The 142,513-nt window shown below is 42.3% G+C and overlaps 7 protein-coding genes across 11 annotated transcripts; 3 read left to right on the top strand and 4 right to left on the bottom strand.

The window, feature by feature from the left end:
- Positions 1–7,187: 7,187 nt before the first annotated feature.
- PSMB1 (proteasome 20S subunit beta 1) lies at positions 7,188–13,974 on the bottom strand. The gene is made up of 6 exons (XM_041468514.1): positions 13,808–13,974; positions 12,489–12,596; positions 11,038–11,119; positions 10,463–10,592; positions 8,810–8,916; positions 7,188–7,449 (listed from the first exon to the last, which is right to left on the bottom strand). Exons 1-6 carry the CDS (start codon positions 13,909–13,911, stop codon positions 7,264–7,266), a joined length of 717 nt encoding a protein of 238 aa, XP_041324448.1. The 5' UTR covers positions 13,912–13,974; the 3' UTR covers positions 7,188–7,263.
- A 125-nt stretch (positions 13,975–14,099) lies between these two features.
- Positions 14,100–25,563, top strand: LOC121354105 (TATA-box binding protein). 3 transcript variants are annotated; one of them, XM_041468501.1, is made up of 8 exons: positions 14,100–14,195; positions 17,537–17,773; positions 18,406–18,731; positions 19,780–19,867; positions 21,797–21,888; positions 23,117–23,284; positions 23,579–23,673; positions 24,892–25,563. In XM_041468501.1, the coding sequence occupies exons 2-8, from the start codon at positions 17,720–17,722 to the stop codon at positions 24,969–24,971; spliced, it is 903 nt and encodes a 300-aa protein (XP_041324435.1). In that variant the 5' UTR covers positions 14,100–14,195; positions 17,537–17,719; the 3' UTR covers positions 24,972–25,563. The 3 variants fall into 3 exon arrangements, with proteins under 3 accessions (XP_041324435.1, XP_041324426.1, XP_041324418.1); XM_041468492.1 differs by having other exon boundaries at positions 14,100–14,428; XM_041468484.1 differs by lacking the exon at positions 14,100–14,195 and adding an exon at positions 15,888–15,969.
- Positions 25,564–28,036: 2,473 nt separating this feature from the next.
- PDCD2 (programmed cell death 2) lies at positions 28,037–32,683 on the bottom strand. Its single transcript, XM_041468460.1, has 6 exons — positions 32,314–32,683; positions 31,983–32,234; positions 31,452–31,628; positions 30,334–30,449; positions 28,967–29,083; positions 28,037–28,458 (listed from the first exon to the last, which is right to left on the bottom strand). Exons 1-6 carry the CDS (start codon positions 32,615–32,617, stop codon positions 28,294–28,296), a joined length of 1,131 nt encoding a protein of 376 aa, XP_041324394.1. The 5' UTR covers positions 32,618–32,683; the 3' UTR covers positions 28,037–28,293.
- Positions 32,684–32,871: 188 nt separating this feature from the next.
- On the bottom strand, positions 32,872–52,908 carry GNPAT (glyceronephosphate O-acyltransferase). Of its 2 annotated transcripts, none has more exons than XM_041468438.1 (16): positions 52,672–52,908; positions 49,088–49,279; positions 46,510–46,686; positions 45,544–45,673; positions 43,227–43,354; positions 42,700–42,775; positions 41,956–42,107; positions 41,735–41,865; positions 40,837–41,060; positions 38,413–38,658; positions 37,940–38,019; positions 36,065–36,205; positions 35,072–35,171; positions 34,887–34,980; positions 33,879–33,940; positions 32,872–33,579 (listed from the first exon to the last, which is right to left on the bottom strand). In XM_041468438.1, exons 1-16 carry the CDS (start codon positions 52,906–52,908, stop codon positions 33,536–33,538), a joined length of 2,214 nt encoding a protein of 737 aa, XP_041324372.1. In that variant the 3' UTR covers positions 32,872–33,535. The 2 variants fall into 2 exon arrangements, with proteins under 2 accessions (XP_041324372.1, XP_041324380.1); XM_041468446.1 differs by having other exon boundaries at positions 49,088–49,276.
- Positions 52,859–60,239, top strand: CUNH1orf131 (chromosome unknown C1orf131 homolog). The gene is made up of 7 exons (XM_041468473.1): positions 52,859–53,030; positions 53,177–53,469; positions 55,565–55,621; positions 56,653–56,748; positions 57,437–57,523; positions 58,526–58,581; positions 59,210–60,239. Exons 1-7 carry the CDS (start codon positions 52,859–52,861, stop codon positions 59,337–59,339), a joined length of 891 nt encoding a protein of 296 aa, XP_041324407.1. The 3' UTR covers positions 59,340–60,239.
- Positions 60,240–68,509: 8,270 nt separating this feature from the next.
- Positions 68,510–102,271, bottom strand: TRIM67 (tripartite motif containing 67). 2 transcript variants are annotated; one of them, XM_041468721.1, is made up of 11 exons: positions 102,095–102,271; positions 101,317–101,983; positions 96,105–96,200; positions 92,069–92,191; positions 90,731–90,841; positions 88,402–88,561; positions 80,770–80,915; positions 77,794–77,932; positions 76,529–76,832; positions 69,548–69,710; positions 68,510–68,575 (listed from the first exon to the last, which is right to left on the bottom strand). In XM_041468721.1, exons 1-11 carry the CDS (start codon positions 102,220–102,222, stop codon positions 68,510–68,512), a joined length of 2,103 nt encoding a protein of 700 aa, XP_041324655.1. In that variant the 5' UTR covers positions 102,223–102,271. The 2 variants fall into 2 exon arrangements, with proteins under 2 accessions (XP_041324655.1, XP_041324648.1); XM_041468714.1 differs by having other exon boundaries at positions 101,317–102,271.
- Positions 102,272–128,915: 26,644 nt separating this feature from the next.
- Positions 128,916–135,423, top strand: FAM89A (family with sequence similarity 89 member A). The gene is made up of 2 exons (XM_041469092.1): positions 128,916–129,478; positions 133,432–135,423. Exons 1-2 carry the CDS (start codon positions 129,224–129,226, stop codon positions 133,588–133,590), a joined length of 414 nt encoding a protein of 137 aa, XP_041325026.1. The 5' UTR covers positions 128,916–129,223; the 3' UTR covers positions 133,591–135,423.
- The last annotated feature ends 7,090 nt before the right edge of the window (positions 135,424–142,513 follow it).

Below are 142,513 nucleotides of genomic sequence, written 5' to 3'. Positions count from 1 at the left end.
AAGCTGTGCCCATGCTGAGTGTTAGAAAGGGAAAAATCAGTATTTGGATGAATTCCTTGCACTTGTTTCTGCTTCACTCTTACCGCCCTTCCCCTTGCTCCACAGCCTATGGGTGATGTTGTTGTTTGCAGGGCTGTGTGCAAGCTATTCTGTGACTTTTCTTTAATAGCAGTTCTTTGAAATTCTGCTGCTCCTGTAATGGGGGTTGAGCGCGGTTGCGTCACTGTTGTGATGGTCTGTCAAGCCATCTAATTGGTTTGTCTCATTAAAACTTACAATTGGTGCTTACAAGGCAGCAGTCCTGTAGTCCAACACTGTAGCTGGAGCCACACTGGCTGACCAAGTGCTTGCACGTGGGTTTTAGGATGTGGATGGGAAACTGTATGTCCCGTGAATTCACCCCACAGCTCCTAAGATAAATCTTGAATGTACCGGACCACCTCTGACTTCACCTTCTCTGTAGTGAAACTAACTGGAGGAATTCACTTAAAATCAATAAACAGCTGGCTTTTAATCTCCAGTTCAGAGCCAAGACTGCTGGCATCTCAAATGGGACACTTAAGGGCCGTCCATTAGTTGCTGTTGGATAGCTTGGCCTGTTGGATGTTCTTTTGTTGGCAAGAGTGTGAGGAGGCAATAGTGCAAGAAAAGAGCAGATTTGTGTAGCCTCTGATAGAAACTAAATTCTTGGAGTAGTTCCAAAATGCATTTTGGCTTTGAATGGAAGCATTCGTAAAAACAACCCTCCACCTGTGCAGGTCAAAATATTAGTTAAAACACTGCAAGTGCATTCTCTTATGAGAACTTTATTTTTTATTTTATTTTTAATCTGAGCCAACTAGTCAAAAGGACCTCACTTACTTCAGAAGTCTGATTCATTGTCCTTTTTTAATTTAAATTGCAATGATGACTTCTGGCAGCATAGTTAAATTTATCTGAGAGCACGAATTAGAGTTCAGAGCTCTAGGTTTGTGCAGAGAATGAACATCAGTGTAGCTTTTCTGCTAACACTGAGCTTAAACTAAGCACTGGGCTTAAACTAAACCACCAGAGCCTCCTGTTAAATGTTTGTCCAGGAATTTTATGGGTTAAATTAGGCATGTGAATGCCAGCATATAGATACTGCTTAGGCCACTGTAACTTCCCAGTTCCTCAGAGAAGAGCATCTTGTCTGTTTGGTGCTTCGCTGTGTTTGATGAAGAGTGTCCCTTTGACAAAGAAGCATCTTAACAGAGGTGAAGGGCACCACAGCCACTGACTTTAAAGGCTGTAGAGCCAAACAAAATACACTGAATGGTTTAGATGTAACAGCCTGCACTGAATCAAGAGTCTCTCTATTCAAGGCTGTAAGCTCAACAGCTCTACACTGAGAGGCTGGAGAAACAAGAAGGAAACAAGGTTCCCCGGTTCCTCTGGAAATGCTTTTGTCTGCAATTGAGCTACGTACCAGCTGAAAACACTTTGCATCACCATTTAAAATGTTTTCACTTCAAATGTTGCAGGTTAGCTCAAGGTAAGTACTTCTCTTGGCTTTTGAGAAAAGCCATAAAAACCTAGATTTTGTGGTTTATTTTAAATCAGAGAATGAAAACACATTGCATGGCCCTTCCAAAGACAAATTACCTTTAATTTTTAAAAATCCCATCTAATTGTCATTAATCAAGGGGATGCCTTCTGCTAATAAGATGGAGGCAGGGAATGGAATGCCATTCCAGCTCAGACAGCTGTTGTGCATGTCAACCAGTTTCAAAACGCTTGGCAAAAGTTGTAAATGCAGTTCTAATGAGATCGGCTTGTCTGCAACTAGCAAACACATTCCAGCCGCACCAAAATGTTTGTTTGCCGTGAGACTAAGTGGAGATTGTGTTAACTGTTCTGCATTCAAGGGTACATGTCAAAAAAAGTTCAGATCAAGCACAAGGCAGTGACACTGGAATGCAGCTTTCTCCAGAACGGTCACTTATATAAACCCTGGAAAAAAGCCTCCACCTCAGTTCATGGTGTTTGTTGTGTGTGGGGGGCGTTTCCCCATCAGGACACTTGACTTTCTGGTATCTCAGTGCATGAGGTTCTCTGCAGAGGCTGCATGAGTAAGCTACAAACAGAAGTGTGTTTCCTACTGGGAAGTTTGAGTATGGGATCTTGGTAGGGGACCAGCTTCCAAGGCATTCTACAGCATCTCTCACCTGCCAGGTAGCCCCAGCTGGTTAAGCCTCCATCAACTGTTCAGGATGGAGAGGAGGTGCTCAGCTGAGCCACCCAGGGGCTCCAGAGTGGGAGCGTAGCATTGAAGGAGCAATGACCAGCTCAATCATCCACCCAGCCTGACTGCCAAGCTCATCACAGCCAGTTCCACAAAGCCTGGTTAAAGAGAGGATTGGTCCAGAGGGGCTGCAATCCTGTTCAGCTAAGCCATCTCTGTGGGCCAAGCACTGTGGGTGTCACATACACCTGGATGGGCACCTAGGTGAATCAGCACATTGGTGACTTCTTGTAGACCCATCAAGGAGATCACTAAACCTGTGTAGCTGCACAAAACTAAGCAACAGAAATACCTATGCTTCAGAGAAGCCAAGTCTTAGGAAAGTCAATAGCACTTCACCTCAACCGTGAAGTATCTGTGTAACACCGGAAGCTTCAACACCTTGTTCCTTTTCCTCAGCACAAAAGGGAATCCTATTTTTTAACTTTTCTTTTATGGTTCTTTGAGCTTAAGTACAAAGGACTGGTTAAATTTCTGGTACCGTGACTAGTCTCTTGCCAGTAGCCCTTTAATCTGTGTCTTGTGCCAAAGAATATTAATTATTGTAGGCTTCAGAGAAGTCCATCGCTACCCCCACTTGAGCCTCTGAAATGAACAGTGAAGTTGAACTTTGCCAGCAACTGTTAGGAAAGGGGCCAAGAACAGCCTAGCAGGAAAGATACTCAGGATTTTTTGTTTGTTTTTTCTGCTAAACCATGTTTTTGTAATTATGAATACTTTGTTGAAATTGCTTGGAAAAGGAAGTACACAGAAAATGGTCCATACAATTAAACTAACTACATATTAGTGTTGAAAGAATATAAAAGTGGTCTCACTCTGTTGCACTCACACAGACAAAACCCCTTCTCAGAAGGAATTTGGCTTGAGAAGAGAGATCTGGAGAAAAATCTTAGTTAACTTCAGGCCCATGTGCCTTATTATCTGGTTTACGACTGCCCCAAATGGCCTAAAAGCAAAGGACATTCACACTAAACAAAAGCAAAGGCTGAAAGAAAGAGAAAAAGAGGAATTTGAAAGCTGTCATTTCCAAACTCCTGCTACTCAAAAGTTGATTCCTGACTTTCCATAAGGAACCCTGAATAAGGCAGCAGTTACTTTATACTCCTAAAAACTATTTTCAGCTAGACTGGAGAGAAGCAGGACTAGTTTAATCTGCTTGGATTCACATGAATGCTGCTTTAATCAGTCCCCACTTGCTTCTGCCACCTTTCCCCAAGTTTAGGTTTGTAAAATCCTGAATTGCTAAATATATAGAAAGAAATTGCCAAAGCAGTTTTCTAGGATGTATGATTACAGTCTATCAAAAAAGGTCTATCAAATGTGAGAAATTACAACTTTGTCCCCTAAGGTAATAAATACTTAAGAATATAAGGGAGCAAGGTGCAGTAGGACCATCCAAACTACTGTACTTCATATAGTGTTCTATAATTTCCATTTAAATGGTTTTCTGTAGTCAGCAGCCTGGTCCTGGCTCCCATCACACTAAGGCATATATAGTGTTACAGGCATATCTCAGTATAAAAGGGAAAACGTCGCCCTAGAGTGAGAAAGCTTGGTATTTGGTTTCTATAACAACATCTTATGATTCAGCCTCAAGAAAGTCTTGGTTTTAATTAAAAGAAAATTAAACTTATCCCTGACTGATATAGTCAACTAAGCTTTTAGAAGAATATATGCAATATTTATGTCCTGTCAAGCACTTTCACTTTCCATAGTAACAAGCCCCCTCTTCTGTACTTAAAATGGATTTGATGCATAAACAATATTAGTGAAAACACGTCCAAAATTAGTGAAGAAAACTTTGCATTACAAAACTAGTTTTTAAGGCTGATTGTGAACTTGTACAGTCCCTTACACAAGCAAGGGTACACAGCCATTCGGCTGAGATCAAAATAAAGGCTCCCATCTCCTCAACAAACAGTACCCCAAAGCGCATTACAGTGGGACACTGGGAAGTGTGTATGGCTATTTCCACCCACCCCGCGGGGAATTGTGCCGAGCCCTGCGAGAGCAAGCAGCTATTGCCACCTTAGGGCGTTCCTTAGTACTGCTGCAGGTGAAGTGGAGCTGCCGGCTCCTGCTCTTGTACACCCTTAGAGCTGACAGTGCTCACACCAAGGTAATTCCAGTCCTGCAGCGCACCCCTCTCTCGAAAGGTACATACATTTAAAATTAAGAAAAGGTTTCAAGATTAACATTTTTGCTCTCTCTCCTTTCTCTTACATGAAATTGTATTAAAGACGTCTAATCCCTGTCCAAGTACATCTGCCAAACCCAGCCCTTTCCTTCTAGCACCTTTAAGTGGCATTGTTACAATTGTTTTGCCTAGCTGCACCTCTGTAGCCTGCCTAGACTGTTCTGTAACCAAGTAAGGCGCAAAATGCTTCATAAACTGTTAATTTACACTGTAGACACAGTGCTAGATGAATACTAAGCTGATTTACACATGGGAAGCACAGGCAGGGAACTAAGGAGAGCTGCAGACAGCTGGGGCCTTCTCACCTTTCATCCTGAGGTGATGACAATCTTTGCAAACCAAGCTAGGGAACATGGTGGATTTAAAAAAAATAAAATGCCTTTCACCCACAATATATATCTAACATTTGGGGTGGTTTCATACTAAAAAGCAAGTAACTTCTAGCTGAACAGCCTGTGAATACTTTTGTACTCACACATCTCCTGTCACTCCTGCAACTCCTCACTCAGAGCACAAGCAGTGATGGCATCAGGGCAGGGCATAACTGGAAAGTTAAAAATGTGGGAAACAAGCCTCCCCATCTCACTGGTTCCAAACCCATCCACAAAGGGAGTGAACACAGTGCTATGTTCTTTGGTGAAAGAAAAGTCCAATGGGCCTGTGAAAAAACTTCCTTTCCTGCTGGTTCTTCAGCTAGATGTACTCTGCAGGGAAACCTGAAAAGGAGACAAAATGGTCATCTCACAACTGTGCAAGTGCACCAACAGGACGGCACAGAGTCAAAACAGGTACTTGCTCTTATACCTCTTCTGAGACTGCAAATGACACCTGAAAATTCTAATGACCTTGTGTTTCTCCTGAAAGAACTTACAGAGGCAAGCCTAAAACAAACTAAAACATCAAACTAAAGACAGTTATTCCTAAAATCTGTCAACATGCATTTATTTTGGATGTAAAATCTACCCTTAAATATAAGAGCAGCCAAATTTTTTAAAACATTTGAGTTAAATCACTGCAACTCTCCTATATATCTGGCATCCTGAAAGAACATTGAATTAGTTCATGTAGAAATGAGATAGTTCCCCTTGTTTGTTGCTCTTCACTGTTTAGACCTTATATATTGCAAACAGACCTGTCCAAAAGGCAGGCATATGAATTTGTTACCCTCTCCTGCTTTTCTTTGCAACTGAAACACTATTTAGTCTCAGTAGATTTCAACAACTTTGCGTAAAACACCAACAGCCTGTTGTGAAATGCTTGAGCAATTCAACATAAATCTGGTATTAAACACAGGTGAGTTTAAGGAGCTTTAACTTAATTTTACAGATGTAACAGAGCAGGTATTTAATTCGGTATTGCTGATTTGTATTTTAAATAGGCACAGGCTTTCTGTTCTTAGAATTACTGCATTGTGTGCCATTTGCTGAGTACAGACAGCATACAGCTACATTTATACAATCAACCTTGTCCACTGACTTTTGAAAATGTTAAACATCCCCTTAAGACACCTGAACATACCTGGAAGTTCTGACTTTCATGCCCAAGTGACTTCAGCCACTCAGAGTGAGATGCTGTGAGCCTTTCTTACAGCCAACTACTCAGGAAGGACCTCTTCCCTCCTTACCCGGCCCAACACTGGCACCCAGTGGTCAAGTGCCTTCACAAACACCTCGGAAGGGCTGGTGGATTTCCTGAAGTCTGTTTAAAAGCACTGGTTGCTCAATTACTGATGTTCAAAAGACTACCCACTATCTAAACGGCCTACAAACCCTGTCATCTCTGGTCAAGCCCAGCCAGAGCTAGGAATAAAGCACTGCACCCAAAATGCTGCACTGGAATCAGCCAGTCACATCCAAACACGAGATAATGTTGCCTTAGGGTCAAGCACGCGAGCAAATTGTTCTTTCAAGGAACTAGTGTGCCACCTGAAGCAACGAGATATTTTATAAAGAGCTACAGACCGTGAAAGGACTCTTGGACAAGAGAAAACTACCTTGCCCTTGATGATGCAGCTCTGTTTTTCTAAAGGTCCTAATACTGAAGCCAATTTCCAGGACTGTGATACAGGACATCAAACAAACTACACTTGATGCAATTTCCCAAGAATCAAAGGCAGCAGTAGGCCTAACAAAGGACCCGGGCATTAAAAGGCACTCAGGAATCTCCATTCAAAGTTATTTTCCATCAGAAGCCACAAGGGGACAATGCTTCAGATTCTGGGCATTAACCAAACAGAAACACGCAGAGGTGAGTCCAGATGCAGAGTCCAGGACTAAACTCTGAAATATTCCATTTAACATTCTTCCCTCTAACACAGTGATATGGGATTCAGATGACCCATACAGTCTTTGAAAGTAAGTACACGAAGTCAAATGTCAGGACAACACGTCAGAGAAATAAAGGAGAAGACAGGAAAAGCAAGCTATGAAGTGCAGAGAAGGCAGCATGAACACAGCAAATGCTTTACTCGCTAAATCAAGATTGAACTGAAAGAATTATCAGAATAGTCTCTGAGCCTAAATTTTAATACTCCCCCATAGTTCAGCATAAGGGATTGTGAGAAGGGGATTAAACTTCCATTAGAATTAGCCTGATTGATAGATTAAGATGAGATGAAGAAAACTGACTTGTAACTTTAAGCTGCTTCCTCACCACAAACTGCTCTGGTTTCTAAAACACACAACTTCTAACAAAGACAGAAAATACTCAGCACCACAGTAGCCGAACTGTTTGAAAAAAATTTAATTGGACAAATGTCTTCATAACACAGGTAAATTGTACATCACAGATAACATGAACTGAATTAGTCTTTTCGTAACTGAACAGTTTGCTCTTTAATTCCATCTTTTGTGACAATGCAAATCTTTAGTGCATCCCCAGTGTACACATCTCTCTCAGCAGCAGAAATGAAGACATCCTTTACCAGCTGCAAAGCCTTTTCCAGGGTCAGAGGTACATGCTCCACATTTTGCATGTTCTTGAAGCCAATCTAAGAAAGATGAAAATGTATTTTATCCATCTATGAAAATTGTTTCAGTCTCTGCACTAGAATAAACAGATTTAGATTAATTAAAAAGAAGAAAAGAGTCCATCTATTTTTAAAACCCCAAAGCTGAAAAAGCATTCCTCCACACAGTTTACAGTTGAGACCTTTGCCAATACCAACACTCTTAGAAAATTACCTAGAAGCAGATCCAATATACAGCCAGCATAGCTCCTTCTGCTCATTCAGCATGTACAAGATCACAATGACCATTTGGATCTGATCTAATTCTTCATAAACTTCTCACAAGTTTGGCAGTACCAGAACTGCACACGAGTCTTATTTTCTCCAGTCACTTGTAGTTAGGAACATTTCTTAAAAGCAAATATTCCCTGAGATACCTAGACTTCAAAACTAAGTCTGTATTGGAGCATATCTGGTCCTAACAAACAGCATTAAGTTAGCTTATAAAAGTAAGTGTCAACTTAAGCATCAGAACAGGTAAGGGAGAAGAGTCCCATGTTTTGCCTGAAACCCATAAGCAATAAAAAATTACTTATGACAACTTGGTTTTTGCAGAATATATTTCCTTCAGTTAATAAAGTAAAAAAAAAAAAAAAAAAGGAAATATTCTATTCCTTTCTCATCTGGTCAAGAAAAGAACATTCACTACTTTTCTAAGCACAAAAGTTGTGTTGGCATCAGGTTCAAGTGACTAAATAACAACACCAATGTCAAAAAATTAAAATGAGTAAAACATGCTTTGGTATTTCTCCCATTCAATTATTAACAGCTTCAACTAAATATGAAAATATTCTTCAAGTATTTCAGACAGATTTAGCTGAATAAGTTTCCAGCAGTTTTATGTAAAAACACTCTTACTAAAAAATGGTATCTGAGTTGTATAAAACTGAAGACTTAAACAAGGGTATGTTAAATGATAAAATGTATGTATCAATTCTATCTTCTCAATTTGATATTATTTCATCCCAAGTAACAAGAATATTTATGTTATCAGAAAAGAAAAAACTCCCAAAACCCAGAACAAAACCCATCCAAACACCTTCTAGGGTAAACATAACTCCCAATTAAAACATTTCTGTCTTTTAAACAGGCATTGCAAATACAAATAATGCATTAAAAACCTGAACAGACCCCAAAGCAAAACTTCGATTTCTCCTGAGAAAGTAAAGCCACATAATTTATAAATGTATGGATTACCAGGTCCTACCTGGGTAATAGACTTAAAACTTCTTTCAAAAGTAATATTCTCCAGAAGTAAGCTACATTAATTTGAATGTCACAAATCTTTACTGAGATAAAGAAAAAAAAACAAACCAAAACAAAAGCCAACAAGCTACTTTACCTGGTTATCCAGCAAAGGCTGCAACATGGCACTTGCTGATCCACCTGCTTTGAAAGTATCTCTCTCATAGGAGCCCACTGGATCAAAGCTATAAACTGCTCCCTTCCCTGAAAAAAAATAAATAAATTAGTATGTAATTCATAAAGCTGCCCAATACTGACAAGCATCTTCAACAGAACCAGCTCTCTGGATAAGCACTATCTGGAACACTGCAGATCACAGTAAACCTTTACCAAACAACAGAATATGTTCAGATGATGCTTTTTACAGAAGACTCACTATGGTTGCAGCCTGGTACAAGATCCAAGGTTATTTTCTTTATTTAAGCCACAACCATGCTTCAAGAGATGTTTACTACACTACTTACCACAGAAAAAGTGCTGATGCAGAGTAATCAAAGCAGAAAAATGAGCTAGAGTGTAGTGCCGCACAAAGAGCCCCAGGGTTCCACAGCTAACACAAACAAGCAGCTCACTGATCCTGAATGATACGTTTCTTGAATTACCTCCAGAAAGCACGCCTCGATGCCTCTGCATCAAACTCCCAGAACCAGGGATGATGCTCTGGTTTCTTGCACACTTCCCTCTGCAGCCAGACCAGGTGGTGCAAAGTTTACTGGCCTGCACCAGCATCAGAGGTACAGACACACTGTAGCTCTGAAGCATGAGGGTTTGATGAGGACATGCCAGTCAGAATGCAGCAGCTGGCCAAGCCCAGCCTTTCTGTTCAGACAGGCTGCACCCAATTCAATGAACTGGCCAGTACCCGTGGCAGCAGGGCACAGGAGCTGAACAGCCCTGAGAAAGCCAGCCAAATCAACAATCAATTTTGCTGGACCCTAATTTAGTCCATGCAAGCAAACCTGCACACTGATTCTTATCAGCTGCTACAGCATCTTTATAATCTGAGATTTACCATTATGCAAGGCAGACTAATCCCCTGCCAGATCTCACAAATCATAGACATGTCTTAGCAAGACTGGGAAAGCAGTGTAAGTTACTGGTAAAAACAAACTGCAGGGAATGGCTAAAATTATCCACACAAGACCACCTCTGAGCTCCTACTCAAAGCCAGATAACACAGTATTTCAGCTACTCAACCAAATCACAGTAACCCACTAAGTTCTGGAAGGGCTGTACATTAAACTACAGCTTCTGTGTAGAAATCATGATTTTCATTAGAGGTTAGTTAACATTTTGAAATAACTTTGTAGAAACCTGCCTCTGGAGTAAGTCTTCACATTAAATAGTCTTTACCATACTCACAGGTATGAGTGAAACATATACAATTTTACTGATGACATCTGCTTTAAAGGTGCAATTTAAAAATTCAGCAAAACAGCTGTAAAATTTTCCAGTCTAAAGTATGAATTATTTCACTTTAGAGATTTTATTTGTAATCAAATAATTATAACATAGCTTTTAGACTTTCAGACCTTCAGAAACGAAAAATCAAGTGAATAACAAAAACTAGGAAACAAGCCAGCTACAAATATGTATTCAATCTGTGTAAGTACCATAATTCCTAAAGGCAGGTGTTAGGAATAGCAACACAAACTTTGTTATTCAATCAGTACCCTTGAGATGTCAAGGAATAACTATCCACCCACAGAAATGCAGCCGCTCTTTTTTCTTTTTCTGTCTGAAGTCTTACCTTCTTCATCAAGTCCGCCAATTATATTGTAGACGTAGTAGGGAAAGAAACGTCGAGAGTATAGGATAGTAGACAGCATTGCTGCAATAGCCCCTGTAGTCATGGTCTTGTTGTTGGAATGCTTGTACATCTGCAAGTGGTAGAGCACACCCAGGAAGGAAGTCAAACACTAAAGCTGACATTCAACCAGAATTACATTTTCTGTAAACTCACTACAGAAGAATCTGATGCTAAGCAAAATTATTAACCAGCACAATTAGTGAAAACACACTGCTCTAAAAGGTAAAACCTCTTTACAAGCCAAAGATTAACACATCTTCAAATTTTTGTAATTAATACGTGTTGCCTCATTTACAATATCCTTTCCAGCTCTTCCAGTCTATAAATTTATGGTGCCACACTTAATAAGAACACAGCACCAATTTTCCCTGCCAGATCTTTCACTAGCAACACAGTTATGATACAAACACTTGGGAAAAAATCAGCAGAAGTTATAATTAAAACATATCATATTATTGGTCTCAAGTATAATATTAAGAATCTAAGTTTCTAAATACAGTAAGATTCATAGTTACCTTTAATCTGGCTTCAATAATTTTAGTAAGGGTAAGGCAGTCTCCATGGAAACCAGTGCATCCAATGACAGTTTGTTCTGTTCTGAAAAATGTAACATTTTGTTACAATTTAGACTTAGCATCAACTACAGCAATTTCTTACACAGTAGGTTATTATGAAAACACCAAATGTATTTTCAGTTTTTCTAGTGCTGTCAAAAACAGTTGTCTAAAACGTAGTAACAGATCTGTGGTGTACAAAAGGCACCTGCAACCTACATCTCCAAGAGGACTCAAACGCAGGACCACGCAGATGTCTTTCTTCAATCCACTTCCTTCTTCAGCTGTCAGTAAGACTGACAAAAAGAAACTCCATTTCTTCATGCACCCCAACTCCAGCTGTAGCAATTCAGTCTTACTAGAAGACCTGTTATAAGCTGGTACAATGGTTACGTGACATTTATGGTTTTGGTGGCTTCTGTCAGCACAAACAGAAGCTATCTGGCTGCAGATGCACTACAGAAGCTTAGCTCTGCTCAGTTTTGAAATGTTTTATGAACACTAACCACGAGAACACACACTTGAAATTTTGATTCTAGGAAACAGAAAAGAGTCTAGAAACATTAATACACACTGAACAACCCAAAGCAGTCATTCAGAAAACATCTTAAAACAAAATCTACTCTCAGCCCATCACTAGACTTACACAAAGCCACCGTGTACAGTTATGTATACTGCACCAGACTAATCTCCATCTGGACTGTATCAGAGAATCAAACATATAGCAGTAACAAGTTAGCCAGGAGAAACCAAGTTATTTTGATTTCACATCATCAAGTTAGAAAAAGAAACAATAACCCAGACAAAAATAAAAAAAAAAGTTTACATAGTTGATGACAGCCTACAAGGCAAGCACTTGCTGCAGTAAAATGAACATAAATAACATGTAGCTGTAAACCAAAGAGATGCTACGCAGCTGAGTCAAACTAAGCATAAAATGAGCAAAGAAAGTTCAATTATGGAACTACTGATAGGTTTACCTCCCCTAAAACAAACACACCTCTAAAGTGCCATGTAATGAACTAGAGAGATACAGAACAACTGGCAGCAGTGGACACACTTGCAGACAATCACTAGATGCAGAATGAGTTATCACAGGGATAAGTTTTGCTACAGTTAAGTTAAAAATTCTTCTGATTATCCAATGAAAAAACTCCACATCAAGGTTTGTATAATGCTAAAAATGTTCTGCTCTCACTTAATTTCAAGGGCATGAAACAAGAAATCTGGCTGTATTATAATCCAACATCATATCACATCTTGCATTACAGTAAAGGTCACCATGACTCCAAAATCTACTTTGTTACTGTGCTTTTTCTTCTAAGAATTCTGCTTAAAGCAGGAGGCAGGTGACATGGTCAGCAATACAAAAGATTTTTCATCTTTTTCAATCCTTGCAGATCTGGACTTACAGCTTGTAGCATTTTGGACTGTCCCGGGAGTGAATTGAATAGCCTTCACTCAGACGTGTGTCAGAGGCAACGATACAAAAGTCTTCTCCAGCAATCGCCAGCACAGTCCTTAAAAAAAGAGTATTGATAAATCATGACCTGCAGCACAAGCATCTTTTTAGACAACACAGAAACAAACTAGATAGTAATTCTACACCCAGACTCGTGTTTTGTCAAGTATCTTACATTCCTTGCTATGTTTCCCACTATGCACATCCCTACTCAACACCAAAGGAAGAAGACTCTAGCCAGACTGAAGAAAATATATGCACTCTATATATGTGGTCCTCTACTCTGATTTAAATTATATGGAAACTTGGTAAAACAGACTCTCCACCAGGCAAGACCCAGACCCAATGGATGAGGTATTTTATATGCCTGATAATAACTCATCCTCCTAAAACAAGCACAGTATTGAGCAACAGTATCACTACACTTAAATAAACAACAGTTTTAAAATTTGGTGTTATTACTTCCCAACAACTAGTTTTGTGATCACCACAGGTGTATTACCATTAAGTAATAAAGAGATGCCCTTTAAAAAGCAGTAGTCATCCTAAGGAAAAAAAAACCAACCTGGCCAGATCATACCATCAACTCAGGTGTGTAAAGTACCACCTGCCTTTAACAGTTACAGCAAGGCAGCATTCAACCCAGTAACACATTTACTAGCAGCATGGTAAAAAGCAAAGGCCATAAACTAAAACACAGGAAGCTCCACCTCAACATGAGGAAGAACTTAACGTTGAGGGTGACAGAGCATTGGAATAGGCTGCCCAGGGAAGTCGTGGAGTCTCCCTCTCTGAAGACATTCAAAACCCACCTGGACGCGTTCTGGTGTCACCTGCTCACGGTGACCCTGCCTTAGCAGGGGGGTTGGACCGGATGATCTCCTAATCCAACCAGCCCTAACAGCTCTGTGATTCTGTAACAGGACCATTACCTGGGTTTCCTAAGCCACTATAAAGAAACCACCCTGCGGGGAACAAAATATGCGTACTTTAAGATCAGTCAAAGTTTAGGGAGCCCGAGTGTTCCAAAAGTCACACGGACAGGCAAGAACACCCTGAAAGACAGCAAGGCCTCAAGGCAAGCCCGAGCCCAGCTCCTCCTTGTGCTGCCGCTCCCTCCCTACAAAGAGGAGACCTTGAGGGGATATAAACCCGAGGAGAAGCAGGAATAAGGCGAGGCAGCCCCAACCCCGGCGCCGCTTTCCCCAGGGCCTCATACTCCGGGCCGAGGGTGCTCCGTCCCGCCCGCTGCCTGCCCGGGCCCCTCACCCTCCGTTGAAGGTGTACGGCGAGAAGCGGTAGTGCTGCACGGGCGCCTCCAGCCCGTAGCCCGTCTCGGGCCGGGAGGGCCCGCATCCCGCGGTGGACAGCATCGCGGCCTGCCGATCGCTGCTGTCTCACGGCGAAATGGCGGCACCGGAGGCGGAAGCGGAGCTGCTCTGGAGGGCGGCACCGCCTCCTCCTTGCTGCTCTGCCGGGCGGCGAGCGCCGGGGTCTGGCCGGAGGGCGGCAGGGCCGCTGAGGGGCAGAACCCGCCCCGGCCCCGCCTGCGGCACGGTGTGTGCGTGGGCCCCGGGCAGCGCTTGGACAAGAGCCGATGCCGGCGCTGCCCTGTCGCCTGCGTGCCCGCTCGTGGAGCCACGCAGGCTGATCAGTGGTGAGGCCATAACACACCGCTCGCGTTTGGGCGGGTGGGCAGCAGCGTGGCTCCTGTTCTGTAGGGGAGAGCGCCTTTGGAACCGCCGTGAAGAGCAAGAGTCGGGAATCATAGAATCATCGGGTGGCTGGAGTGGGAAGAGACCTTAAAGATCATCTAATCCTGTCACGGGCAGGGACACCTTTCACTAGACCAAGCCACTCAGAGCTCCGTCCTGCATTGAAAACTTCCAGGTATGGGGCACCCACAAATTCCCAAGGCAATCTGTGCCAGTAATGCACCACCCTCACAGCAAAAACTTCCTCCTAATATCTAATCTAAACAATCTCTCTTTCAGTTTGAGTCTTGTCCTGTCACTACATACTCTTGTGAAAAGTCCCTTTCCACCTTTCTAGTAGGTCACCCTGAAGCCTTCTCTTATCCAGGCTGAATAATCAAAATTATCTCAGCCTTTCCTTGTGCTTCATCCCTCTAAGCATCTTGGTGGCCCTCCTCTGGACTTGCTCCAACAGGTCCAGGTCTTCCTTGAGCTGGACACAGTACTCCAGACAGGGTATCACCAGGTCCTGAGGTGGGCCATGGGGTGTGGTGCCAGGCACCATGGCACAAGTGGAAGCAAGTGGGAAGGGCTGGGATAGAAGCTTGAAGAGATACTAGGGGAGTAGAGGGTGGGGACAGTGAGATGCAGGGGACACATGGTGCTCCTGAGGAGAAGTGTGTTGCCCTGCTTGGGAAGCACAGCCGTGGTGGCTGCAGTCTCCATGGGCACAGTGCAGACACAGCGGTGAGATCCGCAGTTGGCAGCACGGCAGTGTGGAACTCTCTACAGCTCCAGTGTGAGGAACCACAGCTTCTGTGAGGGCCTGGCGCACTGCCAGGGACCCCCTCAGATTCACAGGATCTGGAAGGGATTACAGGGGGTCATTTGGGGCAACCGTTCTGCTCAAGCAGGGTCATCCTAGAGCACCTGACACAGGGTTGTGTCCAGATGGTTCTTGAACATCTCCAGTGAGGGAGACTCCGTAACCTCTCAGGACAATCTGTTCCAGTGCTTGGTCACCTGCACAGTAAAGAAATTCTTCCTCGTATCCAGGTAGAACTTCCTGTGCATCAGTATCTGCCCACTGCCTCTTGTCCTATTGCTTGGCATTACCAGGATGAGCCCAGATGAATCCTCTTCACACCCACCCTTTAGATATTTATTCACATTTATGAGGTCCCTTCTGAGTTGTCTCTTCTCGAGGCTGAACAGGCCCAGGTCCCTCAGCCTTTTCTCTTAAGTGGATGCTCCAATCCCTTAATCATCTCTATAGTCCTCTGCTGCATCTGCTCCAGGAACTCCATGACTCTCCTGTCCTGAGGAGCCCAGAACAGGACACAGCACTCCAGATGTGGCCTCGCCAGTGCTGAGTACAGGGGCAGGATTGACCTCCTGGCAATGCTCTTCCTAATGCACCCCAGGACAGCACTGGCCTTCTTGGCCACAGGGGCACTGCTGGCTCATGGAGCCTGTTTGCACCAGGAGCCCAGGGCCTTCCCCACAGAGCTGCTTCCCAGCGGGCTGGCCCCAGCCTGTGCTGGTGCATGTGGTTACGCCGCTCCAGGTGCAGGACCCTGCACTCGACCTTGTTTAATTTCCGAAGGTTCCTCTCTGTGAAGCCTCCAGTCCCGCTGGCGGTGGGAAGTGACGCGCCGGGCGCGCCGGTGGCGCGGGGGCGGGGCGCGGCCGGGCTCCGGCGGGCGCTGAGCGCGGCGGGAGCGGAGCGAGCGCCAGGTACCGAGCGCCCCCGCTCCCCGGGGCCGCCGCTTGCCCCCTGCCCGCGGATGGGCCGGTGGAGCGCGATGGTGCGGGGCAGGCCGAGCCCGGAGGGCGGGGACGGTGCGCGGGCCGGGCTTGCTCCGCACCTCCGGGGCGGCCTGAGCCGCGACCGGAGAAGCGGAGAGGGACTCCCGCGGCGCGGAGGCGGCGGCCGCCTTTCTCTCCCCCGAGCCGCGGCGGGATGGGCGCGGCGGGACCCTGCGGGGGCGGGCGGGGGCTGCGCGGCGCCGGGCCGGTGTTGGATGGGGAGTGAGGAGGGCTGCGGGGCGCGGGCAGGCTGTGGCCGCACGCCGAGCGCTGCCGTGTGGCTGGTGGAGAGCCCGAAAGGGGCCTCGGGGGTGGGTCGGGGCCTCCTCCGGGCTGTCTCCGGCTTCTGGACTCTGTTCCCTCGACCGAAACGTCGCCCGACGTTTGTAGTGGAGATCCGAGCAAGCCGCGTTAAGTGGGTAGAGGAGGGACCTCTGGGTAGACGATGCCCTGGGTGCAGGTTTTGGCATGCCTGGTATCCAGCCTTCTTACTAAATAGCTGGGCTGTTGAGGAGTTGACTTTGTTTTTTCCAGGATAATGTTTAGGCCTTTTATGTACCCACGTTGTAAAACCTGGGTGCTCTGCTTGATACCTTTGGTGAAGGTAAAGATGATAATATCTTATGGTCATGGCTGGAAAAAAGCAGACATTTCTAGCTGCAGTGTAAATATTACTGTAGTTCTAAGCTCTCATGTCTTAAAAAAAAGAGAGGCTGAATAGGCTGTCTTCAGATTTTGAGGTGGCCTACCTCTGGCCTAATAATGACCTTGAGTATTTCTTAGCAATAGTAAAGAAACTTATAAATTAATGGGGCAATATTTTATATCATTGGTACCATGACATTTAAATTCTCCACTTCTGTTGTTTATTTCCATAACACAGCAACAGAAGTATAGTTAAAAAATGAAAATAATTATATGTTTCACTTGTGTACTTGACATTTGTCTTTACATATTTCTTTTTTGTCATGAAATGGATGTCATTACAGTTTGAAATCTGTTAGTGCTTTATTTTATGTAATTGGATGGAAGAGGTTTTCCTAGCTGTGATTTGAGCTGCGATGCTTTTCTCATAGAAGAAAAAAAGTAATTTTTGAAAGCCTAAGCCTTAAAATGGCCAGGAAGAGACTTAAGAGCAATGTCAATTAGTAGCCAAGGGAATTAAATTCTGAAAAAATCAGTGCTTTTGCAGCTAAAACGAAGCTTGGAGTAGAATGAGCATCAACAGCTTGAGCTGTTAGTGCAGGAGGGTTTGGTTAGACAGAGGCCTGCCCATGTGAGTCAGGTGACCTGCCAGGGACTTCAGCAGAATCATACTGCAAAGTTTCTATGGAATGTGCCTGAAAAAGGTTATTTTTATGGATTGTGTATGCATGAATGTTCTTATATGTATTTGTACGTGGGCGTCTCTTATCTGAGTCAGCAGCTGATAGGTTTTCTTTTGGGTTTGTGTTTAGATATTATTCTCAAGAATAATATAATTATTTCTTTCCAGGCTTTGGTTAGTGTTGGAGACTCATATTTTTCTGAAGCTGATGTTTTCCTAACACTTTCAGCTTGGCTTTAAAAGCTACTTCGCTGTAATGTTTTAAATGGTTAAAAAACCTCTAAGATTTGAAGTTTATTTAAATTAATTGAAGGAAGTACTTCTGGCCTCACCAAAGAAATAACTGGAATCATGGATCAGAACAACAGTTTGCCACCCTACGCTCAAGGCTTAGCCTCCCCTCAGGTAAAAACAAATTATTTAAAATGTAACTATCATCTGAATTTCCTTTATGAAAGTGGTTTCTCTTTCTTGTATCTAGCTTCACATTTCTTTGGATGCAGACCTGAAAAATTTTGCTAGGTATCGAATAATACTAGTATGAAGCAGAATTTTGAAATCATTGATGTCTATATTTAGAAATATAAGAAACACATGGTTTCTTATACATGGAACATATGTGGGATTTCTTAATGGAGTTCCTCTTAAGTTGAAACATGAGTGACAAGTTGGAAAGATTAATTTAATTTTGTGATTGCTCCTTAAACTATGTACATAATAGATTGTTGCTGGGCTATGAATGCAGTGAGCACAGTTGGTGTTCAAACAATTTCAAGTTAAATTGTGGGTCAAAGTTGAGACATGCTTGCAAGGTAGAGGGAGAAACATGTCATGTTCTCTAGATTCCTTTGGGTAGTACTTTATTCTATAGAACATCTGCATTTCTGATTTTAATGATTTACTACTAGATGCTTTAGGTTTGATATGAGCCACTTGGCTAACAGATTTATTTTTGACTCCTCCCAAAAACTTTATCTCTTAAAATCAAAATGGAGTCGTCATGATCTGTGGTTTTCATGTCATGTTTTCTTCTGTAGGGTGCAATGACCCCAGGAATTCCAATTTTCAGCCCAATGATGCCATATGGCACAGGACTGACACCACAGCCTGTCCAGAGCACCAACAGCCTGTCCATATTGGAGGAACAGCAGCGGCAGCAGCAGCAAGCAGCACAGCAATCCACATCACAGCAAGCGACACAGGGAACATCTGGTCAAACCCCCCAGCTCTTCCATTCACAGACTCTTACCACAGCCCCTTTACCAGGAACCACACCTCTGTACTCCTCTCCAATGACTCCAATGACTCCAATAACTCCTGCAACACCAGCGTCAGAGAGCTCTGGCATAGTGCCACAACTACAGTGAGTGCCCCATGTGTTAGTGCATCATGTTCTTTCTCAGATAGCCCTTTAAAGACTTAGGACCAAAGTCACATCAGGAATTAGGTACTGCATTTTGGTGGGAAGGGAGGTCCTGAGAATTTGAGTCTGCTGTAGCAATATGAGTAATTTTTACTTTTATTTTTAGCTTAGCTTAGTAATATAAACAGTTTCTTAGTGATTTGTCAACAGTACATCTTTGGAGCATGCTAATGGAGGGTTATATATGTCTTCATTTAACACCATCGTAATTTTTAACTCCTTGCACTTTAGGAGTTCAAGATGTTTCCTTTTCCAGTGCATGGCTAACACTGAATTTGTGAGAAGGTAAAAAAACCCTAGAACTAGTTCTAAGTTCAGGTATGGAAGTATTTCAGTGAATTTCAGTTTTAAATAGACTACTTCAGAAATTTGTGGAAGGGACAACGAGAAATGGTTGATAGCATGAATTGAAAGAGTAGTTTCTCATATTTTTCTTACTTTTTTTTCCCTCACTGAGGAATAATTATATTTCAGGGTTTTCCCAGAAAAGAAAAATTTTTATCTAGTAACTTTTAAAAACTTTCTGGAGACCTGCTATCCCATCTCCTGGCAATGCATTTACCTCCTGGGTCATTCCCACTTAGTTTTGCACCCTCCTTCTTGAAGCATATAGCAAGGAAAATTTCAGATGGTACTATCTCATTTTTTCCTCTTTCCAGCAGCTTCCCTGATTGTGGTGAGGGCTCTCAGCATCAGTAATTTTTCCTGCCAAACTGAAATAGAGATTCTTCTCATGAGACGTTTTTCATAATAGCTGACAGATAAGGAGGAATCAGCAATTATGCCTTAGGAGCTTCTGTCCTATAAAAGGAAGTTCCTGAGCCAAAACACTGCTCAGTGCTCCTGTTAGTAGGAAAGATGCCATTCAAACTCACTTGGAGAAACAAAATAATAAAAAAAAAATAAAATTGATTAGTCTTGCTAAAAATGAGGAAGACACATGAATTCCTTATTGTTTTTTTAATATATTTCTCTGATCTGTCTTTAGGAATATTGTGTCCACAGTGAATCTTGGTTGCAAACTTGACCTAAAAACTATTGCACTTCGTGCCCGAAATGCTGAATATAATCCCAAGGTAAGAGAAATGTATTAAGAGTTCATCCTATAACAGATAAATTAAAGTCTCAGGTTGTGGCTGCAGGCTGCTGCAATAGACTGAAAAACTTACCTGCTATATGTGCAGTTTTATACTGTAGTTAAAAGGGAAATCTTAATAAACTTAGGACATTCAAATTAGTAAAAAGCATTTTTATGCTGAGGTAGCTGTGATGTACACCAGGTTGTAAGTTGTTAGATTTAGAAAAACCTTAACCAACAGTGTAGTACACTGGCCAAGCTTTTTTTGGTAGAGGTGGCCTCTGCTGCTGTTCATATGGGCATATTCGTTTGTAGTACTCAGTGAGCTCTTTTTGCTTATTACTGTGAAATGTCTGATGATGAAATCTTTTCCCCTATCTCCCAACAAGGAGAAAGGAAAGAAGAGTTAAAATCCTGGACTCCTGCCAGAGCTGTGGTTTTCTCCACCTAGCTGTTCTTCTGGAATTCTTACGGTCACAGGGCATTCACTTATTTTTCATAGTCTCACTTCCCTCTGTTCTCTCATGTTCTCCTCCAGTACTTCTGCCATCTCATTGTTTCTGATGGCTAAGTTTGGTGGAACATTAAAATGGATCAAAACAAAATCAATTAAATTGATTTTTTTGCATACTGACTTTTAAGTTGCCTGCTGCTTTTTAATAGTAGTGGGGTTCGAAGTAAGGAGCATCTTTTAGCTTGGGAAATCTGAACAACAGCAAAGGAACTGGAGCATTAAATCAAGAAAATTATGTTGCTGCATGTTTCTTTTGGGTGGCTCCTCTTGAATATGTTATCTTTGCAACAACAGTAGCTGGACACAAAAAAAAGTTTAGACGTTGCATAATTGAATTGGCTTGTCTTGTGAAGGCTTCAGTTTTCCTGAGGGGTGTGTGTTTTTCTTGTTTTAGCATTTAGTATTTTGCTGCAGTTGACCTGAACTCTGCTCTTAAAGGTTAAAGCACACATGCAGGCATGTATGATAAATGATTCTTAATGTAAGTTTATACCAGTGATGCTGTTACATAATTGCGGGTAAGATATTAGCGCAGCAAAAATTTGAGCATGCCTTGGTAACTCCTAATGTAGAGGGTAGGTGGCTTGTAAAACTTGTAGGCTAGAATAACCAATATGAAACACTGTTTTCCATGGCAGAGGGATGGAGGGGTTATGTAACACACTCCTGACATTTAGTCAGTAGATTCATCTATCAAAGAAAGATGTTGCTTGGCTGTATTATTTGAGTCATATTTTGACAAATGTGCTGTTGGGTAACCCACGCTACTACCTTGGTTATGTCAGCAGAACAATTCATGGGACTGCAGGGTGAGCTGTTCCAAGTTAAATGTAACAAACAGGGGTTTTTGTGCGTGTGTGCCCACCTCAGTTTCCAGTATCTCTTGTTTCAAGGAATGTAAGAATATTTGGAAAGGCTTACTGAGAATAAAAAGCTAGAGCTAATCAGGCTGCTGTGTCCTACAGTGGTAGTTGAGGTGGCGTCTGTTTACACAGGACTTTGATCTCCAGCAGTTCTGTTTGCTGGTATTGTAACACTGTCCATTTTTTTGGATAGTCTTCCATCCTACTCATAAAATTCCAACACATATGGAGGAATTTTTTAAAATATATTTTTAAAATTGTATTGCTCTGATGCAAATGTTAGCATTATTTATATGTTGCATATATAGTAATGAGAGATGAACAGGAATGCAGTGGTAAATATCCTTCCTGTCTGGCTCTACCTCTCAGTGGGTGTGCTTGAAGGTACTTATGGTTTAAGTTAACTTAAATTTCAAGTAAACTTTGAGTGATCTGTAAGTATGTTTGATAGTTCTCCTTGAACTGCAGTGTAACTAAGATGATGCAGATTTGGTTTTAATGTAATGATGACAGCAGTATATCACTAACAGTTTCAATGCTCACACTTCAGCGTTTTGCTGCTGTTATTATGAGAATAAGAGAACCACGTACTACTGCACTGATATTCAGCTCTGGAAAAATGGTGTGCACAGGAGCAAAAAGGTATGTTTAGGCATTACAAGCAAACTAGCTCAGGCTGTCTTTTTTTCATGTGCCATGATGCTTGTTTATATAGACACATCAAAGTTGTACAGGTACAACTAATCGTGCTTCACAGTTACCTCAGATTATACATATTTCTACAGAAAATGCCTGTTTATGATTGAAGAGACTTCCTGACTTTTGGGGAAATGGTAGTTCTATTTCTGAAGTACTGTCATTCAGTCTGATAAACTGGTTTGCAGTTATATATTATATATAACATATTTTATTCATTTATTATATTCATTCTTTGGCCTTGCAGTTATCTGCTTTTTCTGATAATTAAAAAAATTCAGCAACTATGCATTGGAACTGCTTAAATTGTAATGATGGTGAGAGAAGGATTTTATATTTGAATAGCTTCATTCATCACAGTACAAGAGCTCCAAATCTCTGGTTCCTGTAGTGTGATCTGTTCTTAACAGGACCATTGAAGCACAAGAATTGAAAACTAAACATAATCTTAACTCTAGTGGGCAGGAGAGAAATTCTGCTCTGAAGAAGTCTGCTAGTAATCCAGAAGGAATAAACTAATGAGCAGAGATTAATTAATAGATCTGTACTGGGAAACACTTTCTCTACCTGGTGACACTTGAAATTCAAGTTGTCTTACTCTGCATCAGCAGCAAACAGATTCTCAGCTGTTTACAGTCCTGAAACAAACTGAATTCTGCAACAGTGGGTAAGGCTGTGCAGTTGTATTAAACCCATGTTTGAATGCCTGGGCTGAATCAAGCAGAAGACGTTGCCAGTTGACAGATTTTTATAGAAATACAGTAGTAGTAGTAGTAGTCGTAGTAGTATTAGTAGTAGTAGTAGTAGTAGTACTAGTAGTAGTAGTAGTTCAAGGTTGTTCTATGGTGAAAACTTATGTAACAATCTTAATGTCCCACTAGAGGGACTCTGGTCAATATTTAAAAAATGTAATGTGTATTGATTTATAATTTACTGTTTTGTGTCTCATGAACAGTGAGTGCAACACTAGTGGTGTTCAGGAGCCTATTACCAAAATTAGCATGAAAACCAGTCAGTGCTAGTTGTTAATTTTGGATGTAAAAATTTTGCATGTGAACTCCCCTCTCCGTCCACACAGACTTTTTTCCCCAGTTAGGTATTTGTGGTTTAATGCTGTTTGCTTGAAGTAATACTTAACTGAGGCAGTAATATGGATATCCTTTTCTCACTTCAGTGAGGAGCAATCCAGACTGGCTGCAAGGAAGTATGCAAGAGTTGTTCAGAAACTGGGTTTTCCCGCAAAATTTTTGGATTTTAAAATTCAGAATATGGTGGGTAGCTGTGATGTGAAATTTCCCATCAGACTGGAAGGATTGGTACTCACACATCAGCAGTTCAGCAGGTAAAAAAAGGCTTGTTTATGTTTCATTCTTGTTGCATACTATCTTAGAAGGTGACATCTGTTTAGATTATTCCCTTGCACCACAGGGAAACTTGCATCTTTGTTCCCATCTCTGCACTGCCTCAGGTGCAACTGAGGTTGCCCAATGTGAACCTGTCAAAATTATGTTTCCTGCTACCCTCCCCAGGTTTCAGGGAAGTCTACACCTTCTCTGCCCAGTCCTGGACTGGGCCCAGAAGATAGGGTGGAACATGGGTCTGCAAGCACCTTTAAACACACTCTCTTCTCTTACAGCTACGAGCCAGAATTGTTTCCTGGCTTAATCTACAGAATGATTAAGCCAAGAATTGTTCTGCTTATTTTTGTTTCTGGAAAAGTGGTTTTAACTGGTAAGTGAAGACAGTATCTTATTCCAAGAGGTTAGATTCTGACTGTATGACAGGGAACAGACAGGGATATGTAAGCTGCCAGGTACTTCTCCTTTAGAGATTACAGTACTGAGAAAGGAGAGTTAATAGAGTATTCCATGGATGGCGATGTTAAGGAAACTTCCCTGTGCAGTCATCCAGCAGCCACTCTGGCAGTCAGAGCCACACCATCTGCAGCAGGGCCAAAGCCTGTTTGCAGTGGGCAGCTCCAGCGAAGCCAACAGGTGTCCTGCTTGACTCCCTACACACCCCACTCACACAGTCAGACCAGATTTTCTTGAGGGCTCAGCACCAGGCTTTGTTAGGCAAAGATGCAGCAGTTCAGGCCTCTTGCCTGAGTGTCCTTCACCCAGAGCTCAACCTGCAGCTCAGCACTGCCACTGCACACACAGCTACCTGCACTATGTTCCCTAACAGATGGGAATGCACAAAGCAACAACACATTTGGCTAGATCAAAGGAACAATCATCATGAACCCTGGTATGCAGGTACCCAAAAAGCTGTAAAGAATGCAGGTGATCTTTCTGGCAAAATCTGAAAAAAAAAATCTGTGGCTGAGCATGTGACTGAGCTAGCTTTTCTTTGGTAGCTTGGTTGCAGGCTGCTGCCATGCTCTATGATGCAGCAGCCAAAGAAGGGGAGGTACTTGAGCTCTAGGACCTCCTCAACCTCGGGTGCTCAGCCTACTCCCTCCATATTTTCTCATGCTGTGTCTTACTATGAAGAAAAAACCCACAAGACCCACCGACAAAAGAAGGATCATGTCCCTGCAGTGTGGGGAAATGCAGTTTTCTGCAGTGGTCTCCATTGCCAGACCTTCCTCCCCCTGATATTCACACTCTCAAAAAAAGCTCCACCAGTTAGGCCTTTCTGCACAAACATCCTACAGGGCTATGCTTTGTTGTTGGGTCTCCTGTGGAAATTGTGTCTCTGAAAATTCCATTTGCAACATAGCATCATCACAGAGATGCTAGTGAAAGTTTTAGCAGCTGTCACATTAAAAAGAGAAGGCTGGTAGTGTAAGCTCTCTATGAAATGTGTTAAAAAGGATTGTAAAAATGGAGATTTATGGATACACGTAGGTTTTATATAGAGTTGCATTCAAATACATGTTCTAAAAGCTAAAATTAAGTATTTGGCAAAAGGTACAAACTAATTTAATCTCTTCTCTTTTTCCAGGTGCTAAAGTACGAGCAGAAATCTATGAAGCATTTGAAAACATCTATCCTATTTTAAAGGGATTCAGAAAGACAACGTAACAGTTTCTACATGTTTCAGAGAAATCAGGGGTATATTTTAAAAGGTATTGTGTATGGCACAGCAGTAACAAGAAACGGACTTCCAGTGCAACTGAAACACCAGGACTTGGACTATTTCCCAGTTAGTGCCTACTTCCCTGATGCTCAAGGGGAACTGTTTTCTTGAATATGTCTACTGAGTTACTGTGAGTTGCTTTACTGGGCTGCTTCTGGAGCAGCCCCTCCAACTTTTATTTATATTCTAGCTTTTAAATAGTTTTAATGCCAGTCCTATTAATAGAAAATCTGTAAGATGATTTAAAGACAAATGCAACTGTGTCATTCAGTGTATAAACCACTTTAATTGCCATGTATATATGTTTTAAGTTCCTTCCATAAGACCATGGGTTTTATAACTTTCAGAATTTTAGCTTTTAAATTTTTCAATTTTAAATTTCCTTGGTGTCAGACACATTCCCTCTTTCCAGTATTAAGCAACATAGAATGAATTTATTAATTAAAATGGCTCACTGTACATATATATATAATATATACCTTTCTTCACTTTCCTTCTTCAACTCCATATGTACAATAAACCCTGTTTATACAACTATGGGAACTGTCCTAATAAATTTTAAAATTACCCAGCTGCTAGAATGAAATACATTGAATTACTTTTTTTTATTTAATAGATTTTTTAATAGCAGATGCACTGATATAAGTGACATGTTGTTTTGAGAGAATCTTAGCAGTGCTGTGGCTTGCATACCTGCAGTCACATCCTTGACAGTATCTACCTTGAATATTTCCAATATGTTAAAGCAGAAGGGATGATGGGTTAAAGAAGCTTGTGTTTGAGTACGTGCTGCCTTATGTTCAACAGATGGGATTTAGGCAAGTCTTAAATAGCTGCACTAGACTGAAACAATAGATCCCTGCTTAGCTTCTAGATTTTTTTAAAATTACTACCTTTGTATTTTACCAGCTGTGACAGCCTCACTATATTAGTGTTCCTGTAAAATGTCAAAGCCCTTACTGAAATAAATGGGCAGCAGATCTTTCTCCTTTTTAATGCCTTTATTAAAGAGATTCAGCTCAGGTGGGGAGAAATCGACGGGTCGCGCCCACGCCGCCGCTGTCCCCAAGAGTGGCACGGAGGAGAAGGGTGATGCAGCTCTGTCCGCTGGTCTGCAGGCAGAGCTGGGGACTGCGTCCTCACGGGAGATTCACAGATTCCTGCTTTTCGGTCCAACACTTCGGGTCCCCTCCTTAGTGAACATCCTTTCAGGTCAGGGTGAGAAGCAAAAAGGATCCGAGCAGGTACTGGACTGCGCGCCCGTCCTTAGACATCACCTAGGGTCCCCTAATTCTATATTGGCTCGTTGTTTTTAGGGGTTTTCCTGGGAAACTTTTGGAGCAGTGCATTTCTCATCTGCATACGTGGTCTCAGGCCACTCCTATTCTCCTGGGCTGCCTGTCCAGGTGTAGCTCCAGGGCAAGCACTGGGAGGACAATGGCTAAATCACCAGCCATTGACGGGCAATTAAATAAGAACTCTTAACAATGAAGCTAATTTGACAGCAATTGGTCCCACCGGTTTTAGCTCTGTAGCCTTAAACAAAAATAGGTAACTTTTTATTCATAACACTTACAACTGGAGTCAGCATGTACATAATCTTCCTTCTGAACCATGCTTGAAGCCTAATAGGCTCAGAGCTAAAAATAACCTTTTTTTTCCTTCAGTAAATTTCCAGGAATAATAACCTCTCTATGACTTACACATTATTTCAAACAGCTTTTATCTGAAACTAACCCAGTTGTAAACAGTGGTCTCATTACTAAGTTGGCGTTTCATTCCAGACAAAATTAAGTTTTGGCTGGCTTTAATACTGCTCCATTTGCAAATCCCAAGTGACCTTAATCTTCAGTCTTCTCTCTACACCAGTGTCTCTCCAGGTGTTTTAATGACTGGTTTCATGGCTTTTACCAGAAAGATGCTGTTTATTAATGTAGCTGTGCAGGATATACTGAAGCACTATGTTGCCTTCAGTGCGATGCCACTCTGCTGTGAGCTCATGAATGTTCCTGAGAGCTCTTGGCTGTAACTGTATGGCTGTCCATGCTTTTGCAGGACCTGAACTATTACCAACTTATGTGCAAAACTCTTCAACTCTTCAGAAAGCTTGAAGCCCTAAGAAACCATAGGACAGTTTTTCAACAAAATGAGTCGAGCTGTACTACAGTGACTTAAGACAGTTTGCTCTTTTACAACAGGGACCAGGGCTTCAAACTACCCTGCTAGAAATTAAGTTCTGTGATAACAAAACCACTTCCAGGTACAGCATTCTCTGCCTGCTTATTTAAGTACTTTCAACATCTAAATTATTGCAAAAACCCCACAGTGGGCCCCACAGTGTCACAGTTAAGCACCATGAATGGCTGGAGCAGGGTAAGGGAATATGTAACTGAACTCAGTTCTACAGGGAAACACACAAAAAAGCCTTTTCTGCAAGTACTGCCATAGCCATGGGAGTAGTTAAGCAACTAACTACCACAGCAAAGCTCAGCATTATGGTTTCACTATTCTCTTGCCTCAGCTATATGGCAGTCATACAGTGGAAGAATTCCTGCAGAGGACACTTATTTTTAAACTTCACCAATGATGGCAGACTTAAGGTACCAATCTGCTGCTACAGGCAGTGTGTAACAAGACAAACGTGTTCTGGTAGGGCTGACTTTGTTTAAACTCCTTCTGCATGGGGCTAATAGTTTTCAAACACTTAATTTTTGTGCATTTTATCTCAAATAACCAGTCCGTCAGAATAGGTGACAAACTCCAAAGTTAGGTTTAGCGTACCTGTTGAGAAAGGGAGGCGGATTTAAATTCCACAGCAAAAGGCTATGCAGCTTTGTCTTAGCTGACTCCTGTACAGCTCTTCAATATAAGCACTCAAGTGGGTTTACAGTAGTCTGCTTTTCTTTGAATGAATGTTAATTTTTGAGTGGCCCGAAGAAAATCCTGACAGACTACAATATTTTAAGTTTTTGCAGTTCCATTACCAACAAAAGATAATTTCACCAATCCAAAAGTTTTCCATCTTTATTTAATAAACTTCCAGAAATGAGATTTGAAATGAAGCTTTCTGAACAAATGCATCTGGCTTCATTACCAGGTTGAAGTAAAAGCTCCTCTGGAGCACAAGAGAGGCTGTCAAGGTCTAGTTTCAGCAGTTTTATCACTATTACAAGATGCACAGTTACCAGTGACTTCAGTTCAGCTACCTGTTTGCATAGTGCAGAGATGCAGTGAAACAAATCAAGTATGCCATTTGGATGACTCAACTCATAAAGTACTGCCCATGGAATAGTCTTGTTTCCATATGAACTCTTCCAGGTATTCACTTCCCCCACCGCAGCTGTCAGCACAAGTGTACACCACCAGCGTTCCCCAGTCGATGCTCTCTCCAAGGCTGTCAACCTGAAGGTGGTTCAGGAGCTGTGGCATAATCTTCAAGAAAAAACAAAATGTTTAGAGGCAGGCCACAGACTTCTCCCCTCTCCCAACTTCTCCTCCTGAAGAACAGTCCTTGGCATAAGAATTGATATTCTCTTACACCAAAATCCCAGCTGAAGCTACTATGTATATGGCAGCTCAAATAAACCAAATTTGGAATTCTAGGTTTTATTTGGCCTTATAAGACTTGCCTGATTTGAAAGCCTCCCACCATTTGAAATTCCGTTAGTAACTATATTTTGCACCTTTCCATGATAGTGTGTTCACCATACATACACCTCTAGCATTCAAAATTCTACAGCTGAATGCTTCCAGCCAAACCTATTTATAATCCACATAATGAAGTGAAAAAGCTCTTACAAGAGTAAATAAAGGCTCTGTACAATAATTTAGCGTAGTTAGTTTGTTGCAACTTCAACCTTCTTGCTCAAATTACAAGCCAACACCTATACCATTAGATCCTGAGTCGGAAATACATTACCTGTATTATGAGCTTACATACCTGGAATTCAAATATCCTTTTGGCACCACATACACAATTTGGGATATCTTTTTCTTCAGGCCTATTTTCACCTGACACCCAGAGTGGACCTTCTCCTCCTCTGCAGTATCTAATAATCTGAAATACAGAAATTTAAGTTCTCATGACTATCCTTTCATCTTGGTATCAAATAGGTGTTTAGTGACAGAGACAAACCTGTAGATAGAGCAGAAAAAGGTCAGTTGTTTAATAACCATGGCAAAATATCATTTGCAAATGCAGCATGCTAAATAAGACAGATTTCTTATGTAAGTTTTCTTAACTATGTGAATCATGCAAGTATTCATTCATACCATATTTTTTCAGTGATCCAGGGATCATCTGCAGTGGTTTGTAATTGCTTAACCAAGGGATCCGGAAATGCAAGGTTTTGTACGTTACAGTCTTGAGACAGAGAAAGAGCAGCTGGATAATTAGCACACAGACCTGCACACAGTTAGGAATGCAATCCAGATCTTTCTGTCTGCAGTTCTGCATCTAAATACAAGACTATCCTAATGTTCAAGAAGGTATTTTTAGACCTATCCTTTGTTTTTCAGTTACTAGCAAATCACACATTATCAGCAAAAGGACACTTGGACAGATCAGTCAGTACAGAGATGGTCAGAGAGAGTGAGGCACATACCTAAGGCGGAGAAGAGAACAGACTCAAAGTCTCCTACTTTCTGAGTGTGTACCTTAACCCCTCAGCTACCAGGCAAAACACGGAGAGAATTTCTTCTTCACCACTTTGATGGATTTAGGACTCTTTCTTCTCTGAATTAAAGCGGGGACCATGGTTTTGTTTGACAATGTAGCTTTTAAGACATTTGCAGTAATACGAAATAGCATGGCAGGGGAGGAAGATTTCTGTTTTAAATAGTGGAAATTCTAAAGTCATCACTAATTCCTTCAACCTTAAAAAAAGCCAAGCCACCCCCCAATGCAGCTGGTGACAGTGACAGAGCTCTTCTCTGCAGTTTTTGTTCTGCTGAGAAGGAAGGCCCAAAGGGCTGCAGGCTGGGGAACAGTGCAGTGGTTCTCCATGTCCTTTGGTTCGAACCATGTTTGCAGGCTGGTGGCTCCTTCCACACTGTGGGGGATTCAGCACCTTCGTGCCACCTCATCCTGACCAGCGGCTGTTTAAGATGGATGAGCAGGTGCTACACTCTTACTTGGGCATGAATTAAGTTCAGCATATAACAAAGATGAGAGTGTGTAGGTTAGGTGTGTGGAGGATGAGGAGGCATCCCTATTTCTAACTAGGTACAAAAGGCAGTGAAATGTTGCAGGTGCAGCAGGATGCTGTGTCAGAACTGCTACTTTCAAAGGCCGCCCCATCTTCTGACCTGCTCTGGTTCAGCAGCTACTTGTTTTTTAAACACTTGGAAGATCTTTTCTTCTTCAGTCTCGTGTTTTGCCATTGCTTCCAATGTCTCTTCATCTAAGGACTGAAATGCTTCATCTAAGCAAGAAAAAAGAACAACAAAACTTACAGGCTGATACAAGACACTAAAAATTACAAACAGTATTAGCATGTGTAAATTTATTTAAGCCATTCCTGGCAGAAATCTAAGATCTTTTTTCTCTTCATGGCATGTTAAGATTTGGTCACACACAGGTCCATTTACTAGTTTTAGTTGCATTTTAAACGCAGATGTCAGTACTGGAACACTGGAAAGGGAAGGAGTTAGTCTACCAAAGTTTATGGCTCCCAGCAGGTATCACTGAGACTACAGAACTTTCAGGATACAACATCTGAAAAAGGCCTGCATGCTGCTCATGTGCCAGACTTCAGTTTTTAGCACTGAAGAGTGTATCTGTTACACTCCAACAACCACACCAACTGGGGGCACCAAACATTCTTGAGACAGCTTTGGACCACAGCAAGGGATCACCAGGAACCCAGCATCCTTCCCTGGCACCACCACAAACTCTCCACCCTGGGTGTGTTCAAAGCCAGTGTGGTTGCAGCAAACCCATCATGAATGTAGCGGGAGCAGAGAGGAAGGAGCCTGCACTTAACTGCTTCATTCAAAGTCAGTCAAAATAGACCAGTTTTCTGCTAGTACAGAGAAGAAAATTTTATTTACCATAAAGTAAGACAAATTATCTTGACTTGACTTAGTTCAACCTAACAATCTCCTGATTTTAACAGCATTCAGCAGCAGGTGCTCAGTCCTGTCCTTCTCAACTTGGGTTGTTCCTTACCGATTGGAAGCACACAGGGACACAGTGTAACTCTGAGCTATCAGCAGCAACAGCTGCTTCAACAGCTCCTGGGGTCAAAGCTTAGTAAGTCTTTCCTGTAAAAGCAACTTATATTATGAGATGTCTACAACTGCACATTTAGCCTTTTTTCACCAGTAGTTCACAAGGAACACTTAAAAATCACTGTATTTGATATTTTAAAGATGTGATAACAGGCATAACTGGGAAGAATTACAGGCAGCATTTTATTTCTGACCTGCAGTGCCTGCAGCTCCAAGTTCCCCTTGTTCTTTTGCATCCTTTGATGTATCTTCAGCTCCTTGTTCATCATCAGTGCTGTCAGTGGGAAATTCCGGTTCCTCAGGTTCTATCAAAATTTCATATTCTGGAAAAAGGAATTCGTTATGCTCTGGAATTGCATCTGCCGAGTCATCTAGAAAACAGAAGACAGACACCACTTCACAACGTCATCTCGTATTTCACATCCTTCTCCCCAAAAGCTACACAGCAAACTACATAGCAAAAACATTGCATGAGCAAGAAAGATTTACATCACTGCTAGACCTGACCTGAAGGTAAGAAAAACAGTCATGTTAAGGACAGTGGAAAACTGCAACAGGCGTCCTGTTGCTTTGATCCTCTGTAAATCCAAGTAGCGTGGAAGGCAGACCAAACAGTGCTAGCAGCAGCATTTAAGAACTCAAAAGCTGTGGCTCGGCAGCTCGGTGCAGTATTAACGCATGTCGAGTTACTCCGTTCCAGAGGTCCCTAACGGCCGCGAACCCACCTCCGGCGGCGTGCTGCCCGCAGGAGCGGCGGTGCCCGCGCCGCCAGTCCAGCGCCTGGTGCTCGGGCCCGCAGTAGGCGGCGCGGCGGCAGCGCCCGCAGCAGCGCGGCCCGAGGCAGCCGCAGACGCGGCAGAGCGCGGCGCCGCTGCCCAGCCGCCGCGGGGGCGCGGGGCCCGGGCCCGGGGGCGGCTCCTCGGGGGGCGGCTCCTCGGGGTACGTGTCGTTCCGCCGCGGCAGCTGGTTCCGGAACACTGCGGGCGAGACGCGCCGGTCAGCGGGGCGGCGGCCGGCGGCCCTCGCCCCGTCCCTCCCTGCGTCCCCGCGCCTCACCGCGGAAGGGCCCGCACGGGCCCGCCAGGCGGTAGCAGGCGGGGCTGCGGCAGGCAAACACGAAGAGGGTGCGGTGGAAGGCGTCGGGGCGGCCGGGCAGCGGCGCGTACAGCTGGAGCAGGAAGGCGCGGGGCTGCTGGCACTGGCCGCAGCGCAGAGCGGCGGGGCCCGGCAGCCCGGCCTCACCCAGCCACGCCGGCCGCCCCCCGACCTTGCTGGGGAAGTAGGTGCTGTGCAGTCGCCAGGCACCGCCCGGGCCCTCCGCCGCCGCCGCCGCGAAACCCAGCTCCACGCCGGGAGCCATGCCGCTTCCCGTCGGCCGCCAGGCCCCGAGAGGGGCGGGCGCTGCGCCGGACCCGCCCAGCCCCGCTCCGCTCTCCCCGCCCCCGACAGCCCCGTTCCGAGCTCAGCCCCGCCCCGGTCCCGGCTCCGCCTTTGAAACGCGGCAGCAGGGAGAGGACTGGGAAAAATAAAAACCCTCGAAAGACGGGGTCAGAACTCTGCCGCCTCAACGGACAGTGCAGTCAGCATTGAGACGGAGATAAGAGCCGACAGACACGTAATCGACGGTGCTTTAATTCAATGTTTAAATATAACATTCATTAAGTAATTAAAATAATGCCAAGCTGCCTTAAAAAAAAAAAAAAAAAAAAAAAAAAAAAAAAAAAAAGAAAAACAACAAAACCAAAACCAACCCAAACAGAAAATACCGAAACACAAAGCCCAACACATCAGTTCTGATTATTGCCCAAGGTTTGATTTGTGCTCTTCATTCATGAAAGCCTTGCCTCACATTTAGCCAGTCAGCAACGTTTTTTTCTAAATATTATTTTTAATAGCAAGTCTTTTAATTCCCTGTCACATTTTCACATCCATGAAATATTTGAAACCAATCACATTCCTTGCTACAAGTCTAGAAAAATGTATTTAGGTAGCCATTGCTGTGCACATCTCTTTCAATATTTATTTTAAAAGAGACAATGTTTAACTTATTTTACAAAACAAAACATGGTGAGGATGTACATACACCTTTAAGCCCCTCAGCAGCAATTCCTAAGTGGTAATGGAGAGCTGTCCAGCTGAAGAAACACCTCTGTGACTCCCACACTTGCAGGCTGGCTGGGCAAGAGGGGAACCTTGTCTGTTCCTGCCCCTGCTCCAAGAGGGCAGTGGTCCATGTTCTCAGCAGGAGCTTACATCCACTCACAGCATCAGGGACCATTTAGAGTCGTGCAGCCACAGGTTTCTGTACAGGTATCCGAGCATCTAACAAAAAAACCCACGCTAAATATTTCTGATCAACATGCTGTAAGCACCACACCAATAAACTACTTCTTACTTTACTGCCCTCAGCCACTGGGTTGCACAGTATTTGCAATAAAGAAGGGAGATTCAAAGCTGCAGCTAATGATACCAGAAAAAGCATTGTAAAAAAAATATTACTAAGATTTTTATGCAGTTACGTCTATGGAATTACTAGCTAAAAGCACTACATCTAACATATGTGCATTGTCCAAAGTAATTTATAACTTGAGAAGCTCTCTTCAAATCAAGAGAATGCTTACCAAACATGTCCAGGATTTTACTAACAGCCTCTTGATTTACATTGTAAGTGAATCCATTGGGCCTACAATTACAAAAAAAAAAAAAAAAAGTTTACTCAACAAATATTCCTTATTCCAGTAATTTCTACACAAATAATCAGAATTTTCATAATTACATAATACTTTTCATCATACCAGCATACATATCAAATTTAAGGACACGTCAGACTTCTACTCTAGAACAGTCATGGTTTCTTTACCTTTTCTCTTGTTCACAGTCCCCAAATTCTGTTGCACTCAATTTATTCCTTTTACTTGAAAGGGGAATTTAGCTATAGACATTTATCTTAACCTATTCATTTCATGAACAGAGGCATAAGGAAATAGTTCAGGTCATCAGCTGCCAACTATGTTCTGTGAAACACTCAAGACACTGCAGGGACTTGTTTTATTGGGGACTTCCATGATCATACTTTTAAACACGGTAAGGAGCACCACAACACAAATTCATTTGATAATAGAATAACACATAATACAGCAACAGGCGCATTTTAATCTTAGGCCTATAAACCATGGACTGTGTAAAAAGACTCAAATGATTAAGCTTTGAGTTAAATTGCTATGAGATGAGTTTAGTGCTGAAGTCCCCCAAAACTAGCAGTATTCCTGATTACTGCTTACATTGCCTGACAAGGCTTACTGTAGCACACAGTATTACAAATAAGGAATCTGTTCTTTTTTGATCAGAGCCTCAGGAGGAAAGCTGAAAACCAAAAGGTTAAAGAGAATCAGAAGCAGCCTAATGGTGAGTTAATGAATTTTGTCGTTAGGTCCCACAGGAGTCTTTCCACTATGAGGGCATGCCATTCCACTTCAACATAATGCAGAGCAAGGAACTATTGCGTCTTCTCTATGACTCCAGTCAGCCTCTAGTGCTCTGGCAGTTGGGGTTCTGCTGTTCTGATAGGAGCTCAGACATTAAGAATTGCCACTAAGATTTCTATACACCAGAAATCTAACATTACTTACATTTTCTTCTTCTTCACTGCTCCCAGTTGCACAAGAGCTGATAAGGCATTTTTCTGCATGTCAGAAGACAGCGCTTCATAACATTGTGTACTCCCTATGGAGAAGGCAGAAACAATTAAAACTTTTATAATTTTCAATTAACTAGCTACTCTTGTAAAATCATATTGAGTAACAGCTGTACACACCCTTCTCGAGAAGTTGAAAAACAAAGTTGCGGACTCCGGGTATAAACTGCTTCTCAGTAAATGCTTCTTTCATTTCCTTTGAGAGGTATCTGAAAATTAACTGACATTTTCAAGAAAATGAACATTTATTTCTTTTAGATTGTCAGATTGCAATGATTTATAAACAGACATGTCCTTGTAAGTAATACTATTCCACTTTGAAAAACATAGGAGAGGAACTCAAAAAATACCATTGCATAGGGCATCTGAAAGTTTTATTACTGTTTTACAGGTAAGAAAATCCCAATATTAAAATAAGACTCTATAATAGCTACCTTAGACATTAATTTTACATTTTTGTTCTTACAACCAAAAACAGTTTAACTTTTTTAAAGCAATACCTGTTCTGAAGATGAGAAAAAATGGGCACATCATACAGTTCCACCCACCTCACACATCAGATCACTAACTACATTCCACTATGTTAAACACCTACAGTCTCACCAATCTTGTACTGACTTACCTGAGATTTTAGCCTTCTGGGTTTGCATGCATTGCTTACTACAGGAAAGTAATTGTTTAATCTTATTAAAACCTTAGAAAAACCAAAATAATTTAAAGAGATATGGATGGAATTAATGACTCCAATCAAAGCTATCAGATAGGAGATGCAAACTCATTTCCACACCTGGCAGGACAACTCACATAAAATGACTTAAGCAAGAGCTCCTCATAAAAAAGAACAATGAACCTGATAGCAGCACATTCCCTATAAATCTTATAAACTCACAATGAGCCATCACATTACATAGTAGTTACTGCTTTGGTAAATTGGACAAGTCTGAGCCAAAAGTTAAAACTGGGATCCTTGGGGGAGGGTGGTGTTTAAGATTTATTACTGCTGTTTCTTAACTTTTGCATTTCTCAGCCTATTTACACAGAATACCACAGCTCTCTTACTTTCCTTATAAAACATAGGAAAAAAAAGAGATCATTTTCTGAAGGACAACATACCTGATAACCTTCCACAAAAGGTCTGAACATAGCTGACAAGAAAGACACCGTATCACTTCCTTTGTCAGTAGGGTAAATCTCCTGTTGACTCGTTTGAATGGCATCACATTTTGTGAGTAGAAAACATCCTTCCTCAAAATCCTGGGCAAGAAATGCATAACTAAAATTCTAACATTTACAGAAATGCAGCTACCGTTTCCCACAAAATCAACAACAGAAACGACAACAGGGCACCACTTTCATTTCTGAAATCAGTTGTCAAGAGACTTGAACTATAATTTTCCTGTCTCCCAAAAATATCCATATAAAAAGGCGGTGGGAACATGTTCTTAAACACAGCAGTTCCTCAATACACAACAGACCTTGGCACAAAGAAAGTGGCTGTAGCTGCTATTGCAACAGCCAGCCTGAGCTGCCTCAGGATTTTGTCAAAACAGGGTCAGGTTGTCCAGTTTAGGTTTTTTATCCTTTGGCTGTTTTTTATTTATTTATCTATTTTTAAACTAAGGGTTTGCCTTTATCTCATGTCCAGTGTTTGCAATAAATGATAATACAGATCACTGACCTGCCCTCTACCAAACAGAAAACAAATGGCCAAAAAGTTACAAAGTATGGAAATGTCAAGGTCAAAACCATTTTACTGCCAGTATGGGCAAAAGAGGAACAGATTACACAAAGGGATGGGACAAGGACATGACAGACATATGAATCAATAAAGCATTGAGTGGCTGACTAAAAGATCCCTTAGCATCACAGCAACTCTTTCATCTGACTCCAGCCAAGTCAGTCATAGCCAGCCACCTTCCTCCTCCCTGCTACTTTCTGCTATTTCAAAGCTGCAAGAGGCAACAATTGTCAACAAATAAAACTTAACAGTGCCAGTCAGCCTTTAAAAAAGGCCCAATTCTCATCTATATAAAAATCGATGAGATTTTAATACATTTGGAAGTCTTGAACATTCTTGTGAAAATTAAACTTCTCTCTTTTTTAATGCAGGAAAGATCATAACTATCACCATCATATATTTGTCTTCAGCATTGATAAAAATAACATGTAATCAGTTTAAAATCCAATTAAAAACTACATATGCCAATTTATATTGGGTGTGAGGCTGAACCAGTTTTTTAAATTATAAACTTGTTTTCACCTGCATTTTAAGCAGGCTGGACCAGAGCCAGCTCTGACCCAGCAGGTTTGTGTACAAACTGATAGAGTAAGTCATGCAGAGAGCCAAGGGCTGCCTGAAGCTCTCCCAACTTGCCTGTATCCAGCTGTGCAAGGGGTGCACACAGGCACACTGAGCCCTGGAATAAGACAGTGTGCAGGAACAATACTGGCTTTGTCTGACTGACGCCTGTATGGAGCAGGAGGTAAAATGAGGGAAAACTCTTTTCAAGCAAAAAAAGGATGCCAGTAAAGCTTCCAAAGACTCTAAGAGGGAAACTATTATGCCATTAGGAAAGCTCTCACTTCAAAAGCCTTCACAGGTTGCACTCCTGGCAACATTTACACTTCATTGAAAAGACTGTTTTAACATAGATTTTCAGATCTGTGCTGTAAGACTGGTAGCTTTATGCAAAAAAGCCAAACTTGTGCTACAGTTCATTTTAATAGTTCAGAATTGGGCAATTTCTTTTTTTTTTTTTTTTTTTACTGGAATGGAGGAAAAAAAGGCATTGGCAATCTTGTGGATTCAGACAATATTTTGCAATCAACATAATGACCCCCTTTGTAGTTCTCCCTCCCATTTACAGATCAAGGTGATATCCCTGTAGGTGTTTTTCACAAAGCACTTGTTTAGCAGAGTCCTGGAATCAGATGCTATTTTAATTGGTTGCATTACTATCAGTATTTTTGTATAAGGGATGTTTTTACCTTCAATGAAATGCCAGGAAAGAAGATGAACTCATCAGAAAAAACATCTCTCAAGAAGTTGAAGCAGCTATAGACTTCCTCTGAAAAAAATATTGTGAATGCAAGTGAAGAGCCATTTACTCCTTATTTAAGAGAGTACCTACTTCAAATAAAATGTGGACTTGACATGCAAGGGCAGAAACCACAACAGAACAGCAAGTACTCAAAGCACTTGATTCAACTGTTAAAAAAAGGAAAGAGCGAGGGCTTGCAGTTTTTCATTAAATTCCACAAACAAATCCTACAAAAGCATCAAAGGGAAAACAAACACAAAAAAGGCAAGCAAAATATCCCCATGCCCTCCCAACACATCCACCTTACCGCAAGTGTAACAGTCTCAGATAGCTCCCGCTAGCAGTCACAGGAACCTGGTGCTCTTCTCCCAGCTGATGGCAAAAGGAGCAAAGCAGCAGCTTCTCAGAGCCCCAGCATACCTTTTCTGAAGCTGGGTGCCATCTGCAAGGCGACTGCCACCAGGGCTGGGCGCACAAAGACGTTCAGCAGCTGGTTCCTGTACGTGGCACACATGAGCACAGCCAGCGCATGCCTGAAGACGATTTCCCCTACGGCTCCATCTTCCACTCCCTTGTCATTCAGGACCATGTGGCCATCGACAAGGCGAGCAATGTTGGAATGCAGGATGAGGCCAGACAGGACTGCTTTTTTGGCACACAGGTTTTCTAGGAGGAAAATACAACACTCAGGAAGTTGCAAAAGGGAGCATAATTCTATTGAAACAGCCCAGAATGCGCCAGTATTTCAGACACTAAGCCAAACTTTCAGTTAGAGAGACGTTCCAATAGAATCCATACCAGGAACTGGCAAACTAGGCATAGTATGACATGGAGAGAACAAATTTCAGACATTTCTATAATTAAAATGCTTCAAATTCTTCCACTTACTAACAACTGTATTGTAATTGTTCCTTTGTCTCTGGAACAAATATTCTGAGCCTCCAAACAGAAAAAGGAAATATCTGTTTGATGGAAACATTCATTAGTAAGGAAACTGAGACTATGGTTGTGCTTAAGCATTTCTGACACTACAAGTTTTGAATCAGAGGTACAAATCTTTTTATAAACTTTTTCATCAACTCTCATACATAAGCAAGGCCTCATCCCAAATTAAATTTATAAAAATTCTCAGCATAAATATTGTTATATAACATACCTGCTCAATGAGAAACATTCCCTGCATCAAACTGGAATCAATTTGACAAGCAAGCAATAAAAAATTTCATATTGAACGCTAAAATACACTTTATATGTTCACAGCACCACAGGCATATCAAATCAATATAGCCTTTTCTGACAGAAAAAAAACCATCATATTCCTTTCCTTTAATACAGATTTCATGTACAGTCTCCTTGCATCTTATTTACTCCTTCAACCTACTTTGTTCGAATTTTGCTAAAGCTCCCAAGTTTCTCAATGCAATAGAAAACAGAAGTCTGTGTAATTTTACAGTTCCTGTTTTGCATATAAAATTTCGCAAATGTTCTGCCTGTAACGACCAACCAGCATGACAAGGGCAGAAATAACCAGCTGTTTGGAGACCAAGGAATGGAGAGCATACATGCGGTTGGCCTGAGCATACAGCAAATTGGCCTTTAAAATGTATTTCTTCTTTTCAAATTGACAATCCAAACCAAAACAACAAACCTAGTATGCAACTGATGCCTCGAGCACCCACAGCACACTCCAACAAAATCCACTCAGCTGTTGTCACTCCTCCATTTCATGACCATGCCTATTTGCTATTCCCTGACTACATGACAACTCTACTAAAGCAAATGCTTACTAACTGTTGCTAAGAAAATAAACAAAATAAATAAGCAAATCTGTATGTGTTATGTTTTTCAGTTTACTGTGTAGTAAGATTCTAAATGTTGTTTTAAGTATTGCCATGAAATTCTTGCTTTTACCAGTCTGGCAGAAGCAGACCTTGCCTGCATTCCCTGTAGTGTCGATCCCTGAAAGAAGTGAGTTTTTCCCAGAGGTGACAGAGCTCTTTCATACCAGTAGCCTGATCCTATTTCTTTATTGTAGTAGTGAGAGGCATCCTTGATTATACACAGGACTACAAAAGCAAAGATCCTTGGCTTAAGTCTATCTACAGCAGAAAGGTAAATCTACGTGCATTCCACAATACTGTTCTTTGCTAGCTTTACCACTTACATCCTGAGGCTCTAAAATTGCCTGTGTCACTCTGGCTCACAGAGAGAAGTTTCAAACAAAGTTTGAAAGCACAATCAATCTTTCAGCAGCCAATATATACACTATACATATATATATATATATATAAAAGGGGGTGTGTATATAAGTATATTAATAAAACCACCAAAGAAGCCTTCCCTGCAAAAGTCATCATTGTTTCTGGAGATAAAATGAATTTAAAAATAAACAGACAACTGAGAGTTTTGATTTCCTCCACCCATTTGTTTCTGCTAGTTCTTTGCAACAGTAACAACTTATACTGTAGTCAGTACCAAGCAGGAAATGTAGCATTACATGGAATTAACTGGTGCAGATCAAGCTACTGCCTGTGACTTACACACAGCCACTTACACTACACAAACTGTAGTACTCTGATAAAGTGCTTTATCATTTCACTCTCACACCACACTTCATGATACAACAGTAAAATATCTGTTCTGTTTCCACCTGTTTTTCAAAGTATTATCTTCAACAGGTAAAGTCAAAACCTGTCAGATTTCAGCATGATTTTTAGCATATCCTAAAATCCATTTATAACTCTAAGAATTCTGTAAAACTCTCACCATACATTGCTTCCATAGAAATATAATTTATCTTTCATAAGCAACAAGAGGAACTGAAATAACACTTTCTCTGCATACCAGGCCATTCAATGAATCCTCCAAATGTCTGTGTTAAGCCTTTAAGCCACAGAGTCTTTTCTATTAGAAGGTCAAATTCCATGGCTGGCAAGTTCTGGAGCAGGACAGCAGCAACTAGCACCCATGGGCTCAAAACCATGTTTTCTATTTGCAGGAGCTCCATTTTATAAGCTACATCACTGACAAATTCTTGGATATCCTCAGATGGCTTTTGGGGAAGATGCCTGAAAAAAAAAATGCAATTTACGGTAAAGATCTCAAAAAGCCTAATATAAATAACACCCCTCTTTATTTCTTTCATATTGTTCCCAGATCTGTAACTTTACAGCACCTAACATCTGCAGGGTAATTCTATGTGCTATGTAAAACAGAAGTACAGAGCAAAGCATCAGTAGCTGCATGACAGTACCTGTAAGAACAGACCTCTGTGGTGATGCTGTATATTTGCTGTCTTCAAACAAAATTCAAAAGCATTATATTTTACAGAAAAAATTACAAAAGCAACACATTCCAGTCACAGCTGCAGCTCTCCCTGACATATGATCACTTAACAGCCTTCAGGAATAACATAAGAAGTGAGAGAAAGGTGAAAATGTTAAGTGGCAAAAGCACCACATTCTCAGAAAACAGAGCTTTGCCTGGTTCATGCATCACCTTTAAATTTTAAAGTGGCATCTTCTCAACACAGGGAAAGCCACAAGTAACAATTCATTTCAGAAACACCCAGTGACAAGCACAATAAGCCTCTGCTCAGACCAAACAGGTTCACCAGTCTGAACAGTCAGATGGAGGGAGGTGAGAGAAGATGAAAACAAAGTACAAGAGAACATCTTAGTTCACATAGGTGTAGACTAAACAAATGTTTTTCCTGTGCATACGACACAGAAAGATGCAGTACCTGGGAACCAAATTGTATGGGCACCGATTGATCCTCCCAGATGCCAAGGTTCTAAGGGATACTGGCTGGCCAACGTAGATATGTATGGTACCAAAATTGTCACTGAGGATTCTCCTGGCTTTTAACAACCCCTATGAAAATGGGAAGAGGAAAACTTAAATTCTGGCGCTACAGGGTGTGTATACGTCCACTTATGTTCTGTTCTTAAAGAATTTACATACAGATGTAGATTCTTTGGGCTTTGGGACTCCTAGGAGTTCATATGCATAGAGAGATTCTTCTAAGATCCTCTCATAGCTGATGCTGATGGGAACAAGGTACGTGTCAAAGACTTCACGTTTGAAAAACGGTTCCATCACAATGCTGAGAAGACCTGCCAATTGGGAAATAAACCATTAATCACCTGTCTCTTTCAAAGAGGGAAAAGCAACTGCAATTTAACTTTGAAAAGGATATCTTTGTATTTTAGAAACTGCTAATAGGTAAGCACTGTGCCTGTTCTCTCTTCAAGTAAGCAGAAGCAAAAGACATTGCCCAAGCCTTAAAACAGAGAGTAAATGGAAGCAAGACTCTTGGACAGCTATTTGTGCTCTTTTCAGCAGTACTGCTCTGTGCTGCTTGCACAGCATCTTCCTTCCAAAGATTCCCCATTACTTTTACAGTTAGAATTACAATCTTTCTCTGCTGGCCAGGGGATGCCTATTGTCTAGGAAGAAAATGGTGAAGAGTTGCTGAATTTAGTACACAATGGGGCAAAGGGAGCAAAAGCAGTAGAGAGGAAGGGAAATGTATTGGTGTTCTTTGCATGGCCTCTGAACCCAGCCATGGTGTTTTCCATACTCTGACAGACTTCCCCAGTTTCCCTCTACTTGAACATCCCTTTCTATACAAAGAACTTACAAAGCACATAGCCACTAATGAAAATGCTAATAATATTACAAGTTCCAAATCTTAAATAAACATACCAAATTTTGGAGTCAGAGTCTTGGCAGTGCGGCTTCTAGTCCCCTCAAGGAAAAATTCAATTGGGGCATAGCCACTCTTCAAAAGTAAAACAAACAAAAGGTTAGTCAGAGAAAACATTACTTCTTTATTGCCCACAAACAGTTTTAAGTACTTCAAATGTAAGTAAGTTGGTTTTTTCAATGAAAGACAAACATATCTAACTTCAGACATCTGTAAGCCTACATTCATCCATTGTAGTTGCTGCACCATATAGTTTAACTAAGGAAAATATTGTGTCTTTCATGAGATATGGGCACATAATTCAAAGCAACTGATGAGCAGTAATTTATTCACTTACTGAACTGTGTAATAACAATAGAGTGTACACATGGTCTTCAGCTACAGCATATTTGAGGTAAAAAGCACTTACTCAGACCACCATGAAGACTTTCAATCACACAGCAAAGGCATCCTGCATAACTCACAAGAATTGCTCCAACACAGTATTTCTTAAGTACACATTTTGAGAGCTCAGCAAGTTATTTACCCTTAACATCGTTTTTACATATTCAGCAAACACTGCCCAGTAGAGTCTGTTCCCACCAAAGGAACGTCGCATAAAAAAGGCACCTGCCCTTCGTAGCAGCTCCCCAACTATTTTCATTCCTAGGAAATCTGAAAAACAACCAAAGAAAAAACAAAACCACAAACACAAAATTTATTGATTAATATCAGCCAGCAGAATCAACCACAAAATTGCTAGCACGCTGACTACCAGAATACAGAAGATCTCTTTCAAGGATTCCTTTGTTGCCAACACATTTATTTGCTTTCAAATTGTCTAGCAAGACTTATACAGACAAGAATGGCATATTATAATATGCTTTCCATTTTTTTAAGCTGCATTCACTTAGAGCAATTTATTTTCATAATTTAGATGGCCATTTTCATAATTTAGTTCAGCCATAATAAAGACAAAGTTTCTGAAGTACATTATCTCACTCATCTTTAGAAAAAAGCAGCTCCTGCTGAATATATTCTAGAAGACACAGAAATTAGGCAGCCAATTAAACTACATTAGACCATCTATGATCCTGACTCATCATTTTGGGGGAGGTACACCAAACCAGCTAAAATTATTTTATTGTTTTTCAGTTTTAAGCAATGATAATCAATGCTTAACTTATCAAAAGCAGGAAAAAACACTTAATGTTAACAAAGTTCTTATGGAAGCATTTAAAACAAGTCCACACATCAGATGGCAACATGCCATTCCAACCTTGCCACATCAATCCATGAAACATTGAAGAATAGATAATCACTCAGTCAAATAAATTCACATTTCTAGTTGCAACACTGACAATGACTGCCCTGAAGATGTCACAGGTGCCAGAAACATCATCCCAACACCAGCTAGATTTCTGCTAATGTACTGTATGAGGATGTACTGGCAACTGTTTACCTTCCCTTAGCTAATCCCCACAGATCTATCTGTATGCTTGAAGCCAAGAGACAACTAACAAAGCAAAGGCACTTACCAGCTATATCAGGATAGTCTCTCCACTCAGCACAAGTGCCGATTTGAGAGTGACTTTGTAAACCACATCTTGTGAATCTCTAACATGATATGCAGTTATGAAATACAACTACAACCTGTATTTCCTCCAGAGGAATTTGAAATAATACACATGTACAGGCAGCATCAAGCTAAAAGCCCCTAATTCTTTAGGAGAACTATGACTCTGAAGCACCCAAAGCATTAAAAAAAAGTTAATCATTAAAAAAATCCTTGTAAGCTAAACTAATAGTATCTTAAGATACTATTTTGAGGTCCAAAACACAAAAATACTCTAATCCAAGTCAGCAAAGGATTACACCAATACCTATAACAACATGTGAGCAGAATCTGAACAATACACAACAGGTAAACTGCAACACCTTGATCAAGACAGCGGTGAAGCATGGACTTGCGAATCTAACCTGCATCACCCAGATGCAGCAAACTCAAAGACCAGGGAAATCTCATCTTCCATAGCAAGCACGTTCTCAACGCTTCTTTAGTCTTGTTAACTTCTTGACTGGAAAAGCAGACTACAGTAAAGCAGAAAGTTCCCCATCTCTGATAGGGTACTTTACCTGCGCATGGTAAGGTAACAGTGCTGCACCAGACCTGAGGTGGTTTTCTGCCTGCTTAGAAGACCTGTTTGATACTCGTGACTTCCATGATCAGGTTTCTAAGTTAAGTGCTAACAGCATCCAGATTATCAAAAAGCACATTAACTTGGAAGACATTTACTGTTCAAGCCCTCAAGAATTCTTTCCTACAAATATACTGGCTTGATCTGCTTTACAGCTAAGTATGCCCAAAATCCTGACTTCTGATATGCAGTATCACTTCACTGTCAGCTCTGTTCTCAGCACGTCACAAAGTTCTGCCAATATTTCAAAGGAATCAGTCGCATCAGAAACAAGCATGAGGTGTCTGGTACTTCGTATCTGGCTGTGACTGCACTTCAAACTGCATGGAGTATCACAAAAAGTTCTGCACCCACAGTACCACCTGGGCAAGTTCTTGCCTGCTATCAGGCTATGAAAGCAAATGTAAGTATTCTTTACAATCCTTATCTTTGCCCCAGCCTCAGGTCTACAGATGGGTACTTATGGGTGAACTTGCTATGAAAAAGATTCACCTTTGACAGGACTCAGCAGTAATGAGAAGCTTTCAGACATTGTAAGCACCTTACCCAAGGAGGATTTAACAAGCTATATTTGAAACAGAAGTTAAACACAACTACTTATAGTTGCAGCTACCAGAGAATGCTACCAATTCTGAATCCTGAAAACATTGTTAAAAACATACTTGCCTATTCCTGCTGCAATGACAGGCAAGGCCAAGTCATACGTGTATAGCAAATAAGACAGCATCAAAAAGTCTACATAGCTTCGGTGGCTGGGCAGCAGCACCACGGGATGCTCCTGAATGGCATGTTGCAACTGAAAAAGAACAGTGCAAACAATATTGTCCCAATATTTACTGACTGTTGAAATTTGCAAATATAGACCTGCACAGGGCTTAAGGCAAACAAAACCCCATTTGCTTGATGGTTGTTTCTCTGTCCACACAATCAATACAGATCTTTCAGCACAGAACCCATTGGAAATTTGGAGCAGTTGTTTCCAGAGCAGTAACCTGAGGCTCACAAGCATCACAGGACTCAAAAATGAGGGGTACCCCATCATGGAATAGTCTTAATTCCAAACCCTTTTGATGGGGATGAGAAACCAAATAGGGACTGTCAGGACTGACATTGCTGACTTCCAGGGAATGCACTGCACCCTCCAGAACAGCAACATCCTAAAATGAAATAGGGGGACAACGGTTCCCGGAAACAGAGGAAAACCTAAAGCATCTCCTGCCTCAGAGGTGCACAGTGTTTCACCACACTTATTTGTATGACGGTTTTGCTGTACAGCCATGTAATATTATATTGTGACCCTCAATTCAGCTAAATGCATTAGTATTTTATAGTATCAGATAGAAAACACTCTCTCAGTGGCTGATCTAACATACTCACAGGCACATGGTATTCCTTATCATAGGAAGCATTTGGAAAATATACAAAAAATTGTGACAACTGTTTGCCTCTAAAATACTTACATATCATCTGTCTTTCCTCCCACATTTACTAAGAAAAACACTAGTAAACAAAAGTGAGTGCAGTCTTGGCTTTTGTAGAGGGTATATTCCACATTTGTTATTTGTGACTAGAGCTCTTGTCCAAGTGACTGGTCTGAAAATATTTTAACTTTTTCCTCCCACCAGTACTCACTCTCTGCATTCCTTCTTCATTCACACAAACTCTCTGGAAAAGCTGTTTGAATATTTTGCTCAGAGTGAAGGCAAAAAATCTGACAGCTCCTAGCTGCATATGGTGGCCCATCTCATCCAGGATTTCCGTGGCTTCTTCTTGAATAATATCAGGTGATTCTCCCATTTCTTTTGCTAACTATGGAGAAACAAAACAGCAGTGACAAGTTGTTCCCTTCTCCTTGTCCATGCACACTGTTCTAATGTGCCACAGCTACTGTGGGAGAACTACTACAATAGTCCACGAGATTTTGTTTTATGTGATAGACATGGATCTAATCATACAGAATCTGTTTGGTGCCAGCCAACAAAGCCAAGTTAAAAACCAACATAACCTTAGACGTCAACGGTGGGGGAAGGACGTACAACAATTCTCCCCCCATATGAATGTTTTAACTTGCAGCATATTCAGAGGATATTTAAGTTCAAAGAATATTTCCTATATTATAGGAAAAAAAAAAATTCCTGTGCATTTTTCTTTCAATAGTAAAATGAAGCCTATGTTTGTATAGACAGTCAAAATGTAAGTATTTTAAATGCATTTGGGCTAGAGTTTACAAAGAACCTCAGCTGTATCACACTTCCATTTCTTTGTGATGCATTCCCTTGGCAATGGAGAGCTGAATTGCATACAAAGCACGGTCTCTACCAACTGTGCATATCAATGATCTTTCTTCTGTTGCCATGCACATTCCCTTTGGAAGCTCCTTGAAATAGACTTAAATAATGGCCACCTCTCCAATTTGGTATTTGAATCTAGAAATATGTAATTGAAAAGTTAAGCCTTTTACCATTATGGAATAAGGAACATGACTTTTACTCAACATAGAGGAGGAAGGGAAAGGAAAGGAATGGCAGAAGAAAAAGCCTCCAAAAAAGCACATCATTTGGAAGCCAGTGCTGCTTATCTATTATTTCCATTTTGTGACATATGAGGAAATCCATCTCCTCCAATCTACCTCCATATACCTTACTATCACATCTACTAGGTCAAATGTGTTTTCTTAAATGCATTACCCATTATCCTATGTATTTCCACACACAGTTTAAACTGATTATTTTAGCCACTTAAAGAAGCCAAAAACTGCTTCCAATTAAGCCTGAGAAAATCAGTCCTGCTTAGGAAGCCAAAAAATTCCTCTTATTATTCAGCAGGAAGAGATTCTGTTCTCATTCACCAGCAAAAGGCTTACCATACCGTTCACTCATGTGATTTAAAGGCAAATCCACTATGGAACTAAGAAATTCCCAAAATCAGAAATCAAAAACCCAGACCAGTCACATACAGAATGCTAAAACAAACAAATGACCTTAACTTCCCACACTGAACTTTAGTAACTGCAACAATTTGGCACAAGAACAAATTCGAGTACGCCTGTGCAAAGCTCTGCAAACCTTGCCCAGGCAGGAGGGACCCTAATCGTAGAGTGCTGGGCACTTTGCCCAAGACACTCTCAGTTAGAAACTTCCAGTAACCTCTAGTGCAAAACTGGTAACCAGGCTGCAATGGCAGGTCTGCTAACTCCCTTCAACCACTTGATGCAGCCAGAAAATATTCATCAAAATAATTTTCTATCAAAAAAGCACTTCAGAAGAAAACATCACACAAACATCCTTCTGTAAAATCCTCCGTAAAGTATTTTCTTTCAGTAAATTTTTTAGTGTCTCTGGAGTTGAAAGATGTTTTTGGCTTTCATACTACTTAGCAATCCATAATGGAAACAGAACTACTTCGTGGGGTAGAGTGACATATTTTACTTTGTCACATTATAACACATTTTGATGTATCACAGGTAATACTAGACATTAAAATAAACAAATAGAAAAAATTTACAGTAGCCTGTCACTCAGGACTAACCAAATCACCGTAGGTATTTCTACACACTTGCAATTATTTTTTATGGCTACTGAAATTAGTTTACGCTGCTAATTAACACACACACATATTTCAGGCATTTAAACACAGTGCAAAGTATCAGCCAGCCTAACCATAAAATACTTTATTTGTTATAAAGTAGTAGCTGCCCTTCATGTTAGAACAAAAAAATATGGTTACATCTTAAACAGTGTTTCTAATTCAAAGAATTATCTGTGATATAGAACTCTCATTTTAGTGAAAGTAGCATCTAGGACTTGTTCATAAATGCATCATTAACCTACAAAATTCCTACAAGACACCCCCAAAGTACAGAAGTGTCTGCTAAGAAGGAGAGTGCTAATGTCTTTCACAATGTTGTTCTGTGGTGAGAACCATGGAGTATGAGGAGAAAGAGAAAAAAGAAGAAGTCAGGCACACTGGATAAATTAATGATGAAGTGTTGTATATGCAAAATCAAAACACTGTTTCATGAACCTGACAGTTTTAGTGGCAACTCCAGTAATTTTTTTTCCTGCCAAAAGAGTTATTTATTTACTGGACTATCTTCCAAACTACAATTACCATTTTAACAAGGTCAGCAACAATCTCTTTTTCCCTGCTGCCACACAAAGCTTGGCTGTGTTTAATCCACCTCATCTTAGAGGTCACTGTCCAGACTCACCTGCTTGATAACATACTGAACTTGCTCTGACTGGAGAACAGCACTTTTGATAGCATTTGGCTTGCAAGGTGAAAGTCCCTTGTAGATCACCGGGGTGTAACATTTCATGGCGTATCGCAAGTCACTGGACAACCGTCTTTCCTCCAAAATATCCTCAAACTCATCTCTTTTCTTTGATGTGAGCTCTTTCTGCTAGGAACATACAAATGAAGAATGAGACACTGTATCAAGCTATTTGGTGACCTTCTTGGCTACAGTGCCAAAATAATGATATGTACTACTTATGCAACATTTGGGGTTTCTTCTTAGCTTTCAATATCATCTGTATGCTACAGTCTGTAGCTGTATGCTACTGCAGGAACCAACACCACCTGCTTGCAAGAGTGATCCAGAAAGAAACTAAAAAGCAAAATAAACAAACACACACACCCTCCCCCACCCCCCCAAAAAAACCCCTCACCCTAATTCCTTTCAATTGCAAAGATTCCCAAATTACCCTATGCCATGTTACTTAATTCTACCTCCCCCCCAAAAAAACCCTTACCCTAATCCCTTCAACTGCAAAGGTCTTCAAATCACCCTATGCCACGTTACTTAATTCCACACAACAGGAAGAAACTGAGAGAAGACATGGGCTTTTAAAACTGAAGTGTCTTGCTTTCAGCCTCTCCGTGATTAATAGGTATTAAGACTTTTGATTCCAACTCTCACAGCTTCATTAAGACAACGCCATGATTCACATTATAAAAACCCAATCATTAACACATAGAAAATAATCCCTGCTACTTGAAAGTTGCATCTGGGGTCTTGGTGAGTTGTAGCTTTCACACAGCTTGGATGTAAGGTACATAAAACATTACCAGGCAAGAGCAAATAAAAAAAAACTCAAATCACCTCACTGACACATGAGCCATGTGAATGCAATACGGTGCATATGCAGGTATAAAGAGAGCACAGCCTCTGTGTAATCAGTACCACCACTGCTAAGCAAGAAAAACCCCAGGGCATAAAGAACTAACTGCGGAACCATCCTGCTGCAAAAAATTCAGACAAAACTCTTCCCTTTGAGCCAGTAGACCCTTGTGCTGGAGAGAGATGTCTCCTATTATCTCCTATATCACTACAGTTTGTATGAATGACCCCTCAGTCTTCCCAAGAGTGAAACTGTATTTCTCCAAGCTTCAAACCAGCAGCAACAGCCACCAGGAAAGTAAGACAACTGGAGTAAGCCTGTGTTAAATAAAAAAATTATTAGTTATGACCAAGCATGTTTATTAGAAGATATTAAAAATAAAAATGCTCATGTCTTCCTCCACAGTTCCACCTGAAGGGTAGCACTAGCAATCTTTTCATTCATTCCTCTTTCTGTATCTGACCCGTGCAGAACCAAACTGATAATGAAGGATAAAACATGCTTCATAAGCTCCTTCAGTGACCTTTTCTGGTGCTGAGTGGAAAGCCTGGCCAGCAAACACAGAGGGGAACAACAGCAACAGATAAGTAAAATGTCCAACAGTGACAGCTGGGTTTTCAACCCTGGGAGAGGGAGTCGGGTTTCACTGCCAGCCAACCAGAGCCATATCAGCAACACCATCAGAGCAGCTGACATTTAGTAGAGAGCAAACCTTTAGCTCCTGTCCATTCATCACCACAAGGTAATTTGGTGGAACAAAACAAAACAACTCAAATGAGGAATATCTCCATTTAAGAATGACAAAAAATCCTTCAAAGCCTCATCTGTATCAAAAGTCAATTTTGTTTTATTGGAGGACACAAATCCCACTATAATGTTTGACCTTCTCAAGTTCTTTTACCCACGCAGGACAGGCAAATTTGGAGACCATCCCTCTACTATAATTGCATTTAGTAGATTGTAAACTTTTTCTTTCCACTGCAGCAGTTTAGAGAATTACCTCACAGTAACCGCGGAACAAACTCAGCAGGGACTTTCAAAACAATCTCATCCAGGTATTAAAACTTTTAGGGGTTTTTGTCCTGTATGATTTAGCATTACAGCTTTCAATCTCTCTTCTTTCACAGCTTTCGGCTGGTTAGTATTTTGCAAGAGCTGAGTAAGCTAAGATCTGTTAAGATGACTGCAAATAGTTTCTATTAGCCATCTGTTACTGCTGACACCTTATATCAATCCTCTTGATTAAAATAAAACAGAAATAAATCCCTTATGTTGTATAATGGCAAAAAAAAGCTCAGAATAGTAGCAGAAAATTACTCTAAGTATCACCTACTCAGATCAGTATGTGACAAGTTATTGCTCAGAACATCTAAGCAATGTTTATGTCAGTTACAAAAAGTTCAAATCCTGCAATCTGCAACTACATGAAATCCAGACAAAGAAAGGCAGCACTCAGCACGGGCATTATCAGCCACATCGGCAGTCACCGCACTGCTACAACTGTTCCCCAGCGCAACTCCAGTGAGCAGAGTTTTGCTAGGGCCATGGCCCATTGAAAAACCACCTCTCTGCCTCTGCTCTTCGACTGAGGTCTTCAGACTTGATGTGCAACTGATTTCTCTCCATGGTAGTAGTTATTTTCACACCCTGTTCTGAAGGAGCACTGAGGGAGCCAAGTCACACACTTTACCAAACACTAAATATTTGCAACTGTGCTTTTGCACATTACAGCCAAGCTGTTGTTCCAGTTTCAATTGCCAGGCGGTAGAGAGCACACTTAGAAAACACACTGTTGGACACCTGGACATCAGAAGATTCAGTGACATGCACTGTTACTGTGACAGCGGTGAAGTAGGCAAGCAAAAAAGCAGGAGCCTGGAGCTCCTCTGCTTCCAATAACTAGGATATGCAATGTAACGATGGTGCTCACGATGCCCTTGGGATACCAGCAAACAGACAAGACACAAGAGAAGCTTGGGAATCTCTGCCGAAACAAGGAGCTGTTTCCCTCTCTCCTTAGTACCCTCCTCCAAACGCTTGTAGAGGGGTGGGGTTTAGCACCCCACACCCAAAACTCCTTGTCTGAGGTTGGCAGAGCAGCTGCAGGGAACAAACAAGGTGAATAAAGTAATTTTCACTACGTAACACAGGAAAACCCGCTTCGGCCACTCCATGCCCAGGACAACCTCCCAGCGCTAACTTCACCACGGCTGGCAGGACAGGTTGCTGCGGGACTGAAGACCTGCGGAGCACCCGGTGCCCGGACACCTGCCACCTCACAGAGCCGCTCCGGGACACTGCCTCCCTAAGGAGGAGACACTTCCCATCTCCCGTACCCCGGCGGGCCTTCCGCAGCACCTCTGAGGAGAGCCGCGGCGCTCGGGAGCTCTGGCTGTCGCGACTGACACGACAGACAGTGAAGGAGCAGCCGAAGCAGAGGTGAACTGGTGAGGGGAAATGTCCGGTCCCGCCGGGACCCGGGAAAGGCCTCGTCCGTCCCTCCGGAGCGCGGTCCGCGCTTCCCCGCGGACACAAAGTGGGGGTAAAGGGTGGAGGAGCAGACTGCGCCAAGCGCCGTCATTCCCGTTCAGAGAGAGCGGCACCGCTACGGCGCGGGTGAGGTGAGCAGCCCCTTCCCCGCGGCACCGGTCCCGCCACCGCTGCCGCCTACCGAGTACATGGGTGCCCCTCGCCGCGCCCGCCCGGGCGCCGCCGCTGCCGCTGTCGCCATGGTCCTGCGAGCTCCACCGCGCCGCCCCGCGCCCCGGTCGCCCGCCCTACCCCGTCGAGCTGTCCTGCCGCCCGCCGCCGCCTCCCGCGGCGCCCATGGCCCCGCGCCGCCCCGGCCCGGCTGCCTGATGCGGTGCGGCGGCGGAAGGCGGGGGCACCGCGCCATGGGCGGCGCCATGTCGGGTGCGACGGGAGCCGCCGGGGGTCAGACGCTGGCCCGCCCGCCCGCCGCGGCAGCCATGGGACCGCGGGAACCGCACCGCCGGCTGGAGGCGGTGCTCGGCACCCTCTACGACCTGGGTGGGTGCACAGGGCCGGGCCAGGCGCTGCTCCGGAACCACGGTCCTCCCTGGGGCTGGGGAGGGGAGGGGGCCGGGCCGGGAGTGGGCGCTCCGGAGCGGAGTGACGGTGGCGCAGAGCTGACCCACGGCATGTGCTCGGAACAGGTGAGAAGCCTGGCGGCGCTTGGCGCGCTGCAGAGGACGGCGAAACGAGAGCAGTGCCGCCGTCAGCGGAGGAAGAAGAAGAGGAGGAGGAGGAGAGACGGGAGCCGCAGCCGGCGGCGGGCGGGCGGCGCGGGGCCCGGGGCTTCTTCGGGGAGTTGCGGGCCGAGCTGAGCGCCGCCGGCACTGCCGCGCCGCCCCCCGCCGCCCCGCCCGCCGTGGAGGTCGTGGTGTTCCGCGGGAGGAAGAGGAAGGAGCGGCAGGGCCCCTCGGTAGCGCCCGCCGGCGGAGCACAGGTAGAGCCGGGCGGGCGCGGTCCCCGCTGCCCCTCAGCCGCCCCTTCCCGGAGGGTGGGCGCCGTGGGGCGGGGTGCGCTCCCTGGACCGGCGCCAGCCCCCTGCCGTGCCTAGGTTTGTCCCTCTTGCTGCCTGGAAATCCGGATGCTTTGGCCGTCCGCGTGCTCAGCTCGATGGCATCTGGTCCTGCTGATTCCCAGTGGGGCTGCTGGAAACAGGGGCAGGATGAAGCAGGGGAGGGGGCACGACTTGAAGACCAGTTTTTTCAATTTCAGATCTCTGGATAAGAATCCCATGTTTGAAATAGGCGCATTTGAGCAAAACAAATTGGTTTGCTGACAGGCCTGATGTTACGGCAAGAAGTGAAAGAGATGGAAGGCTAAGCCTCTTGCTTACTTCAGTGCTCAGGAGTTTTGTGTGCTGCTCTGTTCCTGTCAGTAGCTGTGGATGTGAGGTGCCAAAACTTGCTTCTCTTCTCTGGCATCACAGCAGCACTGGGCCAGTCACAAACAGCATTTGTTCTTGGAGGATCAGTGTTGGGTAGTCAGTAGGGGAAGGCATGGCAGCATTAGATCTCAGTCCTCGGGCTTGGTTTGCTGCTGCTAAACTGCTTTGCACTACCAAAAACTGTAGCTGAGTTCCTTCAACAGGGAGGTCTGGGTAGGTTTGGCTGGAAGGTGAGCAGAGGGGTTGATTTGTCTCCAGATTTTATAGCTTTCTGTGGTTGCTTTCCTTGAATTGTCTTCATGGCGATAACATCAGAAGCCCATTTTAAAATAAGCTCCGATGGGCCAACATATGACTGTCTTGAATTCAGAGAGACTTACTGATATTGGGGGTTTGATTGCTTGGAATTGGGGACTTCAAGAGACTTAAGCAGTTGTTTGAATCCCTAAACTTTTGTGCTTTTTCCAGCATGTTTTCCTCTAAAAATTTTCTTAAGTTTTTTATAGCTGGAGGTTTTTTTACCTGAAAATACTGGTTTTACTCTTGTTAGCAAAATGCTCTGAAGATAACTGGGTGTATTTGTGGTTGAAATTGCAATTCTATATAGCAGCCTTTGCAGAGCTGAGAGGAGTTTGGCTGTGGTGGATGCAGAGGGAAGCCCTGGTGTAACCCTTGGGCCTGAACCTGTGACTTACTGTGCCCTGAGGTACTGGAGAGTGAAATGGAAATGCTTGAAATGTATTTCAGTTCAGCTTTAATGCTTACGTAGTACTCCTGTTTCATCTGAGTGGATTGTACCTTTGGGAGCAAACAGGGAAGGTGAGCAGGGTAATCTCTTGAACAGACGGCAGTTTGCCTGCCTGCATCAGCATGCTTGGGAATGGGCAGAGCTTCCACTCAGAGAGCTGGCTCAGCACATCCTCCCTGAAATCAGAAAGCAGACAGTGTAAAATAACCCTGGGAGATTTGTAGCTGCTCCATAGTGTCCCATGTGGGACACTCCTGTAACAAAAAAGCATGGAACTCTCTCCCTGGGGATTTTGTGCTTCTTTTTCTTTCTAGGGTATAGTGTGTTCCCCTGCGAGAGTGCCCCTCCAAGCTGAGAACTGCTGATGGAAGGTGTCTGTGTAAATTGTGGAGCAGAGAAGATGTACTTTTCTCTGAGCTCATTTTGAGCAAGTCCTTTCTTCAGCCTGTGTTAAGTGGGTTCTGCCATTGCTGGCAGTGCACCCTTTGGAGCTGTTTCTCTGGCATTAGTGAAGCTGGATATGGACACTAATATATGTCCATGCAGTTAGGAATTAAGCTAGTTCTACATATTGTCCCAGCTGTGAGTACATGCACTATTACCACTGTACTGTCTCAAACAAAATTACTTAAAATTCATGAGCTGTCCGTATGGGTTTGGAAATGGACATATGAGTGATACGTGGCAGTTTTTCTCTTACATACCTAGAAAAATGCCATTGAAACTGTCTCTTTTAACAGATCCTGGTAATAAAGCTAGGAAAAAATGCTGCTGGAAACTATTCCATATAGAAATAGTAAGGGACTTTACATTTCACTGCTTTTCAAAAAGCTATCCCAGTCAGCATTTAAACTGGTGTTACTTGTCATATTAATTTGAAATGTTTTGTTTTGTTTATAGACCCAAATAGTGAATGAAGAGAAAAATGCAGTCAGAGAAGAATTTAACTTTGAAAAGGTAAGTCATTAGGATCAGACTAATCTCACTAGTGTAGTGTACAGTTATGTGTACGCGTATACTTCAGAAAGCTGCGGTGGGACTGATGGGAAGCCTTTCCAGAAAAAGCTGGGTGAGGATTTCCTAATAGGAAATTTCTCTTATAGGTGAGGATTTCCTAATAGGTGATTCTGGCTACATGCCACACCAGAGGAGGAACAGGCTGGCAGCAGTCAGCTGCTCCATGTGGAGAGAGATGTGTTACAACTTCATGGCCTTTTTTTCTGATCTTCCAGTGAGAATTTCAGGGGGATGTGTAAAGGTGCTTGAATTCCCATAATGTTTAGCATAGTTCTTTCTGTCCTATGGTGTTAAATCTCTGACATCTCACGTGGGAAGGAAAAAAACGTGTATTGGCATCTGTTTTTGAAACAACAAATCACTTTTTCCATTTGTCTTTTTATTCTCCTCTGTTCTTACATGAACATAACTAGCATTGGCCACCTTAGCTACTAATTTGTTTACAGATCTGTGCAAGTTGTTTTGTGTGCCTAATCACTGCTCAGGGATGTGTTATGATCCAGTCCAGTCTCTCTCTGGAGATTCTGCATGGAGCTCTGTACTGCTAAGAAGGGTGGGGATTTAATCACTGATTTAAAAAAGATTGTGGGTTCATTAGTGGTTTTGCCAGGGTATGCTTGTATAGTGTTAACTCTACCTATGTGTGTAGTCAAACCACCATCTGCCTATCTGTGTTTCTCAATAGTTAAGTGCTTGTTTTTTACATGGAGGAAATCCATTCTATGTATTACTTCACGTGAAATGAGGAGGATTGAAAATTGTCCCCTTGATAGTCCTCACCATCCAGAGGTTAGTTGGACAGTGGTTAGCTGCTCTGCAGTATAGCTCTGAACTCAGTTTTATTTTATAGCATGCAAATTTCCAGTATTAGCCAGGATTTCCTCAGGAGTATGACTGTTGCACTCTGCCAGGCATTGCTTTACAACAGGTTGGACATTATGAAATGCCTGCAATTTTCTGAAATGTTCTAGGCTCGCCTGGAAGTGCACAAGTTTGGAATCACTGGCTACAAGAAGCAGGAGCAACGTGTTTGGGAACAGGAGCGTGCTATCATGCTGGGAGCCAAGGTAATTGTCCTTTGGTTTGTGCTGGAGGTCACCCAGCTGTTATAATGCAGAAAAGCAGTAAAGAACATGAAGGGCTTTGGTATTCTTCTTTTAAAACACAAAATTCCCTGCCCTGACCGTTCTCCCACTTCATCCTTTTCTTTTACGTCATTTCTTCTGTCGTGTCTGTTTTCTGTAGATGATTGGAAGATTAGTATGGTTGTGTTATCAGGAAAAGTATTACAGACGAAATATTACTGATCAGGCTGAAAAACATTTACGAATTTTTAATCAGGCTGTTCAAAAATAAATAGTTGGTGAGTGGGGCTCACTTTTTAAATCTTCATTCTCACAGAGAGATAAAGATGGAGAAAATTTTTTAGTTCATCATAACTAGTATAAAAGAAAAAAATAATATTTTAGGTGTTTTTTAGGAAGTGGGTTGGGGTTTTTTCCTCAAAGTGTATATTGTAAACCTTGTCGGACTGATAACAGAACAGTATTGTCTCTCTCTGCTGTCCTCACCAAGAAAGAAACAATTTGTGACTACCTGATGTCTCTTAAGTCCATTCCTCTCATCCAAAAGGAAATAAGCATTTCTAACATTTTGCCACTACCACGTGAAAAATGCTGTCTGTGCAAGTGTGTGAATAATTTTTGAACCTATTTGAAAATTTAATCAGCAGTATCCCTCCCAATCTTTTTGCAGCCCCCTAAAAAGGCACATGTGAACTACAGGACTTACCAAGAGAAACTGAAAGAGAAAAAAACAGTGAAAGATGCTGATAAGGAAAAGGTTCGTATGAAATTTTCTGTATAAAAAGGCAGCATGTAGGAGCCAGCCCTCTTTAAAAGAGCCTGACAGATAATGCCGCAGGTGCAGGAGGAGTGCCCAAGCTTGACACCTGCTGCTCCCTGTGAATTGGGCTCCTGGCTCCTGCAGGTTTAATCTTATTGGTAAAAGCTGGTTGTGTGCAGTATAAAGACACAGAGTTAGGCTTGTGTTGTGGTTGGTTTCACTGCCTCACCCTTCCAGGCTGATAGACTGATGGCACAAAATCAGCAGTGTTTTTTTTTTTTATCCTTTCCTCTTAAGAGGAAACAGATTGGCCCCCAATTAAAGTTTGTTGCATGTTGTCTAACCATAGAGCCGGATCTTCAACTGTTTTTTTATCAGCATAATTCCATCTAGGATACTACTCATTATTTAAAGCAAGGGTGAGGCTTCTGTTGCATCCATCCTCTAGCACAGCTCATCTGGCTCTAAGCCTACTCTCTGCCTCCCTATGGAGCCTTCCCATGTAGGTGGGAGCAGGCTGGTGGGGCTGGTAATTGCTCTATTAGCCAGTTTCCTGCCACCCTCTTTCGCAGGGACCTACTTCTCCTGCTCTGTCATGTGGTTCAAAGTGCATGACCAGTCACATCTGAGCCCTGTTATTTGACAGCTGCCCTCAGCTGGGTGACAGGCCACACCTACCTGGTAGCAAGTCCATCTTCTGACCCTGGGATCTGTCACATGCCCGAGAAGGAAGCCTGTGCTTTTGCACGTGACAAGGACAGCACATTGGTCGTGAGTGGGCTGTGCTTTCCGTAAGGCATTAGGAAGGGCTCTGGGCACTCCTGGCAGTGGCTCCATAACGTATTGCATCACTTGTTCTGTCAGAAGGTCTCCCAGCTTGCTTTAAGTGCCTGCTGCTCTGTGAAGCAAAGGCCATTTACCGAATGTTCTTTGTGCAGGTGGTTGTTTAATCAACATGCTCTGTTCCTTTTTCATTAAAATATCTGTCTTTAAAAACAGGAACATAAAGGTGACTCTATTAAGAAGAAGAAGAAGAAGCATAAAGAACAGGAGAGGTGAGGTATTTTCAACATGGTCTCCCCAGTGTATCTCCCCTGTGTAATTGCACAGTCTTACTCCAGAAATCATGCACATCACAGTGCAACAAAATTCTCCAGGTGCTGAGATCCTCAAAAAATGGTGACACTGCTCTGTGCCTAGCTGTTCCAGAGACTTCAGTTCCTCAGCTTTACTTGAAAGTATGTCAGTTCTGCCCCAACATGTCTTAAGACTGCAGCTGGATGTCAGAGGGATGAAAATCCCTGTGTGCAGACTCATGACACCACTTGCTCAGAGCATTTGCCCTAAGAAATAATTTCTGCAAAGCATAAGCTACAGTATACAGAGGCTTGAAAGTGAGCTGACATTTCCTAATCCTAGTGCAGCAGGTTCCCTCTGTACTGTCTTCCTTCTCTATCCAAAAATCTTCATGTTTCTAAACATTTAAAAATGTAAATCATTCTGTAATGTGCTGTAAATTTTGCATGTCAATGAAGAAAAAATGTTCTGAAGTCTTTACATACTATGGTTTGATACTCCATAATACCAAACTCTGCATAAATAGGTGACTTTTTCACCATATTAAGAATTTACCTGTGTTTCTGCTGTTTCTTTTAATTTTTGTTTTTCCTCTCCCTGTTACAGGAAGGCCAAAAGGAAGAAATCTGTGCCTAGCATTTGGCCTGCAGGACAAGTTGGAAAATTCAGAAATGGGACCTTGATTCTGCAAAGCTGTGACATAAAGAAAATTAAATCATCTAAAGTTAGCAAATGAACTTCATGATACAGAGTGAAATGGACAATATGCATAAGAGAATTCACATATTCACATTGCTATCAACACAGACTTCTGCGGCCTTTTGCCTATCCACCATATCCTAATTTTTTAGTCTTGTTATCACAGGATTTTTATGTACCATTCTGTCTTGGGATGAATATTAGAATTTACTATTTTATAAATAAAGATTAGAGTTCTTATCAAGAAGGTTATACAGGCTATTTTTATTAGTCAATATGTGCTGAAAAAAACATTTATTTTTGTAGAATCAGCTTATTGGCTGTTAATAAAATAGTCATTTAATCCATAAATTAATGGATTAATGTAAATATATCTTTCATACGGAAGGAATTTGGAAAAAGCAATGTCTTACTCTGAACTGGAAGTAGGTGTTCTCCAAACACTTATTGGACATAAATCTGTTTCTGTATCCTTAGGATTATTAGTGGATAATGGAACTGCACAATGATTTTTCAGCAAAACCTCTTAACGTTTCAAAATTGCCACCTTTGGAATGAAAATAATACTTTTCTGAAGTTTTGTCCCAGGCAAGCATTACACATTCATCTTGTATATCTCTGTAGAGCTCTCCAAATAAGCACTTTGGAATAGTAGTTTGGTGGCTTGGTTGTTTGGTTTTTAAAAACAAAACCATGTAAGACAGCCAAATGAGCATGGACAGTCAAAAGCTACTGGTTGGTCCAGTTAACTCGTGTTTGTTTTGATTCCATGCTTCTTAAGGCCTTTCTATGAAATCTTTACCAAAACTGCCTTTTGGTGCTATTTGGATTTCAGCAGTCTGGTGTTTCTGGAACAACATTGATTGTCTTCTGTAGCTAAATATTTTATTTTGTTGCGTTTAAGGTCCATCAATTAGAAATGGCAATTGTTAGTAACACTTCCAAAATGAAAGTTCAGTATTTTAGGGGGAGACAAAGATAAGGCTAACTTAAATGACAGAATTTGTTCTGTTGTTGTAAGGAGATGTGGAGCTTGTTAGAACAGCTCTGGTAGTGAAGGATGTGTATGTGGGAAGGAAAACAGCCCTTACAGCAGAAACTTGTTTTAGATGTACTGGTACCCCTGTGGGCTGGGAGCCTGAGCAAGGTGATCCCTGACCCCGAGGTCTGTGTCAGCTTGCAGCAGGTAAATAGAACAGCAGCATCCGAGGCTGCCCCACTCCCAGGATGGGAAAGTGTTCTGGGATAGGGACAGCCACACCACAGACAGGGATGCTTTTTGGTACGCTCCTTCCCCCACACCTTCCACCTTACTTGCATGTCCTGGAGAAGGGCTCTGCCAGCACAGAGGACCAAGAGGAGGGAGAGGGCTTGGAGGGATCAAGTACCAGAGAACAAGCAGAAGGGAGTGTTTCTGGAGCCATGTAGGAACAGAAGGGGTGTGCAGAGTTTGGTGGCTAAATGCTGTTATCACACTTCATAATTGCATAATTTGATTTCTTCTTACTCAGTATTGGTTGCAGATTCAAACTAGAATTAAAATTCCTGTCTAGTTACAGACTTAATGACTTACTTGACATAAGAGAAATGTCAGAGCATGAAGACTTGTTGAGGCAACAGGTGTTGCTTTGGATGTTGTAAGATAACCTGTATTTTACAGTTTGTGGTTAATCCTTGAGCTTAGTTTTTACTGCTCACTTCTTGATAAAGTTTTGTTCATCTCACTTGGCATATAATGTGGGACTTCATGTTCTCCATCAGCTTTTGTAAGTTACAATGTTCACTTTCCACCTCAACAGCTCCCAAAAGCTATTTGGGAGTGAAACTTAGTCAGAATGGAGTGTAACTTTTGCAGTCAAGCTTGTAAGATCTGTAAAAAGGTCAGATCTGGAAAAAAATCAGTTCTTAAAGTAAAAAGTTGAAAACTGAAATGCCAAGTTGACAGTGGAATATGAGAGTTTTTGGGGGAAGGAAACAAAAAGTTTATTCAAAGTTTTGCATTTTCACACTTGTTTAATGTATGTATACATTATGAAAGACTTCTGTTACATGGAGATAGGTTTGCGTTTTCGTATCATGTCTCCAAGGTGTTTTGAGCTGGACGTGCTACATTTCTTTTGGAATGCTGTGCTCAGGTAAACATGGTACTTTCAGTCCTGTTTTGTTACTGGATGCATCAACAATGCTAGCAAATGAGAGTGTTGAGAACCTGTTGCACATAGTGTTTCTCTGGGCTGGTGTGTGTTGATGATGAACAGAGTATGCAAGTGTACCAACAGCAAGCTGTGTTGGTTTTGGAACACATGCTGATACATGAAAGCCACTATTGACTGAACAACGTGGATTATGGGAAGAGGAGAGCAGGGCATATCTTATTTTCCCCTCTGTCTGCAGTTGCATAGAGGAATGAGGTGTAAAGAAGGAACTTGAGGATTTCTCCTTATCTTCTCTCTTTCTCATGCCTTTTCCTATTGCAGTTATCTTTATTCCCTGTTTCCCTATGTGTTAAGCCACATGTGATTATCTTTTTTCCCAGTCAGACCCTTTGCCATAAGAGTTGGTGACAAGTTGTATTTTTTGCAGGAGAAAAAAAGGCTGTGATTGATGGTGTCTCCACACTGTTGTCTGTACTTTCTCCTGATTGTTTTGGCTGGGTTCCTGTTTCTTACCCTGGCACTGCTGTCGCTGTGTCAGAATGCTTTATTCTGCCTTACTGACAGATGTCTGTGAAGGTTGTGTGAGTGCCTTTTGCAGGGGCTGCGTGTGCTGTGTGTGCTGCCTCTGAAGCGCTGTAGAGTCCCTCACAGGCCATCTGCTTGATAGAGGTGTGCATCTCCAAGACCATCGGTCATTTCAAACCATCTCACAAAGTCTGTGTCGTCCCTGCCCTGACAAGCTTTCTGCCCAGTCTTTTACACTTACCCAAAGGGCTTTCCAGTGAGAACCTACTGATGGTTCTTTCCAGCCTCTGCTTATTCCAGTGTTAGAACCTTCTGGAGACTGCATGATTTCCCAAAGTTTCTAAGGTGGGTTGCAGCTTTCCCAGGTGTTCTGTAACCAACATGAGCCAGAGCTAGCAGAGTGGTGCTGACAAAGAGAGGTGTTCCATGCCACTGAATCAGCATATGTCTGAAGTTGAGGCATAGATAGTTGCTCTAAGGAGGAACACTCTTGGATTTCTCCATTTACTGGATTATTCTTGACTGTAAGCAACAAAGCAGTATCAACAGTAGGAGATAGGCATGCAAACTGTATGAATGCCTCATCTACATAATCATAATTTGTAATAATAAATAAGGTACTGATGCTGGATTTGTTGGCAAGGTTATAATAATTTATTTATAAACTGTAAAACAGCATAAACTTATATGTCAGGTTTTCCAAAAGGGTAATAATAGTAATAATACACAAAGTTTTAGTTGGACCAAAAGACAAAAAGCATTTTGTTTCTAATTCAAAAAATACAAATGTTTGTTACAGGTACAAAATTATAAAAAGTTTGTATTTTCTTCTTGATCTGGTGACAGACACACATAGCAGAGATGTATATTTCACCAGCTCCGAATTCATATAAGCTATGGGAAATGATAGTAAAGAAAGAAAATGTTGTAGTTTAGAAAACTTAGAAACAACTTCTTGTCTTCCATTTAACCAGAATTGAACACAGTTTTCTTATTCCTTTGCAGTTTTTTAGTTGCCAACATTTAAATTAGTGTTACTCATGCTTCATATAACAATCAGAAATAACAGCAGGTTTACCTCATGCATTTATTTTTAATATTCATCACAAAATGTCTTCTCACCATGCTACCTAGGAAGGTTAGTGTTTTTATTGTCAACATTTAAGGGAGGTGGGAGATAAAGAAATACAATCAGGATCCAGGAATATTTCTATCTACTGCTTCGCAAGAAAATGTTAGAAATTCTCCAATTAGCATAAAAATAATTTTTAAATTAATTCTGCTTGGAACTGTTTGCAATAACAAATGTAACAAAAAGGTCATTTAACAGAAGGAGAAAATGCTGCTGAGTGCCTCTGTTAGTGAAACACACATCTCTCTCCTGTATTGTGCAAAGATGCAGGAGCCCCACATCTAGTCTCTGAGGTTTGCATATGGGCTTCTTTCTGCACCTGAGAAGACCAAGTGTTCTTATTAATGATGGACTTGTGCTTCAGGCTGCTGCTCCACCTGGCTCTGTGTGTGCAGCATTCAGTAGAGCTGGGCAGAGGAACCACCAGAAATGTTGTCAGTAAAAACTAGAAGCAGCTCACTTTTTCTCCCCCCCAAAAAAAAAAAATAAAAGGACTCTCCATCTTTGCCTGGTAATTTTCAGTGACAAGTGCCCTTTACATTTGCAGTGTGGTTGATCTGTAACTGTAATCTCACTTCCAAAGTTGATCTAGCCAAGATGCTTGGTGTTTTCATATTACCTTGCCTGGTTCAAAATTGAATTATTGGTTTTGCTACTTAAAGCAGAATGCTGCAAAGCCGGTAAAGCCTGAGATAAGGTCTAACAACTCTCCTTCCTCATCTTTCTGTTTGTGACCAAAGGACGTACTAGATGGCACCAGAAAGCTGCTGTTCCCCGGTTGTGGAATTTTGCCTCCCTTTTCACAAGGATGGATGATCTGAATTGCGCTAGCTCTTGTTGGCAGTTGCAAACACAGTGTTTTTCATACAGTGGTGGTGGCAGTTTTGCCTTAATCTCATCTCTCTTACCTTAAGAAATATTGTCATGTAAGAAAACAACAACAACAAAAAAACCTGCATCTCACATTTCTTCTTGCTCTAGAACAACTGGGAAACCAGAGTGTGGGGTGGTCTCTGCCATCTTTACTACGTATGCTTTGAGGGGAAAAAAATAAAATAAAAAACAACTTACACAGCACTACCACAGAACTCTATCACCAGCCAAGAACAAACTACAGCAATACACTATCATGGCATTATTTACAACATAATGGAACGTTATGCATATAATAAATTACATTTAATACTTTTTCCTCTTAAACTCTGATAAATGTAAGCTCATGCTTATTTTACTTATTTTGTTCAGTCCAATATATTTTCCTCTATGTATCTTAAGTGCATAGGCAAGTATAGGAGGTGACAGCGCTGTTTGCCCATCTTCTCTATGTTTTTAGAAGTCAAATTGCTTTCCAAATATGTAATACATCACGGTATGTTACTGTCCTCACTGAGATTTATTTTACAGCACATAGCTTTCCACAGCAGAAGGAGCAAGGGATTGTCAGCTACATGTGTGCTTATATTGACATTAAGTCTTTCACTAAGAGATCTTGTGAGCTCTTTTCAAGTTGATGAGGGAAAAGGAGGAAGTGGAATTTGCACAGCATTGCATGCCTTGGGAAGTCTGACAGTGCTCCTAAACTTAACGGAAATTTGCAGAGGAAAGAGCCAGGAAGAAGGTTTACAAAAGGCTAAGGTTGGGGCTCCCAGGGGTAGGTGAAAACAGAGTCCTTTGTTGCTCTGCAGGACAGAAAGTTCAACTGCTGCTATTTATTTTGCAGCTGTTCAGAGGTTCCATAATGGTGTGTGCAGTAGTCAAGCTTTGTTTTGTTAATAAGGGGAGGGCCTGTTTGTGCTTTTGTAGGTTTTTTTAAACATTAAGTCAATTTACAGCTACCTCGTGTGGGCTCTGTACCATAGTGGATGGTCCCAGTGCAAGAGGCTTTGATCTCTTGCTTATAAGAAAGAACCTGGCCTCTAAGAGCTGAAGAGTCCCATGACAGGCAACTTTGGGTGAGCTTGGAGCCCCAGAGAGCTGCAGAAATACTCTGAGGGAACAAAAGGAAGAAGAGCACGCAAAGTGGTAGCCTTGGGTATCAATTCCACTCTTCTGCTCTCTGGGTTCTCCCTGAACAGTCAGCAATAGTTTCTACAGGGACTAAAGGCTGACTCCCTCCTAAAGAAAAGATTTGGAGGAAACAAAAACTGGCATAAGAAATACTATAGATGAAGAACATGCAAACTGCTGGGTTTATAATGAGATGGACCTTGGAGAAGTTGCCTGCAGAGAAGGAAACTGCCTCCAGCCTGAGCAGAGCAGTGGGAGTGCCCCATCTCTCCCCACATAATGCTGTTTTGCAAAGGGAAAATTCTGCTCTGTTTGTGTTCAAATGGCCCCTGCATGCTGTGCATAAATATTAATGTGCAGAGTTGTTAGTTTCCTAGAGTAACTTTAACTACTTAAGCATTATTTCTGTTAATCAAACTATGAAGATGTATCCAGCTGAAGTCACAAGAGTGCACTCTATGAGGATAACGGGTTTATTGCTACAGGCCATGCCAAATATAAGTCCTTGATTGAGTACACAACCAACACATGCAAACACTTTTTATAGTGTTTTACCTAGGGTAACGTAGTACTTACTAATGCAGGTAGCCTACTTCTAACTGTATTCCTTTTAACTTTTTTGCATTTCTGCTAGGTTAAAAGGAGACTATAATGGTAGCTACCCTACTTTTGTGAATGTTGGAATGCGTAGAGGGTAAAAACTGAGCTTCTCTAGTCACTGTTCCTACCTACTATCCATATATTCATTAGAAGTCAACAACATGTCACTCAGTGTGCTCTCCCCAAGATATAATACACCAGGAACCGACACCAAAGCAACTATGAAAACAAAAACTGAGTACTGCAAACACTTCTAAAACCCATTCAGAATTAATTTTAAATAACTGGCAATGGTTGAATATTGGAAATATGTAAATTCATTTGAGTTTCCATTACAGAAGTTGGGAGTAAAGACAGAGGTTCTGTCCCAAAAGAAACAATGTCCTGTCTTTTTAATACAAGTGAAAGTGGGGTGCCTTCCATATTAAAATTATCACAGGATGTTTCCCCATATAAAAACTATGTGCAATTTATGTACAATATTCCCATACACTACTCTGACTGGCAATACTCAAAGCCAATGCTATGATTACAACTGTTAGGTTCATAGAAGAGCACACTCAAAAAGAAATTTGGGGTCTAGTAGCGTTTCTAGCTGAGGTAGGTGAAAACAGACCTGCTAATTCGAAAATCTTGCATGAGTTCGTATGGTATTGAATGAAACAGAAGATTATAACACAGTTGGTCTCCGATATTCTTTACAAAACCAAGATAAGCATAGCACAGTTATTCCATTTTCTACAAATTTACTAATACAATCCGTTCCAGACTCTAAAGGAAGTACTGTTGCTTCCTCACTTAAAAGCATATGCTATTTTTTTCCATCGTTATGTTTAATTTCCTATTTCAGTCTTGACATTGCTGAAGGTGCGTTGCTGTCCTGCAGGAGAGGTGGGCTACAGGATGCTTGGTTGGTTACAGGCAGCAGGATGGCAGACTGTGCAATAGCCCAGTTTTGTTCTGGGCTGCTTTTCTCTTCCCACAATGGCTGTGAGGTGGGATGACCCACAGGAGGATTCTGGCTGTTTGCCACAGGGGAGCCTTGCCATCACACAGCACTACCTGAGTGATGTGCTCCAGAGAGAGAGCAGAAGTGGACCTGCAGCAGGATATCTGGGGGCTGGCAGGCTGCCTGAAGGCAGGCCTGGGCTGTTTGTCCTGTGGCTGTGCTTTAATGCAAAGCAGTAAACTAGATTTTGGTTGGAATATTTGTTTTCAGGTTTAATAATTACATGCCTGATAAGAATATCCGTGTGCGTATATGTATGCTTGAAGAGGAAAATTTGTATAAGCAGCAGGATTTTAAAAAACAAACTAGTACATGGATAGGATTAGAAAGTTTATGCTTTTCTTGTTTGATAGCACCATACTTCTATAGGGTTAGAATGACTAGAGTCCAAGATGTCATGGGCTTACCAAGCCTGCTGCATCTCCTCCTCATGCATTGCCACTATACACACACACACACACACACGTGTTAACCGGGTTCAGAGGAAACAAAGCCCACAGGCAAACCAGCGTTGGGTTTTCTGACAACTGCATGCAGGTGACAGTGCCATGGCTGTGAGAAAAGATCACTGTCAGTCAGACTCCAGTGCTGTCACGGGCAGCACCTGAAATGGCTGCTCATTTTCGTGGGAGTTGCCAGGCACAGGTCAAGTCTTGCAAAAGATTTATGTCCCAATCCAGAAAAATTCTTAGGGACGGGTTTTGCATTACTGCTATTAATCTCTCTCAAGTGTTTCATTAGGATCAAGACATTAATTAGCTCACAGTAATCTAACAGAAAATTAAGGCTTCAAATCTCAAAGCTACATTGGAACTACAGCTGCACAGGTTTTATTAGGATCAAGGCTGGAAAACAGCATTTCTCAATGTGGGAGACTTTGTATGTGCCATATTTAAATAAATTTTATATCATTTCAGTTCAAAGGAATCTCCCACGCACTGTTTTATAAGAGTTGTGCTGATAACCACAATCAGGTCTTCTGTAAGTGTCTCCGCAGTCACACTAAAATGCACCAACGATATTTTTCTTTCGACTTTCTGTACCTGAATTCGGCATGTATCATGGTGTTAGCTAAAATGAACCCAGCTATTTCATGGCAGTGTTTGGGAACCAACGTTGTTCTCATTGCAGATAAGTTCTGCCACTGAATTTTAAGGGGACATTATCCTATAGCTTACTGCAGTCTAGAGCCAGAAGGAAAAATCCATGCTCATTTGAACCCCTGAATGTAATTGAGAACCAGGAATTCTTGAGCAACCAGGTAATTGACAACCAGGAATTCTTGAGCATATAACCTCCGCTTCAGCTGTCAAAACATATGCTTTCTTTATTTAAGGACTTCAAGTGGCAAGGGAATCCAGTTCATCTACTGGTAAACTACTCCAACATCCACCGTGCTTCAGTCTCACCCATTTTTTCCAGCATCTCTAATATTTAAGCACAAATCCAGCCATGAGAGAGAAAATACACTCATTTAACCTTTAGCTTTACAGATGTGTTTGTGTGTGTGTGCACATGAGTGTACATATGTATGCAACGCAGAGTAGATATGTTCAATTACCCATCTGCAGTCGAGTGCCAGTCCAGTGGATGTGCTTGCTATGGCTGTTAAATTGAAAATGGAGTGGCCTAGCTCTAACCAGTCAATTATTTGGTGAGCAGCATGCTGCACAGTGTTTGAAGTCAGGGAAGAGGATGCGTTTTTACTGACTTACTGAAAAGTGCCAAAACACACTGAGAAAGCTTACAGAATCCAGCACAGTGTCAGACGGACTTCATTAGTTGTTGGGCAACTTGGGCTGTTTTACAGATTGTGGCACCTCCAGTCCTGTGTGCAGGGTCACCTGCACAAAGAAGAAATAATGTTAGATTCAAAACTGGGACATCCTCAGCAAAGCATTTGTGAAGGCAAAGTGCAGGCAAATGACATGGAAAGAGCTGCGGGACTACAGGTTCAAGTTTAAATCAAGACTATTAATGGAGATGACATCTAGTCTTTGAAATAAACAAGTTTCCTTCCTCCTTCCATCCTGAATACTTTGGGACCGAGAAGCCAGGTGTCTGTCTTTTCCCAAATCTAGGCACCAGTTGTAGGTATCCAGAAGTGCTGCTTGCGAGGTACAAGGTGGATGGGATCTCTGCATGAGGGACCCCAAGTGCTTCAGGACAGAGATCACGCAGTGGAGCCCATGGCCATGATGAGTGTTCCACCCTGGCTGTCTTGGTCTTGCCTGACCTAAGCTGACCTCCTTCAGTCCTCAGGCTCCCAGGCATTTCCACAGGTTCTCTCTTATACCACACCAGGTTTCTAGCCATAAGCAGCGGTCTTGAAGTAAAAATGCATTATATTTAAAGACAGTTCCTCCAAGAGGAAAACCTCTTGTACACAGAGCACAAGAATGATGTGCTGACTGATATGCACTGTTGTGCCAGTTCTCTGACCTATGCTGCTTTTGCTCTCCTTACCACTGGGCTGCTCATACTTCAGTCATTTGCCAATGTTAATTATCTACAAATATGAGATCTAGCAGGAATTAAGATGGTTTTTAGTCAAAATGGCAGGGGAGAATTTTAGAGACACTGCTTTCCAAGTGAAGCATCACAGGAAAATCAGAGCAGGAATTACTGTGTGCAGGTACTTTTACTTCTTTTACAGAATTATTCTTCACATTGGTTAGGCAAGACAGAAGGTCAAATGTAGTCCAAAGAGCGTGAGTAGCCTAGATGTAAGCCTGAGAAGGAAAATAACCCCTATCTGTACTGACTACCCTTATATGATGCTATCAGCTCCTTTAGTTGGACTGCAGAAGATTTACCTGGACGTTTCGATTGAGGCTCAATGCAGGCATGAAGACGCCCTCAATGTTTTCAAACGCTGGAGGCCCCTGCTGCTGCCCATTTATGTAAAAGGTCAGGTTGTGCTTGTTCAGATCCAGGAGCACGCCAACAGTGGCACCTTTAGAAACTCCTCCTTCAGTCCTAAGGTACAAAGAGCACATTGTTGGAGAAGGCAGAGCACACTGTGCTGCTCTCCCTAGGACCAGCCAGCCTTACTAAGCAAAGGGAGTGTGGAGCAACACAGAGAAATGATTATCCCTGAGGCATTGGTGATGACTGATCCACACCTTTATCTGAAGCATATGTACCACATCCATGGGAGCTTAATGAAGGGATCCTAAAGAGAAATTAGATCCACCTCTCCTGCAACTGCAATTTAAGAGGTGAAAATGGGGTCCAGAGCTAATAGCTAATGACAAATTGGGAGGTGAGTCAGTGGAGTCCTGGAGACACATCACCTCTGTGTATCCCTGTTACAGTGAAGTGATGCATGGCAGGAAATGAAAAAGCAAGAAGCTGTTTTGCTAGGTGTTCATTTCTAATCAATATTCCTGCTAACAGCTCCAGAGAGAGACTTCCAGTTCAACTACTCACCTTGGCATGCTCTAAGGGAACTCAGATTTCCAGAGCCCAGGGAGCCAGCACAGGTACAACAGACAGTGGTTTTGGGGAGGAAGGTTAGCCCTAAGTGTAGCTTCTGTTTGACAAGGTGCTCAGCTATAGGACTGGGAGCTGTCTCGAGTGTGAGGCACAGTTATTAATACCGGTGATAATTGGTTGTGTCAGGAGCAGCTGCTGAGAGCTACTGCAGTGTCAGAGCTTGCCACGACACACTCAGCCAGCCATTACACGCCTGAGAGATTTGACATTAATGCACTTTGACTTGGGGGTTAGTCAAACTCAGTATTACTTTAAAGGACGCTGAGCAAAAATACCCACTAGATATGCAGACTGGCCACAAGCACTGCTATTCTGCTGGTATCATGGGGCTCCGTGATGGATTCACAGCCTGACGCAATTTGTTCAGGGTAAATCAGATTTCAAATAATTTGCAGTAGGAAAGTAAGCAGCTGTCTTTTGTCCCATGCACTCGCCTCAGGCACACAATATTCACAAGATTAATGGTACTTTATCACAAAATTTATCACAATAGGTAGGCAAAACATAAAAAAAAAATTAAAAAGGAGGGGGGGACTGGAATATGATTAGGAAGAATGTAGTGCAGAGTAAGAAATTTTCCTCTTGTCCACTAGGTGTCACAAACTGTTTTCCTTTAGACTAAATGTGGCACATGGCATTTCATCTTAAGGTAGATTATCGAAAACTGTTCTGACTTCTCCATTTAAAGCTCTTCAAACAATAATAGTATAGATAAGAATCATGGATTGACTCTGAGAGGTGTTAGATGTGAAAATTCACTGTTTTCAGATGCCTTTGATTTGATTTCTGATCCTATAAGCATTAATAGGTTTCTCTCTGAGCTCTTCTACAAAACCAAAAAATATATTATTTTCCATCAAAACTGAAGATACTTACCTACCCTGAGTATCTCACTACATAGACTGTTTTTATTAAAAGCCCTCAATCATAAAACTCACTATGAGATTGTAGGAAGCAACAGTACTATGATTTGGAGTTATTTACAAGCAGATTACTTTTTTTTTTCTCTGCTTAGGAACAGCCTTGATTGCATGACACCACATTTTAGATCCTGCTTAAAAGAGATTTTATTGCATCCTTTTAAATGACATGGATTCTCCTAGGGAAACAGAAACAGCAACTTCACTTTTTTGAGATTAGGATGTTCTTTCCTACATGACAAGCTAATTTGTTTCTCTTGGGCTAATTAGCTGTGTGCTGCACGGTGACATTGAGTGACTCCTCTGCAGCCCCTAGGGACAGCCCCACTGAAGAGGTGATAGATTCTGCCTGCAGATTCCAGCCAGGCAAGGGCAGGACCCAGCTGAGGCCCCTACACGAGCCACAGGGGTGTGGGGGCAGAGCAGAAGGATGGGGACCTTCTCCCTTTATTCCTGCCCCAAGTTCTGCAGGAATTCAGCAGGTAGATTGTCCCATTCCTACTCTGCCATCTCCCCACAGCGAGAAACTGGCTCTGGCAGGACTTAGGGAGGACAGAAGCAGGCAGGAGCTCTTCACCCCACTGCTACAAGGGAGGCTGGACTTCTTCTGGGGCTGAACAACTGCTCTTACTCAGCATCCCATGCTTCCTTGAGAACAGTACTTTGAGGACTCCAGCACTTTTTAGACTATTTTCCTGGTTCCTTTCTCTAGGAGGAGAGCTGGGAGAGTCTGTTTAATGAGAAAACTTATGCAATACATTTCCTCACTCTTATGTACACCATTTAGGCAGCATTACAGGATAATTTTTCTAATAAATGCTTTTGTTGTGGTAAAAAAGCCAAATAGCTCAAGAGACTCAAAGTGATGTTGATCCCTCCTAGTACACTTCCGTGGCACCACGTAAAAAGCCTGCTCCTTTACTGTAATACATTTTTAAGCTACTTAATGACACTTATACCACACAACCCCAGTAACCTTTCATGCAAAAGGAAAATACAACATTTTTGTTGCAATGATCCCTTAATAAATACTTAGTATTTATTAAAGGACAATTCAATTCTGGAGCTAGGCAACACTGTTTCATTTTTTCAAGTAAATCATTTGAACATTTTGATTTCTGTGTGCAACACTAAGTCCTGAGTGTAGAAGTGCTGTGAAGAAGCCTGGAAGGTCAGAGTACAGAAAGGCGAATTTGGCTATCATGAAAAATGCAGTTGCCTGTGGCAGTAGAGGCTATTATTCCAAGATGCCTTCACTAACAGCTTGGACAATGTGCAGAATATGACTGCATGAACTGGCTTGAGGAATTAAGAAGAGTAGTTTCACTGTTATTTAAAAAGAAATATTAACAATTTATGAACAATTTAATAAACTGAATAATTATTTCAACTCTCCATTACAATATTTTAAGTGTTAGCTTTACAGCATCTTAAAAACTTTATGATATCTAATGCCAATGATAGCATTTTTCATTCAGTTGTAGCATTTTTGTGTGATGAAAAAACCTGCTCTTGAGATAGCTGAAGTCAATGAAGAGACTCTCCTGACTTTTAAGACTAAAATGCAAATATTCTAGATTTCAACTTTCTGTTGTTTTTCAGTATAAACTATTTCAGTATGAAATATTTCAAGGAGATTTACATCTCCTTCTTTCCACAGACATGTAGTATTGCCTGTAGCACCTGGTAGTCCTGCTCTTGGGAACTCTGCCAAGGAACAGATCTATTGCATTGAATGTCAGTGCCTCTTGTTAATGGGCATCCAGCACCTCTCAGAACAGTCTGGATTGGAAGGGACCTTTAAAGGTCATCTAGTCCAACGCCCCTGCAAAGAGCAGGGACATCTTCAGTTAGGTTGAGCTGCTTAGAAGCCCACCCGATCTGACCTTGAATGTTTCTAGGGATGGGGCATCCACAACCTATCTGAGCAACCAGTTCCAGTGTTTCACCACCCTCATTGTAAAAAAATGTCTTCCTTCCAGCTAGTCTGAATTTATCTTCTTTCAGTTCAAAACTATCTCCCCTTGTCCTAGAACAACAACCTCTGCTGAAAAGACTGTCCCCATCTTTCTTATAAACCCCCTCCAAGTACTGAAAGACCACAATCAGGTCTCCTTGGAGCTTTCTCATCTCCAGGCTGAGCACCCCCTTCTCTCTCAGCCTTCCTTCAAAGGAGCAATGTTCCATTCCTCTGACAATTTTTGCCCAGGATACAGTACTACTTCTGGGCTGCAAGTGCACGCTGACAGATCATGATCAACCTCTCATACACCAATATCCCCAAGTCCTTCTTGGCAGGAGTGCTGTCAATCCCTTCATCCTCCATCCTGCCCTGACCCAGATGCAGGACTCTGCACTTTGCTTTGTTGAAGCCCATGAGGTTCCCATAGCCCCACTTCTTGAAATTGTCCAGGTTCCTCTAGGTGGCATCTGGTCCTTCAGGTGTGTCAGCCACACCACTCAGCTTGGTGTCATCTGTGACCTTGCTGAGGGTGCACTTGATCCCACTCTTTATGACATTGATGAAGACAATAAATAGAACTGGCCCCAGTATGGACCCCTGTGGGACACCACTTGTCACCAGCCTCCATCTGAACATCTAGCTGTTGACCACTACCCTCTGGATGTGACTATCCAACCATTTCCTTATGCATCAGACATCCATCAAATCCATGTGTCTCCAGTTTGGAGAGAAGGATTTTGTGGGGGACCATATCAAGGGCCATATCAAGAAGTGCAGATGGATGTTGCCCATAACTCTTCCCTTGTCCACTGCTGTAGTCATCCATCATAGAAGGACTTGCCCTTGGCAAAGCCATGCTCACTGTCTTCAATTACCTCCCTGTCCTCCATGTGCCTTAGCATAGCTTCTGGAAGGATCTGTTCCATGATTTTTCCAGGCTCAGATTTCTCGGAACAACAAGACTTAAAGGTGACTCCAAAACCTGTACCTCTGCCCTGAAGTATTTTCTTAACCAGTTTCCTCAACCTGTTCTCAAAAGGATCCCTCTGTTCCTGGATGCATTAGAGTCTCCTGTTCATGCCCCTTCCAGCATCACAGAAGTCATGCTAGATCGAATTTTGCATGTTGTGAGTGAAAGGCACAGAAAAGTCATCTAAATGTGACAGGTCACACATATTAGTCTTTCAAGCTCTATCTCAGGTTATCCTTGAAACTAGTAATTTATTAATTACCCTAATTTTTTCTCATGAAGATTAGGAAGCAAGAAACCATTACTAAGGTGTAACTTTCATCATAACAACATCCCAGAGGCTAAAAGTTGACAACTAATTCACTTTGGATTGTGATACTGTGCTGTCATGCACCCGTGTCCAGTGGGGAAAAACAAATAAGCAGCAATAACTGTTTCCACAAGACTATTACAGCTAATGAGTTAAAAAACTGACCTAGTTGACTGTCACAGTTAAAAATATAATGCCTAGACCTAATTTCATTGAAGCGCATGTGATTTCGTAAGACTACATGCCCTTTGCAAGTGTACTTCCCTTGAACAGATATTCCATGGGTCTATCCATGCCTTGCACATGCCTTTGTGTTTTATCAGGTAAAAACTGGGAAACTATCATCAACAGAAAGCACTTTGCTCTCTTGATTAAGCAGGATGGTTGGAAATCCTAAGTGTTTCTATTGTTTGTGTTTCCCAGAAAAAAGCTTCTGCTTAGCTTGTTGCTTGCCGGGAGGAGCATGCCGAGGACCAAATCCATAAAATAGGTTTCTGGGACAGTGGTGTACAGAATGGTTGCCAGCTTTTTTCCAGAAAACATAAGCTGTTCCACAGAGCATTAAAATTAATACAGCTTAACATTACTTCCGCCCTAAATCGAATCAAGATGTTAAAGGGACAGAGAACTTTTTAGTATACTTATTTTACTTATGTTATTTTACTCTGTATTGTCTTAGAACATGATCTAAGGTCTTTGGACCCATGGAGAACAACCCAAGTGACTTCAGATAGCTTTTGATCCAGCTACAAGGTCCTTCCACCTGTCTGTAATGAACTGCAAAATCAAACAATGTTTCAAACAAAAATTCCCATCAATTGCAGTGTACTTTCTTAAAGCACATGTATGCTGTAAAATATAAATCACAATTCAATGGGAGACATTACAATCAACCTTAGGATACAGTGCATCGACACAATCTTATTGCTTTAAGGAGACACCTGCATTTCAGTGTTTTAAAAAGCACTGTGAAACTTTGTTTTAATCATTTGGTATAACAGAAAAAACACCTGAGACAGTGAGAGTCTGGTGGGACAGTCAGTAGAAAACTAAACAGACGTTGATTCCAGCTCTGCCACAGACCTGCTACATATCCTGAGTCAGTCACTTATACATCAATCTCCCATTGTGAGGTATATGATATACAAATACACCATTTTCCAAAATAAGCAAGGGATTCCAGATCTTTTTCAGAGGAGGTCTTCTCAAGGGTCTCAGTACCCAGATGACCTTCAGCTAAGGCTGACCTCATGGGACACAAAGAGAGAGCAGTGCAGTTTTGCTCTGATACCTTCAAGCAAAGTTAACCATGTGTCCCCTGCTCAGTCTGGCATCACTTCAATGAAACAGAAGCCAGCCCTAGGCAGAAGTGACTATCCTGAGCACCAAAAGTCATGCAATCATGTCAGCACAACCCAGGATCTGTGCTGACAGTTGTTCTCTCTGTGTGATCCATCCCTGGAGGTACCTGCAGCTAGAACGTGTCTCTCCACTGCTCAGTTGCATTGAGAACACAGAGCCTCTGAGTGGTGGGAGAGAGAGTCTTGGTAACAGTGGCTTGGGGCATTCTGAAATTCTCCTCTGTCTAAGTTGGTTGTACTAGTTGAGGTGCTTTTCAAACCTCTCCAGTACAATAGCTCAGTAGAATGAAAGCTGTCACTTAGCCCTCACTGCCAAACAGTCCCTTGTATCCAGATCTGCCTCAGTGTGACCTACAGCAAAACACTTAACAGCTATCAGAACTGGAAACAAACACCTGCAGCCTAATTATCATACAATCTGCAGTCATGATTCCTCCTAAGGAAAAGAATCAACTACCTTTCTCCCGCCAGCAATGAGAGAAGTCCTGCATCCCATTGTGCTGTATCCCTGTCTGCTGATGTGGGTGGGACATGCAGTACTGGGTTTAAATCACAGCAGGGAGGATTTAGGCAAGAATTAAGGGAAAAACTGATAACAGTAAGGAAAAACACCAACAGAGACTGTTAAGGTGCAATCACTGTCACTAGTGATTTTTAAGAAGGAATAAAATAAGTACATTTATCTGGGAGCTGGACTAGATGGCTTGCTGAGACACCTGCCTCTGATGCAGAGCAGAACTGTCTGTGAGGAGAAAAGTCCCCAGGTAGCACTCACCGATTGGTGTGGGAATTGCAGTGCATGAACCAGCTGCGGTTGTTGTCCACATACATGGCCCATGCCTTGTCATCCTTGCCCAGCATCATGTCCTTGACCACGTTAATCCTGGCAATGCCAAAGGCTGGGTCCGGGTGGTTGTCGTAGCGGTCCACGTGAAGCTCCCAGTAATGCACGCCCTTGGAGAAGGCAGCGGTGCCCAGAACCACGCGGTCATCGTAGCTGTTGCAGGTGGCAGTCTGGTTGTCATTCGACAGCACTATGTCTCTGTGAGCTGAGGAGGGGTCAAAGGTGAACCACGCCACTGTGGAATGGGAAAAGGAAAGGTAGGATTAGATCAGGAGGGGCTGTGTCCATGTGTTGTCTGCTTAACTTCAGTAAGAAGGACAAAACTGTGCCTTTGTAAAGACCCCACTGTACTCTGAGGTAATAAAGATCCTCTTTCCTTGTTACTGTAGGCAGCTACACAAGATTAATCTGAGCTGGTACCCCTGCTGCTCTTCAGCTCAGAAGTGCTTTACATCATTTGCACTTGTTCCCCTGAAATTTAGCTGCTAAGGGTAGTGACATTCTGTCCACACACAGTAACAAGAGAGTCACTGAGGAGACACAGGCTGCTCCATGACATGGAAACTGCTCATGTCAGTGAATTGGTTCAGGATCGCCTTTAATGAAAATGGAGATTAGCTGTGTCCGTGATGGTTAGGATTGACTTCACTAGTTTATCAAAGTGAAGGGTTTTTTTTAAAAAAAAGAAAAAAAGGGCCCAAAAGCTCTTAAAGTATAAATATTTTATACTGGCCTATTTTGGCAACACAGCATAAAAGTGGAAGTGATAATAACATGCACATGTCAATTCATTATAATATCATTAATGAAGATGAACTTCCTGTAACGTCTGTATGGATGTCAGTATAATTACAGAGGAACAAGCATGAGTTCCCAACTCTGTATTATCAAACCTTGCAGGGAAATTGAAGCAGTAGTGAAGAAAAAGGCAAATCCCAAAGATGTATGTAGAAAGGGAGACAGAATGGAACAAAAAATATCCCATGAATTGCATAACTGCTTCTGTACGATAAAGAAAGTCTCTTAGTTAGATCCCTAGACTTTTACAGCCAACTAAAATCACACAACTTGAAGCGTTACTGATAATGGAAAATGCCAGTAGGTGTCAAATACATTAATGGGTGTAAAGGGATGAAAGTGTCCTGCCACTGAGACCTGCAGCTATTCATTTAGAAAGTGGCAAACCCCCAGCTCACCATCTGACGTCTGTAAAATTACTGTCTTGCTGTAAGGACCAATGCCCGAGGAGTTGAAAGCTTTGACTCTGGCATTGTAAGTGCTGTTGAAATGAAGGCCATCGATGGTGCAGAGGGTCTCCTTGCCAACATATACTTCCTAAACATTCCAAAAAGAACCAAAGACAAAAAGAGAGAGAGAGAGAGAGACAGAACGAGGGACATAGTTTAACATAGTTAAGACTTCTAAATACAAGCCAAAAGTGAACAGCTTCTCTTTGCCTCCCAGGATGAATGAGTTATGCTGCTATAATACAAACAGCCACAGCATGGGAGACATCAAGGATGGTCAGCACTGGACAAACTAAGGTGAAGATGAAGCTGGAAGGGTAATGCAATAAAGGGAAACACAAAAAGATCTTCATGCTCCTCTTATCCTAAATATCTACTCCAAATCACTATTTTGGAGAGTAGTCCCTGTATCTGACACACTGTGGCCACTATTTTATGTAAGACAAAAAAAGTGGGCATATAAGAATAAAAAAAACAAGAGCAGTTTTGTTTTGTTGAAAAGGTTCTCTCATGCCTAGGTTAAAATATAATTTCGAAACCTGAAAACACAGATGCAGAAGAAAATTAACTCCTAAAAGTTAGGATTACACGCATCACAAGATGAAACAGTATCTAGACAACAGAGACATCAAAAACATCTTCAAATTCTTATACAGCAAGTATTTCTGTAATGTGAAATATTTCAGAGGGAGGAAGATCTAGGCAGACCGATGAAGAGGATCAGATTATGCAGGCTACAATGAACTGAATGAAGCCTAGAAAAGCCTGTTTTGGCAGCAGGCTGAAAGATAATTCCTTTCCACCTCTGATGTCTCTGATTCTGTGAAATCTGTTGGTTTATGGAAGCAAAGGCACCAAAGTGCTTGAACCTGTCACTAAGCAAACCACTCAGATCCCAGTTTAGTAAGACTTTAGTAATGCCTAGGAATAGTTCTGATGGTTGAGGCTCTTTCATATAAACTCAAAAGGATGTGATGAGTAAGAAAGGAATTGATTAAGGTTTTCAGCAGGACATATGTTTGTCCTTTTTGCTACTATGGTGGCTGTTACAAACAACAAAATCTCTTGGGTCCTGAGTTAGCTGGTGATTGTTCATGGAGACAAAGAGTTTTAATATAATTACTTAGTTTACCTCCATGTCATAAGATATGCTGACTGTGAAAAAATTTTGTATTTGTTGAACAATTCTCACATTTTTTAATCCACTTCATTCTTACCACTGTTCACTGCTTTGGTTTATGCAGGTTGATGCTCTCTGCTTCAACAAAGATGTTCTTTAGATCCACCCATCAAATACTGATAAATTGCAGTCAATGTCTTTGCTTTCAGATATAGAATTCTCCATTTAAAAGGTCAGCAGACCCTAATTGCAATGGCACTGCTGAGAAGCCTGCCTTTTATTTTTTAACGGGTAAAATCAAGGATGTTTCTACTTCAGCAAGCAGAACATTCCCCTTAGAAGTTATCACCTTACATTTTTAAGAATTGAGATGGGTTTGTACCTTTTTCAATCCAAAACCTTAACATGGCGCTGCTGGCAGTCATAAAACCTTTGGTAGTACCAAAACTCACCCACAGAAATGAGCTTGGATACGCACCAGCTTGAAATCTTGTTATTCACAAGACATTAATACCACTTTAAAAAAGGTTTATCCTGGATAAACTGGATAAAAGATACTGGAATTCTAACACTTTATTCTAACTCTTCATTCATCACACACTGATAACCCTCTTACCTAGTAACATTGACTATATTGGTAGCTCTCAGCAGCCATTCACAAAAGTACATTTTCACACTTTCAGCAGTGGAAACCAGGCTCTTCAAATCCCTGTGAAACGTTACATGGACCAAGGAACTGAGGAGACCTTCCAAAAACCACAACGTCGTCTTCAAAATGCCCTGCCAATATTGCTGCCTCTTCTAATGAGGGGTGTCCAAATCAGGCACCTTTGCTGGCTATGGGTGCAGTGGTTTGGCAGATTCTTAGGTGGATCCATGCCAGGAAATTTTCAGCTTGAGAACTCTTTAGGTTTCCAGGGAGGAGCCAGTTTGCAGCTCCCAAAGAAATGCCATGACAGGTTTTTGGCAAAATTCCCTGTTTGTGAAGAGAGCAGCTGTACTCCACAATGATGTCCAGATGCTTTCAAGGCACCAGCCCCTAGGGAAAGCACTGGGCCAGCCTGGTCCCAGGCAACAGGAGCATGAAGCCTGCCTGAGGTAGAATGGCCACAGCTTCTAGGAGGACATGGCTGGAAGAAAACGGATTGAATTGCTTCTCTGGTTTGTTCATCAGGATGTGTCAAAAAAGTATGGGAGCCCATAAGCACCCTGCACCTGCAACCAGGAGCATCACGTTGTGGCATCACTCAGAGGATCTGGAAGGACAGCACTTAGGAAGCCTTTCTATATTTATCAATTCCATCAAGCCTGACAGTGGAAAAAGCTTCCATCAGCCTGGCCTCCCAGGGAAAAGATTTAGAAACCCTGTATTTTTATGCAGCATCATATTTTTACTCAGAAAATCAGGAAAGACTGAGTTGCATTTCTGGACCAAGAATGTCAGCTGTTGAAACATGAGAGTAAGGGCTTCAAAGAAATTTCTGGTTTGTGCAATGAACCACTTCCAGCTTCCCATATTCAGCAGGGTCATATGGGATTTTCTACTCTGTAATGCACTGGGCATACCTCAAGGTTCTATTTCCTAGAGTCCTGAGAACAACCTCAAACAAACTTCCTACCTAGGCCAGTGGTCCTTCTATTAAGCAGGATCTGCATTGCTTTCTCCACCAGCACAATGGAATTAGGGATGTTCTGACAACCCAGTCTTCCCTACCCCTCTCCCCCGCCTCAGACAGAAACAAATTCATATCTGGAGGAAACTCACATACAAAGAAACACAAATAAATGTGGAATGAAATTCTCACTCGGAATTGGCCACCGTCTCCATCATCAAGTTCCAAGATATAGCCCTCCACTGGGTTGTGGCTCAAAGGCGGCATCCTCCAGGCCAGTGTCACACTGTTGTTCCTGGTGCAACACTTCTCCAGCTGCAGTAATGGGACGGGTGGCACTGAAACAGGAACTGGGTACAGGTTAGTGTAACTCTGCCCGACCCCATTAGTCTGTGCTGTGAGCACTATGGCAACTGCTCATTCACCTCCTTCCCCTTGCATGGGAGCCAGTGTTTGTTAGGAAGAGAGTCCATTCTCTTCCTTGAAACAAAGGCAGTAAAATTACATAACAAAATGTTGTTACCCAGTTAGACAAATCATTTCACTGAAATATGTAGACAGAAATATATCTGGACTTGATTGTCGTGTCTCATAAGAACTGGAGTCTGGGGAATCCATGTGTGGTTTCCTTTCCAGGAGTCATTGTCTAGAAGAATTATTTTTTCACATCAGAGCACCCACTGTGCCTAAAAGGAGGGGCAGGGGATGTCTCAGGCCATAGGGTGGCAGAGGCAATGCTGCCAGGGAACCCAGTGCATTAACAAAGAATTGGGTTAACAAGCAGAGCAGCCACTCCTCCCAGCACAGCTGAGAGACAGCCTGAACTCCACCAAAAGCAGGAAAGCAATTCTTCACTACTGTTGTGGGGGGTTTTAAAATTCTGATTTACCACCCCTCCCTCTCCGCCTAGTTTTTCATCAAAGACACCTTGGATGTGTTATCTTTATGGCAACCATGCTTAAAATAAACTGTTGAAGCAAACTGTTCTGTTTGCAAACTTTATCTAAATCTCATGGTTCAGGTAGCAAAATCAACTTCTGCATCACAGGAGACTCCTCATGGAAATTACAAATGCAAATTTTTCTACCAACATGCCTTTTCAGTGACTTGCTCAGAAGAAACACCAAGAGACTGTTTACCAGACCAGCATCTTAAAAATAAAAAGAAACAGAGTAAAATATTCAGCTGTGTCTCTGTGGGAAAGACACCTCAATCCAACCTCTCCTAAACAAAACTAAACTCTCACTGTTCACTCTTTGCTGGCAATTATAAAGTGAAAATTTAGTCTTCTGGATAGACCTGGCATGCATCTTATGTTGAAACCATACAGGTTAAGTAGAATGCAAGTGATGCACAAAGCCTGCCTGGTCTTCTGCCCAAGGCTAAATTTTACCATTCAATATCTCAATATCTTTTCTGCTGAGAGCTCAATCATGTCTTAGAAGAAACTGAGTGCTCTGAGAATTCACTGGTTTAATAATATCGGTTTGCTTTTCTTTTATCTACTCTGCTTTGACCCTCTAGTTTATTTTCCTCCTTCTGTCTGCGTGAGAGCTAAGCCCTTGAGCTGTTCCTTTCGTCCTATTTTATGTTTCTGGATAAAAGAGGTTCATGTTCTGTGTAAAAAGCAGACTGTGGGAAAATGGATGCTACTGTGTGACAGGGCTGAGGCTTCACCCCCACTTTGGAAGTGACTCGAAAGTCAACATCACACTTGTGATAAACAGCACAGAAGCTACCACGGCTTTCCGCTGGCATTATCCATCACCACAGTGAACGCAGATGGTTGGTAGGCCCAGAAGAACGAAACAAAGGAGCTTTATAAATTAGCTCTTGAAGGTTTTTCTGTGAAAAGGAAGCCTTGTTCCTATTCCTTGATATTTAAGGATGATTCAGAGGGTGTCATAAATAAAAACCTGTTTGTTTTCTCACATGGAAAGTTCAGACTTTTCTCTAGAAGACACTGTGTCTGGAGAAGTCACAGAAATGTGACAAGAGTCAAAAACCTGAAAATGAGGAATTCAGAGGTAATGGGATTTCTTAGATGAACCATTTTAAGTTTAGAGTTTTGTCTGTGTTTGTTAACCTATGTATTCCTGGTGACTGACGAGCCTGGGAGAAGATAGGGCTCTATCAGCCATTCACACTCCTGCCACTTTTCCTAGCTGGTTAGCCCTCTCAGGAGGCATTTTTGTGGTCCTCCCCATTTCTGAGACTCCTCCTGGCAAGACTGGCTGAAAACCTAATTCCTGATGTTTCTAAGATGCAAAACAGATAATGTCCCTTCACATCTGAATAAACCACTAACCTTTTCACCTCTGAAAAAAACGTCATAACTCCTAGGAACACTGATAGGAGGCTTCCAAGAACTGTTCATTTAAAACACAATGCTGAAAAAAAAGAGCAGAGTTTTTGAGGGAGGGTACGTGTTTTACAATTTCCCCTTAACTATGTAAACAGGAATGCTGCCTAGGAATAAAATATGTTTTCATCCAGTAGAGTGCTGTTGTTCCCACTTCCCAGGGGAAGGATGAATTTTGGCTCAATGTGTGAGAGTCTCACATTTTGTGGGTAATCCATATCAGCCTCCTGCTCTCTTTGATCCAGCCTGTGGCCTGAACTGCACAACTCTCCTGAAGGAGAGGCAAGAAGCTCCTGCCAAGCAGCTGTGCAGCGTTGCTGCATGATGCTCTCTGTGCCTAACCTCCTGCTTCCTCTACTGGATGTGGACGGGCAGAGATTTGCCTTGATCTCAAATTCCCTATGGGAGGAGAAAAGATGAACACTTGTAAAAATCATAGGAAAGTGTGAAGTGAGTTGAATAATCAGGATACCAGTATATACTTCACAGCAAAAAGCAATGGAATAGGACTAAGGAAAGAAAAAATACAGGTTAAGTGCCAGGGAAAAAAAAGACTCAGATGTTAAATTACAGTTCTGTCCCACTTCTTGACCAATTTAAAGCTTTCAAGATATTTTCTGGAAGGAAAATATTAAAAATATAAAGGGAGAAATGATACTGCATTGGCGCGGCGGGACTTATTAATGAGTCTGAATGATGTCCAGCAATTTTAAAAGTGCTTCATGCAGGTTACTCTTTGATAAGAAATGTGACACTGACTAATGTCTCTTGTCAACAGAGTAGTTCCCAAAACACATTGCTCAACGCATCTCATGGCTGATCAGTCCCCTCACAGGGTACAGTAGGGCTGCTCTAAGATGTTGTCTTTTATCCTTCTAACGAGCAAGTGGTGCAATGACGTCGTCCACTTTCCCAGACTAGTTTTTAAAGGACTAAATGCACCGAAAGAATGGGATCCCCCAGAAACAGGAAAACTTTGACTTCCTCCAAAACTGCAGTACAGCCCTGGAATAGCTTGAGTCACTGCTGTAGCAAGTGCCTTACAAACAGTGTTAGGAGAGAAGGAGAGACCACAAGGAGCTGAGCCCATGACATAGAGCAGAAAAAAACAGAGGTAAAGCTTAAGATGAAACAGCTGTTCTTTAATTATCAGGGCATACAGCTTATGCCTGGAGAAGTAGAGATTTGTGGCAGATGTGTCTGGGGAATCTTCATGGTTTGCAGAAGAGGGAAGGAGTCACTCAGGACAAGGAGGTATAAGGGGTATATGAAGGAATGTTCAGAGGTGGTACAGAAAAGTAGAGTAGCTATATATTTTCCTCTTTTGTAACTAGTCCTGTTTTTCAGCCAATGAAGACTGCATGCCAGTTACAGCTGTGTGAACAAAACAGACCCAGAATGTGCATTTGCCTGTGCCAATAGCTCTAACTGAGAATATGTGAAGTACACATTAAGCCAGGCATCAGAGGACAGGAATTTTGTGACAAGGCACTCTGTAAAAGCAACAGAGAGAAGAAAACATGGACAGAGAAAATTATCTGGGAAAGTTCAAAATGCCAGCAACTACTAGAGCTGTGTGAGTGTCTCTCAGGTCAGCCGGCCCAGCGAGTGTGGGACTCAGTGAGACCCTTTGATCAACATGGCTGCCTAAGCATTACTTCTGCACCTATCACATCTCTGCACATTTAATTTGTTCTCAGATTGCTTCTTCTTTCTGTGAAAAAGAAAAAGAACCCTATGATCTTTATTTTTTAGATGAGCTTTAGATCTGTGCTTATAGAGAATGCATCAGTAATGTAAATGAACATGTCATCAAAGCAAATGCAAAGTGATTTGTTCTCATTTTCATTCTTTGTCTAACACAGTGAATCAATGTTTACTTACAAGCATGCTTTCACTCTAAATGACCCATGCAAGCTCAATGAGGTTGAATGAGGCCAGAGTTTGAAAAAAAAAAAAGAAATTCAGTCATGTACTAAGCACTGATAACAATAATACAGTATGACATTGCAAAGCTTTTGAAAAAAAAAAAAGAAAACAAAACAATTTACAGGTGGAAAAGCCATGCTTGCCCTGTTCTCCTAGATCTCCCCAAAACTTCCTTTACAGACCATTGACATCTTTAAAGCATCTGCTCTTGTCAGATCAACCAGTAAAATGACTTCATAACACTCACCTCAACACCAACATTTGGCAAAGACTGATGACTTGGTGTGCTGGTGTAGGTAGGATTGAAGAAAGAGGAGCAGATGTGAAGAGACATACACATTTTTTCTTTGTGAAACTGGATGCTCAGAAATATGGAAGTCACAGAATCACATATTGTGTGATTGGTCAGTTTGGAAGGGACCACAGGGAGTCATCTGGTCCAACTTCCTTGCTCAAACAGGGACATCCTAGAGCACATGGCACAGGACTGTGTCCCTACAGTTCTTGAATTATCTCCAGTGAGGGAGGTACCACAACCTCTCTGGGCAATCTGTTCCAGTGCTCATGGTGATAAAGAGCAAAACATCACCATGCAACTGCAGCTTCTCCTTACAGTCAGCAAAGGGATGTTCCCAATCAGTTTGGGCGCTTGCTCCTGAAATGCTGAGCTGATTACTCTGTGATACCTGTATTTCTAGATTCAAGACCGCTCTGCATGAGAAAATGCAAATAGTGCATCTAAAGAAGGCCAAATCATGCCTGGCAAATTTGGTGGCCCTCTATGACAGAATAACAGCAGTGGCAGATGAGGGAAGATGATCTGGTGTCACCTACCTGGACTTGTGCAAAGCATTTGACACTGTCCCACATGACATCCCTGTCTCTAAAATGGAGAGACAAGAATTTTAATGGATGGACCTCTCAGCTGATAAGGAATTGGCTGGATGGCTGCACTGAAACTGTGTGATCAATGGCTTCATGTACTGTGTCCATCTCCAGGGCCCCCAGCATAAGAAGGACATGGAACTGTTGGAGCAGGTCTGGAAGAGGGCTACAAAGGTGATCAGAGGGCTGGAGCATATCTCCAATGAAGACAGGCTGAGAGAGCTGGGGTTGCTCAGCCTGAAGAAGACTCCAGGGAGACCATATTGTGGCCTTCCAGTACCTAAAGGGGGCTACTAGAGAGCTGGAGAGGGAGTTTCCACAAGGCCATCTGGTAATGGGACAAGGGAGGATGGCTTCAAAATGAAAGAGAGAGGGTTTAGATTACATATCAGGAGGAAAGTCTTTACTGTGAGGATGGTGAGGCACTGGAACAGGGTGCCCAGGGAAGCTGTGGATGCCCCTTTCCTGGAAGTGTTCAAGGTCAGGCAGGATGGGTCTCTGAGCAACCTGATCCAGTGAAAAGTGACCCTTCCTGTGAGAGGGGGTTGGGACTAGATGATCCTTAAGGTTCCCTTCCAACCCAGACCATTTTATGATTCTTAAATAATGCAGAGGTCATAGAATAAAGTTTCAGAAGAAAAAAAAAAGGCCAAAGTGTCAGACTGAGAAGTTCAAATGGAAATAGACTTGCTGTTGTAAATGAAGAAAGATAAATACATGTCTATATACTAAACACTCCCCAATACCTACAACTGCTAGCTTGGAACTGGTCAGCGGTTTGTTCTGCTTGGGCACACAGAGGTGTGAAGTGTGAATGCCATCCCTTATGCACCTTAAGGAATGGTGGCCAGGTTAACACCCATTCCACTATTCTTTGCATGGTGTGGGCATGATCACACTGGTTGTGCTGACCAACCTGATGGGACATGCAACAGACAATCCCTGGTCAGGACCAAGACAGCTCAAGCAAAAGCCCTTCCTGAGGGCTAACCCTGCCTCTGGGGAACAAAGCCCAAGGGTGTTTGGAAGCTCTGCACAGGTTTGGGCTGCAAAAGTCCTGTCTTCTTCTCTGCCCCTCAGATTGTGTCTAACTCAGCACCAGAGCTTCCCTGCCATCTTATGATAAATGAGAGCGTAGCAGATAACACTACATAAGCACAAGTGAATCTGGCTCAATTAAAGTTTTGTAACTCTTCAAGTTTAAAGGCAGGTGGATGCCCACAAGCCAAATACCTAAGCTGCTCTCACCTCAGGTAACCTGTGGTTAATAGCAATCTACATGACTAGTTTAACCATATTTTTCCTATGTTTGTAAAGGAGAGTGGTGGGAGATTAGTATTAAATATATTTCACAATAAACATGGCTAGCATTAAACATAAACTGATTTTAAAAAGACACATGCAGACAGCATTCAGAGGAATTTTATCAGTGTTATTCCTTCTCTTTTGACCCCACTTGCCTGTCTGACAACATTTCAAAGGAGCAGTTCACAGATGTTTATTGAATAACTTTAACACAGCCTGTTTATGCCAAGACGCAAAGCATTCTTGGTGAGCAGACTCTGGCCTTTAACTGTTTGTACATTGTTTCTCCACATATCCGCCAAATTATCCACCCTAATTACTTCATCTTGGGTGTCTTAGATGCAGAATTAGGCCCAGAGAGAACACATAAGTGGAACAAAGTTCTATATGCTTGCTCAAAACAAAACAAAAAAAGCACATCTGACATCACTACACGAATATCCTTAACTCATTCACTGACTTCTGGCAGCCTCTATCCTGTCACCCACATGTACAATTAAGGCTTGAATCACCACTGAGAGAAGCTAATGACATCATTCCCAGAGACCACAATGGCTTTCAAACCCTACTGTTCTATGGATCTGTCTAATTCTGATGCCGTTCTCAGCCTGCTCCACATAAACTAACCCCATTAAAAGCTCATTATGTTAATTTTCTTTTTTTTTATGTCAGTGACATGTCCTGTTTATCAGCTTCTCCTTTTAGATACATTTTTTAACCTCAGTTCCCTCTAGCTTGTCCATCAGAATGATTCAGATACCTGGAACCATGGAATGGTACAGCCATGGAGGTACTTTCCCCTTGTAAATCTCTTCCTCGTGATTTTTTTTTTTTTTATTAAGATGGGCAATTTTTGCATCACAGTCCAGATAGAAGTTAAAGATCAAAGGCTGGGGTTTTTTTTTTCCTATTCAAGCATGTGTGTGTGTGTATGTGTGTGTGTAATATTTATCTTCTACTTCAGCTGTTTCTGACAAGATAGGGGTAACTGGTATCTTGAATTAACCATGTCAAACCAGGGAATACTACAAAATGGCATGAAGTTTCATGCAGCTCATGTCTTATTAATCTCCAAAGCCCTACTCTGAAGAAGTTATCTTTACAGATCTTTAAGTGCATCTGGTATTTCTATCTGAGCTTGTTCAGCTCAGATAGAAATACCAGATGCACTTAAAAATTATATATGTGAGGGGAGCACACCTTTCCAGGAAACATCTGAATTTGCCTGAAAACCTTTTAAAACTATCCAGCAAATTCAATTCCTCCTTTGGTGTCCTCACACTTCCCAGCACTGTTTCAACACATGCATGAAAAACAGGAAAAGGAAAATCATAGAAGCTCACCCCTACATTTCATCTGAATAAAATCCAGCTGGTGAATTGACTGCAGTAAAGGTTCACTATCCAGAGTCAAGTCAAACTCAGCAGATACTTTTGGCTCCAAGGCTCCTTTGACCCACTGTTCCTGAGATACCTGAACACGCTTGATTAAAGCATCTGAAATCTGAAAGAGAGTACCAGGTTTATAATGAAATGGCAGACACACACATTAAAAATGACAGAATGTCTGTGAGATGCAGAACAAAGGAAACGGGATTAAAGCAGCAAAACAGATGAGATGGGATCTGGTCATTTTGGGGTGAGGTCCATTTAGGTTGCATCCTTTCATCTTGTCTTTTCAAAATAAATATCATATTAGGCTAGGAAAGTTAAAACTGCATTTATAAAGCCTGCTAAGATTATGTTGTGTGTCATGCCTTTGAATGCCACACATAATTCTGTACTCTGTCCTCTGATCTGCATGGTCTACTTTTGTTCTCCTGTTTTAAAAGAAGTTGCACAAAGAGAGGATTAAATGTTTGAGTCTCTTCATTCAGGAGAGATGATTCAGCGGATGAAAGGTAAAGGATTAAAAAAAGAAAATGGTAAGGAAGGTGTATATTACTCACAGTGTGGGTGATAAATTGTCAGATAGATTTTCACATATATGATGGATTTTCTACCATTACATCAAAACTGAATTTAATTTTTAAAGCTTTGCTCTAGCTCAGCCCACAGACAATCAGACCAGAAGTCAAACTAAAATGATCACAACAGACACTTCAGGAAGTTAAATTCTGGCTCTGTGGAAATGAATGAACTCAACTGTCCTTGAGTTCAGTGAAGCTGCCATTTGGATATCTGGAGTCCCTGACAGTGAACTTCCTGTAAGTCACAGAGAGTAGAAATTTTTTCTGGGTATAACAGAGAGAGTTTTCCTTTGTTGCAGGAATTTGGATACTTTTCCTCATTACTTTTATTGAGGACACTCCTGTCTGAGCCCCTGCATCAACAGCTCCTAATCAGTCTGTGCAGTAGGTGGAGGAGCATCCCACAACTCCTGCAACCTCAGAGTCACTTACTGGGATTCTGGATCCCTTGGCCATGTCTCAATAACCTGGCTGCAGGAGTAGTTGCTCAAAGTAATGCAGTGCCTGAGTGTCTGCTGGCTGTCTTGAAAGCATCATTAGATAAACCAGGAAAAAGTAAAAACAAAAATGGTTTGTGTTTTTTTTTTTTAATAAGGGGGGCTGCAAAAACTGAAGCCACAGAAGTTATAGGGAAAATAAGTTGAAAAGAAAGTAAAGCATATATCTAGATAGCATGTAGGTAAGACCTAAAGGTTTGGTTTGTCCTGTAGTGTCCAACCAACAGCCTGTTAAAAATCTGTGTAAGCTTGACATTAATCTACACCACACATTCCCCTCTCTTGCCTGAGACCAGACATGACAGTAACAATCAGTCTGGAGTGCTAATAGGTTTAAGTTGGCTAATTCTCATCCTGTTTTTTTAGAGATGCTCTGACAAACCCTTGACACTCTATGCATTCATGTGTGCAAGTCATTTTGTGGTGTACCTTTCTTTTTAGGCAATAAATAAGGCAACAAAACTACTAGGGCAAAATAAAGTTATTAATAAACATATAAGAATAAATTAAGCAAAATAATTTATGTGAAAAAACACTGTTACGTTTTGTCTCATCAGTAGACATTTTCACTGTTTGCACCTAAGAAACAATATCCTGCAAGTTAAGGCAATTATTGGCTAGGCCATATTTTGCAAAGGAAAGGTACCTGGAGCTGCCACAGGTCTTGATGCAACAATCTCAGAGAAGTAAAGCTACCTGCAGCCCCTTCACACTAGATTTCCTTACAGGGGAGGCGCCGAAAGGACTCTTTTACATGGGAAAGCAAAGGGGAGAAGCACAAGGGAGAGAAGTACTACTCTGCTGAGTCACTGACCTCTCCAAACTAATTAGAGATCTCTGTGAGGCCCTGTGTTGGGTTTCCCAGACGAGAATAAAATAAAACTCTGCAAAAAGCTATTATTAGCTGCATAGCATCTTTTTCTCAGCCCAGAAGGACGGGCTGGCAAGAGGAAAGACATCACGAGTTAGGGGAGTGGTGTGACCACTAACTCCCCACTTCAGTCAGGATGCAGCTGTTAAAGCCATCTCTTTGCCGGGACACTCATGCGGTCACCAGGCTCTCTGAGTTTTTAGACAGTACTTACAGGAGTTAAGGTGGACCTGCCTTGGAGGTGGAAGGGGTTAATTAACAAAACCACACATTTTTAGACTTAGCTTTAATGTATTTCTTTTCTTTTCCCCCCAGAACATTACGAAGAAAACTACCTGTAAAAACCCAGAGGGATCATTTTCTTTGATAACCTCTAAGCAGTATTCCATAAGCCCTGTTGACTGGCGTAGCTTCAGTGTACAGTGATTTATCTGGTCCCAAACAACCTGGAAAACAAATATCAGTACAGTTCTGTGACTGCCTCAGCTTGCAGTGAATTGTATAAAATTATTTCAGAAGAGACAAGGAATGGGAAAGTGTGTTAAATCTATGCTTAATTTAGCTGCCATATGGCCATTGCCGTATCTCCATCAGCTTCACTCACTTGCTCTGTATTGTAAATAGCAATAATTAGCTTGGCAAAATGTTGTGCACAGGGAATCTCAATTTTCAGAGCAGATTAATTTCTCAAAGATTAGGCTTGCTTGGGGCAGAGAGGGCACAGAACATGTCTCTGCATTTGCAGTGATCACATTTCCAGTCACACTTTCACTAACATCTGAGCTTTTAAGAAGTCCTTCACTTCAGAGGCAAACTGCTGGAGTGGTTTCTCGCAGATCAAACCCTAACATTCTCTTCACAATTTGTCATTGAACCTGCTCTGATTAAGAACACATTGCTGGAATTAAGAAATTCCATTTTTCCAGATTTTGGCCTTGATTCTGCTGCCACATGGCTGTGGACTAGAACTAGTAGCACTGTGTTCTGTAGGACAACTTGTGACAGCAATAAACTGCAGGGTTTGCTGTGCTGTCAGCAGTATGTCCTAAGTGCTGGTTCTTTTTTAAGCAAGCTGAATGCTGATCTCAGGTGGATTTTGTTAACTGATATGTTAGATAATCCATTTCACTTTTTCCTTCTGTCTTAGGTACTTTTAATGTGAATGGTACTAAAGTACCTCAAATCACATAAAGATCAGCATTTTAAGAAATGTGTCTAGTTAAATATTTCTTGACTGCCACTTCATTCAAACAGTTTAGATTTCTTCTTGCCATCTCCACTGACAGCATTTCTTTAAAATATTTTGAGTAGCTCATGTATTTCTGGAGGTGGCTTACCTGAATTTACAGATTCAAGGAGATATCAAAATCACAACTCTTTACTTTGGCAGAAGGTGCCAAAATCCAAAAAACCACAGATAAGCACCTCTCAAAAGACAGCCCCAAACCATCAGATAAATAAAGACTGATGGCCTGATTCAACAAACAGCTGAAGTATATCCATCATATAATGTGCACAGGCACAGTTCCATTAAACAGCTGAACTGGAACCTGCTAAAAGAACTTTAGAATTTGGTCACTAGGAGATTTCATGGTGTAAAGGGTTGGGGAACTTGACAAACCACACCAGGTATCTATCAGCAGCTGTGCTGATCTGATGAGAGGAGTACTCACCTTCAGCTTGTGCTCACGTTCCTTGGTGACCTTTGTGAGCAGTTTTGCCTTTTGCCGTGTTAACGCATCAACCAAGGCATCGCACTGAGCCACGAGACAGGCTTCATAATCCAACCCATTCTCCTACAACAAGGACAGAGTCAGACCCATCAGAGAAAGCACAGTTTGCAGATTAAACTACTGTTCATACCTGCTTTTCTGTTCAGAAAAGATTTCCTTTCAAGACCCTCAGCATTTTTGTTGCCATTCTGATTTCATTACAGCTGTACCAGTAATAGCTGCATGCTGTAAAATGAAATAATAACATGCTATGCCACAAATGGTCTTATTCAAAACCATGATTTACTGGCACTTTCCTGACAACAGATGTAGTACAACATAATGTAAATGCTGAATGTAACATACACAGTGCACACATACATAAGAGGATTCTGCTCCAATCTGTTTTAATTATCCCACTGTAGCAACTTTGAAATCACTGGCTCTGTACCACAGCAATTAGAACAGAACTATGGACCAGAATCTGGTCTACTGGCTTATTACAAGGAAATTAATGAGGTACAAAGCCCTAAGGTTTGTGTATTGCTTCGAGTACTTTTTATAAAACAGCTAGCACTTGGCAGTGGAGCTATGTACTTGATTAGCTTTTAAAAAAAGAGGCAACTTTCTATTCACATTATGGTAAAATTCTTTGCTAGGCAGAAACCAGCATGAGGTATACAACACTGAGCCTTTAGTAGGCTCTGGGAACAATTTAGCATTACATAAATCCCTGGAACTGCTTCTGTAGTATCCATTCAAAGGAAGACTGTCCCTCACCTCCTCTGCTCATGAGACTAGAAGGAGAAAATTTTCAAGCTCCTCTTCCAAGGAGATATTTAGGTGTGCTATCAGCTTTCCTCCCAAATACCCCAATTAAAAAGAGAAAAAAAATCATTAAATGTGAGAAGATTTTAAGCATGTACTGAAGGAGAAGCACCTCTTTGCTAAGACATTGTACTCCCCTAACTCATTACTATCTCTTAGCTCTTTTGCTTTTCTCTTATTTCCTATTCATTTGCTTTGTCTTCTTTATTTTGAGTTCAAAATGTTCAGCACTGTACTCCCTTCCCTCACTGTCACCCGTGCATCCCATTCTCCAGCTGACGGATGCAGGGTCAGTGTTCCCTGAGGAGCCCCCACTGCAGTCCTGGACCTGCCGGCGAGATGTGGGCGGGGGTTTATCTGGGGGTGGGGAGACACCAGACTGCTCAGTTCCTGCTCACAGGTTTGTCTTAGACTCTTCCTCTTTGCATCTCTCCCTCCTCGGCTTGTGTCACACCCAGCTCCCCCTCAAGCCCATTTCCATCCCTGAAGTTACTCCTGAAGTGCTGGTTGTGCACAGAGCCTGAATCAGTCGGTGGCTGTAGTCCACTGCATCATTTCTCTCCTCATTTTCTGCTCACACATCAAATGGGGTGTTTGGCGATATGCCTCCTTCAAGTGAGAAAGTATGAAATTGTTACAGCAGATGGGAAAATAGGAAAATCAGATCATGACAGCAACAAGGAGAAGCAAGCAACAGGAGTAATGAGGAACAGGCAGTATCTGAAAAGACTAAGAGATATAAAAGTGACCTCAGAGAAGAGAAAGGCAGGAAAAAAGATGGGGAAACAAGAGATCTGCAAAGCAGAGAAAAGAAAAATAGATGGCTAATTTGCAAACTGCCCCAGGTAAGATGAAAGTGAGGTTCCTGGTAGCTCTGGAAAACTCAAGAGAGGAGATAAAGAGTGTGGATGGATGCCTGGTCTGCAGCGCATTGAGACAGGATAATAAAATCTACATATTCCTTGCTCCTTTGTGTAAAAGTATTACAAAAATACATTTTTGCTGAGGGCTAAATGTCCATATGCGAGTGTGGCAGCCATCATAAGATTTCTACTCTAAATAACCTGCTCTGAGATACATATGTCTGGCTATGAACCTATGCACAAAGGCTATATCTGTTCCCCCACAACATAATAGTACAAGAACTGGTTTTTGTCCAAATGTCAAAAGGCACAGACTGGCTCATGATACATCTAAACCCTTTCCCCTCGAAGAGCATGGCTGTACCAAACCTGACTATCAGGAGCATTCCCTGGTATGTGCTATGATCAAAACTCGAACATCGCATGAGAAGAGTGCAATTTGTCACAGGAGGCAACCATTCCAGGGAGCTCCTTAAGGGTTAAATTGTGTGGGTAATCATCTTGGAGCCCTGCCCCAACCTTGTTTTACTTAGGAAAAGTAAAACAAGACTGGGGCATGGCTCCAAGATGATCAGCTTGATCCAAGATGATCAGATAATATGCAGCTGATTAGTCCTGCTTTTTTTGTTTGCTGAAATTTGATGTTTCACTCAGGCACAGAACGAAGATTGGCTCAACATGTGAGGGTCAGATTCAGATTTGTGCCCAGATTTGGCTAAATGTTAGAGGGTACTGCTGGATATAATTTTCTCTTCTGAGCTCTCCTCTAGCATTTTAAGCAGCAAACAGCATCAAATAAATGGCTTGGTCTTTTGATCCAATTGTAGCAGCTCCCTTATGCAGAGCAATTTGGCAGTGATTTTTCTGAAATACATTAAATGATTTTACAGCATAGTCATAAACAGTCATAACAGGCCACTTCTAGGTTTCAGGAGGGAAAAATACATTTGTATTGGAGCTAGATGACTCAGGAAAGATTGGTGATAGCCTACTGTTTTGGATGGGTTATCCCATCCTAAAATAGCTGTTCATATCTACAGGAAGAAATGCTCTCTAGAGGTGCCTGTCTTTTCTCCTTGGACAGTGGAATAAGTAGACTACATAACTATGAGAGCTACATAATTTATTAAATGGGTAAACCAGCTGAGAGAGACCTCACACTATAGCCAAAATACAGCACATTGCAAATTCCAGTCAGTGGCTTTGCATAGTTTCTTTCAGTTAAATGTCCTTTAATTTTACCAGTTTCTCATTTTGGTGTGTTCCCTTCCCCACGTGGCTGTGGGAGACTGAGGGTGTGTTGTTAGGCTGCCCTGAGGCAACCCAAGAGCTTGGGCATCTCTTGTGGTACAAATTCATCCTCTGGGGTTTTAAGATGAATACTTTAATGAATAAATAACAAACTTTTTGTATTTCTGCTTTGGTTTTTTGTTACCAACAAGCGCAGGACTTATTGATGAAAGATGAGCAAGCAGCAGAGTGGACTACTGAAGAGCAGGTGATGCATATCCCATCTCTGTCAAGCATTGCTGCAGCAGAAAACAAGTGTCCCCTCCTGAACACTGTGCAGCTCAAACTAGAGTGGCACATTTCCAGGTACACTCCGCAGGGCGAGAAGGACCTTGAGGATCATCTGACCTCTAGCACTGATGAGTCTAAATTTGATTGAAATTAAGGCTTGTTTCATTTTGGGATTGTGCCCTCAATTACTGCACTCACTATGAGCTCTTTTTCTGACTATTAAATCTGGACAATTACAGGCATGAAAATAACTTACGCTCCAATAACCGACACATTGATTTAGCAGCAGTTCCTTTTTTTTTTTTTCAGTAGAATATTCCTGTATTTTTGGGTATGTGCAGGACATTCTTACAAGTACTCTAATAGGCAGGCTGACTGGACTTTTTGCAGAAATTAGTGCATTATAGGAAATGTAAGATGAAAAGCTAGCAGTAAATTTTGAATGTGTTAAAATGAGAATTTATCCTAAATGCTGAATTCAAGCAATTGCAGTCAGGGAGGAGCCTAGAAGCATGACTAATGGATTCAATCAAACACGAATCAACACAGCTCAGATGTCCACTACTGAGTATCAGCTTTTTGCAACAAACATCAAACAATCTAGAAGCTAAGAGGGGCTTACGGGCATTATTTGATGAACAATTTTACCTAGCAAAACCATTCAAGAAAGGTCAGATGATTGCAGGAAAGATGAGAATAGCATAGGAAAGAAAGTCATCAAATAAATTATTCACGCAGTTCTATTGATTACTGTATTACCAAAACAGATTATATTCTACAGTTACCTGGATCTGCTGCAATAAATTTTTCAGCTGAACCAAAAATTCTTTCGCTTCCTTTGCTTTATCTGAAACACCATTTAAAGCCTGAGACAGCTGTGCCTGCAAGGGAGAAAAAAGGAGGAGAAAAAAGAAAAAGCTAGTGATAAAATGCAAATGTTTTTCTTAGTAATCCTTGGATTTGATGACTAATAATGTGCTCAAAGGCTTACATGTATTCCTAATTCCACAAAGTGTTTCTGCTAGAAAAGAATAGTTAAGATTTTTACTGTAATCAGATTTAATGAGGGTGAAATATGCATGTGGGGGCAGTCAAATATTGTGTCTGCATGTTCCACTTTATTGCAGCAACTTGGTAAGTCAAACACCTTTTTATAAAAGAGCTACCCACGTGTATAAGGAGGTAGTAGTCTTACACTTACACAGTAGCATCTGTCATGCTGAAAAATCCCCAAGTTCTTTCCAAAATGACACTTCTTTTGCATCCAAGTCTGAAATCTTTATAAATGTGGTAGATCCTAGCAAACCTGAGATACACTAGGATTTTAAAGACAAATCTGCCTTCTCAGACTTCATAGTAATGTCCCTTTGGGCTCCAGTTTCTCATGCTCCAACTTAACAAATGTGTGAATGTTTCTGCAAAAGTTGGAATAAACCCTTTCTCTAATTTTGACCAGTAAGGCACATAGAATATGTCTTTTTTAAGTCCACACTCTAGGCCTAACCTTCCCTTTCCTCAGCTAACACTTGAGATCTCTAAGCTGAACCAAAGTCTTGTTGATGGACTTCCAGGACAGGAAGGAAACAGTGGTTTTGCCCCTGGCAGACCCAGTGATGCATTTTGGGGTCCCAGTGCTCTGAGCTGGAGGACCATGACTGTGAGAATTATTAACTCCCAGTCAATCCCAAATTTGTGCAGGATTTGCTACTCTAGATGTATCCCTGTAAGTCTAGGAGTCCCAATAGGATTCACTAAGTGTACTCAAAGAACTGGCTGACATCATTGCGAGGTTCTGCAGCTGGGATGTAGCAACCCTGGACGAATGTAAGACTGGGGAACAAGAGGCTGGAAAGTGGCCCCTTGAAAGCACATTAGTGCTAAAATCTAAATGAGAATAGGCTTTACAAAATTCATTCATGCCAAATGGAAAGACAGATTACTGTGCCTATTTCTCAATGTTTGAGTCTCTGCTCTTTTCGTACACAAACCCTGTATTTCATACACAAACCTGTAAATGCACAAAACCCTGAAATGATGATGTTTGATATTAACACTATGGGAGGCCATAGAAGCAAACTCCAGGTAGATGAAAAAAATCTCTGTTTTCTGTGAGATCAGACAATCAGGACTTGAGGTCAGCTCTGCACAGGCTGATCATGTTTACCAAAGTTTGAAACACACCTTTTTTGATCGTACTTTCTGTTCCACTCACCTGGCACATCTGAGCCTTTGATTTGTCAAGATGACACAGAATGTGGTGAAAGCAGCACATGACAAAGCAGCTGGGGTGTGAGCAAGAAAGAAATAGATGGCAGAAGCATTATATTCTCTGTCATTGACTGTCCTAACCAAACTGTCTCAGGGAGGCAAGGGTTCCTTTCTTTCAAATCAAAATCAATGGTTGGTCCCGACAAAAGTAAAACTTCCACTTTCCCAAAATCTGCACCAGCTTTCAAATTATCTCAAAGTGTATTTCACCAGATCAGAAGAGACAAAAGCAGTGTGTGGGCATCACAGCAGCTGTAGAAAACCACCACAGATGAATTGTAAGCATCATATATACCAATGGCAATCGGCACAGTCACTCCTGGCTCCTGGCACCCTCCCATCACAGAGAGTTGCAACAGAAACTCAACCATGTCACAGTCTAAAGGGCTCATAAGCAAATTGATCTGTTCATTAAAACATGTGGTTGCATTAACTTGACTGCAGCATAAGTAGAAGACCAGATTTCCATTTGTGAAATCCACTTAGAGATAATAGCTCTGTTTTTCCAAGTATTTGTAAAAGATACCTTGCAAATCAGAGGAATTTAGTCATGCACTTCTCATTAAAATCAAGTGTAGCTACATGACTAAGCCCCCAGTAAACCAACCAAGCCATAAAAATGCCCAGTACACCCAGAGCAGTCTTTCATACCACAGAAATATTTATTGTAAGCCAAAGTAACAAGATCCATTGACTGGGACAATTAATAACTTCTGACAAACAGTATTCCACCTGGTGTTATCCTTACTTTAATACCTGGTCTTGCAACCAATGATCTGAGGGCTGGAGATGGATACCAAGTTTCTATTTCCACCAATTACAGGAACACAAAGATCACAAGGGTAAGTAATTGAACCCAGATGGGCAGGGAAGACCTCTTTCAGAAAATGAACCAGATAATGGCCATGTCCTTTGTCAACCAAACAGTTCATGCTCATTTAGCTTGCCTTCCCTCCATCTCTCTTTCACAGCAGATTGACTATTGATTAGATAAGCTTGTCCTGGTGTTGAATTCTCATAGAGCCCACATGTTTTTGAGAACACAAGTCTTTAGGTCAGGAAATAAAAGCAGGCATGAGGACTCCTACACTTGTTTGCCTGCCTGCCCTTCACAGACAGATCCAGATGTGGGAGTTTTCAGTATTTTGGTACATATGTATAATTAACCCTTTAGAATGGGCAGAGCTGAAATGTGTCCCCCATCATTCCTCATATTCATAAATGTGATTACAGTACCACTGTACTTGCTAAGAAGACATGAGTTTTTTTAAATAACCTTGAACTGATGGTCAGATGCACTTTTTAGGCAAGAGAATCTAATGAAGTCCAGCTAAACCAGAGGATTTTCATAGATTTGTGCCATTGGAGCCTTGTTGTCATTTTACACCAATTTTACTTTGTAGGAGAAGTTACACACAGCAGTGCAATGGGGAACCTGTACCACTAACAGGGGCCAACCAGTCCAGTACAGCTTTGGTATCAGCAGTACAGCTGAGGGTGAGTGCACATTTCTTTGCATGGCCTGCAGCACTGCCTGGACAAGGTTTTACACTCTGCAATTTGTCACTAGGTCACAGTAATAAGGCCCAGACAAAGGAGGAGCCAAACAAAGGGCTAACACAAGGAAGGCTTCTTGGTCTAAGAACAAACCTTTCAGCTGCCTCTACTAGCTATACCCAGAGCATCTGGAAAGAACACATAAGCCTTAAATTACGTTTGGCATACCAGTCAATGTAAGTAATTTATGGTTTGGCCAAAGTAACTGCAGGTTATAAACTTGTAGAAATTGCTGTATCAGAGAACTACTTCTAAGCAGAAGTATCTAATTCCAAAACAATTTATCTGAATGAATGTGAGATGATGATTTAGGTTGCCTGGCTATACAGTTCCATTATATTTATTTTGTGCCAAGCATATTTTTCTGAAAAATATAATATTCACAAGAGCATAATTTCAGAGTCCTCACATTACTTAATTAAAATTAAAAAAATGCGGTAAAAATACCAGCCAAAAGGGTTTTTTTCAATATTTGACAGTAGAAAAGAGAGAAAATTACTGATTCTGAACTTTGATTACACTGGACTGTAATGTTGCAAAATGCATCAAATAGTTTTAACTCAAGGTAGACTATAGTACATCACAAGCTGGTCTCTCATGCCCCCCAAAACATCAGCCACATTTGAACTGTGAACTCTGATCCTGCTCATCAGTACACTTCTGCTCAGGAGTGGATTCTGACACTGGGATACGAACAGCAGCTGCAAATGTTTAATCTGCAAAAGAACTTCTCTGCACAAGTACTCATCATGTTAGGGAGCAATGATGGCTGAGCTGCTGGCGTAACATTCAAACTGAAACACTTCCAGAAGAAGTTTGTCTTCTTGGATGGATCAACAAAGGAGATCACCCCAAGGGGCATCTTCTTTGGATCTTAAAATAGAAAGTAATTTTTTTGTCTTGCCAAATACCCCAGCCTATCTTGTGCTCAACCACTCCATGGCCGAGGGGTGATGAGACCAGTCTTGATTTTGACCTTTCTTGCAGTGTCTGAAAGGATCTCTCTGTGCTTTCTTTACTGCTAACTGCAAGCAGAGAGTAAAAAGAAGGGAATCCTGCAGCCAGCAGAGCTGGTCAAGTGCTCTTTGCATAGCTGTGGGAGAAGTCCTTTAACCCCAATAAGCAGGAAGCTCCAAAGGATTGTCCTCAGCTCTCAGGTATTGAAGTCTCCTCTCTAATATTATATGTATGAACTAATAATTTTTCCAGGGTCCATCATTCTTAGCAAGAAAGGACTAACTTCATACATATTTTCAACTTCTAAGGCCACGTCTTGCTCTTTATTCACATGGTTTCAAAGCCTTATTTTTAGCAAGGAAAGCATGACCAAGTTACCCACCAGCTCTATCAGGCCACACTAAACCCCTGTGTAGACAAGAAAATGGCTCTGATGTCTCCACAGAGGAATCCAGGGAGGGGTAGGGAGCATCATTTGCAGGGAAGCATGATTCAGACAGTGACAATATGTGAATCAGAAAAAACTTTACTTGTCCCTAGTCCCCATCTACAATTCCTTATTTATCTTTGTATCATGAAAATCCCTCCAGCCATTACTCTTCTTGGCTTCTTTGGGCACCAAGTGGGAGGAAACCTCTTTAAGGCCCAGGAGAACACCCAGTGTCCATGATCATCTGTACCACACTTTATTGTCTAAAACATTTGGGTGGCTGTGAGCCACTCTCCCTTATTGACATACAGTTGTGGCAGCTTGCACAGAGTCCTGGATGAAAGGGAGGTGGTGAAAAGAAGGAACAACCATCCTGTCTCCTCACAGGTAGCTGCTGCCACTGTGAGAGCATGGGAAGGCTGAGGACAGGATGGCCAAGGACCCTGTGGAAGGCAAACAAGTTGGTGAGATGGACTTGCTAATTCCAGCTATCTGCCTGAGACCTGGTGGAACCTCACCGGTCAAGGTGAGGCCAACATGAGAGGGAGTCTGGGTTTTCCAACCCTGAGCAGCAGCTGCGGGGTCAGTGGGAAGTCAGGAAGGGCCAAAAACCTAAGAGCACCATTCTGAGGGGAGAAAAGTCTGTGAGGATGATGGACATGAAGGACCTCACGTCCCACAAACTGCAAGTCGTTTTGGGGGCTTTGGGATGAACAAACCACAGTGCTGAGCATCACTCCAGCTCTGGGCATCACCCCAGCTCCCAGAGGGCTGTCAGGACTCACCTTGTGCTGCTTCCACATGGCTCCCAGGGCCTTCACGTCGTGCTTGTTGTGCTTGCCCTCCTCTAAGCACTGGTAGCAGACGGGGCTGCGGCAGCTCACGCAGTACATGCTGTAGTTCTCCAGGTCGTGCTCGGCGCACGTCGGCAGCTTGCGGCCGCCGCCCGCCCCCTTCCCGGCGCCGTCCCCGCCGCCGCCGGGGGCGCCCGGGTGTGCGGGCGGCGGGGCCAGGCGGTGCTTGGCGAAGGGCCCGCGGGCCGGGTGGCAGCGGAGCTGGCATGCGGCGCAGTACAGCACCTCGCACTGCTCGCACAGCACGGCGGCCGGCTCGGGCGGGCTGCGGTCGCACAGCTGGCACTTGGCGGCGGCGGCGGCGCGGCCCTGCTGGTAGCGCTGCACGATGGCCTCCAGCAGCCGGTTGCGCTGGAAGCCGCGGAGCCCGCGCTGGTCCAGGGACGCGCTCCGGTGGCACTGCGGGCAGGTGAGGGAGGAGCTGGCGGGGCCGGCGCCCCGCGGAGCCGCCGCCGCCCCCGGGGGCGCGGGCACCAGCGGCAGCACCCGCACGCCATTGGGGGACTTCAGGCTGGGGGTGTAGGAGCCGTAGCCGCTGTCGGTCTCGCTGTGCAGGCTCAGCTTGTCCGCGTGGTCCCCGCCGCCGCCGCCCGCCGCGCTCTCCGAGTCCAGGCAGGCGGCGGAGCCCGCGGCCGCTCCCGGCCCCGCTCCCGGCGCGGCGGCGGGGGACGGCGCGGGGCCCCGAGAGTGGAGCAGGGGCGGCAGGTGCTGCTCGCTCTCCGGGGTCTGCACGGCGATGGTGCGGGCGCAAGGCAAACAGACATTGTGCGAGCACGGCAGGATGATGGGCTCCCGGAACAGCGAGCCGCACACCGGGCACTTCAGCTCCTCTTCCATGGCCGCGGCGCGGCTTTGTGCGCGGGCTCCTCAGGCGGGCGGCGCGGGGTCGCCGCCGGCTCCCCCCATCCCCTGCGGCGCCCCCTCCGCCGCCTCCCTCCGCTCCCGGCGCCGGGGCGAGGCCGGGAGGGCTCCGGCCGCCGCTGCCCCGCGCGGTTCAGCACCCGCCGCGCACAGACAGCTCCGCTCGGCCGGGCCGGCGCCGGAGGAGCCGCGGGCTGCTCGCGGCCAGGGAAAGGCTGTCCGCCGGCCGTGGCGCGGGCACAGAGCGCGGTGGGACTGTTTTAACGTTGGTGGCATAGAGTAATAATATATGGGGAAGGGAGGCGGGGGGCGGAGGCAGGGCAGGAGTAGGAAGGGGCGGGAAGAGCCCTTTCCAGCAAATAAAGTGGTCGCTCTCTCTACGGCTGGGAAAGGCTAAAACATTTTTTAAAGGACCTCTACACAGCGATGTCTTCATATGTTTAAATAAAGACATTGTTTGGGTAGCAGATTGAACACAGGCGGGGTTTCTTTATCTCTAGTAGCCCTCTCTCCCGTCCCCGAATTAGAGGAGGATGCTCACCAACAAACTAAGCTCGTACCTCTCCTTCACACGGCTCTCACCATACTGGAGAACAAGCAAGATGCACAAAATGTCAGGCACTGACAGAGGGAGGGATGAGAAAGGGGTTAAAAGGGAAGCACGAACCCCAGCTACGAACGCTGTGGCTGGCAGGGGCGGCAGAGCGCAGCGGGCGGGGGAAGTGCCACATCGCCCCAGCTCCCAGCCCTGTGACCCCAACAAGAATCAGCTGCGAAGATAAATCAGGGATGACAGCTGAGAGTTTATGAACTGAAAATAACCATCCTTAGGAGAAAGAAACCAGCAGCGGCAAATCCCCCATGTTTTGTTTACATATGCTTAGTGTGGATGTAGCAGTGGTTTATTTCATAATCAAGAGATTATATGTAAGTGATTTCACTGATTTTTATTATTGTTATTCATCAATCTTGTTTAACAGCCACTACCATATTAAGCTCAATTCTATAAGCAGATCCTAACAATTTGTTTGTTTTAAAATGCAAACTGGTCTTTTCAGAACAGCTATTTTAAAAATGAGGAACAAAGTGGTATTGAATGAAAATTTTAAAAAGAAAATAAAAGAGAAGAAGAGATAACATATTAAAACATCATAACATTTCTCAGTAAATGACAAGAGGTTTTGTGACACTGTTTAGGAAAGGGTTTTCTAGTTTCAGGGTTTGCTTTTGCCAGATTGTTAAAATGGTTGATGCACAGCAAAGGAGGAATGGGGTCAGAGAGTAGGAATATATTAAAGCTTCAAATTTTTTTTCAGTCTTTCCTCTCTGGAGTTCCTTTCTGTATCTTGCCTAACCACTCTCATGACAAGCTGAGGGGAAAAAATCCCCAAGGGTTTTAAAGCTTTGTAGTTCCCCATTTCAGGGTGAAAAGCAGTAAGTTTGGCCTCTGGCACATAGTAGAAACAGCCATGACCCACATAAACCTGCCTGTCATTTGGCTAGGTATCTTCTTCTTTTATGTGACCTCTGTGCTGAGATTGAGAGTTCCTAGACTGATTGTGTGTTTGGGCTACCTCCAGCCAGAAACCTCAGTACTGCAAGAAGTGTTCTGAAACACCACTGATTTCACAGCTACCTTATGCTACTACATAGTAAGAAAAACCCGTGGGTGAAATACTGTTATCTTCATAGTGGCTGTTCTCTGCTCTACCATCTGTCAGCAGTGAGAGTGCATGTACTCTAAAGGTTTCTTCCAGACCTATAGGGGAATCCAAGTCACATATTACAAGTCTATCTTCAAGCCATAATCCTAAAGGTAATTATGAAGGCATGGTAGCTTTTTCTTGGACTTTTGCCTTCTTTCTTTACCTGTCCTGTGTGGAAGGTGACAGTTGTCATAACATGCATAATAGTAGCATCAGGTCTGAGACATCAAAGAAAAAATGAACAGACAGGTAAATGGTGGAAATGTATGAACACCAAACCTGACCAGCTACCTTTTATAGCTGCTTTTTAGCTGGGGCTTGCAATTTCCAGAGTTCTAATACACTGAATTTTACATATCCATTTCCAATCCTACTCTAGAGTTTATGTAAAATCCTAGAATCGTTGGCACTTGACACGGGAAATGGCAAGAAATAAACCATCTCAGAAGCAGATTCTCTTTCAAACACAACTTTTCTTCTCTCCCCAAACCTGACTTCACCTGAGAGCATATCACTATAGTAGGTGACATTTGAAATGGAGCTTAAAAAGGTGATCTGTTCTTCTCTGTTCTGTGGTGTGACTTTTACATCATTCAGGGTCTTTTTTAACCTTCTGAGTGAGTCTGAAATGTTAATGCCCAAGAGAGCTATGGCTTTGAGAGCAGGGAGAGCTTCACTTGTTTACCTGTGCTACTGGTCCCAGAACAGCCCTTGTTGCCAAGGAGTGGTAGAGTTTCAATGCAGAAACTTTCATCCCCATGGCACCAGAGACTGCTGCTGGAAGTAGCACCTACTTTAACAATATTCAGTGCTCTGATGATTTTAGGTTGCACAGGACAGATTCTTCTCCTTATGAAAAGTACTTCTCTGTATAACTGCGCTGCTGCTGATGGAAGTGAACAGTCAAAACATCACTGTAACCCTTACTACTCCAGGGGTCAGAAAGGAAACTGGTCTAAGAGTTGAAAAGTGTCACTGAGCTTGAGCAGACTGACCTTGGAAATCCTTACTTTTGATGAGAAACACACCCCACTAAGATGATCCCACTAACTTTAATGGAGCTATTAATAAAGAACTATTTGGTCTGAGCCTGAAAGAATTGGGCCTTTACTAAGTTTTGTAATCAAGGCATTATTATAATGGCTATGATCCCTATGATTTTTCATCTTTTTATGTTCAAATAAGTCTTTAATCTGTTAGAGCTGTAGCAGTGTATGGATAACCTGAAGATCCTATACTGGCTGTCCTAGCTTTGATCTTCAGTTTAATACTTCAGTATCACCAGTATCATCCCCTTAAACTATTTATCCTTTGTAAGAAGTTATTAGCATCTTTTATATCCCCACAATGGGGGAAAAAAGCCAATGAGGTTTATAGATTTACACTTAAAAAAAAAAAAAACATAAGGCAAGGTGTAGTACAACCCTGCAGTAAGGAGGGATTTGATTAATCTTTCCTCTCTTGCTTTATTGCTTATGCCTTCTCATTCTGCTTGTTGTGACATTTTTGTTGACTTCCCCTTACTTTTCTTGTACTTTTTCATATTTTATATTGCCCTCACACATTAACCATTTCCTGGTAGTTTTCTTTCTTTCTTTTATCTTTTATTTTTTCCTTCAATAGCTGTCCACCAAGGTCACTTTTTTCAGTTTTCTTCTTTTACTGCTGTTTCTCTGTGGGGAATTTTTTTATTCCAGTATTCCAACATCACTTCTGCTAATGGGCATCACTCCAAGCTCACATCCTCTCATCTGAAGGGCAACAGGGAAGAAAAAGGATCTTTATCTCCACAGGTGCTTATTCCATAGCAAGAAGAACAGAGAAATAGTTCACAAGAGTAGAGAAGATAAAATGTGCTTGGGCTAAAGCCAGCAGCTTGTGTGGCAGTGTGAGCTGAAGAGTTCCAGTGCCTTGTTAAAAATGCCTTCTTGTTAAAAATGCAGGGTGCTCAATTATCAGCAGAGGATGCCCTCAGCAATCACAGTGGACAACACAACTGCACCTGCTGCCCATCTCTGAATTTTAGGCTGGATTCTAACCAGTGGCTGTACACCCCACACACCTCAGCATTGCTCCTATGCATAATAAAAACACAGCAGAGTGTAATCCCTCCTGTCTGCTTATTCTTCATCATGTTCTTTACCCTGTCTGCTTATTCTTCATCATGTACTTTACCCAGTAATGTTGTCTTCCCAACATTACTGGCTCCATTTGGAGCTGACACTGCATGTTTGAGGGGTGATGTGGCAAAGAGGCATAAGAAGGCAGACTTCCACTGTGGCTCAGAGGAAAAGCTGATCTATATAGTCCGTGGGTCAGGGAGCTTTGGAAATGGCAAATGTGCTCCTTGGTTTTGTAGATTTGCATTAGGTACATTATGTAGGTGTAAGAGTTTTGAAATTGATTTTGTTTGGTGTTGTTGGTTTTTTGGGGGGGTGGGGTTTTGAGCATGCATTCAAGTAACTATTATATTATAGGGTTTTCAAATATTTGCACATTGGTCTGCTCATGAAAGGAAGGATGGCAAAGCTTGGCAGCAGCCCAGAAGAGTGCCACAGAAGCATGGCTGCTGATAAAAAGCTTATCTGTTGGCTAGCAGAAGACTGTATCTGTAAATAGAAATGCAGCTACATATTGAGTTTTCTCTGTCAGAGGAGTAAATCTGCCATGAAAAATGTAATTCACAGCTGAGGACAATTCCATACAATGGAATTTTATTCAGAATGTTTGCTGAGTATGTTTGTTATGATGGTTAAACGGCAAAAAAATGGTACTTGATCCAAAACATTGCTCAACAAATACACTTCTAAATCTATTTCAGCCATCTAAAAATTAAATTCAATACAGAGAAAAATGGTGCTTTAAACTTATATGCCAACAAAAAGTGTTGGTTGGCACAGACAAATTTCAGGAACAGGTCAGTTACAATACTTCTTAAAAAATTCATATCTAAAAGAAAGCACAAAGAAAGCACAAAAGGCACGAACCTATAATCAGGACTCTTGAAAAATAAGATCTCATGTTTCTGTGATGCTGTAAAAATACATCAGCCTGCAAGACTTTGGAATTACTCCAGGGACATCTTGGCTTTCCTCCTGTGCCAGGAATCCTCTCTTTCTTGCTGCTTTTGTGCAGTGGAGAGCGATCCTTTTCCTTCAATGCTACAGTTCAGCTTGCAAGCAGCATCCTCAGGGGTGCTTGCTCTTTTGAGAGGCAAGAGAAGGAGAGCACTGGACCCTGAGCAGCTGCGTGTGAGGGACAGAAGGGAATGGGGCCCTGCTTTGGACACATTTCAGAGCACCACAGGGTTAAGATTTTTAGAGTACTGTGTCACATTTGCTGCCTTTTTAAAAAGCAACTGTAAACTCTGGGCAGAGATGATTTGGTTTCAATAGTATTACAGCAGAGACTGGGTTAGGGTTCCTCATCTGTTCCCTGGGCCAGCCTGGGGAGAGGAGGTTATAGGAAGCTGTTCTGAGCATGGGCTTGCAGTCTGTCTCAGCCCTCCGCACCTGCCCTGCTCCCTCAGCTGTCTCTATGGTCATTCCATTCATGCCTGTAAAGAAAAGTATATACAGCTTTTTAAGAAAGTCAAGGATTACATAAAATCCAAACCCGTCCCAATATCCTCTTTTGGTAGGAAGGCTGGAAGCAGGGAGGAAAAAGTAATGGCATCCTAAGCATTGTGGAGTGTGAGGGAATAGACAAGAGGGACAAACACCCCCACAAAACCAAACAAGCAGTAAGTAATCTCGACATTGAAGCACCAGTGTTTCCTAAGAGCAAAGGAAGGGCAGAAGGAAAAAATGTTTGGAAAAGAAGACTGGGTTAGGCACTTGAATATACAACTGTAAAGTGAAGGTAAATTGCCACCATGTGGCAACCTCTTCTCATGTAAAGAAAATATTTACACAAAGAGGGTAGTGAAATTTTGTCCCTGAAAGGGTGGGCAGTGTTCTGTGAACCAGGCTAGGGAACTAATCCAAGTGCAACTCACTGAGAAAGGTCTCTTATCAAGAAGGGAGGCCCAAGTATCTTTTCTCCTTTGCTAAATGTAAGAAAAGACAAAAGTGCTATCTTTGTTTAGCAAGAGACAACTAGTGAGGAAATTTTCTTGAGTAATGAAGAATCTATAAATACCCTGAGAGATGGGCTTTTCTCTTCTATTCTGCAAGTAGCTCAAGTGAGCCCTGAATGTGTATTTGAAAGACCAAGAGACCTGTCAAACCTGCCTTCACAGTAGGTACTGGGGCAAAATTTACATGGAGCTCTAGAGGGTTTGACCAAAGCCTCCTCTATGTACTGCAATGCCATGCAGGAGCCTTGCAAGCTGCATTGAGAAATGAGGGGTAGGAGCCAAGAAAAATGTAGGAGATTATAACTGTGAGTGGGGCCAGATTGACATGTTGCAGAAACAGAGGCTGCCTTGAGCTTCCCCTTCTCTTTTCAGCTTTGTTTCTGATAAGTAAACAGGAACTCCCACATTGCTATGCACCAGAGAATCAAGACAGGAGAGGCCTCTAACGTGCACAGAGACTCAGGTCCTGCCAATTGCTGATTAGATGAGCACTGTAATCCAGCATAAATCTGTGTACAGGAAGGTTCTTTCTGACACCACCCCCAGCTGCCCGTTCTCGTCACCTCTCCTGCACTTACTGCAGCTTTCAGACAGCCACAAGCATTAATCCGGACCAGGACAATTAGCTTTCAGCATCAACATCTCGATTCAGAGGTGCCCGTGCCTACACAAGGACAGGAGTGGGGAGGAATGGCCCCTTGCAGCACAACTGAGAATTTGTACAAGATCCAAAAAAGCCATGTCTGTGGTGTGAGACATCAGCATCAGTCAAGTGGGGAGGCAAGTCCACAAGATGCCAAGCTTTTTTCATCAACACACCTCACCTACATGAGATTTATGCCTCCTTCTCTTCAGCAGCCCATTGAGCTGCCCAATAGGAGGGAGCAAACAGACATCAGCCAAATCAATCACACTCACACCAGCAATGTATTCTTTTGCTACATAGAGTATTACATTTCCTGACTTGAAATACACCTTCATTCTGCTTTTGTCCTCTCTTTCCCTTTGCTACATTTTCCTTTCATCTATAACAGCATCTTGAACATTCTTATATAAGTACAGAGATTCTGCTTCCCTCTTCCTTAAATTGCTTTCCCTTGCTACTCTTCACTACTCCTTGATGCAGAGAAACTCCCTTGATCCTTCACCATCCCCTCCTGACTCCTTTGCAGCCTTTCAGTCTTTCTCCCACTGTTCGTCTCATAGAGGCCTCCTCCTTGCAAAGCTCTGCTTGTTCCCCACTTCACACCTAATCCAACCCTAGGTGGGGATCAGCCCCATGGACAAGAGGGAAGTGATCTGAAGATCATGAATCCTACAAAGAGGTGGGGTTTATCCCATCACTCCTCTGTACTGGCTACAGCAAGAAACCCTTATTAAAGAGAAGGAAGATGTGCCTATGTGTCCCTTGGGTACAAAGAATTGTCCTTTTCCTGCCCTCACTGCAGAAGGACCACCTGCTGATTGGGTATGATGCTGACTATGAGGTTTTCTTTGTCACGACACTGTGATACAAGAGGCAGAGGATCCTTCTTGGGGAGAACCCCTTACATAAGAGATTTTATTTGTCAGTGTGCATTGCCAAATGCCAGCCCAAAACGGAAGCACAGCAGAGAGGTTTGTATAAAGATAAAGAAAGCAGCATCACTCAGCTCCTGTGCAGCTCCAGCAATCTGGGTCATGGAGGGAAGCTGTCACCATTTAGCCTACTGAGAAATACTAATGTAGAAGAAATGCAAGGTCTTCTCTGGTCCGGAATCAAAAGGGAATCAAAAATCAAAAGAGAACTATGAATCCCACAGACACACCAGGCAGTCTGGTCCATCATATTCTAATTCTTATTTACATCAAACTTTGCACTATTGCAACCACTGATTTCAAGTGCTTGAGCTTCTTTTTCATTGCAGCCTGTACATAATATGAAGCATGCACAGAATCAAGTATAAACACGTGTTAGTTCCTCTATATGTTTCCGCTATCATCCTGTAGAAATGGCTAATCCACTCCTGTTCATTCCTCAAGCTTCATAACTTCCCAGTACACATCACATGGGAAACCAGAATTCCATAAATTGCACTCCTCAAAAAAATCCCCCAAACCATTACCAATCTGATTTCAATTTTCTTCTTATACTTGCTTTGATACCCGCTAAGATAAATGAAATGGCAATATTTGTGAAATACCCAATCTACTGCATGTATTTAAAATCAAATCTGTCAGCACATTACCCCAGCTGTAGAGAGATTAGTCAGAATCTCCCTCCTCAACTTTTCCCTCCTAAGTCTCTTGCTGGGCTCTTGCTTCCTATGAGTTGATTCCACTTTTAATTTTATGTTTCCATCAATAGCAGAAGAGTAAAACAGCTGAAGGGAACAGATAAGGGACTTAGTCTACTACTGCCACCATCCAGCTCCAAATTGGATTGACTGGCTGAGTGCCCCCAAATCCTCAATGGATACGCAATTTAACAGAAAGAAAAAGACTCCACACACAAAGAAAAATATGCAGAAAATAATAAGACCACTTTATGAAACATAATAGTTTCAGCAATGTGCATATGATTATATCCTTAATTCAAATGAAATGCAACAGACATCCTTTTATGTTACACATAGGAAAAAGAACCCCAGCTGATGATTTAATTTGTCCTTTTACTAAATGATTTAATTTTAGCAAGCTGTTATCCAAGGAAGAACATTAAAAGGGCCATATCGCATCAGCTTAACAAGGAATCTGGTCCACCTTATCTTTGATAGCAGCCAATAAAGGGAACAGGGGGAAGTGCAAAATAGAAATGCAAAAAAAAACCAAGTGGGAGAAAATGCTAAGGACAATTTGAGGAAGATGAAAAATAGCTTAAAGCTGGTGGAGGAACTAAAATAATTCCCTTAGTTAGAGTGAGGATTTATTCCCATGGATGAGCACACATGGATTTCTAGAGAGGCAGCTCCAAGCAGGATCAGTGCTCACAGGGAGCAGCACTCTGGGCTGTGCATGACTGCTGCCCTACCTGATGGCAGCAGTGGAGATCAGCTGTCCCGCCTGCACAAGCAGAGACGCAGGGATTTAGCCAAACATCCATTTTTAATTTGTTTTCCTTTTAACTTGAGATAGTGCCCCTAAAATTCAACCAGTTTTAATTTCAAACTGAAATTTTGTATCTTCAAAGTATGTGTTGGCATCTTCTGTAATTGATCAGTTAAGGGGAAAATTAGGATTGCAATAGTCCTACCAAACTCCTTTGTCCCAAACCAGGCAGATCTCTGTCCTAGTGCTATGTTGTGCTGGCCCCATCTCTCCCTCTCACTAGCCTCCTTTAAATTATTCCATTTGGCTTCACGACTGGCCTTCACCTGATCTCTAATAGGATGGTGATCCCCTGACCTCTTTCCAGGAGCTGTGCTTGAAACCTAACCTTTCCAGACTGCCAAACTTCCACTTGTTCCTAACTTCCTTCCTGCTGCTCCACCAGTCTCATCAGCCTCTTTCTAAAACTTGAGATTTCCATTTTCTTTCATTATTTTTCTGCTAGGAAAACTCAGCTTAGCCTATTCACTGCTCAACCACCACAGTAGTTGCTGAGTAACAAAGAATCAGTGGAACATTACAGCATTTCCAGTGGCTCATTTAACAGCACCACAAACATTTTGTACAAGGAGAGTGCCTTGATTTCTATTTCTTCCTGATATTTGGAATATCTCCAGCTCAAACGCTGCTGTGTTGGGTTTATTTTTTGTTTCTGAATTGGTAGAACGGAGTCTTCATTCATGATCTGTGCACAGCAAAGGGTTCCCAAGCAAGGACACCAAGCAAGAAATGGAGGGTGGGATTGATTCCATTATGGCTTGTCCCTCCACGGAACAGGTGCCTTTGGCTGCAGGGACCTGCTGCCCACTGCCCTGCTGTGCCCAAGCTGCTCCAGGCAGCTGGCAAGGTCACACCTGACACCCACCCCTCAGGTGGCTTCAGGTGGGAAATGCTGCCTGCAGGGGCTTTGCCGCCTGAAATGACAGCAGCACGCACAGCGAGGGCTGGAGAGGCACTGCAGATGTCAGCACTGCAGGAGAAGGGGTGAGAGCATCCCTTCTTTGGCGAAAGGCCGGGTTGCACAACAGGTCCCCAACCCCACTCGCTGCCCTACCTGCTTCTGGGTGTCAGGTTATTTCTGCTCTTGCTGACGGCCCTCTCAGTTCCTGCGATGGCTGTGGGTAGCGATGTTAGCTCTGACATTCTGTCATAATTGACCCTCATCCCCAAGGACACACAGCAGGACAAAGGAAGGCTACACTATAAATACACCAAAATAGGCCACACACCCTTGTCTGGAGGGCCCTTCATCTCCCCTGCCACCCTCTTGCCCAGGGGATCAATGAGACTGCAGGTTCTCTATGGTGCCTGTCCCAGGCACATGGCCAGGAGCAGCCTTCCCCCTGCACATGGAGATGGTCCAGCACTGGCCCTGCTGTGGGCACTGGTCCTCTCTATTGCCCTCTGGGATGCTGAGGAACATTCTGAGGCACTCTCTATTGTCTCTGGCATGCTGAGGTCTTCCCCATAATCTCAGTAACTCACTATTACTGGATGGATTGCTTTGTGTGGCAGTGTGTTCAACCATTTCCTCAATGGAAGCCATAACTAACAATATTCTTAATCTGAGGTGCAAGTGCCCCTGACAAACATCCCCTGCTCAGGCAAAAGGCTGGACATTCTAAGCTTAAAACTGGGTGATACACAGGTTGGTCTGTATTACTACCTGTGGGTAGTGACATCATCAGAGAAATCATTATTGGAGGCAACAGAGGTCTCAAACTAGGAGTAGAATGTTTTTTCATGTAAATTTCTTGTGTGGGTGTACATACATAAGACATACCTGTTGATCATCTCTGAGTAATTACAGCCTTCTTTTCTGTACTTCCATCACAATCCAGAGAGGGTGTATGGGAATTAGGGGTGAATGAGGCCTGCAGGAATTCTAGAAGAGGCTTCTGAGGTGAACCCAGTGAGATGAGAAAGGCACTCACCTTCTGCCTGCCTCTTCCTCTTTAATATTTAAAATTTCAAATATTTTTACTTAGCCATTTGTCAGTCCACTAATAATAATTACAATGACAATCACAAGATCACTGTAAGCCATAAATTGTGGGTTTGTGGCATTCTAAGACACTACATTAGTTGAATGGTGTTATAAAATAAGAAGTTAAACTTTTTTTCTGTAATTTTTAAATTTTACACCTCTGTGTAAAATGTAGAGACAGTATGCCTTGAATCTTTAATATGAAAAAGCAGCTGCCTTCACCTTCTAGCAATACAAATACAGCACAACAAACTGTATACACATACACCCCACCCTCAGTCTGCACATCTGTTAACAAATACATATTTTACATTTAGCCACTAACTACCGTTCAAGGTTTCTCTCTAGATGCTCAGGGACAAGCTAAACATCACTTTGATTACAGAGAGGTGCATTCCCCATATCAAAAGCAAGCAAAAGTAGTTCCTTTGATAGCAAAAGAAACAGCCAGTGGTGATTAAAACAAGAAAATGTCCTGGGGAAGTGTTTGAAGTGAACTGCAGGCCCTGATCAAAGCACAGGTATTGTAAGCACACAAGGCTAGCAGGAAGAAATCCTGTCTTTTATTAGGCCAGCATACACTACTGGAGAAAATGGGCAACTTTTCATACAAAAGCCTTTCTTCAGCTCTGTCATTTGGTGTATAAAAGGTGTTGTGTCTCCCTACCTGTGTTGTTTCTCTTCTGTTCACAGACCACTGCCGAGCCAGTTCTCCTGCTGCTGCAGCAGAGGAAAGTCTTGCTGGCAGACATGACTGATGCCGCACAGTCCTGCACTTTAGGGGAATCATCACAGAGTGTAATTATTGCTGTACAGAAATGCAAAGAGAATTTATCTGAATTATTGAAAAAGAGCTCTGTCAGAGAAGAAGAAACAAGCAGTTGAAAGACATATTTGTCAAAACCCAACAATTCCATTGCAACAATAGCAAAAAACTGTTTTTCAACATGATTCAGGTTACCACAGAGCAAAGCTGTCTAAAGTCTCTGCCTTTTATAATTGCTCTCTGGCTTTGTTCAACTTTATTCCAGTGGCTTCAGATACTTGTTTCTTAATCTGTAGCTAGGCATCCCTCTGCCCTACCTGTCTTTTTGCCAAACTGAGGCAAAAACAGCTCTTCTGCCACTTTCTCTCAAGAGCTGTGAGATTGACAAGAAGCCTGCCTGACAGCGAGAAGAAAGCTGAGAAGAGCCCTCTCCAGCTCACATTTGCAAGGGGTTCACTGCTTCTCAGCTTTTCCTCATCTCTCAGAATCAGCTTTCTCCATCCTGAGGCCTTGCAGTCTCTGCAGGGAAGGAGGCTGAACTGCTGATAAGAGCCTGAGCCATATGTGGCAGAGAGACAACAGTGAGACAGGAAGGAAGAAGGGAAAGGTGATTAACTGGGGCGAGAATTTCTGCAAAGGCAGCATTTGCCATCGAGGTAGGCAACAACTTGAAGAGCAAGCCTAAAGTTCAAGATCTGGCTACAGAAAGACATAAAACTGATTTTGGGATTGGAATTAATTTATCTTGAATAGATAGTTGGATGCCCTGGAGAGCTGTGGGATGGGACTGAACAGGGTGAGGCAGGTACTAGTCCTGGGAGGGGGGTGGCTCTTTAGTAAGCGGCTTGTTGAAACTACCTCCCCTTCAGTGGGGTGTGTGTGAGGTTCATTCAGGGGGAAAAAAAAGCAAGACAAGGCCAAGAAGGACAAAATGTTAACCCAAGCCTTTATTTTTTGTGCCACTAAGCTGAATTAATTAGTGAAAAATTTTGATTGAAGGTAATACTGAAACATGCTCCACTTGTAGAGCTTCCAGTTTCCTTCCAAGCTGTCTGTGATCAGAGGAACATTTTCCCCAGCCAGCTCTGCTGCCAAACAGGCAGGCAAGCAGGACTGAGACAGGGGGGTTACTAATTTCCAAATGTCAAAGTTTGCCTTTGACTGTCTCTCTCCCCATGACAATTTTAGAGAGGTAGAACTATCTGTTTGTGATGGCTGTGCCTTGGGCAAAAGAACTGTTATTGCTCTTGGGACACTGGCCACCAGTGCTGACCACTGCTCCTGAAGTCTCATCACACAATCCCTGAGGAATGCATCTTCATCTGTCTCTTCAGGGGATGTTTTTTCTCACTCTGTGCAGTATTTTGTGAGCAAAATACTACTGTGAAGTCCTGAGTAAATGTCACTTGCACTTTCCTTGTCAATGAAGAGTGGAGTCTTGCTACAGATCCTGGCTTGGTAGCATGTACCTGTTTATTGCTCTTACAGACAGACACAGTTCCCTATGAACAAGACTCTCTCCAGAGAGCATGTAAATAGTTTAACAATAACACACGGCCAAATGTATTCCCTCTCAGCCCAGAGGCAAAAGAGACAGTATTTCCCTAAATAAACACAGTACCCTTCTAACCAATCCTTCCATATTCCTGCAGAAAAACACCTGGAGAAAGAGATTAAATTGTAACCTTTCCCTGAAAGCCACTGAAAGTCCTTGCCTGTCTAGGACACGGCACAGTGGAGGTCTTCAATGGAAATGTTGCATAGCTGTGACACATTAGACCTAGGCCATGGTCTGTAAATCCCCAAAAGCTCTTAATGAAAGATTTTGCTCTGCAGCAGTCAAAAATCAAATGCTGAGCTATATGCTGAAGAAAACAAGAAACCTCTCCAGCAGCTGAGAATCAGAGAGACAGCAATGTCCATCAGCTACTGCCCATCATCTGCTCATGCTGCAAACCGTGAGATCCATGAGATGCAGCTGTGTTCTGCTGAGGCTGTAACTCCTCTGGAAACTCTCAGAGTGATGTAAAATGGGATAACCCCATCTGTAAGTCACACCACAATATAAGAAAGATATTAAGCTGTTAGAGAGCATCCAAAGGGGGGGCTACAAAGATGGTGAAGAGCCTTGAGGGGAAGCTGTATGAGGAGCAGCTGAGGACACTTGGTCTGTTCAGCCTGGAGGGGAGACCTCATTGCAGTTACAGCTTCCTTGTGAGGGGAACAGGAGGGCCAGGCACTGATCTCTTCTCTGTGGTGCCCAGTGACAGGACCTGAGGGAATGGCCTGAAGTTGTGTCAGGAAAGGTTTAGGTTGGATATTAGGAAAATGTTCTTCACCAAGAGGGTGGTTGGGCACTGGAACAGGCTCCCCAGGGAAGTGGTCACAGTCCCAAGCCTGACAGAGCTCAAGAAGTGTTTGGACAATGCTCTCAAGCACAGGATGTGACTCTTGGGGTGTCCTGTGCAGGGCTGGGATTTGGACTCAATCATCCTTGTGGGTTCCTTCCAACTTGGCATATTCTGTGATTCTGTGATATATATACCCATAAACATAGAAAAGTTATGTGGAAAGGTGCAAAGAAACATGTGAATGGAAAAATAAGAGCTCTTCACTACATACATTAATAGAAGCTTGAGAAAAAACAGAGGAAGCAGAGCCTACTCTCCCCTACATGCATTTCAGCATAAATGTGCTTGTTTTTCTCTTTTCCCACTTTGTTTGGCTTCTCCTTTTCACCATGCTGACAATTTTACTTACTGTTTTAAGGGCATTATTTTTCTCCACACTGTTTCCAGAAAACATTTATTTCCTTTTGCCACATCTTTCTTTTGTTTCTTTCTTTATTGTCTCACTGGTTACACACTTCAGCATACCACTGGGGTAATGTCCCCCAAATACACACTTCAAATTTGCCTATTCCTCCTCATTATTTTTACTCCAGCAAAAGCCCCAATGACCTTTAAACTGAGCTCCTCCTTCCCTGCTGAGAACCTAACCTCAAAAGAGGCTTTTCTTCTCTCTTCTTTCTTATCACTGTTTCTTTTTCAATGTCATTATCTCTCTTTTCCACAACCAAAACAATGCCCTCAAAGCTTCTCCTGTGTTTATCATCTTCCAACATCTTCTGTGATTCTCCTCCTTGAATTTCCCATAAGGAACCCTGCAAAAATCACGAGACCTATAGAAACCCCTGCCACAGTGATGAAAAATGGATTGGCTCTACCTGTGCTGAGAGTGGGAGCCTCTTAGGTCAGTTGTGAACTCTGCTGCTCACGTGGTCTTCTGTGAAGACAGTAAACTAAGCACAGACTCCTGTAGAGAAAATAAAAGCTGGAAGGGCTCCCCTGGTGCTTCACTTCACACTGAAGCTTCAAAAAGGTAGGAAAAAAATACATTCGACCTTTGCAAGAGAAGGAAGCACAGCAAAATGTTGCAGAATGACTCATTTAAAAGAGTTGGAGAAATGTGAAGGAAATAGACAATGCTGGGTTAAGACGCAAGTGTGATACAGAGCAGAGTGGTATAAAACTTAGGAAACTTCAATGAGAATGAAGGCGACTGGGAGAAATTGGAGCCAGTGAATTCAGAGTTAACCCAGATGTTGCATATATGGAAAATCACAACCAGGTTGGCTTAGAAAGGCTTAAATCTGTCTCAGCACCTTGCTGCTCCAGGTTCTCTAACAGTGTTTGTCCCTGGACTACAAAGAATTTGACAACCTAAACTCTCTGTAGCTTTATTAGTTCTTTGGCCCATTTTGCTGTCATCCTGAACTAGGTCTAGCACAATTTAAGTTGCAGAGGACGTACATAAGGGAATATTCTTGCACACAGGGCTGTAGTCTTTTTGAAAATTGTAAAAGCTTAAAGTGGTTAGAATTTCCCAACCACTGACATAAATAAATTATATGAGGAAAGAAGGCTGAAAGTGAACTGAATCCTTAGATGAAATACAAGAAAAAGAGGACAGGCACTTCTGTTGGATTATCAGAGCAAGGGCAGGAGAAAAATCTGATCTTTTCATGGCTCTTTGGGCAGGTTCTGAGGTACAGCTGTGGCTTGCTCTGGGGCAAGGGTACTAAACTGAAGATTTAAGCTCTTCCTGCTGCTTGTTCATGAGGCACCATGAATAAGCAGCACCTCTGGTCAGATCATGGATGTGTCCCTCCTTCACTGAATAGCTGACCTGGTACTTAAAAACCTGTGACACCACCACTGACATTAATGTGTGTAATTAATTTCACATTAACAAATTTTCCAGGTGAAGCTTCTGGTCAAAAGCAGTGCATTCTGTTACAATTGTCTTAACATGAAGCTGTTTTCCCTAATGGTTCATTAAAACAGTCACTTCTAACTAGATTTTTGCATTGTTTTTATATAACCATTTACTTCTACACCAGAGAGCAGATGATGCCAGCTAAAGCCAAATTCATTACTTTAGTGATTACAGTGAGGTTGAATTAAAGTGATGCATTTAGCTTGCTTGGTAGTGTTCCATTCCTTCTGTTTTGGATAAATTTACTAGTGATGATCATGGAGTTTTAATAAACTGACAAGGTTCAATTTATTCATGCAGCTGTGAGCTTCCTACCTGATAAGTATAAAAAAAGATTTGTTAATGTCACTATTTTTAATCACCTTTTGACCTATGTTGTTTATATCTCACTTATTTAATTTTTTATTGATATGCTCTCTTTTTTGTCTAAACACCAGTAGAAATGAAGCAATGTGTGATGGCTGAGAAAAATTACCATACAAGCAATATTTAAAAGAGTGTAGTTGTACAGTGCTCCCAGTCTAAATTGGGAGGAGAGGAAGAGCCAGGGGGAATAATTCTTTGTTAAGGCTAGGCTGCCTCTGTCATTCAAGAGGACAAAATAAAGACAGTAGGGCATTGCCAGGCTGTACTTCCACCTCCATCTGAAAAGAGCCCAAGGGGAGTTGTGCTGTGCTAGCTCAAGCTATTTTCCTTCCCATCTGCTCAAGCTGATTTAGAGAAGTGCATTACACAACTGCATTGCTATGCTGGGGTTCAAATGAGTGTGGCAGTGCACTTCACACTTCTAGGAGATGCTTTGAGGAAAAGGAGTGATTACATAAAACCAGGCCTTTCAGTCTGCAATGGTAAAAGTATTGCTATATGGCTATTAGAAGAAACAAACAAAAACCTAGCAGGAAACCCCCACAAAACAAACCAGAAAACCAAAACCAACCCAAAACAAACTCTTAAGAAGTTGAAGATTAAAATTGAGAAAGGCTGAACCACACTCAAATGTATCAGCAAGATGGAGCAATAGTGTGAAAACCAGTGAGGACAAGAGTAAAAACACCTTACCTGCACAACTTGGCCATTTAGCAGCAAAATACTGATGTTATCATACAACAGTAATCCAGGACATGGTCACCTGCAGTTCTCCAAATCGTTTCATATCACTGCCAGTATCACAAGTAGCATTTGTAAATCAGACATTAAGTTCTTGCCCTCACACTAAAAAAAGTCACACATTTAGTGTCTGTTTGTGAAATGTGATGGAACTTCACTATTAATATTGCTTAATGAAAGCCTTCTTCAAATTCCCTACATTTTCTCTTATAAAACTGATTGTGTCCTTTATACAAGCTAGTATTACAAATAACACCATTTTTCTTCATCCTTTTTTATGTGATTATTATGCACCTTCCAGGTTTATTTGGTGAATCAGTATTGCTCTGAAGACCAAGGTCCCCTAAGGAAAAGCTTGACAGCAAGATTGTTTGTCAGTTCTTCTCTGAAACATCCACTATTTGGACACCACAGGCCTCCCATTGTTTCAGACACAGGCTCTAACCCAATCCTCTCTACAGCTGAAGCCAGTGGACAGACTGACACTGAATTCCATAAGATTTGGGTCAAGCCTCATGGGGCTTATTCTAGGAATGACAGAAGTCTCCAGAACATATTAGGAAGCATCTTTCTATGAAAATTTTGAAAAGTCTCTTAAATTGAGCACTTCTCACAGTTTTAGCTAGCTGTGACTTTGTTGATACTTCATTAAATAAATGAGAATTAAAAGTAATTAATTTTCAGAATCAAGTCTAGACCAGAGGCAGCAACATATTTCAGTTCTGAAATTATTAAAAAATCATGGTATTTATGAGTTACTGCTTTCTTCTGATCTATGATATTTCACTAAAGTGATATCAAATTATCATTTTACCTCTTTTTCTCTCTCTCTCAAAGCAATATCACAGAAAACCATGACTTGACAAGAATAAAGTTGGTAAATAGAAATGTCTTCATCAAAAGAGTGAGTGCCACAGGATACAAGCAACCTATTTTCAAAGCACTGACAAAATTATGTTCATTCTATTTTAAAGTTTTCATAAGCATTGAAAAATAAAAGAGATGGTTCTCAATTTTTTTTCCTATGATTGAAATTTGACAATAATTTTGAGATATCTAAAAGTTATTCCAGGTCACTGGTTTTCCAAAAAGTTCTGAAAACTCATAATTAAAGAGCAATTGCACGCTGAAAGTGTTTTAAAAACAGTAAGTTGAACTCAAAGCGTGCATACCTTGCACTCCACATCTTATTTCTCATAGTTTGTGGCCATGTATAAATTATATTTTGTTTATCCTGTCACAGTTTTAAAAAAAGAAGCTAAGAGAGAAAGGAGGCTAATAAGGAAGAAGCTGCTTTTTTGCCTGTCCAACCTGTAAACAAGATCTTCAAAAGGTCTCCACCACTTCTAACTCCTTAGCATTCTTTAGAGATGCAAGTGGAAATAAAATTATTGATGTGCCTTAAAACTGACTTTTATTTTCACAGCAAGTGTTGGACTTGATAGTAATCCTATTTTTGATGGTTCTTATTCAGGCAGTCTCTGTAGGCTTCCATCTTCCCTGGACAACTCAACAGAGAAAAGCAAAGAAGACTTTAGATTACATTTGCCGAGTGGAATGACTCTTATTTTTCCAGATTTGCCAAAAATACTTAATAAATTCTTGTTTTTCCCTTCAACTCATTTGTATACCTGTTTGTTCCTGTCAGTGACAGATTAGGGATCAGCTTGATCTGATCTCATTTCCAGCACTGATGTTTGGACTTAGCAGCTTCCCCTCTTTGCGGATATTTGCTGTCGCATTTCCCCCTGCAGGGGTTTTAGCCTTTTGTTTTACTTTAAGTTTTCATTTCCTTTTGCAACCTCAACATTTACTGCAGATTGCTTTTTGGGTGAGGCTTTCTCTGTGCCATGCTTCAGATGTCACCAAGTGGTAAAATGACAAAGAATTGACTGGATTATTATATGGTTTGATTCTGTCACCTGTGAGCTGTCTCCAATGTTGCAGCAGGTGCCTAAGGTGTGTGCAGGAATCGCTGCACACCAGCACAATTCCCACCTGGCTATGACAGCTGTTGGCATTACAGTTATTCCTCAATATCTCTACCAATGAAGAACAGCTCTGAAAAGCTGGAGGGACTTCAAGGAGGGAGGATGAACTGAACCTTTGGATCCCTGGGTGAGCTGGATGGGTTTCTCTCAGTCCACATGTCAGCCTGGGACAATCATGTCTGTCTGGAAGAAATTGAAAAGTTGAGAGGCATATGAACTCAGCACATGCTGATAAGGATCACCCTCCCTCCTGGCAGGCACATATAGTTCTTGGGCAGGAGACAGAGAAAAAAACACACAGTTTGCACTGCCTGAGAGGGGCTTTTCTAATAAAGAAGAAAGGGGGGAAAGAGGGGTGGATTGTTTCCACACTGTTTGAAACATAAACTCCTTTGATATTAGTTCTCTGCCAAGCTCATACCAGGTGAAAATCGGGTATCATGTATACCAAGAAGTTATTTTCAAGCATTATGTTTGCTGCATAGAATGTATTCAATTTTTAAATACTGACAGTATTTCAAAGATATTCCTTTGTCTGTACCATTACAGAAGTAGGTTGCCCATATGAAATAAGGCCCAAACTTGTTGCTGTTTGGGTGCTACATACTAAAATGCTGCAAGAAGTGATGATCATAGTTCAACTAGGAGAACATCTGCCTCTGAGTCAGTAATTGCTGAGTGTCCCTGCACTGAATTTAGGGGTCACTGCAGCTGCTGAATGTGCATGAATTTGTAGGAAATATGAAACAAAAATTCTAGTCACCTGTTGGGCATTAAAAACCGATGACAACTTTCATCAAAGAGTCATAATAGCTTTGCTCCTCTAACTGTGCCAGGTAATTACATCTCTCTACCTAAATGAATTTTCAATTACATAGAGTATCTTTCTCCTCTAAACTGTTTAGAAATAATGTTACACACCATTAAATGATTTTCCCTGTCCCACCCCAGAGGTGGCTCAATTTCAGCACAAGACAAGGAGATCCAGGTCCACATGAGGATGCTCCCCTCAAGCTCTGGCCTGGCCTCAGTTTGGCTGCTGCTGTGCTCTCAGGCATCACTGAAGCCTCATCCATCCTGTGCAACCCCAGCTGCTGCAAGGAAGAGGCCCTGCTGAGATCTGCTCATCACTCTCCCTTCCGAGCGGCAGGCAGGGCTCCAGGCAGGCGGAGGGCAGTACGGGACAATGGCATTTGGCACCGCTGAACTGAAGGTTCTACAGCCTCAGTTTTGAACTTAATTATTTGGCAACTCAGTTCAGGCACAAATCTGTCTACTTGCATTGCAGGAGAGGAAAGGTCATGTTACAAAAACACAGGTACCTCTGAATATAAAATTATGCCCCCCCAGCATTATAGCCATTTACAGCTGAAGAGGAATGTTTATCTCCTGAGCAGTGTAATCTACTTCTATCTAGTGAAAACATGTTATCTAACAGATTTCCATATTCAGCCTGGAAAAAAAAAAAAAAAATCTGATACACACATTTGCTAAGGGAGAACACAGAAGAAAGAAGCAAGAAATATGATCTCTTTGCTAAGATCCCCTGACATAATAGTACATAGAAACTTCCATGTTTGTTCCAAATGACCATTTCACAGAGAAATAAAGAAATTTTTTTTTAAATTACCAGTGACCATTCCTCAATCAAAAGGGCTTTAAGGCAGATTCAAATTGCTAGAGAATCTGCAATGTAGTGCACTTTGCAAGCAGAAGTCCTTCCCACTCCTGTGCATCCACAGCCATTCCTGCTCAGCAGCTTGCTTCCTGCTGTGCCGTTTTCCCTGCAGATTTAGAGCTCCCGTCATTTTTACCTCAAATGACCTCAGCCCACCTTAGACAGCATACTCCAGATCTGACCCCAATGCAGATCTCACTAAAGGAAAGGGTCTGCTCAGTGTCACTGGGATAATAAGACAAATACCCTTAAAGCCTGTAGCTCTGATCCCCTGGTGATCTGCTTTCAGTAATCAGATTCTGGAAAGCTGTTACTGTAAGTCAAGTTGGACTGTTGAGAGTAAGAAATGAGTTGTTGTGAGGCTAACAAACTGAACTAACCACAGAGACTGGTAATAAATGCCCCCTCAAACCATCTTTTGGAAGAGGCAAATTCTTATCAGAACTATACTAAACTCATAGGAAAGAGGAGAAAAATATCCCAAAGCACTTTGAAGTCCTTAATTTATTTTTTTTTTTTTGACACAGCAAAAGGACATGTAGGGAAGATGTTCAGAGCCACTAAGAACTTTGGGCACAAGGCTCGTTTATTACACAGTTACCTTACAAACTCTGCTGGATTCTTTCATGGCTATGAATTTTCACATAATACTGAAATTATAAATTCCTACAGCCTACCATTGTTTCTTGTTTCATTTTGGGGGATTTACTTTTGCCAATTGATAAGAAATAATTAAACGGCTTGCTTTCTTAACTACAACAGAAATCCTGAAAAAAGGGACACATTATAGGATTATGAATTTGATGTGGTCTAAATTACAATTATTTTTTCCTAGAGTTCACAAAATGGGGAAGAATCTATGAGGCTGAAGAGGTAAGAAAAAAAAGACTGATACCACTACATCTAATTTAATAAGGTGAGAGGACAGAATATGGAGATTTTAAAACCAGTGTTGCAGTGCACAGAGTGATGTACTGTGGAGAAGATTTATAGTTTGATCTGAAGTTGAACAGAGATATGAATAAACCATATTTTGAAATCATCAGGAAAACAAACAGTTGGATACCTCAACTAGAGGTCCTGCCAACTTTACTTTCAGATCCAGTCCTTATTTCTCCTTAGCATGATCCTTCCTACAATCCCGAACTGGAATTTTTGATATGAAAGTACATACTTTGAGTTTTTTTTTTCCTATTCACAACACAAAACACAGCACTTGGAACTGACTGCAGTGTAAAAAAATACAGTGAGAGAGAGGAATTAGACCACTCATCACTGCAGAAATGTAACTATTTGCCACTATATGCACATGCTTTTCAGATTTCCATACTGCTTCTCACTGCTTTAACTGATGGGTATAAATTAGTTCAAAAATCCATACCATCCTCACTGAGAAAAGGAGAGAGGAAAGAGAGCTCTGCTTTGAGTTGCTGCCACTTAAAAAACCAAAACCAAAGCAAAGCAAAGCAAACCAACAACCCAACAACAAAAACCAAAGCTCACAAGAAAAACAAAACTCTGCATGTGCATGTGCATGGCAGCTGGGAGTTGCCATCAATGATGAAACAGTTACTAACACATACTATGAGATCTCTACAGATCACTGCCTGTAACCTCTGATTCCTGTTGAATCTATTGCCCTTGCTTGGCTCAGTCCTAACCACCTTTCTGCAACACCTACCCCCCATGCCCTAGACACATTCTCTCTCCGTTGTCAAAATTTGCCTTTTTTTTGTTTCTTCAATAAAAAGGAAGAATTAGCAGTGTTGCTTCACTGCAGCAGGCTAAAGGGTAGCATCCAATTTGGCAGAGAAGCTGAGGAAGACAGCAGAAAGAGTGCTGAAGAGTAAAATGAGTTTTCTTATAGAATGTTAGAAATTAATTGTGTAGGCATAAGTTTAACTGTAAGTTGCTTACAGTTTAGCATGAGTGGGTCCTGCTCAAAAATTAGCATAGGTACACTCTAAATGGACTCTGCTAACACGAATGGCGAAGCAGAGGATAAACGAAGGCTGGTTATCTTCAAATAAGGACTGAGACCCGGAGGGCCCTAAGGCTGGCCCAAGGTGTAAGATAAGAGCTGCCCACCTGGGCATGGAGAACGACTTCAGTGAGGTGTTGGTGGACCCCACAGATTGCCAATAGACCCAGAGGAGCAGGGCAGGTGAAGATCTCGTGCACAGCTAGTGAGGGCATAAAGGGCCAGGGATTTCTTGGTCCAGGATCCCTCTCCAGAGACACACAGATCGAGCATCCACGTTGTGTGGCAGCTGAAGCAAGAAAAGGCACAGATAGGACTGATGGCATTGGAGACCATAGCTAGGGGACACTGCTTTGGAACAGGGTCCATGCCAGCACAAGGACAGGATCTGGTGAAAAACCAACAACAAGGGCAACAGCAGCAGTCTGAGAGCAAGTGGTGTGTAACAGGGTTTATAGCCACAAGAATACATTTCATCCAGAACTTTAAACTGGAACCTGGATCCCCAAACCTCCGTATTTGTGTTTTTAGCACTTTGTTCCGAATCCTGTAGAGGCTGAAGTGTTCTTCTTGGGTATCTATGAGGTAGCAGACCTATAAAAAAGGTAAAAGCCCTCTATTGCTCCTGTTTACTCAGGTAGCTTAAATAGGAGGATCTCTGCTCTAGATCTGGGATACCATTTTGCTAGGGGCCTAGCTGGAAGCCCTTGTGATATGTGTTAGAATATACTTGAGGTTTCACCTTTTAGGCAGAGATATAAAAATATACCTGGGAAAAAAGTGTCAAAATTAGGACCCAACCATTTTTATTTAAAACTGATGAAAAATGATGCTTAAGAATTGAATGATCTTTAGCTGAAAATCTAGTTTCTGTTTGGATAAACCACTATATGGCATAATATATCAAGTTCCAATTATACCCAGCAAATTCTGAATTCTCTTCTGCCAAGTGGCTGAGATTCACATCATTCCCAAAGCACTGCAGAACAGTCTGGTCTCTGTTCCTCCATACCAGTGATGAAAGCCATAGGCCTCATGAGAAACAGAGTGTGTTCAGGCACTTTAACTACCGGGACAAATGGAAGAGTAAAGCATGTGTAACTAATTATTAATTTGCCTTGCATATGCCCAGACTGTGATATCTGGATCCTAACTGGCCGTTGACAAGTAATTCTGACTGCAAGTTAACCTAGTGAGAGACATCTTCCCAACACAAAAAGGATACTGACAGAGGAGCTCTGGTGCATCTTGTTTAGGAAGTTTTAGGACATCCCTGATGCACAGGTGACAAATGTGACATGTGCCACGTTGCTGCAAACTGTGGAGTATTACTTTAAATTCCTAATGAAGGTAGATTTAAGCAAAGGTGCTGCTCTGTGCAGGGTAGCTTGAAGCAGAGGCACATGTCCTTTTGTCAGTTCTGTTGGGTGGAAAGTCATTCCCAGGAATCACAAACCAAGCATTTAAAATTAGTTGAAGTTTTTTACCATGACCTACCTTCAGCTCCCTGTGTCCCCAAGTCCTCGTTCTAATGTGGATAACTAACACAGGGCTGTCATAATGAGGAATTCCATTAACATCTGTGGATAACTCAGTTATTAGAGGTGAAAGCATCAGAGAAAAGGCTGTAGGGAACAGTCTTAATGTATCAATTCAAGGTATGCTGTAATGCATACAGATCACATTTGGAGAGAGGGTTGTTAGTAAATGATGCACAAATGATACACAGGCATTGTGTATCCTCCTGATGAATTAGGAAAGGAAAACCATCACATATGAACATGTAAATTAAACCCACGCTGTAATGCATAAGGAGATGTTATGGGACACCACTCTTCTGGAACTTCCTAATTCTTTATGACATAGCAACATTTATTTTTAATGTGGGGTTTTTTGAGGTAACATCCTTAGCAAAGATCAGTTTTGACAAGGAACATGTTTCTGTAGTTCAATTTTGGAAACGAACAAAGACCAAGAGGTCTATACAGCTAACAAAAGCTTGCTTCATAACCAAAAGACATAACTGCAAAAGACTCCAGCTTCCATTATCACCCTGTTACAACTAGGTCAAAATAAATAAAGCAGTAGATTTAGATTTTAAAGGATAATTATGAATTTAGTACGAATGAAGGCTAGATAAGGTTGCCAGTTGAGAGAAGGGTCACTGAAAACCCAAAAAACAGTTCTTTTCCTTTTTCAGATTACAAAGCTGAGTAGTAAGACAGTATAAAGATGCCTGCGATGGCAAACATGGCAACAAGGTGCCTAAAGGACACAAGTGTGAAGAAAATGCACTCTGAATTTAATGAAATCAGGTAAACTGAAATAAAATTAAGATAAGGTGGTCTAGATAAAATAATACAAGCTTTTTCAAATAGCTGTCATCTGGGAGAAAAAAGGGGGTGATGAATGGAGAACAAATAAATACATTTGCTAATAAGCAGAAAAATAGTAGTGCGTACTTCTTTAGCAAACCAAAACAAAGTTTTTGAAGTCAGGCACCCTTGGTTGACACTTTTAATCTACAATAAGGATGGTTTAAAATGCCTTTATTTTCATAAAAGCTATGAGCACAACTTTATTTTTCACAATCAACTTGGGCAGAAGTAGCATCATGCCTAGCAGGGAAAAGAAAACTTCTTAATTCCAGGGCAAAAATCATTAAAAAGCACATCAGGTTGTTTGAAAAATCAATCCCTAAAGTGGCATGTAAACATGAACAAAGATTGGCAAAATCTTCCTCAACTGTAAGCAGTTTGAAAACAATTGTCACAGAGTCCAATGACATTTAAACCATGAAAAAACCATGCGAGTCTGGGAACAAAACTGAAAGTATGTAGAGACTTAACTCAAAATCACCATATCTGGGTATTTCTTGAAGAGAAAACCCCACAAACAAAGCGGGGTCATGGGAATAGGAATGCACCTCTAAACAATCTGGCTTTGCAATGGCAGCATATTCCCAGAACTCCAATTTAATACCCTGCTTTGGTTCGGATTTTGAATAATCCAGAACTGCCCTATTTTTTTTTTTTTTTTAAGAGACTCCAGAGATGCAAATATGTCAAGGAGAAAGGGAGGAAGCATAAAAGGCACAAAATCAGAGTTGGCACATTGAGGTTGCATTGTTGTGGCACCAGAGCTGCGGCTGCACTGGCAGTTTTGGGGATTCCTGTGCCACATCCGCGGTCCTGGAGCATGGCTCCCTCTCCACAGCCTTCTCAGGAGAGCATCTGGGTATGTCTGTAAAGCAGAGCAATAATCCTCTCTGTGAATAACGCTGGAAGACAGACAACGAGCTAACCCTCAGATTGAGAAGTTTGACTCACAAAGCCGATAGACCTAGGTTTGTGTAGTTGCAATGCTTGGAGATAAAACACCTTAAACACAAAACTTGGCTGTGAGCATGTGAAAGTGTCGTGGATTAAGCCCAACTGGAAAGCACCACAGCTGCTCGCTCAGCCACCCCACTCCCTCCCCCCCAACAATCAGTGGAATGGGAAGGAGAATCAAAAGTAGGTTGAGATAAGAACAGTTTAATAATTGAGAACAAAGTACAAATAAAAAAGGTGAACATCCCTTTGGCCAGTTTGGGTCACCGGTCACGGCTATGCTCCCTCCCAGTTTCTTTTGTGTACCTTTTCCCCGGTAGAGCAGAGACAGACAGAGACAAAAAAGAGCCCTTAGGAGAAACACGACTCAGCAAAAATCAAAGCATCAGTATATTATCAACATTATTCTCATTCTGAATCAAGAACACGGCACTGTACAGGCTACTGAGAAGACATTTATCCCAGCACAAACCGGGACAGAAAGAAACATCTTGATGGAAAGGGTGAGCAGCGTCGCGTTATCCAAGCGACTGATGTAACACCATCGCCACACAAGAACTGGTCACCTCCGCCTGCAGCAGTTAATCTGCTTTCATGCCTGCTTTCACTGCGCTTCATCCCTCCCCCAGCCCCTGGACCGAGCCCGGAGGCTCAGCCCCGCTGCCGCAGGGCCCTTCTGCCTGCCCGTGCCCGGGAACCGAGCGCTGCCGCGGAGGTGTTTCTGCGGGGCATGGGCTGAGGCCGCGCCCGCAGGGGCTCGCCTCGGCTAAGACAAAGCGGCCTCGGCAGTGACCCGGAGCACCTGGACTGCGACCACTGCGCCTCCCCCGCCCTGCTACCTCCCCTGCCTCCCCGGCGTCCCTTCCCTCCGCCGGCCCCGCACGGCTCCCCCGCCCCCGCCAGGCCCGGAGGCGGGGCGGGCTCCGGGCGGCGCCTCCCGCGGCGGGGCCGAGGCGGCTCCTTCCGTCGGTGGCCGCGGCTGCAGCATGAGCGGGCCGGGGCTGCCGGGGCCCGGCGGCGGCGCGGGGCTGCCGCCGCTGCCCAAGAGCCTGAGCGGGCTGCTGAACTCCTCGTCCTCGGGCGGCGGCGGCGGCCAGGGCGGGCGCTGGCGGGACCTGGAGCGGCTCTACGCGCAGAAGTCCCGCATCCAGGACGAGCTGAGCGGCGGCGGCCGAGGCTCGCCGCGCCCACCCAAGCCTCCCAACCTGGACGCGGCGCTGGCCCTGCTCCGCAAGGAGATGGTGAGCGGGGCGGGCCGGGGCTCGGCGGGGGCGGCGGACGTGGCGAGCGGCGGCGGGGGCGCCGCCACCTCCCCGAGGCCAGAACGGCGTCCCGGCTCCGGCCCCGGGTGGGCGCGGGCCGGTGCAGCCCCCGTAACCCGGCCCGGCTGCTGGCACCGGCGGCGGGGGCCGGTGGCGGCGGGGCTGCCGCGGGTGCGGATGGGGAGCCGCTTACCGCGCCCTGCGGCACCCCCGGGACCCGGCAGCCAGCTGAAAGGCTGGCGTTAAAAAACACCCCAGTGTGGGCAGTGGTTCGTGCAGCCCAGGTGGCTGTGGTTCGGCGTAGTTTTCTCCAGAACTCTGTTTTGATCCTGTAGCGCGGCGTTATTATAGCGAAATTCTTCCGGGCGACTTGGCGCACCTTTTGATTAAACACTAATTGGGTGTTGGCGCTTTGCTGGTGCAAGCATTAGCTGTAGTGACTAATAATAGCCTAAGCCTCGCTCGCTGAGGATTCTGTAGAATCAGTGCAAGAAAGACAGAGACCTGCTGGAGAGGGTCCAGTGGAGGGCCACAAAGATAATTAGGGGTCTGGGGCGTCTTTCTTACAAAGAGAGACTGCAGGAGATGGGTCTGTTTATCTAGGGAAAAGAAGACTGAGAAGGAATCTCATTAATACATATAAATAACTGAAAGGTGAGTGAGTCTCAAGAGGATGGTGCCAGGCTCTTTCCGGTGGTGCCCAGCAACAGCATGAAGAGCAATGGCCATAGATTGAAATACGAGGAGTTCCACCTCAATGTGAGGAAGAACTTCTTTACATTGAGGGTAGCAGACCACTGGAACAATCTGCCCAAGGAGCTCATGGAGTCTGCCTGTCTAGAGACATTCAAAACCCACCTGGACACGTTTGTGTGTCACCAACTCGAGGTGACCCTGCTTTGGCAGGAGGGTTGGACTGGATGATCTCCAGAGGTGTCTTCCAACTGTAATAACTCTGTGAAGCATATGAAATATGGTATTGCTGAAAATCTGCCAAGTTCAAGACTGTTTTTCTCAGGCTAAAAATGTGCTTGAGGACAAAAAGCTCTTTTGAAAGGTCTTTCTGTGGATTTAGAAGGACAGTGTAGTTTGCTGAAATCTTAGTCTGCCACCAGTGTTTCAACAGTTAGAGATAATTCTTAAAACTGTATATTAGAATTGCCAGTTTGCATTAAAGCTCAGGAAGGATGGGTGTCTCTCGCCTGCCAGGGCTTTCTTCTGCAATGCTGTAAAAGGAAACAAGGACATATGGTCTTAGTTGTCTTAAGCCTTTCCAAAAAAGCAAAGATAACTCATTAGGCAAGTCTAATCTATTTTTTTCCTAATGGGAAATCAAATGAGATACTTCTCAAAGTCATTTGATAACTAGACTTCCCCTTTAAACTTTCCTTTAATACTCTGTTGTCCTTGATGATAATTTGATAAAATACTTCTGAAGAAAAAGACATTTCTAAACACATCAAAGACTTTCAAGCAACACGGTCCTGGGTTCCAGATGCACTTTTTTGTGGCCTGTGCAAATTAGAGAGACTCTTGTGTACCAATAGGCTGTCTTTCATCAAGAAGATAAAAGTGCTTTATTACTGATATTGAACACTCTTTCTTGCAGTGGTCAAATATATTTTTGAGCAATGGAGTTTGCTTTAAATTTTCCATAGTGAGTGAGGAAGAAATGTGCAGAGCATCTTTCCCTGCATGATCAAGCAATACACATACATATACTGTGTATGTAGGTTTCCAAAGCTGAGAAAGTGTTGAACTTGGATGCTTTGGAGAGGGAGGGAGGAAAGGAGAGGTCATTTTAGAACTGTGATTGTGAGGAACAGAGTTATCACATGAAACTGTGTGCTATAGGTTGTCTTATCAAGAGTCAAACACAGTTTGGCTGGCATTAAAAATTGTGCTAATGCTATCAGGGTTGGACATTTCTTCAGGCTTGTCTTACCTCAGGGATCATACTTGAAAGTTTGAAGAGGCTGCATTTTTCTCAGTAGACTTCTTGTTTGATTGCTTGATATTAGTTGCAGCAACAGAAAAATAAGATACTAAACATAACCATTTGGTTTAAAGACCTATTATGTTAATTCTGCTGAGCAATTTTTCCTGAAGTTTGTGCTTGGCAGTCAGTAGGATTGAACTTCACAGAAAGTCTTCAAGTCTTTTATGGAGCTGAAACAGGAGAGCTGCAGGTGAAAATGCTCCCACTCTCCTTGGGAGACAAAGGTCTCTGGTCTCCAGGTTGACTTTTTTGGCTTGACTCACTCCTGATTGCTTTTTGAACAGCTCTGGACTACAGTCTTACCCCTCAAACATTTAGCTCTCATGCAGGTCTGCCAGGTGGATCTCATGCTTGTACGTCAGAGCATTAAGTCCAACTTCACAGCATTCTTTCTTACCTGAGGTGAGCAGTTTAGGTTCTAAAGGAAAATGGGTGAGAAAAGTAGCGTAGATCTGATGTGGTGAAAAGACTTGCTTGTAATATCCTGGCAGCTAGCACAGTGCTCCATGTCTTGTCATAAAGTCTTCACATTTAGCCTGTGCAGGACTTTGTATTTTGGCTTCATGATGTCACCAAGTAATTTGTGTTGTTCTTGAAAGATGCTGTATCCTGTTTTTCTCAGCGGCATTGTGGCGTATGATTTTTTTTTCCCCCCACTTTCAGAAGGAGCTGCTGGTAGAATAGTTCAACAGTGTCAAAGTAAGATCTTCATGCTAGCTTGTTGTGGTTTTCTTGTGTGCTGAGTATATTGTCCTGATAATTTAGAAGCATAAGAAGAGGTAAGAGTTCTCATTATGAATAAAATACAGCCTGGTGTTCAGTTTGTAGTAAAGGCTGCTAACATGATTTAGTTATTTATTTATTTCCTCTTGACATGAGTTGTGGCAAAAACTTTTTATTCGATGAAACTGAGGCTCACTAGGAGCAGTCTGTTGGCTTAATACTTCGTTGAAAAATAAGGCTGAAATGTCTGTTTCTCTAGAATCTCTAATTGAGTAGTGGTTTAAATTTGCTGCAAGGCAAAACCTAGTTTTAATTTGATCTGACTTGGATAGGTGACAACGTCAAGTAAACTCTCCATTTTGTTGCCAGAGAGGGAGACTGAATTGAGTTAAATGAGTAGCATTACTTCAGTTAGCAGCACAAAATACTGGTCTTGTACCTGACATAAAGATGCAGCCTTTTTTTAAAATGTTTTGCAAATCTTTAATTTGGTCTGGAACTAATATTTGAGAAACTTAAGGACCAAAATATTAGGCGCTTAATTAAAAATCAAGCCTGTGCTTGAGTGGCACATGAAAAATACTCTGAAGATTTGCTAGATACAAAGTTTGTCCTTGTGTCACTTCTCCTTTAGTTTTGCTGCCTGGAAGTAGTGCTGTATTGTGCTAGACATACCTGGCTGTGTCAGATGCCTATGTATGTCAATATCGAAAAGAAAATTAGAGTAGAAATTAGCTGGGAAGTGGGAAAACCAGTCAGAGTCCCATTTAAAACTTTTACTCCAGCCTATTTCAAACAAAAGCAGAGGGCCTGTGATGGTGTCAGAGAAAGATGTGTGAAAGACACACAGTGTTTCTGGAAAAATATCTCCCTTGCATAATGAGGAATATAGACTTTATGAATTTATCTGCCATGGCTCCAACAGCAGTGAACTCCTTATGGGAAGTTAAGCACATCATTGTAATACAACATTTTGAAGAACTCTTTGCATTTGTTCTGTACTATTGCATCACATAGTTCCTTGTTCTTTTGTCCATTTTATCCCGTGGAGCATCTGTCACCTTAGAAAATTAATTTTACTTTCACATTTCGTAACTGTTCAAGGTGGAAAGAAGCTTGAACCTCCTGTTTAGCGACAAAAGATATAAAGCATTTTACTGCCATAGAAAGACAATTGTAGTAGTGATTGTTTGAATTGTTGCCCCTTCAGGTTGGCCTTCGACAGCTGGATATGTCATTGCTGTGTCAGCTCTACTCCCTGTACGAATCCATTCAAGAATACAAAGGTGCCTGCCAAGCTGACTCTAATGCAGACTGCTCGTACGCCCTGGAAAATGGATTTTTTGATGAAGAGGAGGAATACTTCTAGAAGCAGGAAGATTCCCCTCGAGGCTGACTGGACTGAGGTTCTTTTGTCCTTCTCTCCCTGTAACACACCTTAACAAGAACGACTGGAATTTGTATGGATCCCTCTTCCTGAGGAGGAACACCCAGCTACCCCGAGTTGTGTTAAAGTCTCTTATTTTAACAGGCTGTCAGTACAAGTTACTCATGCAAATACCACTTGAGCAAAGTGCTGTACTTTAACTTTTGAAGAGTCTTCAGACATGCTTGACAAGAGTTTTCAATTTAATTTGGAAGGTGGGTGTTTTCATCTTACAAACATTGGTAGCTTATAACTGGAATTCTAATCGTAGTAGACAGCAGCGACTTCCTGAGTTGTAATAACTTCATAAGCGGGGAGGGAAGCCTCTGCTGTGGTGTAAATAGCTCTAGATAATTTTTTGGGGCGGTCAGTGGCATTGATAAATGCATTTTGAACAGGCATCTGGATGCACGCACATCCTCAGCACTACTAAGCTAGTTCTGCTCTTACCGGTGCATCCAGTTTTGTACTGGGTGAATGGTTTACACAGTGAATTTTTTTTTTTCTCCTTAAGCTAATTTATTCCTAGCTTACAAGCTGTACATGTGATAGTGAATGTTATCAGCAGGGTTTTTTTTCTGTTGATCTAATTCACTTTCTTGGTACTGCCACTTGGCATTAACTTTTATACTCTTCTCTGGATTTCTTGCATCAACGTAGCTCTTCGACCTGCTAAACACTGCTCTGAAATGGTTTGCTTAGCTTTTACTGCACTGCATAGTAAAAGCACATTTTCAAACATAGTCTGTCTGCCACTATGTGGCTTGGAATAATTTGAACTCTTGTGCAAGTGTTCTTGATCATATGAAGAATAAGGAAACCTCTCATATGACACAATGGGACAAATTGCAATATTTTATACTGGGTGAACTTTGTTGCTGTAAGATAGATGACAGCTCTTTTTAAAAATGCGAAATAACTATTTTGAGCACATACTTTGCATATGTTAAAACTTTTTATACTAACTTGTTCTTTGAAATATAACTTATTTTTGTTTTCAGAACTTACTAAAGCACTTGGTTAAATTTTTATTAATTCATTGTGTGAAATGCTTAATCACCTGAGAGTTGCCAACTATCTGAGTTTTCACCCTTCTCTATTTTAAGTAAAATCAACTCCCAATGCGATTTTAGTTTCTTAAATTTAATTCTGAAGATTGCTGTAAAACACAGTGCCTGAATCTTGACACAAGGTAATAATCAAGGGCTTAAAACTCGAAGGGTTTTTGCATGGTTCATGTCTGGCATGTGTGCAGTTTGCAGGAAGAATTGGAGATCACATTCTGGGGTAGTTCCTCTGTTAGTTTTTAACCAAGAATGTTTCAGTGATAAAAGCCAAGACACTTCCAGGGTGCATTCCCTCTAAAACTGGCTTATTTTAGTGGAATTCAAAGGCCACAAGAGTAAAGACTGTGCTGTAATTGTGTATGTGTCTAAGTTCTTAATCTAGTCTGTGGCAGTGGTTGGATATTTTTTTAATGTTAATTCTGGTCTAATTGCTTCACTCACCCAAACTAAACTGAATGATAAGGAAAACACAGATAATTCAGATAGTATATCTGTACTTAAAAGTTGTGTGCCTATGTGTGTATACATGTATAAAAATATATACACACACATATTTACATGCAACTTTATGCTTTGACTTGAGAATGTATAAGCTTTTAGTATAATTTGCTGTGCTTTTAGTATTTACATGAGGCTTTTTCTAGTCTGTTGAAGTACTGCTATTTTCTTGCTCTTTCCCCAAAAATAAAAAGCATGATGTTTAGCATAACTTTCTAATGTTGTGTGTATTTTAATTTACTTTTTCAGTGAATACTACTACTTTTTCAGTGAAGCCCTACCCCTCTTCCCAACCCTCCCATAAGAAAACTAGAACTAGTCATCACCCTGGACTGAAGAAAGCAATTTTTGAATTACATTGTAAAAAGTTCTACCTACCTCTATTTGGAATGGATTTTCCTGCTTCTCTGTCTTAATTGGATTTTACTTGGTTTTGAATTCAGGAGAAAATCCTGTTTCTACTACTAAAACTACTGATTCTGTTTTACAGATCTTTAGACAGTGCCGTTCCTTAATAGTCTTGGTGGTGAGAATGGACTTAAGCAAAATTCACAGTACTTTCTCTTATATAAATTTAAAAGCAAAATTATTTATGTTTCTAATCATGCTCGTGATTTAGGCAACATGGAACGTTTGGCTGGTATTTCCTGTACCAAGGGAAGAATAAAAGTTTTAAAGCATTACTCCACAAAATTTGGACTGAAAAACAGGATGGATTATAAATACTTGATACATTTTCAGCACCTTGCCCCTTTTAATAACATCTCATGTGGGAGAGAAGTTATAGTCTGTGTTCCTAAGGAAAACTGAAATGTCACGAGGGCTGGCTAGCCAGAAGAAGGTTTTAAAATAATAAGCAGTTGCGTCAGAGGCTGATTTCTGTGCCTGGTGTTGCAGTTGTGAGCTGTATCTCTTTACCACATTATAACAGCATGAAGCAGGGAAATTGCTCTGAAAGAGAAGTGCTTGGTATGAAAGTGTAGCTTAAATACCGAGCAGTTGCTACAGGCAGCTTCAGCCCGAGTTTGGTGTGCACACGATGGAATGGAGTCACGTTACTACAGAAGCTTCCTACCCATGGTCCAAAGCACATCCCAGCACAGCTTTCCCATTTTTACTCCATAACCCCAGTTCATCTCAACTCCTAACTTTTTAAGGGTACCTTTTAAGGATACAATGAAAGAAACCCTTGGAAACTTCTCTACCTAGTGAACACTGTGGAACTTTTCCAGTCCCATGTGGCATACACAATAACGAGCAGGCCCAGGAAAAGACAGGTTCACAAGGACGCAAGAACAGTCGGCTCCTGCTGCTCAGAGGTGGAAAACTTGAGTACAGCAGTTCAGAAGGCAATCTACGCTGTGTGACTTCAATGGCCTTTCTCCAAAGGGCCTATAATTGTGGTAAAGCAGTTAGAAATAATCGTTAGTTCTCCACTAGCTGTACTTGAAGTTTTATTTTTACTTCAACAGCATATCACCCTCATTCCATTGCTATGACAACTGCAGTCATACTGTCATAATTACGTTACAGTTTAGTTCCCTGGAAATTTCCTTAGTCTACAAAAAGAGAAGAGTCTGGAAGGAGTGCTCCGCTTTGGAGAAAGCGGGTGCCAAAAAGTAATGGGTGACTGATACTAAGCCTAATATAACAGATGAGCATTTAGCTTCAGCTTCGGCTCCTGGTGAAGTCACTGTCAGTACTATGACTTTAGTGCAGATTGACTTCAAAGCAGAGATCTTCTAAAATCAGAATTGCCATTTGTTATTTCCAAGACTGTGAAACAGCTACATACTAAGATAAAGGAGATATTCAAATGCACACTACAAATGTATTACTAAAAGGTACTGCTTTAATGCAGTAGGCAATCATTAGAGTAATTTGTATAAAGCATGAATGTTGCTTTAAAGCAAGAGTTTTCCAATAAAGGTAGGGCAAAATTGCACTCAGTTTATGTTAGTTTAGATGCTTGGTAAAGTTGAGGCTTTAGTACAATATTTGGTGTAGTTGTGAAATTGAAAGACTAGGAGAAGAATTAGGCAAAAATTAGTATTTGAAATTAATTTAGTTCCTAATCATAGGTGACCAAATCATTTTATGTGGCTTCTAAAATCAGTTGCTTTTGTGAAGATTATGTTTACAATTTCTTATAAATAAGACTGTTTGCAAATTTTAAATGCAATGAAGATAATTGCAAAACTCCCACAGTGTTTATAATTGATCCAGTTATTACCTATTTACAAGCCTAAGGTTTTGTGCCACATCTAGCCTTCATCCTAAGGAAACAAAGTGTATGCAGTAAATCTGTCCAGGCATTTTCTGTCAGTTTGCTTGCTAAACTAGATCTGGTAGGACAGATGTTTTAAAGTTGCTCTGTTCTTAGAAACCTTGTAAGAATTTGGAGCTGGAGGAGGAGAGAGAGACTTAACTGCTTCTTCCTTGGTCAGGATCACAGGTATAACTCCCCTTTTGGCTTCTGTTTGGCCACCCGGCTCCCAGAAGGCAAAAGCTGGGTGGTCATGGAGCTGCTGAGTAGCCAGGGCACTGCAGTGCTGGGTGCCGGGGGGGCAGAGGGAAGGAGGTAAGTCTCAGCACATCTTCTAGGGAGTGAGGATGAAAACTGCATACACATCAAGGGGGTCTGGGAAACCCCCAGGTGCTGCCTTCAGGACTCAGTGGGATGCTGCAAGAGTAGCGGGGAGGAATGTTAAGAGTTTCTGGAGGTGAGAGCTTGGCATGATTTGGAAGAGATGCTGAGGTCCTGGGACACGAATTCTTTAAAGTCCCATGTTTGATTAGTTCTGCTGCTGACACCTTGGGGGATTTTTCATGTCCTTTTTTGACCTGTTTTAGAGACTGGGGTTATGCTACTTGTCATGTATTTTTAACATGACATTCATTTGTTGCAGGTACAGACTTTTGCTTAACTGAAAAGATCACGTTTTCTTTGACTTTATTTAGTTGCTTAGCTAAAGCCATCCATGAGGAAGTAGATTGCTCTGAGGGCAAAGGAAACTAATTCCCCCACTATGCTGTTCATCTGGCTGCTGGGGAGGAATGTGAAATGGAAGGATTAATCAGGTATGTGCCAAAGGGAACCCTAACAACAGGTCTTTTCTCCAATGTACAGCTCTGTGATCTTCAGCCACTTTGAAAGAATTTACTCTGTTTTTGTGATGCCTGCCTGTACAGGATACATTACCACAGCAGTTTGAGATTCATGTTCCTTTTCATATATGACAGGCATTTTCTCAGAAAATAACTCCTCAGAAGTACATTTTTCCATCCATTATCTTTGGTTTATTTGAAGTTACTACATTTAACTCTGGACAATGCTGCATGACCTAAGGAAATAACTTGTTTGTTTTCTTAGCAAAGTAGTTAAAATATTTCTCTTATTTGCAAAGTCATCTTCTATTGATTTTAACATTTTCTGTGAGTTTCCAAGCTCCCTGTGTGGTAAAGCATCTTAACTGCTTATTCTGTGATCCTGGCCACTCCAACTCTGCAGGTAGCTTTACAAACACCCAGGGTCTGCTGTGAGGATTAGCTTCTGCCATGGCTGAAAGAGCCTGGGGGATCTGTGCACAGGGACACACTCTCCTGAGCTGAGATGGCCACACAGAGCCCAGATGTGCTCTAGGGATTAAAACCTAGGTTGGGCTGGGTGTGTGCTGGACTGGCACCTGCAGTTTGTGGGGCAAATGCATCTTGTAAGGAATGAAGAGGATTAGCTAGGGGTTCTCACTGAGATGACTCACTCAGCAGTGAGTTTGGCTATTTGGTTTTAAATGACAGAAGAACTTCGGAGGGGATGAAGATTCACTGCAAAAGTCTCTTTCCCTTAGGTTTTTGGCCCCTTCTCTTTCATCTGTTCTATTCACAAAACTTAATTAAATGAATGTGGAAACAACCAGCCCTAAGTAAGCCCTAAACCCACATATGATTTCAGAGGAATGTGCTTTTAGCAGTAGAATTTACATTTTTCAGGTAAGGTTGGTATGCAAGTTGAAAAGACAAAGCCATCTGCTACTGAAATACACAGAGTTGTGACTATTTTGGCTCTTCTCTGAACTTTTGCCACAGATTTTAAATGCACTTGTGCTGACTTTATTAAGATAATGTCTTCAAGAGAATGTAATCTTTCAGAATTTCTCAGTTTAATGTGAGAGGAGAAATCCCATGAAAATAATGGATTGTTAGAATTTAGTGGCTGAAGCAGATTGTTTGGAATTGTTGGCACATAGAGAGTTCAGTTCTATGTCAAAACACTGCCTTAAATTCATGTTAACAGTTCAATCCTCCTTGCAGCGCTAACTACTCACTTTCAGAAATCACAAGCATTTCTTCCACCGGTCAGAAATGTCCCTGTGATTCTCTGGGTAGACACATGAGTAAGAGTTTGTGAGCTCCTTTTGGCTCAGGATACCAGGCACTGTCACAAACAATAAAGTTTCCTGTCTGAGCCCTACCAGCTCTTGCTTAAACTCTTCTGACTCGTCAAACAGCAGAACCTCTTAAATCATTTACAAGCAGGCAGTGTAATAAGGTAGTTTCTTCAGTTATGAAAGCACCTGGATGACAGGGACAGTACATTTTGTTGGTTTTTTTTTTCTCTCTCAACTCTTTACAGTATCTTTGGTTACCTGAATCTTAATTTTAACGAAGCACTAATTATTTGTACTGAAAGGCCTCATGGACAATGGAAAATTCAAACATTGTCTGCAGAGGTGAGCTAACAAGTGAAATTTTGAAAAGGTAAAATACAGGCTTAAACAGGACCACATTTTAACCTGTTCCATTACTCCTAAACGACATCAAAGGCTGTATTGTGGAATAAAATTACTTCTTATATGCTATGTTGCACTAAAGATAAACAACTAAAATATTAAAATAGTTTGGTATAGGGGAAGGACATTTTGTCAGAATCAGCTGAAAAAAATAGTATATAAAATCAGAGAGAAAATTAATTTCTCATAGCATTAGAATATCAAAGCTCTGTTCCTATGTGAATTTTTTCCTGTATGAACAATCTTGTATCTTTAAAATAACCTTGCTCTTTCTGACTGATACTTAGACATGATGCTCAAATTGAAGAAGCATTTCCTTAAATACCTTGCATCATTCATATAACCTGTAGAGAGCATGGAATATATAACACCTATTCAATGTATAATTTGTGTGCATTTTTAGAAGAGGAGAGACATTTATGACCAGAGTTCTAGTGTATTTTTGGAGACCATCATTGCACAGTTGCTTGCATACAGAATTAACCCTTAAGGATAAATGAGAGAAGAAGAAATTTGCAGTAATCTCTGTGGGGAAGAAGGAATTCTAGTTTTTGCATATCTTTTATCCTGTCTCATGTTCTTTCTTACAGGGTTTGCTTGAGGTCTGGGTTCTCATATGTAAATAGGTTTGTCTTGTCTCCAGTGCTTTGTGTGGTTACACAATAGGACTTTTCACTTATCACTAGCCAGTCTTTCAAAAAGTCCTTTGTTTCTGTTGCAAATGCAGGACTGTTTGAAGCTTTCAAAGTTCCTTCTTCTCATAGAGAATAATACTCTTTGCTGTGCTTTCGAATGCAGGTGTGTACAGGCAGAATGCATCAATCAGTGTTAGAGAAGCCAAGCACATCTCGTTATTACCGCAGACATTTATTTGTAAAGCATCTGCTAAAATGTGTGCCCACTAATGAAAATTTACACTACAATTTCTTTTGCAAATCAGGAGAGTTTGTAGGCATTTATTCTCCAGAATCAGGATCTCAATGCACCATGCCCATTCTCTCATTCTCTGAATTACTTTCATTTGTAGACACTGATTGTATTTTTGTTTCAGCTTAATGGTGTGTTACCCAGTGCCCATATCCTTACAAAAAGTCTGTAGTAGATGTGAAGAGGTGCAGGTTGACTTGTTCATTTAAAATTAAATTTTCAATGCTTTGTGGTCCTGCAGCCAAGGAATGTGATGGATTTTCGTGTAACTGGTTTAGCAAGGCTAAGCAGGGGGTAGTGGAACAGGAAGTTTGCAACCTGGAAGGTTGAAGGACAGAAAGTTTCTAAAAGACCAAGCCACCATCTTCACAATGGATTCCTCAAGTAAAATCTTGTATTTTCACAAAATCATATTGCTTGAATAAATGGTCATAGCTGAAAAACATCTGGGCATCAGACTGCTACTACATGCAGTAGGAGCTGATAGATCTCCTAATTTAGGAAAGGCAGCTTAGGTTTGGCCTCTGAGAGCCAGAATCTCTGCCTGCCAGGGAGAACATCTGTCAGGAGTGCCTATCCATCCCAGCGGCTGGCAGAAGGACCAGATGACCTCTGAGATCACTTCTAGCCCTGTCTGATTCTGTGAAAACAAAACTGTTCCCAAGAGGGTGGCAGAGGCAGCTGCCTGCTGAGGACAAAGAGCTGAGCCTTCAGGAGCAGCTGCTGCAAGGAGTTTAGAGGAGACAGCACTTTCCAATATAATGGCACGAAATGACAGACGGCACCTTCCACCCTGCCATTATAGTGAGGGAGGATCTGCACACGAGGGCTTCCTGTTTTGCCATCCTCTATTAGGTCGTGTTGGAGACGATTAAAAACACCTCTCTGAACTTTCCATCAAAGTGCTTGCGCAGCTGAATTAGATTAGAATCACCATGTTGGCATTTTGTTACATAAAAGTAGCTGAGTAACAATGAGAGAAGGGAGACGTGATCTCTACATGCTTCTGATACTGTTTTGTCAGGGACATGACTTTTTTTTAAACTGATACAATCTGTTGTGTTGCACAATATTCAAACTGTTGTGGGAGGAAGGTGCCTTTCTTGCGGGTGGCCTTTTCTTTCAATGTAGGACCTAAACAGACAGAAGCTGCACCATTTCATACATAGGTAAGGCAGAAAATGCACAGGCTGTACGAACAGGTTTGACCTTCCCTCTCCTTCCATCTACACACACACACATACATCATTTACATAAATTGCACAATTCAGTTGAGCAGAAAACTATTTTAGGGAAAAATCCACTTAAGTGCAAAATACATTTAAAAAGATGAGAGTTCTAGTACAAACTAAGTCTTGTCATGTGGTTGTGTAAAGAAATGAATACTTGCCATTGTGTTTGTCCACAGCAAAATTAATTTGCTTCTCTAAAGAAAAGGGTTCAAATAATGTCCATCATTCCTGAAAAAATTCTTCATGAATCATCAGTGTTTTATTTTCATTTTGCTCCCTTCCAGGACAAAATGAGTAAGAGATGGATTGTGCTTTCCTTGTCATGCAACTCATCTGCCATTTTCACGCTACT

Source organism: Pyrgilauda ruficollis, unplaced genomic scaffold, assembly GCF_017590135.1.
Source record: "Pyrgilauda ruficollis isolate IOZ18807 unplaced genomic scaffold, ASM1759013v1 scaffold101, whole genome shotgun sequence".
Classification (NCBI taxonomy): Eukaryota; Metazoa; Chordata; class Aves; order Passeriformes; family Passeridae; genus Pyrgilauda; species Pyrgilauda ruficollis.
The sequence above is the reverse complement of the archived record's forward strand: the minus strand, read 5'-3'. Positions and strand labels throughout refer to the sequence as shown.

Coding starts and splice junctions, on each gene's coding strand:
- PSMB1 (XM_041468514.1), bottom strand. CDS start 13,911: ATGCTGTCCACCGCGGGATGCGGGCCCTCCCGGCCCGAGACGGGCTAC. Junction 12,597..13,807: donor CCGTACACCTTCAACGGAGG/GTGAGGGGCCCG, acceptor TCTTTTTTTAAG/GACTGTGCTGGCGATTGCTG. Junction 8,917..10,462: donor TGGCGGACTTGATGAAGAAG/GTAAGACTTCAG, acceptor ATTTTTTTTCAG/GGAAGGGAGCAGTTTATAGC.
- LOC121354105 (XM_041468501.1), top strand. CDS start 17,720: ATGGATCAGAACAACAGTTTGCCACCCTACGCTCAAGGCTTAGCCTCC. Junction 19,868..21,796: donor ATGCTGAATATAATCCCAAG/GTAAGAGAAATG, acceptor CTCACACTTCAG/CGTTTTGCTGCTGTTATTAT. Junction 23,674..24,891: donor TGGAAAAGTGGTTTTAACTG/GTAAGTGAAGAC, acceptor CTCTTTTTCCAG/GTGCTAAAGTACGAGCAGAA.
- PDCD2 (XM_041468460.1), bottom strand. CDS start 32,617: ATGGCTCCCGGCGTGGAGCTGGGTTTCGCGGCGGCGGCGGCGGAGGGC. Junction 31,629..31,982: donor CGGGCAGCACGCCGCCGGAG/GTGGGTTCGCGG, acceptor TCTGTTTTCTAG/ATGACTCGGCAGATGCAATT. Junction 28,459..28,966: donor AAAGGATATTTGAATTCCAG/GTATGTAAGCTC, acceptor TTTTTCTTGAAG/ATTATGCCACAGCTCCTGAA.
- CUNH1orf131 (XM_041468473.1), top strand. CDS start 52,859: ATGCGGTGCGGCGGCGGAAGGCGGGGGCACCGCGCCATGGGCGGCGCC. Junction 53,031..53,176: donor CGGCACCCTCTACGACCTGG/GTGGGTGCACAG, acceptor TGCTCGGAACAG/GTGAGAAGCCTGGCGGCGCT. Junction 58,582..59,209: donor AAGCATAAAGAACAGGAGAG/GTGAGGTATTTT, acceptor TCCCTGTTACAG/GAAGGCCAAAAGGAAGAAAT.
- GNPAT (XM_041468438.1), bottom strand. CDS start 52,908: ATGGCGCCGCCCATGGCGCGGTGCCCCCGCCTTCCGCCGCCGCACCGC. Junction 41,061..41,734: donor CCATACAATTTGGTTCCCAG/GTACTGCATCTT, acceptor TTTTTTTTTCAG/GCATCTTCCCCAAAAGCCAT. Junction 38,020..38,412: donor GGCACCCAGCTTCAGAAAAG/GTATGCTGGGGC, acceptor TATTTTTTTCAG/AGGAAGTCTATAGCTGCTTC.
- TRIM67 (XM_041468714.1), bottom strand. CDS start 102,222: ATGGAAGAGGAGCTGAAGTGCCCGGTGTGCGGCTCGCTGTTCCGGGAG. Junction 77,933..80,769: donor GAGACGGTGGCCAATTCCGA/GTGAGAATTTCA, acceptor TGGAATGTTTAG/GAAGTATATGTTGGCAAGGA. Junction 68,576..69,547: donor GCCTCAATCGAAACGTCCAG/GTAAATCTTCTG, acceptor TTCTTTGTGCAG/GTGACCCTGCACACAGGACT.
- FAM89A (XM_041469092.1), top strand. CDS start 129,224: ATGAGCGGGCCGGGGCTGCCGGGGCCCGGCGGCGGCGCGGGGCTGCCG. Junction 129,479..133,431: donor CCCTGCTCCGCAAGGAGATG/GTGAGCGGGGCG, acceptor TTGCCCCTTCAG/GTTGGCCTTCGACAGCTGGA.